We start from the raw sequence: 144,179 nt of genomic DNA on the forward strand, positions 1-144,179 counted from the left end.
TTTTACAATGGCCCTCACAGTCCCCTGATCTGAACATTATTGAAAATCTGTGGCTAGACCTCAAAATAGCAGTGCATGCAAGACGACCCACGAATCTCGCAGATCTGGAAGAATTTTCCAAGGAATAATGCATGAAAATCCCTCAAATAAGAATTGAAAGACTCTTGGCTGGCTACAAAACGGATTTACAAACTGTGATACTTGCAAAAGGGGGTACTACTAGGTACTAACCATGCAGAATGCCCAAACTTTTGCATATTTCTTTGCCTAAAATACAAAGGAAATGTCATCTTTAAAGGGAACCTGTCCCGCCAAATTCAGGTGACAGGTTCCCTTTAACGTCAAGCCTTTTAGAGATCATTTAATCTTCAACTTGCATAACTGTTTACAATAATGGTAATTTTGTCCAGGGGTGCCCAAACTTTTACATGCCACTGTAGATAGGGGGAGATGGGCAGGGAAAGTGAAGGATAGGCAGGGGAAAGACAGAGGGGGGGGGGGGGTTTGAGAGAGTTATTATCATGCTCTAAAGTATGTTATAAAGCAAAGAACCCAATAGTGTCTACACCATATTAGACTGTGGTGGTTACGTATTGCTGCTTGTCCGTATGCAGTTACAGGAAAGTAAAGCGTAAATCTTACCAAGAAGCAGCATGCAGGTATTGCAGTAGCATGGCGTTTATAATACTCATGCTGATACTTTCTGCAGAATTACCGAAAACGGCAGGGCTTAGAGAGACAAGTTGAGCGCCACTTTACATTTTATATGCAACATACAGTAAAAAAGTTTAATAGCTTTGCATTGATCCTTAGTAACAGCCTGTATACCAGGGCATTGCCAACTAGGGCTGAATTCTATATTCCGTGAGAGCATCAATCCCTACTGGATCAATGTCAGCACAGCAATATAAGAGCTCATCTCTGTAAAAATGGTGTCTGAAAGGAGGGTCTCCTAAATCAGGTCCAGTGGTGGCAATGAAGATTACACATCGGAGATTACAAATCAGAAGAGCAAGATCTGTACAGACAATGAGCAGGGAAGTAATGCTACGAGATTACAGCTCTGTAGTACAATTCTCAGAATCCACTATGTGTAATTATTCAGTAATCACCTAACCGCATCAGTACCAGATAACAAAGGAAGCATTTACGCAATAGATTATATTTAGAAATATTGCGTAATGCTTGCTTTGTTATCTGGTACTGATGTGGTTAGGTGATTACTGAATATATATATATATATATATATATATATATATATATATATATATATATATATATATATATATATGCGATTTAAAGTGCATCTGCAAGTGTTAATATAATGTGAGTATGGTTCATGATTGATAAGCACTATCCTGTACATAATATTTGTGTATATGGTTATTATAATGATTTACGCTGTAATATATTGAATAACACATTGCACAACTCCAAATGCTTAAGATACCACTGCATAAAATCATTAGAATGATAGTCCAGGGTGTTAAAACTCCATTGCAACGTCTAATATAAAACATTATTTTCCAGCAGGGAATACATCTACATACAGATCAGGAGAAATAATATCTGTAGACTTGACGTTGAACACATAAAACCTTACATAATACTGAAGCTTGTATGAAAGGGAATATACAACCACTGATGGAGCAATTCTGCTTACATAACCAGTATCTTCCAGCTTCTAACTTTTAATTGAGAAGTAGAACATTTCTTAGTTGCTAACATATAGAAAAAGAATGTATGTAAGTAAGGGTTAAAGGGCTGGTCCCGGACTGGATACGGATTTTCTAGGTTTGGGATGGGTCAGCAATATCCGACCCTCGGCACCCTGACTGATCAGCTGTTAGCAGGCTGGATGTTCACCGTGTCCTGTGCTTTTCCAGATCTGTACACTGTGTAGCGGACGTTCTCATATACTGCCGCTGAGCTCGCATTCACGTCAATAGCAGCTGAGCTGCAGCACCCAAGAACAGTCCCGGTGCGTACAATGTAGACAATTTATCATTTATCGTGCCCCACTTTGCTAGAGTAAAAAAAGAAAAGGTCTAAAACTATGGTATACACCATATTGATACCATAATTTGACAATTTGAAAGTGGTGTGTTCAGGAACAATTGAGCTTAAGCGGAAGAGTCTCATTAGCAGAACGGACGCCTGACAAACCACTTGTGGCGCCTATAAATTGTATGGTTTCACACTGTGCCATTTACAGGTCCACTTTGGATTCTACGAAGCAGACTGAAGCATGGATCATTTTGATGAGTTTGTGCTTTAGACCTTATGCGGCTCACGGCATGTTCTACAACAGACACATAATTGTATGATCATCCAAGAAATGGTCAGACCAATTAATGATGTCCCCTCGACTGGAACAGCTAGGACAGACGACTGATTATACAGTATACTGTATACAGGGATCATCTCTGGACTTGCACCAATGTTGATGTAAGTGTAGTGGAGCTCTTCCATCATCTGTCTTACCAATTCATTCACAAAGGAGAATATGTCACAATGAAGCATCAGGACAAACACACAAGTTCAGTAGGTTCTTGCCCGGGACAGTCACAAGGTCCATTGTCAAAGGTGGGAAGGATATCAGATGATATCAGTCTCTCGCTCTATGCCCACATATTTCAGAGCATCCGCCTGACTGTATCTGCAAAGGAAATTGACATGGTATGAACTTGGAGTGACAAAATAGACAAATTCTACTGATCTCCTGAAATGGAAGTGAAATAAAAAAAATAAAAAATTAACATTTGGGAGAAACTCACTGCTTTTTCGACAAGATTTCTGGTGAAAAAAAAGCATTGAAAAGTCGCACATTTTTAGCACAACGCGAAGTTGAGCAGAAAGATGTGACTGCTGGCATTTTCATGTCCCATTCGTGTCTAACAAAATGGGAGGAGCTGAGGGCGGGACAAGATGCTCATGTTAAAGTGGGTCTCACACCTTCAAAATGGGTTTTACATCTACAAAATGTGTTGTGGTGTGCTATTCTGGAAATTTCATTGGGAAAAAAGAAAGGAAGCAATTTACTGCTGCTACTTCTACTGTCATATACAAGGGAAACACCTACTTTATAAACCTCAATAAAAAGGGTTATCTAATATTGATTCTTCAGGAGTGGCACTGCTCCCCCGCACTGCTGCTTTACTGACAATTCCGACCAATGGCCATGCCGCTGGTCCGATCTGTGCGCTACGATCCGGCTATATCAGCAGGCTCTGCACAGTGGGCCTGAAGGTGGCAGATTTGGGAGCCAACACTACGCACCACGATCTGACTATATTGGGATGGAGAGTGTGTCTGTGTAAGTAATGAGATGGTATATCACAGATAGATTTTTATACATATTTTTCTATATTCTCAAGTTATGTATTATATATTTATGGAAAATAGAAAAAAATTGGAGTCTGGCTCAACAGGACTGGATTTTCCTTTTCTTTTTCAATAGAAAATATAGTGCATACAAAAGAAAAATGTACATGGCCGACTTGACCCAGTCGACGCGTTTTGACTGCACTAGGCAGTCTTACTCAGTCTGGGTCATGAGTAAGACTGCCTAGTGCAGTCGAAACGCGTCGACTGGGTCATGTCGACCATGTACATTTTTCTTTTGTATGCACTAGAATTTCTTTTGAAAAAGAAAAGGAAAATCCAGTCCTGTTGAGCCAGACTCCAATTTTTTCTATTTTCCTTGATGTGAGGCCAGGGCGAGGCCGGTGTCTGAGCCCCAGGTGGATGAGCAACTGGGTGAGCTGTAATCAAGTTTCTATAATTATTATATATTTATACACACTGATATTTGAACTCTTGTACATTCATGTTTATTCTCACCGATAGTCAAAAAACAGTTCTTCTCCAGCCTGGATTGCCCATTTAGCAAATATTCCAATGCGGTGATCTCCATTCACCATAACCACTTCAAGACATAGAAAAACTAGAGTTACTTAAAATTAAAGCTGACATTACAAGTATATCTGAGTAATATCTCTGATATAAAATATCTAATAAAACTTACAAAGACATACACACAACTAACTGGATGATAGCTTCAATCATTTTTAAAAGGGTAAGTGTCATCGGAATGTGATCTATTGTATGAATCGGGTTTTATGGTAAACTAGCTGAAGAGCCCGGCGTTGCCTGGGCATAGTAAATATCTGTGGTTAGTTATAGCACCTCACTTCTCTTATTTTCCCATCACGCCTCTCATTTCCCCCCTCACATCTCATTTTCTCCCTCACATCTCTCATTCCCCTCACTCCTCTCATTCCCCCCTAACACTTGTCATTTCGACCTCACATCTGTCATTGTCCGATCACTCCACTATTTTCCCTCACTCCTCATTTTGCACTCACACCTTCTCATTTTCACCTCACACCTCTCATTTTCCCCTCAGTATATACATTTTTGTCATCTCCCTTATATATAGTATACACCTGTATGTCATCTCCTGTATATAGTATATACCTGTATGTCATCTCCCCTGTATATAGTACATAACTGTATGTCATCTCCCTGTATATATATACCTGCTGTATGTCATCTCCTCCTGTATACACTGTGTTCCAAATTATTATGCAAATAATATTTCCTCATATTTTCTCTAAATTACCTATCTGAATTGCAGTCATTGTTATTTTCCAGTCATCTACTATTCTAGTATAATTGCAATGTTTTGGAACAAACTGCCTATGAAAACAGTATCTTTTAAAAAAAAATAAACACTCAAAATGCATTTTCCAAATTATTATGCACAGCAGAGTTTTCAACCTTTTTTTGATCAAAAAAATGGTCAATTGTGAAGTTATAAGCATTATCAGCTTATTACAAAATGAAATCAAACTGTTTTCAAGTGAAAACTTTATTCTAGGTGATGTTACATTTGCACATAGGACCCCTTGTTCGAAAGAAGCTTCTGAACTCTCTCGTCCATTGAATTTGTCAGTTTTCGGATGGTTTCTGCTTCAATTGTTTTGCATGTGGACAGAATACCCTCCCAGAGCTGTTGCTTAGATGTGAACTGCCTCCCGCCATCATAGACACTCCTTTTGATGATGCTCCAGAGGTTCTCAATGGGGTTGAGGTCAGGGGAAGATGGTGGCCACACCATAAGTTTGTCCTCTTTTATGCCCATAGCAGCCAGAGATGCAGATGTGTTTTTTGCAGCATGAGACGGTGCATTATCATGCATGAAAATGATCTTGCTGTGGAAAGCACGGTTCTTCCTCTTGAACCATGGCAGGAAGTGTTGTTTTAGAAACTCCACATAGACTATGGAGTTCATCTTTACCCCTTCAGGGATCATAAAGGGGCCGACAATCTCTCTCCCCATGATTCCAGCCCAAAACATTACTCCACCTCCTCCTTGTTGGCGCCTTAGCCTTTTTTTCGTGGGGTGTCCATCAACCAGCCATTCTCCACTCCATCCATCTGGACCATCGAGCGTTGCACGGCACTCATCGGTGAACAAAACAGTTTGGAAGTCAGTCTTCATGTATCGTTTGGCCCACTGGAGCCGTTTCTGCTTGTGTGCAGTGGATAGAGGTGGTCGACAGGATGGCTTACGCACAGCTGCAAACCTCTGAAGGACCCTGCATATTGTTGTTCCGGGGACGTTGGAGGCACCAGCAGCTTCAAAAACTTGTCTGCTGCTATGACAAGGCATTTTTGCAGCTGCTCTTTTAACCTTATGCAATTGCCTGTTGGAAAGAGTCCTCAATTTTTCCTTATCAGCACGCACACGTGTGTGCTGGGAATCAGCTACATACTTCTTGACTGTGCGATGATCACGATGAAGTGTCTTGGCAATGTTGATTGTAGTCATGCCTTGACCTAAATACTCCACAATTTGTTGCTTCTCAGCAGCCGACACATCCTTTTTCTTTCCCATTTTGGCAAAAAATGTAGGCTGCTTAATAACGTGGAACAGCCTTCTTAAGTAGTCTTGCCTTTATTTGGACACACCTGCCAAACTAATTTGCAGAGGTATCTGCAATTGCTTTCAGTGATATAAAGAACCCTGACACACATCACCATCAATGAGTTTAAATAACAAATGAAAAAATTCTAACCTTATCACTCCTAAACTCTTTGTGCATAATAATTTGGAACACAGTGTATATATTAGATGTATATTAGTAAAAAGATTCAACATTGGCCTCTAGGCTTTAGGGTATGTGCACACATATCTGTGAGGGCTGCGGATTTTTCCGCAGCGGATTTGTTAAATCTGCAGGGCAAAACCGCTGCGGTTTTTCCTGCGGATTTATCGCGGTTTCTATTGCGGATTCCGGTGTGGGTTTACACCTGCAGTTTTCTATTGGAGCAGGTGTAAACCCGCAGCGGAATCCGCACAAAGAATTGACATGCTGCGGAATGTAAACCTCTGCTTTTCCACAGCATGTGCACTGCGGATTTCGTTTCCCATAGGTTTACATTATCCGCAGCAAAATCCGCAGCGTGTGCACATACCCTTATACTTCCTATTCCATACAGATAACTTTTTAACAGTCTTGTTATCATCACAGACAGGACTAAAATGAATTGGAACATCACTATCTATAGTAGGCATCCACCATTCACAATAGGGGAGGTTACTGATCCCCTCGCCCCATTGACAATGACTTTTGCTCAGATTATAGCATGCTGGTGCTTTTATGCATACAACTGGGAAAAACAAGTATCAGTCTATTGCCACTAATATCCATGGGAAATATAAGTGGAAAAATTGCAGTGGCCAATGTGAAAAAAATGCAATAGTTTAGATTTTAATTTGGAAAAATAGAAAGCAATATGCAAAAAAAAAAAAATTAACATAAAATCCTGATCTAGGCTGTATGCACATGTTGTGTTTTTGCTGCGTATTTTCAGTGCAGATGTCACAAAACCTGAAGGGTTTCCAGATGCCAGCACCGCGAATGAAAATCCTGATGTCTCATGCACACGTTGCTCATTTGTGACTAGCAGACTTAAATGTGCTGCATGGCAATTCTTTCAGAGTTTTTGCTACAGATTTTACCCATACTAATGAGTGGGGAAAAATCTGCACCCAAAACCCAAGAAAAAAACGCAGCAAAAAATGTGCATTTTTCCTGCCAAGAGATGCAGAAATGGTTCTGAAATTTATGCACCAAGTACTTCAAGTGTGCATATACCTTTAAACAAAAGGCCACTAGCTGATGACACTTTTCTCTGTAAATTTGTAAAACTTTCAGCAAGTTACAAACACTAGCAACCAATTAAGGGTGCTTTCACACTAGCGTCGTATGACGCACGTCGCAATGCGTCGTTTTGGAGAAAAACCGCATCCTGCAAAGTTGCCCGCAGGATGCTTTTTTTCTCCATAGGGTTGCATTAGCGACGCATTGCCACACGTCGCATCCGTCGTGCGACGGATGCGTCGTGTTTTGGCGGACCGTCGGCACAAAAAAAGTTACATGTAATGCATGCACGGCCGGAACTCCGCCCCCTCCTCCCCGGACATCACAATGGGGCAGCGGATGCGTTGAAAAACTGCATCCGCTGCCCCCGTTGTGCTTTTTTTTCACAGTATGCGTCGGTATGACGCATTGCGTCGTACGACGCTAGTGTGAAAGTAGCCTAACTCTGGTTCAACGCTGCCGATGGGTTTAACAACCACTACATGTATTTTATCCATTAAAGCACCACTAGTCTAAGTTCCCTGTCCCAAGTCTTATAGATACCAACCGCTGTCTTCTTCTGCTATCGGCGCCGCTCTGGTCGGTCTACAGCAGGTTGTGACCTGCCAGATCTTTGTTCCAGTCTTTGCCCGGCAATCCAGAAGTCAAAACTCAATGTAAGTCTATGAGAGCAGAACAAGGCCCCCACAGACTTACACTGAGAGCTTGTGACCGTTACCCTCTGACTTCTGGTCAGTCAGAAGTTACAGTCCTAAAATGGCAGCGTGAGGCCAGAGTGGCGCCAGGAACAGCTGAAGACGGCACGGCGGCTGGTAGTGTAAGACTAGGGTCAGGGACCTTTAGTTAGTGACACCACTCCAGTGCTGAAATAAAATACCTGCTGGAGTGGTGCTTTAATGAAGACCATCATTAGCATGATTATCATGCTTTTAATTAATTCAGTCATTGTATTTCTTATAAAGCATGTCACCTTAAATATGTCAAAATTTTGGAGACCCAGTGGGGAGAGGTAAGACTACTAGTAGCCTGAACAATTTACTATAAATACAGAAATTGGGATAAATGCTAGATAAAAATCCACAGCAACTCATAGCTAAAGAGGATTCCATTTATGGCACACAGATAGCCTAAATCTTTTAAAAGGCGTGTGCTGCTTAACCCCTTTATGCCATTGCGATTTTCCATTTTTGTGATTTTTCCAGTTTTCGTTTTTTCCTCCCTTTATTCCAAGAGCCATAACTTTTTTTTCCGTCCCCATAGCTGTATGATGGCTTTTTCTTTGTGGGACGATTTGTACTTTTGAATGACATCAGTTTATTATGTGATGCACCGTAAGTTGAAAAAACAAGTGCAATTCCACAATTGTCTTTTTACTTTCCCTGTTCACTACAAGGTAAAACTGACCTGGCAATATGATTCTCCAGGTCAGTACTAGTTCACAGATGCCAAACATGCATAGTTTATTTATTTTTTTAAAGACACAAACAAAAAGTGTTTTTTTTTAATCTCGCCATTTTAAGGGACCCATAGCATTTTCATTTTTCAAAATATGGGGCTGTGTGAGGGCTTATTTTTTTTTAGTTCTGAGCTGAAGTTTTATTGATACGATTTTGGGGCCCATACAAATGTTTTGATTGGCCCTTCGCGGCGGCCAAAAAAACATAATTCCAGGGTTTGGTTTTTTTTTTCTTGCTAAACCGTTTACCGATCGGATTAATTTATTTTATATTTTGAAAGATCGGACTTTTACGAATGCAGCGATAAAAAAAGGGTATGTTTTTTTTGGTTTGCTTTATTTTTAATTGGGCAAAGTGGGGGTGATTTTTTTTTTTTTTACTTTTGACTGGCATTTAATAGCTGCCTCAGGAGACTGGAAGCTGCGATCACCTGTCTTATACAGCTCTGGCAAGTATTAAGAGACCACCATATCAAAACCCTGTCATGGGCAGCCCAATCTCCAGACCTGAACCCAATTGAAAACCTCTGGAATGTAATCAAGAGGATGATGGATAGTCACAAGCCATCAAACAAAGAAGAACTGCTTACATTTTTGTGCCAGAAGCAGTGTGAAAGACTGGTGGAAAGCATGCCAAGACGCATGAAAGCTGTGATTAAAAATCATGGTTATTCCACAAAATATTGATTTCTGAACTCTTCCTGAGTTAAAACATTAGTATTGTTGCTTCTACATGATTATGAACTTGTTTTCTTTGCATTATTTGAGGTCTGAAAGCACTGAGTTTTTTTTTTTTTTTTTTTTTTAATTTTGATAATTTCTCCTTTTCAGAAAAAAATACAAAATGTATTGCTTGGAAATTCGGAGACATGTTGTCAGAAGTTTATAGACTAAAAGAACAAGTTACATTTTACTCAAAAATATACCTATAGAGAGAAAAATCAGACAAACTGAACATTTTGCAGTGGTCTCTTGATTTTTGCCAGAGCTGTGTATAGCAGTGATTTAGCGGGCCACGGGCTGGCTTTCACAGGAGGATCATAATGACATGCAGGGGGATCATCCACAGACCCCTGGCTGTCATGACTAGGGTTGAGCGAAACGGGTCGATCATTTTCAAAAGTCGCCGACTTTTGGCTAAGTCGGCGTCTCATGAAACCCGATCCGACCCCTGTGCTTGTCGGCCATGCGGTACGCGACTTTCGCGCCAAAGTCGCGTTTCAATGACGCGAAAAGCGCCATTTCTCAGCCAATGAAGGTGAACGCAGAGTGTGGGCAGCGTGATGACATAGATCCTGGTCCCCACCATCTTAGAGAAGGGCATTGCAGTGATTGGCTTGCTGTCTGCGGCGTCACAGGGGCTATAAAGGGGCGTTCCCGCCGACCGCCATCTTACTGCTGCTGATCTGAGCTTAGGGACAGGTTGCTGCCGCTTCGTCAGAAGCAGGGACAGCGTTAGGCAGGGTCCACTAACCACCAAACCGCTTGTGCTGCAGCGATTTGCACTGTCCAACACCACCTTCGGTGTGCAGGGACTGTGGAAGCTATTTTTTTTTTTTTTTCCCCTCAGCGCTGTAGCTCATTGGGCTGCCCTAGAAGGCTCCGTGATAGCTGTATTGCTGTGTGTACGCCACTGTGCAAACCAACTGCTTTTTTCAAAGCACATATCCTCTTGTTCCTTCCTTTCTGCACAGCTATCTTTTTTGTTTGTCCACACTTTTTATTTAATTTGTGCATCAGTCCACTCCTATTGCTGCCTGCCATACCTGGCTTAGATTACTGCAGGGAGATAGTAATTGTAGGACAGTCCCTGTTTTTTTTTTGTTTTTTTTGTGGGAGATTAAGATTGGCATTTCTGCTACAGTGCCATCCCTGTGTGTGCCATCTCTCACTGAGTGGGCCATAGAAAGCCTATTTATTTTTTCCGTGATTTGTGTTCTAAATTCTACCTCAACACAAAAACACTACATCAATCAGTGGGAGAAAAATATTGGCCTCAGTCAGGGCTTGTGTGCCACTGCTGTGTGTGCTATCTCTCATTCAGTGGGCTATAGCAAGCCTATTTATTTTATTTTTTTTTTAATATTATTTGGTTTCTAAAGTCTCCCTGAAAAAAAAAAAAAAAACCTAAAAAAAACAGTGGGAGAGTAATATTGCCCTTTCAGCTTGTGTGCCAGTCTTGACTCCTGGGTGTGCCACCTCTCTCTCTCATTCAGTGGGCCATAGAAAGGCTATTTTTTTTTTTGGTTTTTTTAATATTATTTGGTTTCTAAAGTCTCCCTGAAAAAAAAAAAAAAACCTAAAAAAAACAGTGGGAGAGTAATATTGCCCTTTCAGCTTGTGTGCCAGTCTTGACTCCTGGGTGTGCCACCTCTCTCCCTCTCATTCAGTGGGCCATAGAAAGCCTATTTATTTTTTTTAAAAAATATTATTGGGTTTCTAAAGTCTCCCTTAAAAAACAAAAAATACATAAAAAAACAGTGGGAGAGTAATATTGCCCTTTCAGCTTGTGTGCCAGTCTTGACTCCTGGGTGTGCCACCTCTCTCCCTCTCATTCAGTGGGCCATAGAAAGCCTATTTATTTATTTTTTTAAATATTATTGGGTTTCTAAAGTCTCCCTTAAAAAACAAAAAATACATAAAAAAACAGTGGGAGAGTAATATTGCCCTTTCAGCTTGTGTGCCAGTCTTGACTCCTGGGTGTGCCACCTCTCTCCCTCTCATTCAGTGGGCCATAGAAAGCCTATTTATTTTTTTTTTTAAATATTATTGGGTTTCTAAAGTCTCCCTTAAAAAACAAAAAATACATAAAAAAACAGTGGGAGAGTAATATTGCCCTTTCAGCTTGTGTGCCAGTCTTGACTCCTGGGTGTGCCACCTCTCTCTCTCATTCAGTGGGCCATAGAAAGGCTATTTTTTTTTTTGTTTTTTTTAATATTATTTGGTTTCTAAAGTCTCCCTGAAAAAAAAAAAAAATACATAAAAAAACAGTGGGAGAGTAATATTGCCCTTTCAGCTTGTGTGCCAGTCTTGACTCCTGGGTGTGCCACCTCTCTCTCTCATTCAGTGGGCCATAGAAAGGCTATTTTTTTTTTTGGTTTTTTTAATATTATTTGGTTTCTAAAGTCTCCCTGAAAAAAAAAAAAAAAACATAAAAAAACAGTGGGAGAGTAATATTGCCCTTTCAGCTTGTGTGCCAGTCTTGACTCCTGGGTGTGCCACCTCTCTCCCTCTCATTCAGTGGGCCATAGAAAGCCTATTTATTTTTTTTAAAAAATATTATTGGGTTTCTAAAGTCTCCCTTAAAAAACAAAAAATACATAAAAAAACAGTGGGAGAGTAATATTGCCCTTTCAGCTTGTGTGCCAGTCTTGACTCCTGGGTGTGCCACCTCTCTCCCTCTCATTCAGTGGGCCATAGAAAGCCTATTTATTTTTTTTTTTAAATATTATTGGGTTTCTAAAGTCTCCCTTAAAAAACAAAAAATACATAAAAAAACAGTGGGACAGTAATATTGCCCTTTCAGCTTGTGTGCCAGTCTTGACAGTCTTGACTCCTGGGTGTGCCACCTCTCTCTCTCATTCAGTGGGCCATAGAAAGGCTATTTTTTTTTTTGGTTTTTTTAATATTATTTGGTTTCTAAAGTCTCCCTGAAAAAAAAAAAAAAAACATAAAAAAACAGTGGGAGAGTAATATTGCCCTTTCAGCTTGTGTGCCAGTCTTGACTCCTGGGTGTGCCACCTCTCTCTCTCATTCAGTGGGCCATAGAAAGGCTATTTTTTTTTTTGGTTTTTTTAATATTATTTGGTTTCTAAAGTCTCCCTGAAAAAAAAAAAAAAACATAAAAAAACAGTGGGAGAGTAATATTGCCCTTTCAGCTTGTGTGCCAGTCTTGACTCCTGGGTGTGCCACCTCTCTCCCTCTCATTCAGTGGGCCATAGAAAGCCTATTTATTTTTTTTTTTAAATATTATTGGGTTTCTAAAGTCTCCCTTAAAAAACAAAAAATACATAAAAAAACAGTGGGAGAGTAATATTGCCCTTTCAGCTTGTGTGCCAGTCTTGACTCCTGGGTGTGCCACCTCTCTCCCTCTCATTCAGTGGGCCATAGAAAGCCTATTTATTTTTTTTTTTAAAATATTATTGGGTTTCTAAAGTCTCCCTTAAAAAACAAAAAATACATAAAAAAACAGTGGGAGAGTAATATTGCCCTTTCAGCTTGTGTGCCAGTCTTGACTCCTGGGTGTGCCACCTCTCTCCCTCTCATTCAGTGGGCCATAGAAAGCCTATTTATTTTTTTTTTTAAATATTATTGGGTTTCTAAAGTCTCCCTTAAAAAAAAAAAAAAACATAAAAAAACAGTGGGAGAGTAATATTGCCCTTTCAGCTTGTGTGCCAGTCTTGACTCCTGGGTGTGCCACCTCTCTCTCTCATTCAGTGGGCCATAGAAAGGCTATTTTTTTTTTTGGTTTTTTTAATATTATTTGGTTTCTAAAGTCTCCCTGAAAAAAAAAAAAAAAACATAAAAAAACAGTGGGAGAGTAATATTGCCCTTTCAGCTTGTGTGCCAGTCTTGACTCCTGGGTGTGCCACCTCTCTCCCTCTCATTCAGTGGGCCATAGAAAGCCTATTTATTTTTTTTAAAAAATATTATTGGGTTTCTAAAGTCTCCCTTAAAAAACAAAAAATACATAAAAAAACAGTGGGAGAGTAATATTGCCCTTTCAGCTTGTGTGCCAGTCTTGACTCCTGGGTGTGCCACCTCTCTCCCTCTCATTCAGTGGGCCATAGAAAGCCTATTTATTTTTTTTAAAAAATATTATTGGGTTTCTAAAGTCTCCCTTAAAAAACAAAAAATACATAAAAAAACAGTGGGAGAGTAATATTGCCCTTTCAGCTTGTGTGCCAGTCTTGACTCCTGGGTGTGCCACCTCTCTCCCTCTCATTCAGTGGGCCATAGAAAGCCTATTTATTTTTTTTTTTAAATATTATTGGGTTTCTAAAGTCTCCCTTAAAAAACAAAAAATACATAAAAAAACAGTGGGAGAGTAATATTGCCCTTTCAGCTTGTGTGCCAGTCTTGACTCCTGGGTGTGCCACCTCTCTCTCTCATTCAGTGGGCCATAGAAAGGCTATTTTTTTTTTTGGTTTTTTTAATATTATTTGGTTTCTAAAGTCTCCCTGAAAAAAAAAAAAAAAACATAAAAAAACAGTGGGAGAGTAATATTGCCCTTTCAGCTTGTGTGCCAGTCTTGACTCCTGGGTGTGCCACCTCTCTCTCTCATTCAGTGGGCCATAGAAAGGCTATTTTTTTTTTGTTTTTTTTAATATTATTTGGTTTCTAAAGTCTCCCTGAAAAAAAAAAAAAAAACATAAAAAAACAGTGGGAGAGTAATATTGCCCTTTCAGCTTGTGTGCCAGTCTTGACTCCTGGGTGTGCCACCTCTCTCCCTCTCATTCAGTGGGCCATAGAAAGCCTATTTATTTTTTTTTTAAAATATTATTGGGTTTCTAAAGTCTCCCTTAAAAAACAAAAAATACATAAAAAAACAGTGGGAGAGTAATATTGCCCTTTCAGCTTGTGTGCCAGTCTTGACTCCTGGGTGTGCCACCTCTCTCCCTCTCATTCAGTGGGCCATAGAAAGCCTATTTATTTTTTTTTAAAAATATTATTGGGTTTCTAAAGTCTCCCTTAAAAAACAAAAAATACATAAAAAAACAGTGGGACAGTAATATTGCCCTTTCAGCTTGTGTGCCAGTCTTGACTCCTGGGTGTGCCACCTCTCTCTCTCATTCAGTGGGCCATAGAAAGGCTATTTTTTTTTTTGGTTTTTTTAATATTATTTGGTTTCTAAAGTCTCCCTGAAAAAAAAAAAAAAAACATAAAAAAACAGTGGGAGAGTAATATTGCCCTTTCAGCTTGTGTGCCAGTCTTGACTCCTGGGTGTGCCACCTCTCTCTCTCATTCAGTGGGCCATAGAAAGGCTATTTTTTTTTTTGGTTTTTTTAATATTATTTGGTTTCTAAAGTCTCCCTGAAAAAAAAAAAAAAACATAAAAAAACAGTGGGAGAGTAATATTGCCCTTTCAGCTTGTGTGCCAGTCTTGACTCCTGGGTGTGCCACCTCTCTCCCTCTCATTCAGTGGGCCATAGAAAGCCTATTTATTTTTTTTTTTAAAATATTATTGGGTTTCTAAAGTCTCCCTTAAAAAACAAAAAATACATAAAAAAACAGTGGGAGAGTAATATTGCCCTTTCAGCTTGTGTGCCAGTCTTGACTCCTGGGTGTGCCACCTCTCTCCCTCTCATTCAGTGGGCCATAGAAAGCCTATTTATTTTTTTTAAAAAATATTATTGGGTTTCTAAAGTCTCCCTTAAAAAACAAAAAATACATAAAAAAACAGTGGGAGAGTAATATTGCCCTTTCAGCTTGTGTGCCAGTCTTGACTCCTGGATGTGCCACCTCTCTCCCTCTCATTCAGTGGGCCATAGAAAGCCTATTTATTTTTTTTTTTAAATATTATTGGGTTTCTAAAGTCTCCCTTAAAAAAAAAAAAATACATAAAAAAACAGTGGGAGAGTAATATTGCCCTTTCAGCTTGTGTGCCAGTCTTGACTCCTGGGTGTGCCACCTCTCTCTCTCATTCAGTGGGCCATAGAAAGGCTATTTTTTTTTTTGGTTTTTTTAATATTATTTGGTTTCTAAAGTCTCCCTGAAAAAAACAAAAAAAACATAAAAAAACAGTGGGAGAGTAATATTGCCCTTTCAGCTTGTGCGCCAGTCTTGACTCCTGGGTGTGCCACCTCTCTCTCTCTAATTGTGGGCCATAGAAAGCCTTTTTTTTTTTTTTTTTTTTTAATATTATTTGGTTTCTAAAGTCTCCCTGAGAAAAAAAAAAAAATAAATTAGGTGGGAGATTAATATTGACATTAGTGCTTGAGTGACAGTCCTGCGTGTGTGTCATCTCTGTGATTTTGTGCCACAGAAAACAGAGTGTGTAACATTGTGCCTGATTTTCCTTGTGGTCTCACCAACCTGTTAAGGGATATTGAAATCATACTGAAGTTATAGCTCACCGTGTAAGTTGTTTGACAGCAACAAATAAAGTTACTTTGGTTAAGATTTTAAAACAATGAGGAAGTCTGGTGCAAGAGGTCGTCGTGGGCGTTCATTGTCAGCTGGTAATGATGGTAGTGGTAGTGGAGCATCAGGTGGTCGTGGGGATAAAAATATTCCACCTAAGTCTGGAGCTGTGGAGCCAGTTTCGTCGTCAGGCTACACAAGGCCTCGAACGCTCTCTTTTCTGGGAGTAGGAAAACCGCTTTTAAAGGCGGAGCAGCAACAGCAAGTTTTGGCTTACATTGCAGACTCAGCCTCTAGCTCTTTTGCCTCCTCTTCCGAAACTGGTAAATGTAAAAGCAGCGTGTCGCTTGTGGATGTTCACGGTCAGGGACAAGTCGCTTCCTTGTCCTCCTCAGCAAAAACTACAACAAGAGAGAAGGATGCAGCAGGCGACACAACGGGTCACTCCATGGAGCTCTTTACACATACCGTCCCTGGCTTAGAAAGTGAAACATTTAACAGGCCATGCCCATTACAAGTATATTCTGACATGGAGTGCACTGATGCACAGCCACAGTACTATGCTGCTCCTTTGACTCAGACCACCACATTGCCCTCTCAGGGTACAGATCCACAATCAGACCCTGATGAGACTATGTTGCCCCGCCACGAACGCTATACCACCGACCGACACAGTGACACAGACGAAGTTGCACACGAGCTCGAAGAGGAGGTAATAGATGACCCAGTTATTGACCCCGATTGGCAGCCATTGGGGGAACAGGGTGCAGGCGGCAGTAGTTCAGAAGCGGAGGTGGAGGAGGGGCCGCAGCAGGCATCAACATCGCAACAGGTTCCATCTGCCGGGCCCGTATCTGGCCCAAAACGCGTGTCAAAGCCAAAACCTGTTGGAGCACAGCGTTGCCATCCGGTTAAAGCTCAGTCTGCAATCCCTGAAAAGGGATCCGAGTCTAGGAAGAGTGCAGTCTGGCATTTTTTTAAACAACATCCAACAGATCAGCGCAAAGTCATTTGTCAAAAATGTTCAACTAGCTTAAGCAGAGGTCAGAATCTGAAAAGTCTAAATACTAGTTGCATGCATAGACACTTAACCACCATGCATTTTCAAGCCTGGACTAACTACCAAACGTCCCTCAAGGTTGTAGCACCCTCGGCCAATGAAGCTAGTCAGCAACGCAACATCCCTTCCGTCACTGTAAGGCCACCATTTTCTGCACCACCGGCAGTATCTGTGCAGGTTTCTTTGCCAGCCAAAAGCAGTCAGGGTCAGGGAACCACCAGTTTTGTAGGAGGAAATATTGCATCTAGGGCACCGGCGGAAACAATACCGTCTCCAACCGTCTCTCAGTCTGCCATGTACACCGGCACACCCGAAAGTTCCACGATCTCCAGCTCTCCAGTCCAGCTCACCCTACATGAGACTCTGGTTAGAAAAAGGAAGTACTTATCCTCGCATCCGCGTACACAGGGTTTTAACGCCCACATAGCTAGACTAATCTCGTTAGAGATGATGCCCTACCGGTTAGTTGAAAGCGAAGCTTTCAAAGCCCTGATGGAGTACGCTGAACCACGATACGAGCTACCCAGTCGACACTTTTTTTTCCAGAAAAGCCATCCCAGCCCTGCACCAGCATGTTAAACAGCGCATCGTCCATGCACTCAGGCAATCTGTGAGTACAAAGGTGCACCTGACTACAGATGCATGGACCAGTAGGCATGGCCAGGGACGTTATGTGTCCATCACGGCACACTGGGTGAATGTGGTGGATGCAGGGTCCACAGGCGACATCAATTTAGGGACAGTTGTGCCTAGCCCACGGTCTAGGAAACAGTTGGCTGTAGGCGTTCGCACCCCCTCCTCCTCCTCCTCGTCCTCCTGCAGAAGCTACAGCTCTTCCACAGAACGCAGTCTGCCAACCACTCCATCGGCAGATGACACTGTTGCACACCAGTTGTCCCATTATGGGCCAGCTACTGCCAAGCGTCAGCAGGCTGTATTGGCTATGAAGTGCTTGGGCGACAACAGACACACCGCGGAAGTTCTGTCCGAGTTCTTGCAACAAGAAACGCAGTCGTGACTGGGCACAGTAGATCTTGAGGCAGGCAAAGTAGTGAGTGATAACGGAAGGAATTTCATGGCTGCCATCTCCCTTTCCCAACTGAAACACATTCCTTGCCTGGCTCACACCTTAAACCTGGTGGTGCAGTCTATATTGAAAACTTATCCTGGGTTCTCCGACCTGCTCCTCAAAGTGCGTGCACTTTGCTCACATATCCGACGTTCGCCTGTACACGCCAGCCGTATGCAGACCTATCAGCGGTCTTTGAACCTTCCCCAGCATCGCCTAATCATAGACGTTGCAACAAGGTGGAACTCAACACTGCACATGCTTCAGAGACTGTGCGAACAGAGGCGTGCTGTTATTTATTTGTGGGAGGATACACGGGCAGGCAGTAGGATGGCAGACATGGAGTTGTCAGGTGTGCAGTGGTCTAAGATACAAGACATGTGTCAAGTCCTTCAGTGTTTTGAGGAATGCACACGGCTGGTTAGTGCAGACAACGCCGTAATAAGCATGAGCATCCCCCTAATGCGTCTGCTGATGCAAAGTTTGACGCACATAAAGGAGCAGGCGTCTGCACCAGAGGAAGAGGAAAGCCTTGATGACAGTCAGCCATTGTCTGGTCAGGGCAGTGTACAGGACGAGGTAGCGGGCGAAGAGGAGGTGGAGGACGAGGAGGATGATGGGGATGAGTATATTTTTAATGCCGAACCTTTCCCGGGGGCACAGGAAATTGGTTGCGTGTCACGGCCGGGTTCTGGTTTTTTGAGGGACACAAGTGACGTAGATTTGCCTGCAACTGCCCCTCAACCAATCACAACCGGAGATTTGACAACTGGAACTTTGGCCCACATGGCGGATTATGCCTTACGTATCCTAAAAAGGGACACACGCATTACGAAAATGATGAACGATGACGATTACTGGTTGGCCTGCCTCCTTGATCCACGCTATAAAGGCAAATTGCAAAATATTATGCCACATGAGAACTTGGAACTAATATTAGCAACCAAACAATCAACTCTTGTTGACCGTTTGCTTCAGGCATTCCCAGCACACAGCGCACGTGATCGTTCTCACACGAGCTCCAGGGGGCAGCAGACTAGGAGTGTTAGGGGTGCACACATCAGAAGTGGCGTTGGACAGAGGGGTTTTCTGACCAGGTTGTGGAGTGATTTTGCTATGACCGCAGACAGGACAGGTACTGCTGCATCAATTGAAAGTGACAGGAGACAACATTTGTCCAGTATGGTTACTAACTATTTTTCATCCCTTATCGATGTTCTCCCTCAACCGTCATTCCCATTTGATTACTGGGCCTCCAAATTAGACACCTGGCCAGAATTGGCAGAATATGCATTGCAGGAGCTTGCTTGCCCGGCAGCAAGTGTCCTATCAGAAAGAGTATTCAGTGCTGCAGGTTCAATATTAACCGAAAAAAGGACTCGTCTGGCTACCCAAAATGTTGACGATCTAACATTCATTAAAATGAACCACAACTGGATTTCGAAATCTTTTGCCCCACCTTGCCCGGCCGACACCTAGCTTTCCTATGAAAGGCTCTTGCCTGTGAATTACTTTTCTAATGTCTAATTTGCTGCAGCTGATTGTACAGCATACGACATGTTTACACCTCCCTAAATGGCCAAACTCCCCACACGGGGCCGTGGTATCGCGACTTGGCGCAAGCACCCGTGAGACTGCTGTTTGTCTGAAGAGGTGGGTGTGCTCGCTTTTGGTTGACGGCATTGCTACTGGGTCCCTCATAGTACAATGTAGTGTCTCTGGCGGTGGTGGTGCGCACCCAACGTCAGACACACCGTTGTAACATGAGGGGCCCTGGGGCGGTCCCGCCGGCCTCTAGAGAGTTCCCCCCTACCCCAGCTCAAAATGTGCTCTACCACATGCAAAATTATGTCGCACAGCTCCACCAATCTTTAGTCTATTCGCTGACATCATTCAATGTCTGGCACTGACAATACACATTTGTAGACATCTATGATGCAACTTAAAGTAGTCTGTGTCTGTGTCCTATATTGGCACCATTAAATAGTTACTGCCAAATTACTATGTCAGAAACTCAGCAGATGAGCCCACCCCTGTACCTAAGTATGCCACCTTTTTTTTTGTTTTGGTTGTTTTGCGAGACATTAACATCTATTTATATTTTGGGAGTACTGGGACAGACACTCCTTGCACTACTCCTCCACTCACCACCAAGCTGCCCGTGTATCCATGTAACCGCTGTAAAACTGCCATGAGCCTATTGTTTGTTATTTTAGGCCTTTGAAGCCTGTCTGCGGTCCCTCCTTCCACTAGTCCTCCACTGACCAGACCACTGCTGCCCGTGTACCCCTGGAACCAATTATAAAGTGCCTACAGCCAGCCCATTTTTTTATGTTAGGCCTTTGAAGCCTGTCTGCGGTCCCTCCTTCCACTAGTCCTCCACTGACCAGACCACTGCTGCCCGTGTACCCCTGGAACCAATTATAAAGTGCCTACAGCCAGCCCATTTTTTTATGTTAGGCCTTTGAAGCCTGTCTGCGGTCCCTCCTTCCACTAGTCCTCCACTGACCAGACCACTGCTGCCCGTGTACCCCTGGAACCAATTATAAAGTGCCTACAGCCAGCCCATTTTTTTATGTTAGGCCTTTGAAGCCTGTCTGCGGTCCCTCCTTCCACTAGTCCTCCACTGACCAGACCACTGCTGCCCGTGTACCCCTGGAACCAATTATAAAGTGCCTACAGCCAGCCCATTTTTTTATGTTAGGCCTTTGAAGCCTGTCTGCGGTCCCTCCTTCCACTAGTCCTCCACTGACCAGACCACTGCTGCCCGTGTACCCCTGGAACCAATTATAAAGTGCCTACAGCCAGCCCATTTTTTTATGTTAGGCCTTTGAAGCCTGTCTGCGGTCCCTCCTTCCACTAGTCCTCCACTGACCAGACCACTGCTGCCCGTGTACCCCTGGAACCAATTATAAAGTGCCTACAGCCAGCCTATTTTTTTATGTTAGGCCTTTGAAGCCTGTCTGCGGTCCCTCCTTCCACTAGTCCTCCACTGGCCAGACCACTGCTGCCCGTGTACCCCTGGAACCAATTATAAAGTGCCTACAGCCAGCCCATTTTCTTATGTTAGGCCTTTGAAGCCTGTCTGCGGTCCCTACTTTAAATACTCCTCCACTCACCACCAAGCTGCCTGCCCGTCTATCCATGTAACCGCTGTAAAACTGCAATGAGCCTATTGTTTGTTATTTTAGGCCTTTGATAGCCTGTCTGCGGCCCCTACTTGCAATACTCCTCCACTGACCACAATGCTGCCTGGAGTGCCTGCCTGTGTATCCATGTAACCGATGTAAAACTGCCATGACTGCCTACTGTTTGTTATTTTAGGCCTTTGATAGCCTGTCTGCGGCCCCTACTTGCAATACTCCTCCACTGACCACAATGCTGCCTGGATTGCCTGCCTGTGTATCCATGTAACCGATGTAAAACTGCCATGACTGCCTACTGTTTGTTATTTTAGGCCTTTGATAGCCTGTCTGCGGCCCCTACTTGCAATACTCCTCCACTGACCACAATGCTGCCTGGAGTGCCTGCCTGTGTATCCATGTAACCGATGTAAAACTGCCATGAGTGCCTACTGTTTGGTATTTTAGGCCTTTGATAGCCTGTCTGCAGCCCCTACTTGCAATACTCCTCCACTGACCACACCAATGCTGCCCGTGTACCCCTGGAACCTATTTAAAAGTTCATAGAGCCTAGTTATATATTTTATTTACTATTAATAAGGCCATGATGGACTACGCTGTACCACGCTACAAGCTAACCAGTCGACACTTCTTTTGCGAGAAAAGCCATCCCAACCCTCCACCAGCATGTAGAAGACCGCATTGTCCATGCACTCTGGCAATCTGTGAGTACAAAGGTGCACCTGACAACAGACGCATGGACCTGTAGGCATGGCCACGGAAGATTACGTGTCCATTACGGCGCAATGGGTTAATGTGTTGGATGCATGGTCCACAGGGGACAGCCTACTAAGTCTGTCTGCAGTCCCTAATTCAAATTGTCCTCCACTGTCTAAATCGGAGCTTCCACCTTCTGGCTTTCGGCCTATAGTATCAGAAATTAAACTGCATTTGGCCTTCAACTTTGGTTAGGGCCTACTAACGGCTTCTGCCCCTCCCTGGTGTTGCCCTCAACTAAATAAAGCTGAGCTTCAACCTTCTGCTCCAAATTACCATTTTAAAAAATGCAATAGGCTTTTCCGGCCTACTAAAGGTGTCTGTCTGTGTGCCCCTGCCTGGTGTTGTCCTCAACTAAATAAAGCTGAGCTTCAACCTTCTGCTCCAAATTACCATTTTAAAAAATGCAATAGGCTTTTCCGGCCTACTAAAGGTGTCTGTCTGTGTGCCCCTGCCTGGTGTTGCCCTCAACTAAATAAAGCTGAGCTTCAACCTTCTGCTCCAAATTACCATTTTAAAAAATGCAATAGGCTTTTCCGGCCTACTAAAGGTGTCTGTCTCTGTGCCCCTGCCTGGTGTTGTCCTCAACTAAATAAAGCTGAGCTTCAACCTTCTGCTCCAAATTACCATTTTAAAAAATGCAATAGGCTTTTCCGGCCTACTAAAGGTGTCTGTCTGTGTGCCCCTGCCTGGTGTTGTCCTCAACTGAATAAAGCTGAGCTTCAACCTTCCGGCTCTCATTAAGTGGTTTTTAAAAAACAAAATGGTGGTTAGGGCCTACTAACGGCTTCTGCCCCTCCCTGGTGTTGCCCTCAACTAAATAAAGCTGAGCTTCAACCTTCTGCTCCAAATTACCATTTTAAAAAATGCAATAGGCTTTTCCGGCCTACTAAAGGTGTCTGTCTGTGTGCCCCTGCCTGGTGTTGTCCTCAACTGAATAAAGCTGAGCTTCAACCTTCCGGCTCTCATTAAGTGGTTTTTAAAAAACAAAATGGTGGTTAGGGCCTACTAACGGCTTCTGCCCCTCCCTGGTGTTGCCCTCAACTAAATAAAGCTGAGCTGCAACCTTCTGCTCCAAATTACCATTTTAAAAAATGCAATAGGCTTTTCCGGCCTACTAAAGGTGTCTGTCTGTGTGCCCCTGCCTGGTGTTGTCCTCAACTAAATAAAGCTGAGCTTCAACCTTCTGCTCCAAATTACCATTTTAAAAAATGCAATAGGCTTTTCCGGCCTACTAAAGGTGTCTGCCCCTCCCTGGTGTTGTCCTCAACTGAACAAAGCTGAGCTTCCACATTCTGGCTTTCGCCCTATACTATCAGATATTAAACTGCATTTGGCCTACTAGTGTGGTTAGGCCCTTGAAACAGTGTCTGCTGCTCTTGGGTTTGCTACTCCACTGAACAAAGCAATGCCGCCTGTTTAGTCCTGTTACCAATTTTGAACTGCATTTAGCCTACTTTATTCTTTGGCCCTATATCTGTTTCCTCCTCATCCTGCCCATTGCCCAGCCACTGCTAAATGAGTCTGCTGGTACATTGACCTAGACCACTACATTCCCCTTGTACTCTACACAGCCAGAATCTGACCCTGCTGAAAGTAAGGTTCCCCTTCCCGCATGTTATACCACCTTACACAGGGACAAAGAGGAAGGTGCAGATGAAAGTGCAGGTTCCTTCATCAGGTGGGGGGGCATACTCGTTGGCGACGTCACTGGCACAGGGCCCCTCAGAGTACGCAAAAGTGTCGCTGCTGGTGGGAGGCGCCCCCGCCATGCAAACACACCGCCGTACTTTGAGGGGCCCTGTGCCAGTGCCAATGCGAACGAGTGGGCCCCCCCCTGCTTGCTCAGGATCACAGCACTTGCAACGTTTAAATACTTACCTTTCCCTGCAACACCGCCGTGACGTAGTCCGCATTTCCTGGGCCCACGAAAAACTTGAGCCAGCCCTACTCCCCCCACAACTTTCCCCCAATTCCCTATGCCCAACTATTATTATACAGTTAATTAAGATTGGCAAGCTTCAGAAACAAGAATGGATGTTTTTGGCATTAAAATGGGCACTGTAGGTGTTTTCCTGGCCTCCACTCACTGCCGACTATGCTTCCCCATTGACTTGCATTGGGTTTCGTGTTTCGGTCGATCCCCGACTTTTAGCGATAATCGGCCGACTGCACTCGACTCGACTCTGGACAAAATCGGGTTTCCCAAAACCCTACTCGATCTTAAAAAAATGAAAGTCGCTCAACCCTAGTCATGACAACTCATCGGAACCCTACGATCATATGACGGGGCGCCGATGGGCGGGATGAATGACACACTTTGGACTGGCGCGTGTTAAATCAGTGAATGACAGTGAGATTTAACTGGTTAACAGCCATTGGTGTAGCACTGCTCTACCTGTAGCTGTTAAAGGCACATGATGAATAAATCAGTCATGTGGGGGTAAAGATGTGGGCTCAGCGTGCAAGCCCCAAAAGGCAGGGACACGACCTTTAATGTATATAACGTGCAGTGTTAGAGATAAGGAGAATAGAGGAGTATATTGGGTATCAAAAATTTATTAAATGTACAGTGTATAAATACAAACATTAATTACATATTTTAACAGCCAAAAGTACAGACAACATGTAAGGTGCATATAGGATGAGGACAGGATATCCCTCTGGTGCACGGGGCCCTAAAGGTAAATCAATCTGCACTAAGGCGCAGATAAATGGAAAAAATGGCCATAAGGTGCCATGTGGCTAAACAAGTACAATGTAATGACACCGGTAATCAATAGTAAAAGCCACAAGGCATGCTTACCGCAACAATGGGAGGGCTAAACCAGAGCACCAGGCTGGGACCAAGAGGGAGACCCCCGACGCGCGTTTCGCTGACGCGATAAACTGCTTTCTCAAGGGGATGGAATAGAGGGGCCGAGAAGGACCTTAAAAAGGGGCCGGAACCTGGACATGTGACGTCTCACATGTCCAGGAGCGGCCAATAGTAAGCGGCAATGCCGGCGCATGCGCGGATCAGATGGCAGGTCCTGAGACCAGAAGCGGCGTCCAGCATCACCACGCGTGCACGGGGTAGGAACGCCCCGGTCACACGTGGGAGGCACGAATGACGCCGCCCTGGGGCAGGAGCCGGCGAATCGGATCGGCGCACGCGCTCTGCCGCCAAGTTGAAAAAAAGGGGATAGTACTGACAGGTAAACAAAGATACATGTGGGAAAAAACAAGGAGTCGACAATGCACAACAAATTAATACATTAAACAATAGAGAGTACAGCCAAGAGATGATATCACATGTAGAACTATATTGAAGAATCTCAGATGGAATCTTGGCATACGTCGTGTCTCCCTCTCCAGAAAGTCACAGTGCCAGGTCAACCGCACACAGGCACTAGGTTGCAAATAATAAATTTTTGATACCCAATATACTCCTCTATTCTCCTTATCTCTAGTGGTATTACGGAGTGGGTGGCCTCGTGTTAGGCCTGGGGCTATTTGTTCATTATTATGTGTTAATTAGCCCCTTCATTGCCGGTTTTGTGGTCCCGGTAATATGTTTTCTGGTTGTGTAATAATAACTGTATCTGTGTTTATCACAGTTTTTTCCAGATCAATTATGGATTTTAGAGCCCGCGATTCCACCTGGCGGGCGCAAATAGACGATGCATTGAAGGATGGCATGGATGGGGGTCCGGACGGTTTAGGAGGGGATTTACGGGACACTATAGCTAGATTTAAGGAGCTTCTCCGCAAGAGGACCAAAGTGTGGTGGAACCACGCATACTTTGAGAAGTACCTAGAAGGAAAATTAATCCCTCGCGGGTTGAGATTTCATGTGTTCCCGTCTTTCCCCATCCCAGAGGGGGATTTTAAGGATAAGTGGGAGGAGCTTTCCAACTCATGTTCCCTTGGCTATATTGCACTTCTTAGGGATATGGATCTGCGCACACTCAACAGCATTGAAACTGAAATCAATGCTATCCAGTTAATATTAAAAAGGGAGTTGTCCGTAGAGGCACTCAAGAAATTAAATGATACCATCAACATGGACCTCCAGAAGTGGGCTACCGAAATTCAGACCAATAAAGCGAGGAAGTTTAGACGTGATGTTCGAGACAAACAAACTGCGAACGTATACAAATGGCGGGGTCAGGGGGAACGCTCCCGCTCCCGGTTCAGAGATCTGTCTAGTTCGAGATCAAGATCACGGTCCGTAGCATCTAATACTTCCCGTGAGGTGTCACAGTCGCAGATGCCCGATATTCAATCGGAGCCCACGACCTCACACAATAGAGTCATTACTAGACAGACTGCGAAGAACAAAAATTCAGCTGGCAGATATCAAGGGACGGGTGCCCAGGGGGGTCTTCAGGTACTGAATCTCTCTACACGAACATTCACCCCCATACAAATTGAGGTTTTGAGCAGGGGCCTGACTTTTTCTCCCACCCACCCCTTTGATTTTTTTACAGCACTAAAAGACCTCCACCTGTTTTCAAGGAAACTAATCCTGCGTAAATTACATCATAAGAGTCAGGATGTGAATGATCCTCTTACTGAGACGGAGAGGGAAACTTTACGGATCTTAGAGGAATTGCTGGACGAACAATCTCCGACACCTCAAGGTAGGTTTCCACCTGCCATTATGCCCAGATTATCGAGGTTTCCCCCCTTGTCACTCTGTCCAGCGGTTGAATTATTCACGAAGCTGGTCAGTGCAGACTTTAAAAAGCTTTCATCTAAGCGCCGGTTTGACAATTTAACATACAGTCAGCGTTCTGCCATCATAGAACTACAATCGTATACCGATGTGGTTTACAAACCAGCTGACAAGGGGGGAAACATCGTGATCTGGCCATGTACAAAGTATGAAAAAGAGGTGTATCGTCAGCTCAAGGACACAGCCACTTATACCAAATTGGCCTATAATCCAATGCTTCCCTTCTCGTCTCAGCTGCAGGTTATCCTTACCCACGCATTGGAGGAAGGTATTATTAATAAAAAGGTGTGTGAGGGACTCTCAGTCAGGTTCCCTAGGACCCCCACGTTCTACCTTTTATCCAAGGTCCACAAGGACGCCATCAACCCCCCGGGGCGTCCGATCGTGTCGGGCATTGGCGGGCTGTGTGACCCAATCTGCAAATTCGTTGACTTCTACCTTAAACCCTTGGTCGAGGTCCTCCCGTCATATGTCAAGGACACGACGGACGTCCTTACTAGGGTGGATGGCGTCCTGGTGGACCCAGGAGTCCTCCTGGTCACTGCGGATGTGCAAACTTTGTACACCTGCATTGATCATGAGCATGGTCTGGAAGCCGTCCGTCTCTTTCTCGGAGCCTCCGACTTGGACGGCTCTTTGTGTGATTTCATCCTCGAGCTGCTGCGCTTTATCCGCACACATAATTTTTTTGTCTTTAAAGATTTTTTCTACCTTCAGAAGCGCGGCACGGCCATGGGTGCGGCCTGTGCCCCCTCGTACGCCAATCTCTTCCTGGGTCACTGGGAGAGATCCCTATTTGGCGACGGGGGGACCCGGGCCGCCGACCATGTGCTGTGCTGGCTTCGCTTTATTGATATTTTATTTTTGTGGGGGGGAACTGTGCGGCAGCTCGAGGACTTTATGAGTCAGCTTAACGACAATTCGTATAACATCACGTTGACATATCAATACGATGCTAGGCGTATCGACTTCCTTGATATCAGTCTGGAGATCGACAGTACACGTCGTGTCCAGACTGATGTTTTCAGGAAGCCGACGGCTGTCAACGCCTTGCTGCGGGCTGACTCAGCACATAACCCAGCAACAATTCGGGCCGTCCCTGTCGGACAGTTTCTGAGGATGAGGCGGATCTGCTCCACAGAAGATACATTTCAGACCCAGGCCATGTCTCTCAAAGCCCGCTTTGAGGCACGCGGTTATAGCCGTAGGTGCATCAGGCGGGGCTACGACAGAGCCAGGAGGACTCCTCGTCGGGACCTCCTTTATAATACGAGTCATAGAGCCAAAGCCGGGTCGGGGGATTCCAAAATAAGATTCATAACAACATACAATCATGAATGGGTCCATATGAGAGAGATCTTGACCCGACATTGGCCCATTCTGGGCACTGAATTATCCCTGGGCTCCGTGCTTGGTGATTTCCCGTCTATGACAGCAAGGAGGTCCCCCAATCTCAACAACATGCTCGTTCGGAGTCATTACGTGCCCCCTGCTAGTAATCCTTTTGGGTCCAGGGGCCCGGTGCTTGGCTGCTTTCGGTGCGGCCACTGTCTGGCTTGTGCCAATATTATTCGGACTACCTCCTTCACATCCTCTGACAGCAGCAAGACGTATTCCATCAGACACCACATATCATGTGGTACGAAAAATGTGGTGTACTACGCTACGTGTTGCTGCCCCCTAATCTATGTGGGTCTCACTTCGAGGGAGCTCCGTATACGCACTAGAGAACATGTGCGTGACATCCAGGCCGCTACGACTGTGGTGGATGCCTCTCTCCTGAAGACGATTCTGCGCCACTTCAAAACACATCATGACTGTGACGCGGGGTCGCTTCGGGTTAGGGGCATCGACTGCGTACACCTGGGTGCACGCGGCGGCGATTATAAGAAGGTGTTGGCACAACGTGAAGCGGCCTGGATTGTGAAGCTCAACACGGTTGTGCCTAATGGTCTAAATGAATCGCTAAGTTTCGCGTCATTTTTATAATGCTCTGAGTGTGCGCAGATCAGCCTTATATGAGATTATTCGTTGACTTTTTATTGTTATATGGTCTTTTTATTTTATTTTTTGCTCCCTTCCCCTCCCTTTCCCCTCCTCTCTTATTAACATCTGGTCATGTCCTGACCCCTACTCCATCGGTGCAGGGTTCCCCCGCGCTGGGTCCTGTTTTTATATTAATATTTTTATTATTGTGTTACTTATCTTGTTTTGTTTTTTATTTTTCCTATAGTTCCCTTTCATTCTTTTGTGGTGTGCCGAGATTTATTTATTTATATGATGGAGAAATCCTTTTTCATGGTATAAGCCTGAAAGCCTCTTCGCTTGCAACCTAGTGCCTGTGTGCGGTTGACCTGGGCACTGTGACTTTCTGGAGAGGGAGACACGACGTATGCCAAGATTCCATCTGAGATTCTTCAATATAGTTCTACATGTGATATCATCTCTTGGCTGTACTCTCTATTGTTTAATGTATTAATTTGTTGTGCATTGTCGACTCCTTGTTTTTTCCCACATGTATCTTTGTTTACCTGTCAGTACTATCCCCTTTTTTTCAACTTGGCGGCAGAGCGCGTGCGCCGATCCGATTCGCCGGCTCCTGCCCCAGGGCGGCGTCATTCGTGCCTCCCACGTGTGACCGGGGCGTTCCTACCCCGTGCACGCGTGGTGATGCTGGACGCCGCTTCTGGTCTCAGGACCTGCCATCTGATCCGCGCATGCGCCGGCATTGCCGCTTACTATTGGCCGCTCCTGGACATGTGAGACGTCACATGTCCAGGTTCCGGCCCCTTTTTAAGGTCCTTCTCGGCCCCTCTATTCCATCCCCTTGAGAAAGCAGTTTATCGCGTCAGCGAAACGCGCGTCGGGGGTCTCCCTCTTGGTCCCAGCCTGGTGCTCTGGTTTAGCCCTCCCATTGTTGCGGTAAGCATGCCTTGTGGCTTTTACTATTGATTACCGGTGTCATTACATTGTACTTGTTTAGCCACATGGCACCTTATGGCCATTTTTTCCATTTATCTGCGCCTTAGTGCAGATTGATTTACCTTTAGGGCCCCGTGCACCAGAGGGATATCCTGTCCTCATCCTATATGCACCTTACATGTTGTCTGTACTTTTGGCTGTTAAAATATGTAATTAATGTTTGTATTTATACACTGTACATTTAATAAATTTGTGATACCCAATATACTCCTCTATTCTCCTTATCTCTAGTGGTATTACGGAGTGGGTGGCCTCGTGTTAGGCCTGGGGCTATTTGTTCATTATTATGTGTTAATTAGCCCCTTCATTGCCGGTTTTGTGGTCCCGGTAATATGTTTTCTGGTTGTGTAATAATAACGTGCAGTGTGTATTAATATACTCACCTACAGCCATCTTCTCCAACATCCACCATCGTTCTGGTCCTCTTTTCAGTGATGTCACCGCCCTTCATACTAGCTGGGTCACTCTATGCGTGAGATTGAAGTCTCTTTTACATTGTCAGCATATAGAGCCTTGTTCTAACGCTCCATAGGCTTACCGTATATACTCGAGTATAAGCCGAGATTTTCAGCCCAAATTTTTGGGCTGAAAGTGCCCCCTCGGCTTATACTCGAGTCATGATCGGTGGTGGGGTCGGCGGGTGAGCACTGTTATATACTCACCTGCTTCCGGGGCTCCTGGCGCTCCCCCTGCCCGTCCCACTGTCTTCGGTGCCGCAGCCTCTTCCCCTGAGCGGTCACGTGGGACCGCTCATTAGAGAAATGAATAGGCTGCTCCACCTCCCATAGGGGCGGAGCCGCCTATTCATTTCTCTAATGAAGCGGTGCCGGTGACCGCTGATAGAGAAGGAGGCTGCGGCACCGAAGACCAGCTGTCCTGGGGAAGGAGCGGCACGCCGGGAGCAGGTAAGTATCGCATATTCACCTGTCCTCGTTCCACACGCCGGGCGCTGTCTCCATCTTCCCGGCGTCTCTCTCTCCTCACTGACTGTGCAGGTCAGAGGGCGCGATGACGCATATAGTGTGCGCGCCGCCCTCTGCCTGATCAGTCAGTGCGGAGAGACGCCGGGAAGATGGCGCCGAGGAGCTGCAAGAGAGGTGAGTATGTGTTTTTGTTTTTTTTTATTGCAGCAGCAGCAGCAGCTATGGGGCAATAATGGACGGTGCAGAGCACTATATGGCACAGCTATGGGGCAACGGTGCAGAGCACTATATGGCACAGCTATGGGGCAACGGTGCAGAGCACTATATGGCACAGCTATGGGGCAACGGTGCAGAGCACTATATGGCACAGCTATGGGGCAATGGTGCAGAGCACTATATGGCACAGCTATGGGGCAATGGTGCAGAGCACTATATGGCACAGCTATGGGGCAATGGTGCAGAGCACTATATGGCAGAGCTATGGGGCAACGGTGCAGAGCACTATATGGCACAGCTATGGGGCAATGGTGCAGAGCACTATATGGCAGAGCTATGGGGCAACGGTGCAGAGCACTATATGGCACAGCTATGGGGCAATGGTGCAGAGCACTATATGGCACAGCTATGGGGCAACGGTGCAGAGCATTATATATATGGCACAGCTATCTATGGGGCAACGGTGCAGAGCATTGTATATATGGCACAGCTTTATGTGGAGCATCTATGGGGCCATAATGAACGGTGCAGAGCATTATATATGGCACAGCTTTATGTGGAGCATCTATGGGGCCATAATGAATGGTATGGAGTATCTATTTCTAATTTTGAAATTCACCGATACCTGCCGCATTTTCCACCCTAGGCTTATACTCGAGTCAATACGTTTTCCCAGTTTTTTGTGGCAAAATTAGGGGGGTCGGCTTATACTCGGGTCGGCTTATACTCGAGTATATACGGTACATTGTGAAAGCCAATTCCAGGTCTTGTAGACTCGCATAGTCTGATGTCACTCAGGAGAGCAACTGTGCTAGATACCGAGAAGCTGGCAATAGGTGTGTATATTAACACACTTACACTACAGTACATATACACAGGTTTATTGAAAAAAATCTGAATAAAAAAACGTCTTTACTAAATATGGCACAGCAGCGCTCAAGGGTAACTGATAACAAAAACATACTGTATATTACATATAATGTGAGATGTGATCGATCAAAGCTATAAAACCAGCGCTAATAGGTGGAATATGCAAGATGAATGACCCAAGTTCTGCCCGGCTCACCTTTAGCATAGCAATTAGGATTCACCGAGTGGTTTGCAAATCGGATTTTATTACCTTTCCTTGTTGCGTCCACAACAAAATCTGTCCAAAAAAATAAATAAATACAAATTGGAAATCTATATAGGACAATACATTTTTTTTCTTACATTATTCGCATGTTATATGGGAACGTCTAAAGGAAATTACAATGTAAACACTGTGCGCAGGGAATAAGAGGCAGTGACCTAAAGCCTATGGATAACTTTGACATGGCAAAAATTATTTGTACATATGTTAATGGTTACCTATAGCTAATAAAATTGCGCTAAGCTTCAGTCTGAAATCCATTCAGTTTCAGACCTACTGATATGCAGTATGAAGCCTGCTCCAAGTTTCATATTTTTTCTTGTGAGCGTGTCCCTTCCAGTAATATAGGCTCGAACTCTGTGTATTTATGGTGCTTTTAGAAACTACTATATCATGACAACTCCTATCCTGAAAATTCCTGTAAATGTCATGTCCTCCTCTTCTTAACAGCTCATTCAGATGAGTATGTGTATGCCATGAAAATCACACACGGTCCCATTATAGCCAGTGTACCAGTGCAAATTGATGATTTCCACTTGGACCAATGTTCTGAGTGGAAATATTCGTGGAGTGCACCATACTTGTCTGATTTACAGATCACATTAGTACATGGAATCAGGAGGGATTTCCTGCACCACATCCAGTGGTTGAAAGGAAAAATCTTCATTTTTATTTCTGGGGGCTGGGGGCATAATTATGGAACGAAGGGGCACAGAGGAAAAAAGAAAACTGCTTCGGAATCAGTAGCGGGGCAGGAATTGGAAGAGATACTCTAAACTTAAATATCCAGCGAACAGTTCTTTTTGACCCCTTAATGACTGCCAATATGCTTTTTTACTGACTGCGGAAATAAGAGAATAGCAACCTCTGACAGGTGAAAATGCAGCAGGTGTCAGCTGTACACAAGAGCTGACTACAAAATAAAACACGTCAGATTTGTAAAATTTGGCTTGGCACTTAGGAATGAAAGTAATTAGATCTGTATAAATGTATAGAGATCTCTCCGGCTGATAAGTCGTCTAGTCTTTATTCCTATTGTTAAACACAGGGATGGTCAATGATCGATTTAACTGGCAGGAATCTGAAGCCATTCACCAAATGCCTGTCTGATTGCTACCGATACAGTAACACACAACTTACCATTGTTAAGATTAAACAGGAAACTGGACATGTATTTATCGTACACTTTCCCTCTTCTATCAGCTTCATCCTGGGAAATAAGCTAAATAAACACATTGTTCATTATTCTTTATAAGGATTACGCCATTTGATGTGTTACAAAGCACAATCAGATTACTAACCTCTCCGCAATACTCCGAGATGAACTCATTCTTCTGGACAGACTCTTTGATGAAGGTTCCCCATCCGGCAACATCTGAGGGCGCCAAAAGCAAGTGCTGCAGGAGCAAGGTGTATAAAAACCATGAAGATTCCTGCCCCAATCCAGAAATCACAGCCCCCTGCAGCCCAACTGCATTAGACGACTAACAAGGCACTTACCTTTTTAAGCCCCCGCTGGATGCTGCAGTTTTTGCAGGACACAGTTTTAGAGTCCCAGTGCTCAGCAGCACCGCATGTTAGGCAGAGATCTGGGTCACATTCCCGTACAGCCAGATAACAGGGGCATTGCTTGGTGTTACACTGAGTCTTACACCGACAACCGGGGAAGCGATTCTGGCCTGTGGGAAAACAAATCAGGTTCTTCAAAATGTAAAAGCCACGAGAATTAAAGTATTACACTTCTAATTAATTAGCAGAGTACCGAAAGTTTCACTGACGAGCTCCTATTATCAGCATCTTCTTCTAGGGACCGAGTCGTCAAAAAATTAAATATGGTTTAAATCAAGATTTTTATATTAAAATGTATGTTTACTGTTGTTGATGCAATTTTTTCCTTATCACTATCTACAATGTATGCACAATTATTAGGCAATGTGTGTCTTTGATGATCAATTTTTTTTATTGAACAACTACAGTGCTCTCGGTCACTTCAAAAGATTTGTTTTTCCTAGGAGAATATCTATGTGCAGAATTCATGAATTCAAAATGTACAAAAGACATTTGACATAAAGAAAAAATAATATCTATGACTATCATAAGTCATCCTTCTATGGAATCTGTCGGTTGCAAATTGGTGAGTGTTTTAATCTGTCGAAGATCGACTTTTTGGGAAGTTACAGCCCCCCAGACACTGTTCAGAGAGGTGACTGTTTGCCTCTCCTGTAAATCTCGCACTTCAGAAAGGCCCGCAATAAGGTTTAGGGCAGGTGAGAATGGAGCCACGTCATCATTCTTTCATCTTTAAGGTCTTTACTGGCAGCCAAGCAGTGGAGACATTGATAATGTGATGGAGCATTGTTCTGAATGTTTTTTCTTTTTTAATTACAGACTTTCTGCTGTACAACTGCTTGAAGAAACCGTTTTCTAAAAACTGGCAGTAGGTTTGGGAGTTGATCTTGTGTCCATCTTGAATTCAAAAAGGTCCAACTAGCTCACCTTTAACCCCTTCCCGCCGCGGCTCTTTTTCGTTTTTGTGTTTTAAGTTTTCGCTCCCCTACTTCCCAGAGCCATAACTTTTTTATTTTTCCGTCAATATGGCCATGGGAGGGCTTATTTTTTGCGGGACGAGTTGTACTTTTGAACGACACCATTGGTTTTACCATGTCTTGTACTAGAAAAAGGGAAAAAAAATTCCAAGTGCGGTGAAACTGCAAAAAAAGTGCAATCCCACACTTGTTTTTTGTTTGGCTTTTTTGCTAGCTTCACTAAATGCTAAAACTGACCTGATATTATGATTTTCCAGGTCATTACAAGTTCATTGACACCTAACAAAGCGCCATTTTCCGATACCCGTAGCGTCTCCATTTTTCGTGATCTGGGGTCGGTTGATGGCTTATTTTTTGCTTGCTGAGCTGGTGTTTTTAATGATACCACTTTTGTGCAGATATGTTCTTTTGATCGCCCGTTATTGCATTTTAATGCAATGTCGCGGCGACCAAAAAAACGTAATTCTGGCGTTTAGAATTTTTTTCTCGCTACGCCGTTTAGCGATCAGGCTAATGCTTTTTTTTATTGATAGATCGAGAGATTCTGAATGCGGCGATACCAAATATGTGTAGGTTTGATTTTTTTTTATTGTTTTATTTTGGATGTGGCAAAAGGGGGGTGATTTGAACTTTTATATATTTTTTTCATATTTTTAAAAACATTTTTTTTAAACTTTTGCCATTCTTCAATAGCCTCCATGGGAGGCTAGAAGCTGGTACAACTCGATCGGCTCAGCTACATAGCAGCAATCATCAGATCGGTGCTATGTAGCTGAAATGCAGGCTTGCTATGAGCGACGACCACAGGGTGGCACTCACAGCAGGCCTGCATCAGTAACCATAGAGGTCTCAAGGACCTCTATGGTTACCATCCTGATGCATCGCCGACCACTGATCATGTGACGGGGGTCAGCGATGCGCTCATTTCCGGCCGCGCGGACGGAAGCGCAGAGTTAAATGCCGCTGTCAGCGTTTAACAGTGGCATTTAACAGGTTAATAGCGGCGGGTAAATCGCGATTTCACCCGCCGCTATTGTGCGCACATGTCAGCTGTACAAAACAGCTGACATGTCGCGACTTTGATGTGGGCTCACCGCCGGAGCCCACTTCAAAGGGGGAGACACGACATACGCTGTACTAGCACGGCGCATGTCGTGAAGGGGTTAATAATACCAGCCCATAGCCAAACCCCACCTCCAACGTGCTGGTGTCCATTGATGGATCCAGCCAAGGGCCCATCCATCTAGTCCGTCAAGTGTTACTCTAATCTCATTAGTCCATAAAACCTTTGAAAAATGTATCTTCAGATATTTCTTGGCCCAGTTTTAACTCCTGTGTCTTGTTCAGTGGAGGTCAAGTTTCCTTGCCTCGGCCATGTTGCTGAGCACTGAACACCTTGTACTTCCGGGCGCTTCGGGAGGCTGATTTGGAATATGACAGCACTAGCAGATAATGGCTTCCTGGTCACTTCACATTTGACTCTTCTCAAATCTTTAGTAGTTAATGTGCGTCTTTTTTTCTCAGCACATCTTTTGTGGCCCAGTTGACTATTTGCACCAAAACGTTTGATGGTTCTGTGATCAACCCCCAATATCTTAGCAATTTACAAGACTGCTGCATCCCTCATTTTTTGACTTTCAGAGTCAGTAAATCAGTTTTTCTGGCCTATTTTGCCTAAAGAAAAAAAAAGCTGCCTTATAATTCTGCACACCTTGATAAAGGGCGTTGTATGCTTAGGCCACACCCCCATTCCCTTTAAAATGGAACCAGTAAATATTACCAAAACCTTAACCAGCAGAATCATATCAGTTTTCTTAGGTTTCGAAATTACAGTATCTTAGTGGTTCTCAATCACTCACCTCAATACAAATCCATCCAGAGCAATAAACACGGATTTACTTATAAAAAGACCCCCACCAGTACTTTACAGTATGTGGATTTCTGAGCCTAAAGAATCACTTTGAGTATATGACTTCCCAAATTTTAAACTCTGTAGTGTTGTCTTTTCACCCTTCTCCCATAAGGCTGACGTCTTACATCCAACCTTCACAGTCTATGCATGAACAGTGATGTACAAACCAGCTGCAAGCCTACTGACCCAAACTCAACAGCCTCATATGTCTAAGGTTGTTGAATTCAGGTCAGGAGACCATCGGCCAGTCCGTGCATCACGGTTTCTGCTGGGACTATGAATGTGGGAAGACGGCCTCGGCCACGATTCCGATCACATGTAATTACTCACAATCAGGGTTGCACTGACAGAACTTTTCACAGAAGTTCTGCGTCATGATGCAGGGACAAGTGCTGTCACAGGGATGATCTGGGTGGTCACAGGGCTGATAGTTGTATACTTGGTTTGCCGAATTATCTGTTTCCAAGAAAAAACAAGACTAGTAGTCATTATTTTATAATTGATGATTTTACTTATGAATACAATAAAGAACAACATTTTCTGTTTGTTTGATATACAGTTAAAGCACCACTCCAGGAGGGTTTTTTTCAGCGTGGAGTGGCGCTTTAAATGTAAGCCCCCTGCCCCTCTGTCATATACTCAGCCCTCTAGCATCTTCCTCGTTTTTCGGCACCGCCATGGTCCTGCGGCGCCATCTTGTGAGAGCAGCTTCAGGATGGGCGGAAGTCAGAAGCTACGTCACGAGCTCTCAATGAACCTCTGAGAGCCAGAACGGAGCTCAAATAGACTGGTATAGAAAAGTGACCTGATGCCATGATGGGATCAATACGCTAACATTTTTAGTAGCTGCATCTAAGTGTTGACCTTGGACAGCAATTCACTTCAGTGCAGAGATCACGGTACCTGGGCTTCGCTTGTGGAAATGAAGAACCCTCGATGGTATAAAATGAATGTTTTTATTGACCAACGCGTTTTGGAGCTGGACTGGTGCCCAGGTACCATGATCTCTGCACCGAAGTGAATTGCTATCTGGAAGTTTTTTTCCTCCAGATTCTAAGGCTCTTATTGGTGTTGCGTCCATACACCACCCCAGGTGAGTACTATGATAACTCTGTCTCTCGCATTCTTTTTGGGGTATTGCCTTATTGTGCGCTTCTGACCTTCCCAAACCTCAGCGACCTTGGACAGCAGAGCTAGACCTAATACACACGGGAGGATCTGTCACTTACAACTATTTTTTTTACCTGGTGTAAATGATAATGTTCTACTGAATCTGGTCTTTTTTCCTGTGCCTCTCTGTTCCTAAGAAATGGCCTCACTTCCCAATATGCCAATTTAATATTGTTACTGTGAAAGAACAGAATCCATTTTGTTCGTCTGTGGTCTCCATTTTGAGTGTATCGTATCCTATGTAATGGTTATCAGGTAACACTGATTCACATTTCTATTCGCGCCCCTAAGGTTACTATTGGTTTATAGGTCAGATGAACTTATATTTTGTCTGTGACCCGATTTAAGGCCTACATGTGCTAATAAAGCAGAAGTCTCATCAAGTATACCATACATGGTTGTGTAGTATCGATTACCTCGAGACCTCGAAAACATATTTGAATATTTGGAGTTCAGAAGGCACAGAAGAGAGTGTATTTCGCTCAGATTACCAATGGGGAGAGTTCTGTCCAGAGCAGCGAATTCAGCTACCATAGAAGTGTAGTCACTTTGTGTCTATCACAGTTAGAACAATCTATTTTCTGTCATTTGAATCCTGTCTATTTTCACATTGTTTGGTAACCGAACCATCTGCTGGCGATTTAACCCTTTAGTGGTCTTTAAAAAAAAAAAAATCTGACCAGTGTCACTGTGTAGTAAAAACTCAGGAACGCCTTAACATATCCCATTGATTTTGAGATGGTTTTTTTGTGACACATCATAATTTATGATAATGGTAAATTTAGATCAATATGTTTTGCATTTATTTATAAAAATTTCACAAAATTTGAGAATTTGTTTTCAAATTTACAATTTTCAAACTTTGAATGATTATCCCTTTAATTCAGATAGTCATACCACACAAAAACATTAATAAATTACAAGTCCCTCATGTCTGCTTTACATCAGCACCATTTGTAGAATGTTATTTTGTTTTGTTAGAATTTTAGGAGGTTTAAAACAAAAAAAAAACAACAACAAAAAAAAATGTAGCAGTAACGTTTTATTTTTTCAAGGAAATTTACAAAAGTTATTTTTACCATCTAAATTTTGATAACTTCTGAACAGGCCGCTATAGCCGGCAGGCTCTAAGGCTGCTATTTGGCCATGAAGTGCCATAGCAAACATCAGGGCCACAATCTAGAGCTCAGGGTGCCGATTGGGTTAAAGAGGAAGCCCCTAGACTCTGTTAACTCTCTAGATGCTGTAGTCACCATTGACAGCAGCATCTAAGGGGTTAAACAGCCATAATTGGTGCCAACACTGTTCGTGGCTGATGCAGCAAGTTGCCAGCTATAGTGTACAGCCGACAGCTGCTGGATTGTCACCTGTCGAGGGATGCTAGTCTCTTATATCTCGGGTCAGTAAAAAGATGTATTGGTGGTCACTAATGTATTCACTCTAGTTTCAGTTTGTCATATGTGGTTAGTTCCTAGAGCATTGTGGGACAGTCCTGCTGCATCATGGTGTTGTTCCGATCTCGGTAATGACAGTAGCCATATTCTCCTCTACATTCCTGATGGAGAAGCCACCTTACCGCTCATTTTGTAGCTGACGCAATAGCCTGCTCCGAGCATAGTTGGCAAGCACACTTACAATGCGGTGTTTCACAAGTATTAGATAGATAATCGTCACCTTGTATTATTACCTCCTGTTACTGAGTACTGCAGACCACCTGTATCTTATGCACTGTACAGTTATATATTCTGAAATGCTCCTGTTATTGCATCTTATAGTTTCACCCTTTTCTGTCACAATCTACTAGCATTAAAAAGAAGGTTAAAACTTCACAGCCTCATTTCTTAATAAGACGGGGGGTTAGCTACATTTCTCACCCCACACCATGCTAATGAGTGTGAGGACAGTATAGGGAGTAAACCTCAACTTCTCTTTGTGGGCTTCTTCTTGAGGATCACGCCCCTTTGGCAAACAAGACTAAATTTACATGTAAGGAAAAGGGTGCCATATGTCAGGAACAGTGAGGTACAGGAACAAAGAATAAACATCGTCAGATTCAAGACAGCAGTGGGACATGAATAAATAAATAATAATTTAAAAAAACACTATGAAACTGAACCCATATGGAGATATAGTAAAGACTCTGCATCTCTATGGCTGCTTTTCTTATGTATCTGTATACAAGTCAGATTGCCGCTTTGTGCGTGAGCCTTTATACTGATTACTGAGCAGTATGTCCGACTGTCGAAAATGAATGTCTGAAATGAATACAGTGTCTTACGCAGAAGCAAATCTGAAGCTTGCAACTTACCCTTTTTAAGCTGAATCTTCCTGCAATGTGCGGCCCACAGTCTACAATGCAATGATAAGATAATATGGAGAAGATTAAAAAAAAAAAAAAAAAAATCACTGAACCGCAACTTACACAAGCCACATAAATAAAGACATGAATCAATACATTTTCTACAATACATGCGTATGGGGATTTTGAAAGCCTAAATCATGATCTATACTGTGAGTTACAGCAGATCTGCAGTGTGGAACGCGCAACGAAAATCTGCAGCAATTCCACTTTACATGAAAATCCTTTACACGCACTGCAGCCCTGTGATTGCATTATACTCCTTGTGTAGGTAAAATCTATTTATAACATTACATGTTCACAATAAACAAGTAAAAAAAAAACCATACAGCCAATACTCGGGTAAACTAGCTACATACTTGATATATTTTACTTAATGAAGACCTGTGATCTTCTAAAATTAAAAATGGAGTTAAAGGGAACCCGTCCCCCGCCAGGCGTTTGTAACTAAAAGAGCCACCTTGTGCAGCACTAATGCTGCATTCTTACAAGGTGGCTCTTTAGTTATGATCCTTGCACACAATGACATAAACACTTATAAAATGTGCCCCCTCATACCGTGAAATCGCCCCGGGGGCAGGTCTTTCCCCCTAATCAGACGCAGAACAGCCGTCACTCTGCCTGCGCTGTATTTTTTTCCGGGCATGCGTAGTTGCACTGCCCTTCGAACTTACAGCGCAGGCGCCAGGAACGCTACTGAAGCAAGAGGAGGCGGCGCCCAGCGCGCACAGGCCCGGAGTGATGGCTTTGCAGCGTCTGATTAGGGGGAAAGACCCGCCTCCGGGACGATTTCACGGTATGAGGAGGCAAATTTTATAAGCATTTATTTCAGCGTGTGCAGGGAGCATAACTAAAAGAGCTACCTTGTCAGAATACAGCATTAGTGCTGCACAAGATGGCTCTTTTAGTTACAAACGCCTGAGGGGGGTGACAGGTTCCCATTAAACAACTTGTAATAATCCCTGAGCTCCCCTGATTCTGCCGCTGTTTTCCGTCCTGTGTTTGGTCCCTCCATTGCAGACATATGCACATTTGTTGCTGTTGGAGAGCAGTATGGAAAAGCTCTGCTTGTAGTTCACCGGGCATTTCTGCGGAGTCTTCTCTTGGGGCACTCGCTTTCACCACTTCTTCCCAGATGCTGACAAACACAACCCCGCACCATGAGATAGAGACTGCTAGAATAGTTGCCGAGCTGTGATTGGCAGCATCTTGGAGGGATGGGTAAAAATACTTGCGTCCAAAGAAGACTCTGAAGATTCGCCCAGTTGATCTGCAAGAAGAGATATCACATACTGCGCTCCAAAAGTAACAAATGTGAATATCTCTGCAATCAAGCAACACAGCACAAAAAAATGGAAAAAAGCAGTAGAATCGGGAATTAGGTATTTAGACAGGAAATCGTGAACTGAAAGGAAATGTTTAAAACTTTTCAGATGTTTATAGGTGTTAAAATTACCTCTTCAAATGATTACAGCAGTTTTGGAGGTACGACAGGGGTTGCGAAAACAGGGATCAGAGCCAAAATCTCAGCTGTTATATCCCTGAAAAATTCAGGTCCCTTTTTTCCCTCAGACATTTGGCTTATTCATTTGCTTTTTACCAGGCTTTCTATGGTTCCTTGCAGCATCCCTACTTTGAGTGACACTTGACCGTTGATCAACCATACCTGTGCTTTCTCTTCTTCTTTTGTGCAGTGCTCATCAGTTCCTTAGTGGGCACTTTTAGAATAAGTGAATCTTTGACAGCAAACTGAAAAACCTTTACAAAAAGTTAGTGATAACAGGTGATGCCCTTTGGTTTAATGCTGTCTAAACAAGATAACAACCCTGCAATATCAGAAAAAATGGTCTAATATAATCAATTGGCCCAAATCTGATGAAGAAAAAAAACCTATGTTCACAACTGGCAGGGGAACTCAAACATACCCTCCAGCCCCGGGTCAGAAACCGGCGAAGCCCCGCAGCACAGTTCATGCGCTGGTGGGGGAATTCATAAGTCTGCAGACTTATCGATTTGGACAGGACATCCCCTTTAAAGAGGTTTTCCTCAGGGTCATCAATGTCTGATGAGTTACGGTCTGACAACCGGCGCCCCCATCAATCAGCTGTTCTTTGTATCGGAAGCAGCCGCTTGGAACTGGTCAATTGCGGAGCTGCTCAATCTTCTGATAGTGACCGTGGCAGTGTACTGCACATCTGCCTCCTATTGATATGATCGGCGGGGGTACCAGATGGTGGACCCAACTGATCAGACATTGATGACCTCTCCCAAGGGTAGGTCATCAATGATAAAAGTAGTGGACAACCTCTTTAAACTCTTACAATACATTTACTCAATGTTAACCCCAGACAAGGATAGTTGGTAGACAGATGCCCATATATTCTACTATGAGGGCATGATGTGTAAATAGGCCTCTTTAGACACTTTTACTATTTTGTACCTGCTTGCATGTCTTGGTGCCCATGAGTCGGGCAATGGAACAGAAGTTGTTGAAGTAGGTTCCATGGAAGACTCTGAAGAGAGATTCCTCGGCTCCGTTCCATTCCACCGGTTCGCTGGTTTCTGAACCCTCAGGCAAGTCTCCACTCATGCTTCCCTGCCTCTGTCTTGTGGGGGTTTGGCAGCGAGAATTTCCTTCTGTAGTAAAACAATTAATGCATCATGCACAGATCATGTCACTAATTGTGCACCAGAAAATATATACTATACACTTCACGTACCCACTAATAAGAAAAACAAGACTACGATACAGACTACTGTGAATGTACAGCATATTCCTATCTAGAATAGATATATTTCCCAATTTTAGAAACCCCCTAAACTCAGCACTTATGCTCAATTGACACACTTTGAAATAGGTCCTCACTTTAGACTCTAAAGTTTAGAGAGCTATAGAGGCGTCCTGATCTTTTACATACGTGGCAAGTCCAAAGGATTAGCCATAAATATATAACAAATGGGGGTCCCATATCTATCTCAAGAGCAAGGCACAAATGCATGCTGAGGTCAGAGGAGCGGTAGTCAAAACATACATACACTTGTATGGAAATCCTGACCAATTCTATCAAAACTGGGCTCGGTTCTCGAAATAGATGCAAGTCCCATTAGTGGGATCTACATCTACTAATAAATTATAAACTAGTTTGGACGATAGCACGATATCGGTCTGTGCTGCTGTAATAAAGAATCCTTGGGACCAAGAGAAGTTAAACGGTTTTAAATTCCACAACGCGTTTCAGGGGCAAGGGGTTTAAAAAAGCTCGAGGTGTGACTGAAACTGAAGAAAACGTCCACAAGAAAATGTAGAAAAAAAACAAAAAAACAAAAGTGGTCAACTATCCTGGAGCAGATCATCCCCCAGCTATGAGGCAGCAGCAGATATCATCAGTTATTCATAGGAGTTGTGCCTGCACCCAACCTGCTCAGGTGAGCACCTTGCTTTTTTTTTTTCCTTTGCAGCTAAAAAGCTATCACCCGATGGTCTCGTGGGCTTTTTGTTCCCCCACAGCTTTTATACTAATAAATTATGGAATACTTTTTGGAAGTACAAAAGGGGGTTGTCCAACGAAAAAAAAAAAAAATCATCATCTATCCACAAGACAGATACTAAATAAATGATACTTGCTGCCGAGAACCCAATGATTTGGAGAATAGGTACCATAAAGTCCTGCGTGAATTAAGTGTTATGTATATATGTAATGAGTAATAAGTATGTTTTATATATATATATATATATATATATATATATATATATATATATATATATATATATATATATAATTTGCTTATGGAGCAGCTTTATCAGCTTCAGATGAATAATTCTAATACAGTGGCATGTAAAAGTCAGGGTACCCATGGTCAAAATTACCGTTACTGTGAACAGTTAAGCAAGTTGAGGATGCAACGATCTTTAAAGGCCTAAAGTTAAAGATGACACATTTACTTGGTATTTTAAGTTAAATTCTTGTTTGAGGGATTTTCATCCATTCTTCCTTGGAAAACTCTTCCAGTTCTGTGAGATTCCTGGATCGTCTTGCATGCACTGCCATTTTGAGGTCTAGCCAAAGATTTTCAATGATGTTCAGATCAGGGAACTATTAGTGCCATTGTAAAACCTTCAGCTTGCGCCTTTTGAGGTAGTCTCTTGTGGATTTTGACATGTGTTTAGGATCATTATCCATTTGTAGAATCTTTTCAACTTCAGGTTTTTTACAGATGGTGTTATGTTAGCATCAACAATTTGTTGAAATTTCATTGAATCCACGCTTCCCTTTACCTGTGAAACATTCCCTACACCATTGACTACAACACAACCCCAAAGCATGATTGATCCACCCCTATGCTTAATAGTTGTGGTGAGATGTTCTTAGTCTGAAATTCTGTGCCCTTTTTTATCCACACATACATTTGATTATTATGGCCAAAGAGTTCTACTTTAACCTCATTGGTCCACAAGACTTGTTTCAAAAATGTATCAGGCTTGTTTAGATGTTCTTTTGCATACTTCTGATGCTGAATTTTAGGCTGAGGATGCAGGAGAGGTTTTCTTCTGATGACTCTTCCATGAAGTCCATATTTGTGCAGGTGGCTTGGAACAGTAGAACAATGTACCACAACTCCAGACTCTACTAATTTTTTCTTTAGCAGTGAAACGGGGTTCCGATTTGCCTTTCTAGCAATCCTACGAGCAGCTCTAACTGAAATGTTGCTAGGTCTTCAAGACATAATCCTGACCTCCACTGTTTTTGTTAACGGACATTTCTTAATTACATTTTGAACTGAGGAAATGGCAACTTGAAAACTCTTGGCTTATAGCCTTCTCCTGCTTTGTGGGCCTTTTCAGAGTGATAGGCAGCTGCTTAGAAGATCCAATGGCTGCTGTTTTTTCACTAGGTTAGAGGAAGGTGTGTTTTTATAAAGCTGGGAAATGTGCATCACCTGGGCTTTCCAAAGGATGTTTGTGAACAAGCCATAACCCTAACAGGCTAATTAAGGTCTCAAACCTTGGTCGAAGTTATCGGAAGACACAAATCTCCAAAAGGTGCCAAATCTTTTGCATCAGCCCATTTTACTTTTAGTAATTTTTAAAAAGAAAAACAATAACGATAGATCTTTTAGAGATCATTTCATCTTCAACTTGCCTAACTGTTCACAATAACAGTAATTTTAACCAGGGGTGCCCAGACTTTTATATGCCACTGTACTTGTAAAATGCTAAAGTATGCAATGTTTGAATATACTCTGTGTGTGTGTTAAAGGAAAACTGACAGCTGATACATGCTTCCCAATCCATGACCAGCATGTGCTAGACACTTGCTGTATGAAATCAGCTGTGGGGTTTCAGAGAAACAAAAAAAAAGCCACTGGAGGGCAACCCGTACAGGAGGCTAGTCAGACAGGTGGCTTCTCCACGCCCACTTCCCGTTTGAGTGACAGGTCTCTCCCTGCCTGCTTTTATAGGGAGAGACCTGTCACTTCAGGGGCGGGTGGGGAGAAACTGCCAGGGAACCACCTAGTGTGAAGGAATATCAAATCTTAATGATGGCAAACCCTCACACCTTTTACCATCCAGGGAAAACAGCTGCCAAGTGGACTTAGTTGGATGCACTTGGAACTTTTTTCTTACCCTGGATGGTAAAAAGGTTGTTAGGGTTAGCCATCACTGTACTTTGGTATTCCTTCACAGCTTGGTGTTGAAGAAATGCGGACTTTTGAAGTTTGTTAAATGGACCCTAAGAAGTTGTAGCATGGAAATGTTCATTGACTTTTATGGGAGAATTTTCTTAGAATGCTTTCTTATTTGTGCAGAGAGGAGGAAGTGATCTGTGACATCACATATTGTGAATGATGTGTCCTGTATATAAGTGTTATATAATCCTGTCTGTAATGATAATGACATGACTGATGAAAAACGTGATCTCTGCAGAACAGGAAACATCAGCCTATGATGAGACTTTGTGGCTAGTGGGTAGACATCATAATTTCAAGATACATTCATTACTAAGAACTGAATTAAAAATGTGATAAAAACGCCATTACCCCTGTCCCTTTTTAATATATGTTTGGCTTTAAAACTTGATTTCACCCATGGGTCATTATCTTCACTTTAATGAGGCACCCACCTAATGAAGCTGTATGCAATTAAGAGCAAAACAAAACAAAACAAAAAACATCTCACCAGAAGAGCTGGAAGCGCATTCATTCCCTGTGTCCCGATCACTGTCCCCTTCTTTGGCCTCAGTCACTGTTGAGGTGGAAGCACTGGAACTGGAAGCAGCAAGTGTTGGGGTTTTCCTTCTCCGCTTTCCTAAGCACTTGAATCTTGGGTTGTTCATCATGGCATACTCTTTAGCTCCATCCTGAAGGATTGAGAGTTGAAGACTAAAAGAAGCATCTTATGAGTGACTGATAACCTAGTACTATGGCATTGAGAAAAAAAAACTCAACTGTAAGGCTGGTAGTCACAAGGATGGCTTCTCAAGAGAAAATAACTGAAGATAGACAACATAAGGTGCACAAAAATCTATATAATGAACTTTTAAAGTGGTTCTTATTGTTTTACTTTATTGCATTTGTGACACCCCAGGGTCCTGGTTGTCACAGTGGCATTGCTTTGCTCACGGGGAGAGTGATGTCATGCTTGGAAGTGATGGAGGATTCCTTTTAACAGGTAATTAGCACATACAACACCATTCTGACTTCAGGCCAGAAGGGGGAGCTCTACACCCAAAATCAGGGGAGCTGCTCTCTCTTTGGTCGGGAGGAGGAGTTAGTTGCTGGGCAGTTGCTAGGCAGTAGGGAAGATTTAGTCAGTTGGTGCCAGACAGCAGACTGGAGCAGGCGGAGGCAGAAAGACGGGTGAGGGGCCATGTAGCCTGAAATGCTGCAGCTCCCAGATAGCGAGAGACAGAAGGAAGAACAGCTTGTAGCGAACGTGCTGGAGAGCGAAGCACAGGAGTGTGACAACAGGGGAGAATAGCTGGGACTGGGCTACATCCCTGATTGAGAGCAGACACCGGTAGTCGGAAGACCAAGGCTTTTGTGGGACTCTAAGACGCATAGCAGAAACCGGCAGGACAGCTGGATTATACATCACCTGTTCGCCCTAACACCAAGGAGACACAGTGACACAGAGCCTGGGTAGTGATAGAGACAGGCTCGAGTCACCTGTCATATGGGTTTGTGTCATAACCTACATGGAGGACAGAGAGAACTGTGAGGACCTTGGACAGCTATAGGCAGCAAGGAACCACACCACAGCGCTAGTAGGAAGGCTTCTAATCTCACCTAGTAAGGGGAACTCCCAACTTGCTTCTAAGCCGGCCGGACCACCACCAGCACCTGTGATCCGGTACCCTGGACTGTGGCTGCCTGAATTGCTTCAGTAAAGAGGTAAAGAGACTGCAACCCTGTGTCCTCGTTCTTTCCGCACTACTCACCATCCCCTACAACATCGGGAACCCAGCTTCACCTGTGGGAAGCCATACCATCCCTGCTGCCATAACATCACCCCAGTGCACCCCTTTAAGCAGCGCCGGTTCCTACTGACCGAATACCACAGGTGGTGTCACGAACTTACTTTATTTCAACAACCCCTTTAAAGACCGTCCCTTTAACATGGGTGCCCAGGGCCACAGACCGGGTCGCCGCCACCGTAACACATCCCTTTAAGTAACGGACCCGGCACCACCAAGTACCCCACGGCCCTGGCGGGCGACTCACATTTCCTGCTTTTTTTAACAAAAAATTCCAGACAAAGACAATACTAACTTGTTAATTCCTCGACTACTAGCATCAGTTTACTCTGCTGCAAAGATCACGTGCATAGTAAAAAGCTGCAGCAAAGGTCGGGAGACACCAAAGCTGCAAGGAATTAACTCGTCAATATTTTTTTTTTGTTTTTAATACCAACATTCCCTGTTCATTTTCAATTTAATCTTGAAGACCTGACAGTTTTGAAAATCACGCAACCAAAATAATTTAGCTTTACACCATATAGATACAAAATCAATCCTTACTTGTGCAGAGGGACGGTCATACAGGTGCTTCCCACAAAATTAGAAAATCATCAAGAAGTTAATTTATTTCAGTTCTTCAATACAAAAAGTAAATATAGAGTCATTACAAACAGAGTGATCTATTTCAAGTGTTTATTTCTGTTAATGTTGATGATTATGGCTTACAGCCAATGAAAACCCAAAAGTAATTATCTCAGTAAATTAGAATAATTAGCAAAAAAACACCTACAAAGGCTTCCCCAGTGTTTAAAAAGATCCCCAAGTCTATTTCAGTAGGCTCCACAATCATGGGGAAGACTGCTGACTTGACAGATGTCCAGAAGGCAGTCATTGACACTCTCCACAAGGAGGGTAAGCCACAAATGGTCATTGCTAAATAAGCTGGCAGTTCACAGATTGCTGTATCCAAGCATATTAATGAAAAGTTGATTGGAAGGAAAAAGTGTGGTAGAAAAAGGTGCACAAGCAACCGGGATAACCGCAGCCTTAAAAGGATTGTTAAGAAAAGGCCATTCAAAAATTTGGGGAAGATTCACAAGGCATGAACTGCTGCTGTAGTCATTGCTTCAAGAGCCACCACACACACACACACACACACACACACACACACACACACACACACACACAGAGTATCCAGGACATGGGCTACAAGTGCCACATTCCTTGGGTCAAGCCACTCATGACCAATAGACAACACCAGAAGCGTCTTACCTGGGCCAAGGAGAAAAAGAACTGGACTGTTGCTCTGTGGTCCAAGGTGTTGTTTTCAGATGAAAGTAAATTTTGTATTTAATTTGGAAATCAAGGTCCCAGAGTCTGAAGGAAGAGTGGAGAGGCACACAATCCAAGCTGCCTGAGGTCTAGTGTGAAGCTTCCACAATCAGTGATGGTTGCGGAGCCATGTCATCTGCTAGTGTAGGTCCACTGTGTTTTATCAAGACCAAAGTCAGTGCAGCCGTCTACTAGGAAATTTTAGAGCACTTCATGCTTCCCTCTGCCGATAAGCTTTTTGGAGATGGAAATTTCATTCTCCAGTAATTGATGCAAAAGGAGTCCCAACCTAGTATTGAGTGTATTTATTGAACATACATTTCAGTAGGCCAACATTTCGGATTTTAAAATCATTTTTCAAGCTGGTATTATAAAGTATTCTAATTTACTGAGATAATTACTTTTGGGTTTTCATTGGCTGTAAGCCATAATCATCAACATTAACAGAAATAAACACTTGAAATGTATCACTCTCTTTGTAATGACTCTATATAATATATGAGTTTCACTTTTTGTATTGAAGAACTGAAATAAATTAAACTTTTTGATGATATTCCAATTTTGTGAAAAGCACCTGTATCATTGGTGCAACCTGTGCACTAGCACAGGGGCCAAAGAGGTAAGGGGGCCATCTCTACCTCCAAAGCAGGAAAGCAGGTACAAATTTTCATTTTTAGGAGCTCTTTGGCTGTAAAGGGCCCATATATTGTTCTTGCACAGGGGCCGTTTTCTGCCTGTGTCCACCAGTGCTTGTACAGGTCTATACACTGCGTGCAGAATTATTAGGCAAGTTGTTTTGTGGATCACATGATACTTTTTATACATGTTGTCCTACTCCAAGCTGTTCAGGCTGGAGAGCCAACTACAGGTGATGTGCATCTCTGTAATGAGGAGGGGTGTTGTCTAATGACATCAAAACCCTATATAAGGTGTACTTAATTATTAGGCAACTTTCTTTCTTTTGGCAAAATGGGTCAGAAGAGATTTGACGGGCTCTGAAAAGTCCAAAATTGTGAGATGCCTTGCAGAGGGATGCAGCAGTCATGAAATTGCCAAACTTTTGAAGCGTGATCACCGAACAATCAAGCGTTTCATGGCAAATAGCCAACAGGGTCGCAAGAAGCATGTTGGGCAAAAATTGCGCAAAATAACTGCCCATGAATTGAGGAATTGAGGAAAATCAAGCGTGAAGCTGCCAAGATGCCATTTGCCACTTGTTGTGCCATATTTCAGAGCTGCAATGTTACTGGAGTAACAAAAAGCACAAGGTGTGCGATACTCAGGGACATGGCCAAGGTAAAGAAGGCTGAAAAATGACCACCTTTGAACGAGAAACATAAGATAAAACGTAAAGCCTGGGCCAAGAAATATCTTAAGACTGACTTTTCAAAGGTTTTATGGACTGATGAAATGAGAGTGACTCTTGATGGACCAGATGGATGGGCCAGAGGCTGGATCAGTAAAGGGCAGAGAGCTCCACTCCGACTGAGACGCCAGCAAGGTGGAGGTGGGTACTGGTATGGGCTGGTATCATCAAAGATGAACTTGTGGGACCTTTTCGGGTTGAGGATGGAGTGAAGCTCAACTCCCAGACCTACTGCCAGTTTCTGGAAGACAACTTCTTCAAGCAGTGGTACAGGAAAAAGTCGGTATCATTCAAAAAATACATGATTTTCATGCAGGACAATGCTCCATCACATGCCTCCAACTACTCCACAGTGTGGCTGGCCAGTAAAGGTCTCAAAGAAGAAAAAATAATGTCATGGCCCCCTTGTTCACCTGATCTGAACCCCATAGAGAACTTGTGGTCCCTCATAAAATGTAAGATCTACAGGGAGGGAAAACAGTCCACCTCTCGGAACAGTGTCTGGGAGGCTGTGGTGGCTGCTGCACGCAATGTTGGTCATAAACAGATCAAGCAACTGACAGAATCTATGGATGGAATGCTGTTGAGTGTCATCATAAAGAAAGGTGGCTATATTGGTCACTAATTTTTTTTTGTTTTGTTTTTGCATGTCAGAAATGTTTATTTCTAAATTTTGTGCAGTTATATTGGTTTACCTGGTGAAAATAAACAAGTGAGATGGGATTGTATTTGGTTTTTATTAAGTTGCCTAATAATTCTGCACAGTAATAGTTACCTGCACAAACAGATATCCTCCTAAGATAGCCAAATCTAAGAAAACCCCACTCCAACTTCCAAAAATATTAAGCTTTGATATTTATGAGTCTTTTGGGTTGATTGAGAACATAGTTGTTGATCAATAATAAAAATAATCCTCTGAAATACAACTTGCCTAATAATTCTGCACGCAGTGTATAGTTAAACAGAATATCATAGTTTAACGCAAGAGCATAGTTTCGTGTTTTTCTGCTTTTATCTGTACAGTTTGTCCCCATCGAATATGTGCTCCATGGAAAATGCTATCCGGTGTGCATCTTGTGAGAAGTATGCATGCCCTGACCAGCCATTTGTGGGTGAATAGGTCTGTACTCGGTGCCAGAGAGTTACATGTTTGGAAGCCCAGGTAATGGATCTAAATGTGCAGCTTGCAACACTCAGGAGCATAGCAAACTTGGAGAGGAGTTTCGAGCTCACTTAGCTTGCTCTGGCTGGAGCCAGTGATATGGAGGCAGGTGGAGGTGGAGAAGAGCAGGACGGAAGTATGTAGCTGAGTAAAGGTTACAAGAAGGGGTAGGGGGAAAAGTGTCAGGGAGATCAGTCCTGATCTGGCACAACCTAGTAAATATGCCTTTTTGACGGATATTCGGAATTCAAGCCCAGGACTGGGATCACTACAACAGGGCATTGCTCCTAGCAACCAGGAAAACTACTGCTGTAGGAAGGAAGGATGTAGGAGTTCAACGAAGGCCTGACAGATGTTGGTGGTGGGGACTCTATAATTAGGCAGACAGACAGGGTCATCTGCCGCCGAGACCCTAAATGTTGAACAGTGTGTTGTCTGCCGGGTGCTCGGGTTTGGCATATATTGCGGATCGGATAGAAGTACTGCTGGGTGGGGCTGGGAATAAACCCAGCTGGCATGGTACACATTGGTACCAATGACAAAGTTAGAGGGAGGTAGAAGGTCCTTAAAAATTATTACAGGGAACTAGGAAAGAATCTGAAGGCCAGGACCTCCAGGGGGTGTTTTCCAAAATACCGCCGGTGCCACGTGCGTCACTAGAAAGACAGCGGGAGGAGATAAATAAGTGGCTTTGAATTTGGTGCAGGAAGGAAGGGTTTGAGTTCATTGAGAACTGGGCTGACTTCTGTCGGCTACAGGCTCTACGGTAGGGAAGGGTAGCACCTCAATGGTGAGGGTGCAGCTGTGCTTGGGGAACAAAATGGTCAGCCGGATGGAGGGGCTTTTAAACTAGGATCTGGGGGGGGGGGGGGGAGGTAGTTGTGCTAAAAAAGGGGATAGATAGAGTAGGTAAAGAGTGAGTCAGTTGGGGTCATTGAGGATTTAGGAGGGGAAAGGACAAGCAAGCAACATAAGAAAGTGAGAAGTAGTAATAAATGTGCTAATAGTAATAAATGTCTACTGGCAAATGCAAGAAGTCTTGCAAACAAAATTAACGAACTGGAGACCACAGAAAACGATGTGGTGGGCATTACGGAGACCTGGCTGGACGAAAGACTGGATGACGAAAAGAGGTTTACACTACAGATGGAAAGGACAGGAAAGACAGAAAAAGGTGGAGGGTGTGTATTTTTATTAAATCTAACTTAACCCCTTAACGACCGCCGATACGCCTTTTAACGGCGGCAGTTAAGGGTACTTAAACCACAGCGCCGTTAATTAACGGCGCTGTGGAAAAAGTGAATAGCGCCCCCCAGAGTCGGATTTTCTCTGGGGGTCTCGGTTGCCGAGGGTAGCCGAGACCCCAGAGAACATGATTCGGGGGGTTTTTACCGACCCCCGAGTTGCGATCGCCGGTAATTAACCGTTTACCGGCGGTCGCAACAAAAAAAAACGCGATTTGCCATTTAATTTCTCTGTCCTCCGATGTGATCGCACATCGGAGGACAGAGAAATAGTGTCCCCGATGGCCCCCAATAGCCCCCCAATACTCACCTATCTCCCCCGGTGCTCCTCGTGGCTCCCGATGAGCGCCGCCATCTTTTTTCCGGGAAAAAATGGCGGACGCATGCGCAGTGCGCCCGCCGCCCGGCACCCGGAAAATCTTTGGGGTCTCGGCTGCCGGGGGTAGCCGAGACCCCAAAGAACATGATCGGGGTCGGTTTTTACCGACCCCTGCTTTGCGGTCGCCGGTAATTAACTGTTTACCAGCGACCGCAAAAAAAAAAGCGATCTGTAATTCTCTGTCCTCTGATGTGATCGCACATCAGAGGACAGAGAAATAGGGGGATTCGGGGACCCTATCATACTCACCCGGTGTCCCCGAGTCCTCCTGCGTCTCCTCTTGCCGGCCGGCTTCTTCCTCTGCAAAGAAAATGGCGGGCGCATGCGCAATGCGCCCGCCATCTGCTGCCATCTGCCGGCCGGCAGGAGAGACGAGTTGGGGCTAAAATTAGGGTTAGGGCTAGGGTTAGGGCTAGGGTTGGGGCTAGGGTTGGGGCTAGGGTTGGGGCTAGGGTTGGGGCTAGGGTTGGGGCTAAATTTAGGGTTAGGGCTAGGGTTAGGGTTAGGCTACTTTCACACTAGTGTTTTTTGGCTTCCGTCGCAATGCGTCGTTGGAGAAAAAACGCATCCTGCAAAAGTGCTTGCAGGATGCGTTTTTTTCTCCATTGACTTGCATTAGCGACACATTGCGACGGATTGCCACACGTCGCATCCGTCGTGCGACGGATGCGTCGTGCTTTGGCGGACCGTCGGCACAAAACAACGCTACATGTAACTTTTTTTGTGCGACGTGTCCGCCATTTCCGACCGCGCATGCGCGGCCGGAACTCCGCCCCTGCTTCCCCGCACCTCACAATGGGGCAGCGGATGCGTTGAAAAAACAGCATCCTCTGCACCCGTTGTGCGGCGCTTACAACGCTAGCGTCGGCCCGACACACTGCGATGGGCCGAGTACGACGCTAGTGTGAAAGTAGCCTTAGGCTTCTTTCACACTTGCGTCGGTACGGGGCGGTTGCAATGCGTCAGCCCGACATACCAACGCACGTTGTGAAAATTGTGCACAATGTGGGCAGTGGATGCAGTTTTTCAACGCATCCGCTGCCCAGTCTATGTCTTGGGAAGGAGGGGGCAGAGTTACGGCCACGCATGCGCGGAAATGGCGGACGCGACGTACAAAAAAAAGGTTACATTGAACTTTTTTTGTGACGACGGTCCGCCAAAACACAACGGATCCAGTGCACGATGGACGCGACGTGTGGCCATCCGTCGGTAATACAAGTCTATGGGCAAAAAAGGCATCCTGTGGGCACATTTTCAGGATCCGTTTTTTGTCCAAAACGACGGATTGTGACGGATGCCACACGACCCAAGTGTGAAAGTAGCCTTAGGGTTTGGTTGGGGCTAACGTTAGGGCTAGGGTTAGATTTAGAGTTAGGATTGGGGCTAAAGTTAGGGTTAGGGCAAGGGTTGGGGCTAAAATTAGGGTTAGGGTTGGGGCTAAAGTTAGGGATAGAGTTGGGATTAGGGTTAGGGTTTGGATTAGGGTTGGTATTAGGGTTACGGTTGGGATTAGGGTTACGTTTGGGATTAGGGTTGGGATTAGGGTTAGGGTTGGGATTAGGGTTAAGGTTAGGGTTGGGAATAGGGTTAGGTTTGAGGTTAGGGTTGAGAAAGTCTGAATTCCAAAATGGCGCTCCTTCTCTTCAAGAGCTCTGCCGTGTGCCCAAACCGTGGTTTACCCCCACATATGGGGTACCAGCATACTCAGGACAAATTGGAGAACAAATATTGGTGTCCAATTTCTCTTGTTACCCTTGTGAAAATAAAAACTTGGGGGCTAAAAATCTTTTTTGTGGAAAAAAAAATATTTTCTATTTTCACTACTCTGCATTATAAACTTCTGTGATGCACTTGGGCATTCAAAGTTCTCACTAGACATCTAGATAAGTTCCATGGGGGGTCTAGTTTCCAAAATGGGGTCACTTTTGGGGGGTTTCTACTGTTTAGGCACATCAGGGGCTCTCCAAATGCGACATGGCGTCCGATCTCAATTCCAGTCAAATTTGCATTGAAAAGTCAAATGGCGCTCCTTTGCTTCCGAGCTCAGCCATGCGCCCAAACAGTGGTTTACCCCCACATATGGGGTGTCGGCGTACTCAGGACAAATTGTACAACAACTTCTGGGGTCCATTTTCTCCTGTTACCCTTGGTAAAATAAAAATTTGGAGGCAAAAAGATCATTTTTGTAGAAAAAATGCGATTTTTTTAATAAACTTCTGTGAAGCACCTGGGGGTTTAAAGTGCTCACCACACATCTAGATAAGTTCCTTAAGGGGTCTAGTTTACAAAATGGTGTCATTTGTGAGGGGTTTCCACTGTTTAGGCACATTAGGGGCTCTCCAAACGCGACATGGCGTCCGATCTCAATCCCAGCCAATTCTGCATTGAAACAGTCAAACGGCGCTCCTTCACTTCCAAGCTCTGCGGTGCGCCCAAACAGTGGTTTACCTCCACATATGGGGTATCGGCGTACTCAGGAGAAATTGCACAACAAAATTTGTGGTTAAATTTCTGTTTTTACACTTGTGAAAATTAAAAAAAATGGTTCTGAAGTAAAATGTTTGCAAAAAAAAGTTAAATGTTCATTTTTTTCGTCCACATTGTTTCAGTTCCTGTGAAGTACGTAAAGGGTTAATAAACTTCTTGAATGTGGTTTTGAGCAGCTTGAGGGGTGCAGTTTTTAGAATGGTGTCACACTTGGTTATTTTCTATCATATAGACCCCTCAAAATGACTTCAAAGGTGATGTGGTCCCTAAAAAAAACATGGTGTTGTAAAAATGAGAAATTGCTGGTCAACTTTTAACCCTTATAACTCCCTAACAAAAAAAAATTTTGTTTCCAAAATTGTGCTGATGTAAAGTGGACATGTGGGAAATGTTATTTATTAACTATTTTTTGTGACATATCTCTCTGATTTAAGGGCATAAAAATAAAAAGTTTGAAAATTGCAAAATTTTAAAAATTTTCGCCATATTTCCATTTTTTTCATAAATAATCGCAAGTAATATCTTAGAAATGTTACCACTAACTTGAAGTACAATATGTCACGAAAAAACAATCTCAGAATCAGCGGGATCCGATAAAGCGTTCCAGAGTTATAACCTCATAAAGTGACAGTGGTCAGAATTGTAAAAATTGGCTCGGTCATTAAGTACCAAATTGGCTCTGTCGCTAAGGGGTTAAGACTAGTGCTCAATGACAACATTGGGGGTAGCTGCGACAATGTAGAGTCAGTATGGGTAAATGTATATTGGGACGGCAATAATGGAAAGCTGCTAATTGGAGTTTGCTAAAAGCCTCCTAATAAAGCTGAACAGGTAGAGGAGGAAATGCTGCAGCAAATAAAAAAGGCAGCAAATAATAATAAGGTCCTTATTGTGGGAGATTTTACCTATAGAAACAATCAATGGGACATAGAATCTTCTAGTTGTGCTAAAAGCTGCAAATTCTTAGCCACAATTCAGGACAATTACTTCTCTCAGCTGGTAGATGAACTGACCAGGGAAGGTAATCTGCTGGATCTGGTTCTGTCAAATAAACCAGATACAATTTCAGATCTACAGGTCAGGGAGCATTAGGGATGCAGTGACCATAATATGGGATGCTTCAAAGTAATTTTCAATAAAATATTCAAAAGGGGAAATGCAAAAACCTGGAACTTTAGGAAAGCGGATTTCCACAAATTAAGGGAAGAGCTTAATCATGTAGACTTGGACCATCTCATGGTAACTGGGGATACCGAACATAAATGGGGCATGTTTAAGGATATATTACTAGAATCCTGTAGAAAACTTTACCCTCTGGTAATAAAATGTTCAAGAATAAAAAGAAACCATTATGGATAAATAAGACACTACAAAGTTTAATCAGACTAAAACAAAGGGAATTCAAAATCCTGAAGGCTAAGAATAGAAGAAATTGCATTTCAGGATTATAAAGATCTAAGTAAGAAATATAAAAAAGAAATTAAGCAAAGTTATCCAAAAAAATAAATAAATTGCCAGTAGCATTAACCCCTTACCAACATCAGACATATTAGTACACCGATGTCAGTATCCCCCGCTTTGATGTGGGCTCCGGCGGTGAGCCCACATTTTTCTGGGGACATGTCAGCTGTTTTGAAAGATAGATAGGTCGTGTCTAACTAAAATGTTGGGTTTCTATGAGGAGGTAAGTGCAAGTTTGGATGTTGGTAATGCGGCTGATGTGATTTATCTGGACTCTGCAAAGGCATTTGATACAGTACCACATAACAGCCTTATACTGAAACTCTATACACAGGGACTGGTGGAAACTATATGCAGATGGGTAAGGAATTGGGCAGCACGGTGGCTCAGTGGATAGCACTGCAGCCTTGCAGAGCTGGGGTCCTGGGTTCAAATGCCACCAAGGACAACATCTGCAAGGAGTTTGTGTGTTCTCCCCGTGTTTGTGTGGTACTCTGGTTTCCTCCCACATTCCAAAGACATACTGATAGGGATTCTAGATTGTGAGCCCCATCAGGGACAGCGTTGATAATGTGTGCAAACTGTAAAGTGCTCCAGAATATGTTAGCGCTATATAAAAATAAAGATTATTATTATTATTATTATTAGAATTGGCTAAATGACAGGAAACAAGAGCTGTCATAAATGGTACTTTCTCTAAATGGGATATAGTCAGCAGTGGGGACCGCAGTGATCTGTGCTAGGACCGATTCTTTTTAACCTCTTTAATAATGACCTTTTGAATGGGATTGAGAGTATGTGTGTAATGTCGGGGTTGTCTGTAATCTGACTGGTATAGTTATCTATATAGGTTTAAGAACAGATCAATTTTCCATATTTCAAATGCATTGAAACAACTATTTTGGCTGGATTATAGGTTTTGTACGGTTCCATGAAAAATGCCCAAAGGCAACATGCCCACACACATGAATGCCCAAACGGAAAATTGCTCACACGGACAATATAATAATTTATTAAAACAGTTTATTAACTTCTTCACAACATGCACCCTACATGTATGGCGCTTGTCGGAAGCGGGTGTATGGAGTGGGCTCCTGCAGCAAGCTTGCCCCATACTCAGTAGGCGATGGCTGTGTATTACTGCCGGGACCTACCGCTAACATTGTAAACCTGTTAAATGCCGCTGTCAATACAGCAGCACTTAACACGCGCAGACGTGCACGCATGCATAATTTTCTCCGCCCATCAGCGCACCTGTGACATGATCGCGGGTCGCCAATGGGTTGTCATGACAGCTGATAAGCTCCTTTGAAACCATGCCTGTGGAAGGGCTTCAAAGGAGACCATGATTTTTGCTTTATACAGCGTATTGCTGTATACAGCACAAGCAATCGGAAGACTGTATTTTCAAGTCCCCTAAGAGGGCAAACAATAAGGAGGCTGACACTAAGTGATAGAAAGAAAGTTAGCTCCTCCCCTGCAGTATACACCCTCCTGCTGGCTCTCAGCTAACCAGTTTGGTGCAAAAGCAGTAGGCGATCAATAACAATATATGAGCGTATGGCATGTCACATTATATATGAGACTATATCATGTCAAATTATAAAACAAGCACAAGCTAATAATAGGGTGGGAGCGGTGTCCCCCAATGAACGGCTGGGAGAAAAGGATTTTATGGTGAGTACACAAAAATCCCCATTTCTCCTTCGCCTCATTGGGGGACACAGACCGTGGGACGTCCCAAAGCAGTGCCTGGGTGGGGCAACATCAGATCAGGCCCTGTGAAACTGCTACTTACAGGTGCGCCACCATGGCCTAGAGTCCGCCTGCCCAGACTCACATCTGTGGAAGTCTGGGAATTATAGTGCTTCAAGAATGCATGCGGACTGGACGAACCCGCAAGCTTGCAGGCGTGCCTTGTAGAAGCCTGGTGCCTAGAACCCAAGAAACCTTGATAGACAGGGAGGAATGCTGACATCTATCACGGAAGGACGACTCCTGGATGGTGTAACGAATCCACCAGGCTAACATGGCCGATGAAACGGCTAAACCCTTCCTGTAACCGTCAGGAAGCTGTCCTCTTACCGTGAGGTAGCCCAAGTAAAGTGTCAAACCTTCGGAAGGACGCCGTCCTCGAGACGTACCTACTCAGAGCACTCACCACATCCAGAATATGGGGAACCCATTCTGTTTTGTGGACTGGTGCCGAAAGAGATTAGGGAAGAACGATGCCCTCATAACTGTGGGAAAACAATACCACCTTGGTAACAAGGGACGGGGATGGCCTGAGGGCAACTTAGCCTTGATGGTAATAAGGGAAAAAAGTCTGAAAGAACAGAGCGGCTAGCTCCGAAGACTCGTCAGGATGAGGAGATCGCAGAGAAAAAAGGGCGACCTTCCCTGATAGTAAAGTCTGTCCAGATCAAAAGGAGTCTACTGTAAGACTGCTAGGACCATTAAGGTCCCAAAGATCTAACGGTATGCGATAGGGAAGAACCACATGTGAAGACTCCCTGCGAGGAAGTCCATATTTGCAGTTTTGTTGCAATAAGACGGAAAAATACTAGTTCCGCAAACGAGAGAACCTGACATGGTCAGTGCGGATCTCCCAGGATCACTGGGGCCCTTCCTGCTTCCGAAAAGATCTCGGAAGTAGTAGAAGAGGGATTATGGAAACTGGTACCATGGAAGAACCAGAGCATGCACTGCAATGGCTTTTGGATCTGGAGGCCGAATCATGAACTTAGAGTACATTTGCGTTCAGTCTGGACGCCATCCGACCTACATCTGGAGTGCTCCAGAGAAGACAGATCTGATGGAAGACTTCCGGGTGAAGTTCCCACTCACATGAGGCGGGACCCTGACGGTGTCTGCCGCCCAGAGTTCTACTCCTGTGATGTGTAGTGCTGAGAGCACCGAATGATAGATCGTGGCCCAACAGAGAATGTGAGGTATCTTGGCCATGACGCCTGACTGTGGGTACCTGCTAGATGATTGATGTATAGCACAGACGTGGGACTGTCCGATTGAATCGGATGGGGTGACCTGCCAGAAGGCACTGGACCTGCTGTAGAACTAGTCGTACCGTTCGGATCCCCAGAACAATGATCAAGAGGACTGTCATCGTTAGTCACTAATAACCATTGACCCGGGAGAAAGGATCTCCCCTGGATGAGGGAGGAGCTCAGAGACTACCCTCTGAAAGCCTGATTGACCTGCAGAAAATGAGAGGATCGAAGGAAACCACTTCCATTGTCGTCACCAATATTCCGCAGAACCCTCCTAGCAAATCGAATGGAATGAGGGGATGAGTGAACAAGTGCGCGAGCTCCCTGTTGAAGGGCCACGGCCTTGTCTCTAGGGAGAATCACCAACCTTCTGGAAGATTCCAGGATCATCCTCAAAAAGGATATCTGCTGGGCTGGAAATGAGGAAAACTTGTCTAAGTTTAGCTGCCAGCCCAGGAGAGAGAGGGTATCCCAAGAGATATAGACGACTCAGCGCAGGGCTGGAAGAGCGGCTAGAAAGTCGACCAGATAGGGCAGGACGACCACGCCTCTAGGGTGCAAGAGGAACATGACAGCTGCCATAACCCTTGCGAACACTCTTGGTGCGGTAGCAAGGCCGAAGGACAAGGTCGTGATTTGAAAATGCTGTTCGCGAAAGGAAAAGCGAAGGAATTCTTGAAGAGGGGAAAACATAGGAATGTAAAGGTAAGCATCCCGAATGTCGGTGGATGCCAGAAACTCCACCTTTTTCCGTTGAAGTAATGGCTGAGCGGAGGAACTCCATCCAAGAAGGGGAACCTTGTCAAGCTTGGTAGAAGTTTGAGGTTCAGGGTCGGTCTTACTTTTCGGTCACCTTTTTGGAACCAAGATCCCTTAGATCTAGACTGTCCTGGAAAACTGATCCACTGCTGGTTGGGTCTATAGGAATCTTGCGATCCTTTGTTCCTGCGTGGGGAACACTCCCAACGTCTCACCGAATAACCGATCACTCTAGTAAGGGAGTGATGTCAGAGGCCTTTTGAACACAGGGTACGCTTCCATTCTCTGAGCTATAATGTCCTTCTCAGTGTAATGGCATTTGCTGCTGACAGCACCGCACAAGTAGATGCATCAGAGAGGCGTGAAGCAGCTAGTCTCCTCGCTCAAGAAATTTGATTGACCAGCTGTACCGTCTTCGGGAAAAGGTTACTGTTGGATGCAGAAGGTCAGGAAAAGCTGTCTCTTGCTATCGCCGCTCTCTTTTGACGGTGCGGAGTTAAAATGATGAACCCTCGATCTACCATACTCTTAACAGGGAAGTGGAGAGGGATCGTCCGAATTCTTGCATCATCTGCTAAATAGTGGAGATGCAGAGGGGGGTGTTCGGATACCAAAAAGGGAGCCTCTGTACATCCACAGAGTAAAGGTCCCCGGGTGGACAGGGCTGGTTGTCCGGCGTTAGGCCTAGCTGTAGAAGAGGATACATGGAGGCGACACTACATGTGCTCGTCTATTGATGGTGTGGGGAGATCGGTGCCCTTTAAAAGGACCCGTCACCCTTAAGAATCAGACAAGGCATGGCATCTCACGTCTTAGGTGGGTATACGTGGAGGGGACACCCCATGTGTTTGCATATTGGCTGGAAAAGGATACCGCGCTTGCAGAGGTTTCTGTCCAGTGGATCGCTTATCCGGACGCTCCCTGTCCGGGTGAATGGCAAATGCTCTGCGAGGGAGTTTAGTTTCCTCATGAGGGACACTGCGTAGAGTAGAACCGAAGTCCTTGTCAATCTACAGAGATTGGTTGATGATATAAATAGGCGAATCCATCCTTTTCTGAAGTTCTGGTGAATCCAGAACCAAGGCAATATCCTCCGATCCATATTCAGAGACTTCATTGGTGAGGGATCAGGAAATTAAACTTCCGTTTTCTAGGCACGCGTACGTTTCTAGACGCCTGTACATTTCTAGAAAACTTGCGGCTCCTGCTAGCCGACGGCTCGCATGAAGGAAAGGGACCATCTATATTGGTCCTGCGAGCACTCCGAGCCACAGAGGGTTCACAGAGGGATTCAATCTCTTGGTCAGAGAATCCATGGGTTGCGGCAGTGACGAAGCCCTCTCAGGGAGCTAGGTACTCTGGGATAAGCTGGGATCGGCGGCGGAGGGCTCCTGAGCTCATTTAGGGTGACCGGCATCAGACTGGTCATGTGCCTTTAAGACAAGGGAATACTGCTCATGAGGCTTTAAGACCAGGTAATACTGGTTATGTGCCCATAAAACCAGGGAATGCAGATCCTGTGCCTTTAAGACGAGGGAATGCTGGTCATGTGACTTTAAGACCAGGGAATGCTGGTCATGTGCCTTTAAGACCAGGGAATACTGGTCATGCACCTTTAAGACCAGGGAATACGGGTCATGTGCCTTTAAGACCAGGGAATATGGGTCATGTGCTTTTAAGACCAGGAAATACTGGTCATGTGCCTTAAGACTAGGGAATACTGGTCATGTACCTTTAAGACTAGGGAATACTGGTAGTGTAACTTTAAGACCAGGCAGGAGATACTGGTCATGAGCCTTTAAGCACAGGGGGAAGATGCAGGGGAAGAGAGCAGTACTTCCTTACCCGGATGCAGAGTCGTTGTGCCCCTTTAATGCAAAACCATAGCGTGTGTGTGTGTGTGTGTGTGTGTGTGTGTGTGTGTGTGTGTGTGTGTGTGTGTGTGTGTGTGTGTGTGTGTGTGTGTGTGCCGGCAGGGTGGACCAAGATGGCCACCGGGAGTTGCAGAGGTGGTAAAGTCTCGCAGAGAGCGAGAGGTGCCAATTCGAAGGCAGGGCCACAGACGCGATGTGGGCGGAGCCTCATGACTTCCATGAATAGGCCCAAGCCGGGGCCTAAATTTCTGCAGCCGGCGTGAGCAATACCAGGGGTAGAATAGCGAGGCGTTGCCGAGAGAAGCAATTGCTCCCGTGCCAGGGAAGAAGCGCCAGAAAAGGTGGGCGGAGCCGCCTTAGCGCGCCATAGTGCGGGCGCAGCTTTCGGGATGCGGCCTACACATCGGCCAAAGCCGGGGGCTAAATTTTTGCAGCCGGCCGGAGGATTACCTCAGGGAGGTGGGCCTCAGGGAAGCTGAGGCTGCCTGTCAGCATGTGAATATCCCACTGCAGAGGCCCATCGCTGACTGGATCCACTCACCATCGGTGCGCGTCCCGACATGGAGCCACCGCGATGGCTGGGTTTCAGCTCCGAAGAAAGCGCGTGCACTCTACTGTTCTGCTGTAGGTCAGGTATTGCAGCATGGATGGTGCAGGGATAGAGGGATAAACCTCAATCCAACATCTTTTTGTTAGGGATGTGGAGAGGAACCATCTGCCTCCTTGTGCCATCCGCTTTAACAGTGGTGGGACAGTGGGGGCTACTCGGACGCCAAAGAGAGGGTGCCTCTGTACATCCACGGAGTTCAAGCCCCCCTGGTGGACAGGGCCAGTTGTACGGCAATAGGCCTGGATGGGGAAGAGGGTACGTGGAGGCGACACTATGTGCTCGTCCGTTCAGGGTGCGGGGAGATCGGTGCCCTTGAGAGGACCCGTCGCCCCTAAGAATCAGCTCAGGCGTGGCATGTCGCAGGAGGGGATACAGAGAGGCGACACTCTCCATGCCTGTTGATGGTTCAGGGAGATCGGAGCCTTGAAAGGATCCCTCGCCCCTTCGTTGTAGAAAGTAAAATCAAAAATGTAAAAGGTAAAAATAAAATAATAAAGAGTTTGGGGTCTGAATAGCAGACCCGTCTGTGTGCCTCCTACGGACACTAAGCAAGAACTGAGAGCCAGCAGGAGGGTGTATACTGCAGGGGAGGAACTAACTTTCTTTGTATCACTTAGTGTCAGCCTCTTAGTGGCAGCAGCATATACCATGGTCTGTGTCCCCCAATGAGGCGAAGGAGAAAACCCAAAAACCTAAAAGTTCAAATCACTCCCTGTTTTAAAAAAATAAATACACATACTGTATTTTGCGGATTATAAGACGCCCCAGACCATAAGACGCAGAATAATAGGAACCTTTTTAATAAAATGGTGATGTGTGTTATAGTCCGCTTTAATTGGAAGAGATGATTCCTGAGCGGTCCATCGGCCCAGGACTGTTAAGTCTTGAAAGACTGCTTCCTAACAGAGTAGGCTGGCATCTGTTGTTACCTTGAAGGAAGGTGTCTTCTTCTGCTGACGTACTAGAGACTTGTTTTTGTTGGACATTGTTCAGGGATGAAAACCTCCAAAAGGAATGAAATGGGACTGTGGGACAGAGCGGTTGTTTGGCCCTCTGTTGAGGAAGTGAAATGCACTTACCCCCCATTGTGTTGGATAATATTTCATCTAGTTCTCTGAAATGACAACAACCTTGGAAAGGTAGGCCGGTCAAGGACTTTTTTGACACTTTTTTGGATTCCGTGCTCCATGCCTTCAGCTATAATAACCCGTGGATAGTGATGATGTTGCCAGCTGCCGAAGTTGAACAGGCAGCTGCATCAAGGGAAGCGGACAGGAGGTACTTCCCTGTGTGCCAGATTTGGTCCGGTAGTTCAGCAAGAGGATCATCCTCAAGAATACCCTGGCGGCGATGTCTCGCCCAGGCAGAAACTGCCTTGGCCACTCACGTAGCAGCACATGACAGATAGAGGGCTGACTTGGCGAGAGATTCAGTGTGTCTGTCAGAGGGTTCCTTTAAGGTGAACCATCGGAAAGAGGGAGAATGGCGTTAGTGGAAAGCTGGGAGACATGGGGGGGGGGGGGGGGGGAGAGGAGTCCACCGAGGGAGACTCTGAATTTCTGAAGCCGGTCAGGTGCAAAAGGATACTGCCATGATCCACTTTTGGATTTGTGGCAGCTCTGATTCCACACTCTGTTTTAAATGTAGCTTTTTTCCTTTCAGGACCGGCGAGGGTTAATATCAATTTTTCCCAGCTGGCAATCTGCTGTAACTGCAGAATTGCTAGGTCAGCTGATGTGGGTGGTGACCACTCCCACCATCCTTTAAATGGTCACCTGATGCATCAGCTGACTTGGTGACAGAGTTTCTCTATGGAGACCAGCCGTGCAGTTGCAGCTCTCTGGTGTTAGCTACTTCTGGTGTTTGGAGTCCTGTTTCTGTGTAATCTGCGGTGTGAAGCTTGGCAGCGGTGTCTGGAAGCTAAGTGTTGTGTTTATTCCTTGTCCCTTTCGTGTTTGTCACTGTCCCCTGTGTGGTACTATCTGCAGTGGTGAGGCTAGAGCCCCTTGCCGGCCAGTGCATTAGCCAGGGCAGTACTAGGTGACAGCGAGGTACGAGGTTCCTGATGGCGGTGGGGGAAGGACCCACTTAGGGTGTAAGGGAAGTGCAGGGACAGGCTCAGGTTTGAGATCAGGTGGTGACCATCCCCTATTTCCCCATCAGTAGGGCCTTCCTCTCCCCATTTCCATCCCATTATGTGTGTTGCGCCGTCCGCTGACCGAACCCCTGTTGAGTCGTGTCACATCGTGACATTATCACCAACCCATATTTTTTCCAATGAACCTATGGCTCAAGCCCAGGCTTTTGCCCAGCTGATCCAGAGCCTCACTAATGAGGTTAAGGAGCTTTAGTGTCAGGTTGTGCAGCAGCTTCAGCAAGTGTCAGGTTTCTGGGTCTCGGCTCATGTGAAGGCTCAACCGGAACCCAAGATCTCTCCCTGACAGGTTCTCTGGAGGGAGAGATACATTTTTGGTCTTTAAGGAGGCCTGTAAGTAATATTTCAGGCTCCACCCTCGTCCTTCAGGGAGTGTGGAACAGTGTGTGGGGATTATAGTCTCCCTTCTCAAGGGTGATCCCCAATCCTGGGCCTTCTCCCTACCATCTCTGCGGTCAGTGGACGAGTTTTTTGCGGCATTGGCGCTGGTGTATGGGGATACTGATGGCGTCTCCCTGGCTGAGTCTAAACTCTGTAAGATCAAGCAAAGGAGCTGGATGAGGAGTACTGCTCAGAGTTTAGGAAGTGGGCCACTGACACGCAGTGGAATGACTCTGCTCTTAGGAGTCATTTTTGTCAGGGTCTGTCACCTAGGCTTCAGGATACTCTGGTGCAGTACGCTGCTACTGGGTCATTGAAGGCCGCCATGGCCCTTGCTATCAGGGTAGATAGACGCCTCAGGGAGAGACATACACCAGATCTTCCCCCTGTTGTTCTTTCTAGGGAGGAGGACACATCGGTGCAGACGGACGAACCAATGTAGGTGGGAGGAGTTTCTTCTCAAACGGGGTTGCCTGTGGTTCGCCGTGGCATGGGGGCATGTTTCTACTGTGGACTTAAGGGTCATTACATCAGTATCTGCCCAGCTCGCGCCAAAGTATGTTCACCATCTCAAAAGCCGCGACCAGGGTGTGTATATATCCTCCATCTTTACATCTCAGTGTACCATTCCCGCTGAAGTGGTGGTTGGTGGGGTTATGGAGACAGTTCTGGTCCACTCCCACCATCCTTTAAATGGCCACCTGATGCATCAGCTGACTGTTGGCGATACAGTTTCTCTATGGAGACCATCCGTGCAGTTGCAGCTCTCTGGTGTCAGCTACTTCTGGTGTTTGGAGTCTTGTTTCTGTGTCATCTGCAGTGTGGAGGTTGGCAGCGGTGCCTGGAAGCTAAGTGTTGTGTTTATTCCTTGTGCCTTTCGTGTTTGTCACTGTCCCCTGTGTAGTACTGTCTGCAGTGGTGAGGCTAGCGCCCCTTGCCCGGCCAGTGCACTAGACAGGGCAGTGATAGGTGACAGCGAGGGATGAGGTTCCTGATGGCGGGGGGGGGGGGGGGGGGGGGGGTGCAGAGACTGGCTCAGGTTTGAGCTCAAGTGGTGACCATTCCCAATTTCCCTATCAGTAGGGCCTTCCTCTCCCCATTTCCATCCCGTTGTGTGTGTTGCGCCGTCTGCTGACCGACTCCCCCCATTGGGTCGTATCACATTGTGACAGATACAGAATGCTCATGCATTTTCTTCTCTGAAAGTGCTTGTCAGGGTGCTCAGATTCTGTAGCGAAGATTTGTTGAACTGCTCGTGACTAGAGATGAGCGAATATCTTCGGAAAACGAACGCAGAATCCGAATTTTCCATATTCGTGCCGATTTTATGTTTGACAATCGTTTCCAAACATATTTGCTCATCTGTACTCCCATTGACTCCAATGACGTTCGGCGAATGACAGCGATCGAAATCCAAACCGAATATTGAAATATTCGCTCATCTCTACTCGTGAATGGCAAAGCTATGGTGAGGTCGCTTCATCATTCCGAAGGATAAGGTCTGTTCAGAGGGAGAGGTCTCTGCGTCCTTTATGTAAAGGGTCTAACTGATGGCTAGAATCAGACTATCCACCATCTTACAGTTTGGAAATCTAGCAAACAAAATCTTCAGGACAGTATTAATATACATATGGGTGGCCTCAGGCCTAAATAACCCAGCCACCACATGCACTAGCCATAGAACCACTCCCAGCAGTATTATAAACAAGAAAGAAATGGAGTACATGTCCACCAAAAAGTAAAATCACAATAATTTTTTATTTAAATCGTACATATAAGGCACCGAAACAGAAATATAACAAAGTCATATCAAGACAAGAGCTCTTAGGATGAGGGGCTCAGGTGCAGCAAACCACGTGCATACAGACAGCGCAGTAGGGCAAGAAAGAGTCAGACCTAATAAAGTGCAAGTGCTTCAAATATACACTCACCGGCCACTTTATTAGGTACACCATGCTAGTAACGGGTTGGACCCCCTTTTGCCTTCAGAACTGCCTCAATTCTTCGTGGCATAGATTCAACAAGGTGCTGGAAGCATTCCTCAGAGATTTTGGTCCATATTGACATGATGGCATCACACAGTTGCCGCAGATTTGTCGGCTGCACATCCCAAAGATGCTCCATACAAGGCAGGATGGATCCATGCTTTCATGTTGTTTACGCCAAATTCTGACCCTACCATCCGAATGTCGCAGCAGAAATCGAGACTCATCAGACCAAGCAACGTTTTTCCAATCTTCTACTGTCCAATTTCGATGAGCTTGTACAAATTGTAGCCTCAGTTTCCTGTTCTTAGCTGAAAGGAGTGGTACCCGGTGTGGTCTTCTGCTGCTGTAGCCCATCTGCCTCAAAGTTCGACGCACTGTGCGTTCAGAGATGCTCTTAGGCCTACCTTGGTTGTAACGGGTGGCGATTTGAGTCACTGTTGCCTTTCTATCAGCTCGAACCAGTCTGCCCATTCTCCTCTGACCTCTGGCATCAACAAGGCATTTCCGCCCACAGAACTGCCGCTCACTGGATTTTTTTTCTTTTTCGGACCATTCTCTGTAAACCCTAGAGATGGTTGTGCGTGAAAATCCCAGTAGATCAGCAGTTTCTGAAATACTCAGACCAGCCCTTCTGGCACCAACAACCATGCCACGTTCAAAGGCACTCAAATCACCTTTCTTCCCCATACTGATGCTCGGTTTGAACTGCAGGAGATTGTCTTGACCATGTCTACATGCCTAAATGCACTGAGTTGCCGCCATGTGATTGGCTGATTAGAAATTAAGTGTTAACAAGAAGTTGGACAGGTGTACCTAATAAAGTGGCTGGTGAGTGTAAACTACATCATCCTGACAGTAATAGGAAAAGCCATGTACATTTGTCAAAGTGACATATAACAACACGTAATGTTAAATACATTATCCCATGGCTCCCAATCTAGGTGTGTATACGGTTAGTATCTCTTACACATAGCTGCAGTGTCTGCCGCACGTGTACCCCTACGCGCGTTTCGGGTGGGCTTCGTCAGGGGGCTGGGATGGTATCAGTTTGGAAATCTGCTCATAGTCTAGAATATGGATCTGACTCCTGCGCCGCTGGAGCATCAGAAGAGGAATTGAATCCTGGAGGATGGCGATAGTGAAGTAGATGATGAGCTGATATAGGCACCCTCTTTTGAACTCCTGGAGTTCCTGCGTGTGGTATGCTTATCAGTATGGGAGGAGGAGAGATCAGACCCCCTCCGGGAGCCAACTGTGGACCGCTGGCAATGAAGGATTGGGAGGCCATTCTAGGACCGAGACCAAAGTGTGGGATACCTTGGTTAGGTCAGCTACAGACTGGGACAGAGATGCAGCACACTCTTGTCACGGACAGTGGGATGGATTGCAATTTGGGCAGAGATACGAGGTCAGACCAGAGGGACACTTTTTATTACAGGAGGAGCATGCGAAGTGTAAGATAATAGGAGGAGGATGGGAGTGAGAGTTCCTGAGAATAGGCTAGATCAAGAGAGAAAAAAAGAGTCATGTGTCATAGTATGTGTCAAAGTGAGCTTGCCAGGATGAGAACTGCCCCCTCCCCCCCCCCCCCAGTGGCAAAGCTTACTCAGATCTGGGATCTTGGCTGATGTCAGGAAGGCACAGCTTGAGGTGCTCCCGAGTCCTGGAGACGCTGGGATCTGCAGGGCTAAATTAGCGGTGAGGCATGAGGTGCTGCGCTGCGGAGGGCGTAGAAGATGGTGCTGGGCAGGAGGGGAAGAGCCTGAGGACAAGCGCAGATTTCTCGCTTGGCGAGAACACGCAGAGCATTCCCAAGCGATGGGAGAAAGGGCCACTCTGTTTCGCTGGCAGAGGTGGGTGGGACTTCACTGGAGAGTTGGAATGAGTGATTGGCTGGGCTGTTAGAAGTGTGGCATTACCATGTGGAAGACCCAGGTCGGGCCAGTGACTAAATTTGTACCGAGAGGACGTAGGGGGATGAGGGGCACGGAAGTCGTCACAGACCATTTAGAGAAATGGTATTTAAGTCTGGAAAGCATATTAATATAGGACAGGGCTGAATATTAAGTCCCTCTCTAAAAATACACAGTACAGGTGAACAAGTGCTAAGCATCTCTGAGAACTCCTTCAAAATTGTTGGAAGACCATTCCCGGTGACTACCTATTGAAGCTAATCAAGAGAATGCCAAGAGTGTGCAAAGCAGTCATCAAAGCATAAGGTGGCTACTTTGAAGAACCTAGAATATAAGACATATTTTCAGTTGTTTCCCACTTTTTTTTGTTAAGTATATAATTCCACATGTGTTAATTCATAGTTTTGATGCCTTCAGTGTGAATGTACAATTTTCATAGTCATGAAAATACAGAAAAATCTTTAAATGAGAAGGTGTGTCCAAACTTATGGTCTGTACTGTATATATATTTTTTTAATGGAGCCCCCTTCACTGCGATTTATATACCTGTCCTATAGATCCTGAATCCTTCTTTGCAGACCGGTGGTGGAAGACTGACACCAAAGGACTTGGATGCAGACCTCTGGATGGCTGTCATCAGGGAACCTGGGCACAGACCTTCAGGCGTCTGGCTTTGGAGGGCGAGCAGGCTGGGTGTAACGGAGAGGACCAGTGCACCTATCCTCAGTGTGGATGCCCCAAACACTCTTGATGTGTTAAGGTACCTTCACACTAAACGATATCGCTAGCGATCCGTGACGTTGCAGCGTCCTGGCTAGCGATATCGTTGTGTTTGACACGCAGCAGCGATCAGGATCCTGCTGTGATATCGCTGGTCGTTGATTAAAGTTCAGAACTTTATTTGGTTGTCAGATCGCCGTGTATCGTTGTGTTTGACAGCAAAAGCAACGATACCAGCGATGTTTTACAATGGTAACCAGGGTAAATATCGGGTTACCCTGGTTACCAGAGTAAAATGTAAAAAACCAAACAGTACATACTCACCTGCACTGCACTGCACTGCACTGTGTCAGCGCCGGCTGGCCGTAAAGTGAAAGCACAGCACAGCGGTGACGTCACCGCTCTGCTGTTAGGGCCGGCACTCAGTCAGTGCAGGAAGCGGACGCCGGGGGACACGAAGGTGAGTATGTACTGTTTGTTTTTTTTACATTTTACACTGGTAACCAGGGTAAACATCGGGTTACTAAGCGCGGCCCTGCGCTTAGCAACCCGATGTTTACCCTGGTTACCTAGGGACCTCGGCATCGTTGGTCGCTGGACAGCGGTCTGTGTGACAGCTCTCCAGCGACCAAACAGCGACGCTGCAGCGATCGGCATAGTTGTCTGTATCGCTGCAGCATCGCTTAGTGTGACGGTACCTTTAGGGGAATAGGGACCTGCCTGGTAGACATGATGGTACAGTAGTGTCGCAATCCCACACTGTGCTCTTGGGCTCTAAGGGGGGGGGGGGGGGTTTGTGCAGCGTTACACAATTTCGCTCTGTTGCCCAAAATCACAAGCTATAGGTACAAATTAAAATCCAATGAAAGAAAAAATAGGAATGCACTCACCGGTCTGTTGAAGCAAAAAAATTCCTTTATTGGGACATGTGCAGGAAACGACAGGGAGAACGTGGAAAAAAAGGACGACGATTGTTTTGTGCTGCTGCGCTTCTACGGGTCCTAATAGCAATAGGAAATAGGGAGGCACCTTTTATGTGCTGGAAGCACACAGTCCTCCCACTTGAATGCATGATGGTACAAGATATCCACCCACCCGACTGTGAATAACTATTAAGTGCTAATAACATAAATATAATACATTAAAAACAAATGTACCAAAACACTAATACACAAAAACACATCAGCTGAAAAACAACATAGGAGAAATATTTACAAAAATACCGCCATACCTTCCTTCGCTCCTTAATAGTAATCTATGAAGATTCCCACCACGTGGTGGCAGCACTACCCGCTCCAAGCCAGCAAACCGAAGTACGCCAGTATCGCCCGCATGGACATGCCTGACATGGTTAATCAATCGTGGAGCTCCCTTGCCAGTACGGATGGAGTTAAAATGCTCCCTTACTCTGATGAATAGCGGACGAATGGTCTTGACTAAATAGAAAAAGCCGCACGGACAGGTAATCATATACACTACATATGTAGTTCTACAGGAGATAAAGTGTCGTACCTCATGATGGACCGTTCCAATTTTTAATCTATTCCCTGTAATATGAAATGAGCAAAAATTACAATGCCCGCATTTGTGATTCCCTGCCGGTGCGCTAGATTCTAGCCAATTCCTGTTTGCCAGTATAGCAATTATGGACTAATAAATCTTTCACATTTTTACCGCACCGACATGCAAACAGGGGACCCTTATCCGCAATCTCTTTCAGGTCCGCATCTTTTCCCAAAATGTACCAATTTTTCCTGACAATGGATCTAATATAACTGTCCATAGGGCCAAATTTAAAGGAGAAAACAAATTTTCTGTCCCTTCCCCCTTTTTTTCGAGAAAAACCATCATCCTTGGAAGCTTCTACTCTTTTCAATGCTTGATCTAATAAGGTACGGGGATACCCACGTTCTACAAATCTATTAAACAATTCTTGAGAGATTGTGATATAAAACCCCTGGAACTGCTATTCGTTCTCCTGACTCTTAAAAACTGACTGTATGGAAGAGCCCGTTTTGTGTAATGCGGGTGGGCGCTGTTGTAGTGTAGTAAGGAGTTTGACGCCGAGGGTTTACGAAACACTTCTGTGTGGATGTCACCTTCCTGAACAGTTAATTTCACATCCAAAAATTACAAGGTATCACCTCCAAATTGGGACGTGAATTTCATATTCATGGTGTTGGTGCGGTCCAGGAAATCCACAAATTGAAAGAAGGCCTCCTGGGAACCGTCCCACACCACAAAGATGTCATCCACGTACCTTAGAAAGAGTTTTATATGTTTGAGAAAAGGATTACTCAGAGTAAATGAACTTGTCCTCGAAAACTGCCAGAAAAAGGTTAGCCAGGGTACATGCTACAGGCGTGCCCATGGCAGTACCCTCTTTCTGTGCATACCAGGTGTTATCAAATTTAAAGGCATTATGCTTCAAAATGAAAGTGAGACCCTCACAGATGAAGTCTATAGTGTTCATGTCGGTTGGAGTATTGGCAAGTATATCTCTAATAGCACCCACTCCCATATCGTGTGGAATCCTCGTATATAAACTCTCTATGTCTATAGAGGTCAAATTAAAGCTGTCTTGCCACTCAAAACCTTTTATTGCTCGCAAGAAATCCTTGGTATCTCTTACAAAAGAGGGAACCTCCCGTAACAATGGACGTAATAGCCAATCTAAATGACAAGATAATGGCTCCGTAACAGAGCCTATACCTGACACAATCGGGCGGCCTGGTGGGCAGCTAACCGATTTGTGTATCTTGGGTATGTGACACCAATAAGGTTTCAAAGGGAACTCAGGTAAGAGTTTTTCGGCTTGTTTTTCCGACATTATTCCCAATTCAATTTGCTTTCTAAGGAAGGAACGCAGGATGCCTTTAAAGTTATTAGTCGGGTCCAACTTTAAAACAACATATGTATTGCGGTCTGATAGCTGTCTAAGAGACTCTGCTATGTAATACTCCTTGCTCAAAATAACCGTATTACCCCCTTTGTCTGACGCCCGTATTATAGAATCAGTCCAGCCTTGTATCTCCTTTAAGGCTGACAGCTCTGTAGGTTTTAAATTTGGAGGAAATTTCTTATAAATTAGAGCTTGCATATCCTTAATAATTTGAGACTCGAAGATATCTATAGGGCTGCCTGGGGTAACCGGGGGCGTGAAGGTGGATTTACCCCCCCCCATAAAAGGTGTATCGGCTGTAACTTCAGTTCCAGACAATATGGCAGAAGGCTCAGTGAGACTTAGTAAAAGCTGAGCGTATCTGTCAATATCTGCCCCCGACTCCCCTGTAACAGAGAAACCCAAAGGGCCCACTGTGCATGGGACCTCGGCAGGGCGTTTCAACACAGGTATCTTTTTACTGTTTTCAACTTTAAAGTTCTTATAGAGATGTATTTTTCTCACTGCTTTGTAGAGATACAAAGCTCGCTCGCTCTTCTTATCTGCATCTCAAAAACATTTCCAGAATTCGCCCTTTTCTTACTTTCGACTCTGCAAAAACTCTTACTGTCTCACTTATTCATTCTCGTCTGGACTATTGTAACTCTCTACTAATTGGCCTACCTTTTACCAGACTCTCCCCGCTCCAATCTGTCCTGAATGCTGCTGCCAGGATCATATTCCTCGCAAACCGTTACACCGATGCCTCTACCTTGTGCCAGTCATTACACTGGCTACCCATCCAATCCAGAATCCAGTACAAAACTACTACCCTCATCCACAAAGCACTCCATGGCTCAGCACCACCCTACATCTCCTCTCTGGTCTCAGTCTACCAACCTACCCGTGCCCTCCGCTCTGCTAATGACCTCAGGTTAGCATCCTCAATAATCAGAACCTCCCACTCCCGTCTCCAAGACTTTACACGTGCGGCGCCGATTCTTTGGAATGCACTACCTAGGTTAATACAATTAATCCCCAATCCCCACAGTTTTAAGCGTGCACTAAAAACTCATTTGTTCAGATTGGCCTACCGCCTCAACGCATTAACCTAATTATCCCTGTGTGGCCTATTAATAAAAAACAACAACATAATCACGTTCCTCCATCATGTTCTCATACACTTTATGCAGTTAATAGCCTCTGTGTCTGTACTGTTACATACTTAGGCTGTTAACTGGTTCATGCAGCTTTACATGAACACCCGAGCCTTACACTATGGCTGGTCCAAATAACTAAAGCAATTGTTACCATCCACCTCTTGTGTCTCCCCTTTTCCTCATAGATTGTAAGCTTGCGAGCAGCAGGGCCCTCATTCCTCCTGGTATCTGTTTGTCTGTTGTCTGTATAAGTCCCCTCTATAAGTTGTAAAGCGCTGCGGAATATGTTGGCGCTATATAAATAAAATTATTATTATTATTATTATTATTATAGAGATCTATTTTAAAGTCCACAATATCAAAATTCTCTGGTGTTTTTCAGCTGATGTGTTTTTGTGTATTAGTGTTCTGGTACATTTGTTTTTAATGTATTATATTTATGTTATTAGCACTTAATAGTTATTCACAGTCTGGTGGGTGGATATCTTGTACCATCATACATCCAGGTGGGAGGACTGTGTGCTTCCAGCACATAAAAGGTGCCTCCCTATTTCCTATTGCTATTAGGACCCGTAGAAGCGCAGCAGCGCGAAACGATCGTCGTCCTTTTTTTCCCACGTTCTCCCGGTCGTCTCCTGCACATGTCCCAATAAAGGAATTTTTTTGCTTCAACAGACCGGTGAGTGCATTCCTATTTTTTCTTTCATTGGATTTCATATTATCTCTGGATCATTGCACCCGAGGGTCATGATTGTTTAGGCAGTTGTGGCAACAGCAGCGACATTAAGCGGTGGAGGTATAGACTCTGGGTTTCAGCTGTGCCGATTTTTTATTTTTTTTTTCTATTGGATATTACAAAATAAACATCATTACTAAAACACAACAAAACCTAAAAGGTAGAAACATGGCTGCCTCCTACTGACACTAAGCTAAAACTGATTAGCTGCGTGCCAGTTGTTTGGTGTTTGGCAGCATACCACCCCATGGTTTCCTGTGTCCCACAAAGTAGAAATAGAGAAATTGGGCACATGCTGCTACAGCTGTGGTCACACTGTACACAGGCTCTGGAGCTATATAACATATTACTGGTCTTGGGGGGAAAGTGATAGATGTTCTTATTTTGTCCATGTGGGCAATTTTCCAAGTGAGCAACTGCTCGTATGGGCATTCATGGCTGTGGTCTTTTTCCTGTGGAAATTTTTCTGGTCATCGTTTTGTACATTGCAATGTTCTAGCCATTTTTACAGTAAAACTTAATGAGACCTAATAACTGTCTGCCTGGTGGCCTCCAAATCAACCACCAGCAACACTGACTCTATATTTATACACCATATAAAAAGGCTGACACAAAACTATCTCCTAAGATCACTGCAGAGTTAATAATTTCAGGAAGAACAAGTTGCGAGATAGACTTTGTGATACATTGGCAAAACCTAGGATGTAAAGGACAGCTTCTTACCCTTTTACAGAAGAAACACCGACTATGCGCGATGTCCTTTGTGATTGCACAAGAACACATTACAGGCAGACTAGAAACCACCATCTTACTCCAATATTATGCGGCATTTATAGAAGAAAACGTGGAAGTGTAAAAGAAATAAAAACCCACCAGCCACAAGAAGCACTGACTCCCGCATGGTTCAGTCTCAATCTTAATTTCTCGGTTCCTTCTTCTACACACACTTGGACTTGCATGAAATGCTGAAGAGAAAAAGAATAACGAGGGTTATATTCTTCATGTATCAATAGTTTGTGCATTACATCAATGTCCTGCTATGTGGTTCATTGCATTTACATATACAGCAAAAGAGAACAAATGAACCCAGCATCAATCACTGCAGTTTATGTCACCAAGTTACAGGATAGAAAATGCTGATTTATCATGAATAATAACCAATTTCTTCATCACATGTAGTGGGATGACATAATAAAGCTGGCCACACATACATAGCCAAGCATGCATGTTTATATCAGGTGGTAAAGGGGAAGAACGTAATGCCACCTGATCTAATATAGTCATTATTGGTGGCTTAGGCAGACTTTACGGCTTTGGGTTGGCCTGCCCAACACCTGTGACCGATGAAACATTTGCCTAGACCCCGCTCTGTACCAATAACAAAGAAATCTATAACATAATAAAAACATGGAAATCACACTGTAAGATATTAAAGGGGGCCATCCAATACAATAATCATGATTACCTATCCTTATGATAGGTCATCAATATAAGATGGTCCAGGAGTGGCTGGATGTACAGTGTTTGGAATACGGTATTTCCTTTAAATCTCCTAACTTCACTAAGGATAGATATTACAAGTATAAAAGATGAGATACAGAAGTAAGGCTACTTACGGTGCAAGAAACAGTCATATTTGAAGCAGCGGCGGCAGAACAGAGTATGAAAGGAGTGCAAGGACTGCTCTCGTGGCACAGATTTTGCCAAATGTCCATCAATATTTGGAGTGCATTGTGGTGGAAGTGTGTTGGGGTCTGTTGCCGCTGTCAACTCTTTGTATCTGAACAAATATTTACACAAAAAAACAAATTACTTGACTTTATTGGCTAAAATTGACTGAGTCCAAGTCAACCTGTGAGTACACCGATATACTGACCGTGTTCTAGTAGGACATGAGGCTCTTTCACCAATTACGCATTTTCGGATTAAGAATACATACACAGTATATTCCAAATTGCACAAACATTTAACATTAGATTCTTGCATCATGTACCTATTCCTGACTTCTTCTGGAAAACCTCTCTCTGGAAAGACAGCAGAGATGGCGCTGAAGATCAGATCATTTGGCAGTGAGCTTTTAACATTTCTCTTGCTGCCTACAACAAAGAAATCCCAATAAATAATAATGCTCCCAAATGTCAATGTATACGTCCAGCCTCAAGAGAATGTGATGAAAGGTTACCCGCAGATATCATTGCAGCGCTTAGACTATGTACTGAACATTTAAAAATGAATAAAACATTGGCCGGATTCACACATCTGGACTTTATGGTCCAAGCAAAGACTGTGACCTCCAAACTGGCCACGAATCTACTAACTAGAAGTCATAGAAATCATCTTTATGAAGCTGTCGAGTTCATGTAGGGAGCGTGAAACACGAATGCGTGAAAAACAGCCTTAATGATATTTCTCAGAGTCACAACTGTTGGATGTAAGACATTTTTTTTTAACTTGTAAAAAGAGATAATATAAAGAAAAAAGACAAATATAACAAACACACAGATTCTTGTAGACTAAGACCATGTTCACACATTGCATTTTTGCTGTGTTTTTTTATGTCATGTTTAATCTGCTTACAAAAAGCAGGTTTAGCTTAGTTTTTACTGTGTTTTTGCTTAGTTTTTGTTAGGGTACATATGTCTCTTGTGCATGCTGATAAAGTTTAATGCATAAAAAAAATCTGATTCAACTTCCTTAGGTTTCGCCCCAAAACACAGCAAAATATGATATCTGCATTTTTTGCAGCGTTTTTGCACTACCCATTGCTTTCAATGGCTGAAAAAAATGCAGAATTTTGCAAAAATGCATCTCTTTGACAAATCAGTCAGCAAAAAAAAACAATGTGTGTGCATGAGATTTCTGAACACTAAGACTTTGCTGGTTCTAGAAAATGCAGCTGAAAAAATTTGCATTAAAAAAACGCTGCAAAAACGCATCATGTGAACATAGCCTTAATGGAATTTCTGCATTCTATGTGACTGCAGAAACGCACTACGAGGATTGTCCAGGACCAGCGCTGGGGGTAGCGGGCGTGTGACAGCAGGCGCGTGTGGCTGGAAGCGTGCAAACCGCATACTTGCTGTTACATGACTACCTTGCTCCCGACGCGCAATGTGAAGATTCACAAGTCTGCGGCCGGACAAGTGCCAGTCTCTTGCATTTCTTTACCAGCAGATCCTCTATTGTCAATAATTAACACAAGCAAATGAGGACTGTCTATTATTACGTCTTTTTTATTTCAATCAGATCATTTTTATTACATTGTTTTAGCACAAAGAAAAACGAAAAAGAAAAAAAAAAAAAACACATTACAACAAAACCCCACGTTTTATGTTGTCACACTCTTCGCTTTCTCAATCTTTTTACCCTTTAATTTTCATTCACATCTTACACTGATGAAAGGGGGATGATAACACCGCACAACAGTGACTTTCATTATAAAAGGCATAATGCAGTGATGGGCAACCTTTTGAGCTCGGTGTGTCAAAATTCGCCAAAAAACCGAGCATAACTTGGGTGGTGTGTCACCTTGATAAAAAAACATAATTTTGCGACATGTATAGTTTAAATAACAAATATGTATAATTAGAATTAACTTACCTGCTTAGTGACTTCTTTGTTCATCTGTCAGTTGGTTTCTTTTGTTGGTCTTGCTATTATTTAACTTGTGTGGGGTGCCATGAACTAAGATAAGTGAGGGGGAGGGGGAATTCTTCCAGTGATGGCGAACCTGTGGCACTCCAGCTGTTGCAAAACTACAATTCCCATCATGTCTTCACAGCCAAAGCCTTTGCTTTGAATGGCCAGCCATGATGGGAATTGTAGTTTTGCAACAGCTGGACTGCCACAGGTTCGCCATCACTGATGCCTCCCTCTCACTTATCTCAGTAATGGCCAATGACACCCCACAGTTCACTGGATGATGGTTGCTGTAGTAGTCACAGGGCCTCCAGACAGCAATCACAGGGCCTCCAGACAGCTATCACAGGGCCTCCAGACAGCAATCACAGGGCCTCCAGACAGCAATCACAGGGCCTCCAGACAGCGATCACAGGGCCTCCAGACAGCGATCACAGGGCCTCCAGACAGCAATCACAGGGCCTCCAGACAGCAATCACAGGGCCTCCAGACAGCGATCACAGGGCCTCCAGACAGCGATCACAGGGCCTCCAGACAGCGATCACAGGGCCTCCACAGCGATCACAGGGCCTCCAGACAGCGATCACAGGGCCTCCAGACAGCGATCACAGGGCCTCCAGACAGCAATCACAGGGCCTCCAGACAGCAATCACAGGGCCTCCAGACAGCAATCACAGGGCCTCCATTTTAAAATGCGCGCGTGTCCTGCCTCCCGTGACGTCCCGGCTTGTGATTGGTCACGTCGCCCATGTGACCGCGACGCAACCAATCACAACGCCGGAACGTAATTTTAAAATCCTGAAGGACCTAAAATTACGTCACGGCTTGCTGTGATTGGTCGCTTCGCGGTCACATGGGCGGCGCGCGACCAATCACAAGCCGGGACTTCAAGTAAGGAAGTTAAAGCGCGATTTTTAAGCAAACAACGCTGCCGGTTCCCTCGCTGAAGTCCAGGCTGCGTCGGAGAGGTGAGTATAGCAATATTTTTTATTTTAATTCTTTATTTTATACATTAATATGGTTCCCAGGGCCTGAAGGAGAGTTTCCTCTCCTTCAGACCCTGGGAAAGAAGCAATTTCTATGGGGCCGCGGCCGGCGTGTCACTGAAAATGACTACGCGTGTCAGCACTGACACGCGTGTCATAGGTTCGCCATCACTGGCATAATGGATACTTTTACCTTGGTATACAGTGAGTTTTATGTATGTAGAAATCAGGCCCATAAAGAATAAAATATAATTATTGTCCCTCACCTCTTGTTTTGCCCTGAGTAGAGGCTTTCCCGTCTTCGTCTGCTTTGTTTTCTGCTTGGCCTTTAGCTGAAGCAGAAATACTTCCTGGGCTCATCTGGACCTCACCTGCACATGAGAAAGAAACAAGTAAAAATATCACGTGCTTTTAAAAAAACAAAAAAAACCTGAATAATTTGCGCTCTATGTTCTGCACAATGTATAGGTTTATGATTTTCCAGAAATAATAACTTTAATGAGAGTATATTAAAAACGGCATCAATTTACCCATGGGTAACCAAAACTTAAAACGAGTTGCCAGTTTAAACAAATATCCTTAATTAACAATTTACTAATACATTTCAATAATCAAAGGTGCCCTGTTAAAAGATTACCTGCTTTAATTTCAAACTGGTACACTTCCATTGGTGGCTAACAAACAAGATCATTTCCTGTGTCGTTACGTCATCAGTGCTGTTAAATGAGAGACAGCCCCCTTCTCTAACAGTATATCACGGGCAAATAGTGTAGACAGAGATGGGGGCTTGCACAGCTCCTGAAATGAGCAGTCCGCTAGTCCCCTCCATGCACAGCACTTATGGTGTAACAACCCAGGAAATGCTCCAGTTTCCAGCACAAGGCGGAATTAGTCATGCGGGACTATAGTGGATAGCTTAATAAAATTAAACAAAACTAATAAAGCAAACAAACAGCAAAAAGTATTTACTGTCCTAAGACACTGATATAGAGAAATGAGGAAAGAAAAAAAAAATGCAAGACAGAATTAATAAAATTTAATAAATCTTCATTGAAAAAGTGCAACATAAACATACAGCCCAACAACCTGGGACAAGGACAAACAATTTGTAAGCATACACACACACGTATGTATAAGTAGATATATGAAAGTTGAATAGTATATCAATGAATAGGGGCAAAATTGCCAGTGTATAAATAAGGAGATTTTTGTGTACTCACCGTAAAATCTCTTTCGCTTAGCCTCTAATTGGGGGACACAGGACCATGGGTGTTATGCTGCTGTCCACTAGGAGGCGACACTATGCATAATCTGAAAAAGATTAACTGTGGCTCCTCCTGTGCAGTATACACCCCTGGACGGCATCAGCCTTCTCCAGTTTTGTGCAAAAGCAGTAGGAGGAACGTAACATGAATAACATAATCATGCCTGTAAGAAGGCAACTATGTAACATGAATAACTTAATTATGCCTGTAAGAAGGCAACTATGTACGAGCTCAAGAAAACAATATGAGAACTCAACAGTTACAACGGCCCGGAAAGGGCAACAGGGTGGGAGCTGTGTCCCCCAATTAGAGGCTAAGAGAAAGAGATTTTACGGTGAGTACACAAAAATCTCCTTTACTCTGTCGCCTCATTGGGGGACACAGGACCATGGGACGTCCTAAAGCAGTCCCTGGGTGGGAAGCAATGGACGAATATTGTGCAGACAGGCCCCTATACTTAGGGCACCGCCGCCTGCAGAACGCATCTACCCAGGCTCGCGTCCGCTGAGGACTGGGTATGAACCCTGTAGTGTTTAGTAAACGTGTGTAAGCTAGTCCAAGTGGCCGCCTTACACACTTGTTGTGCCGAAGCCTGGTGCCGAATGGCCCAGGAGGCCCCTACCGCCCGTGTAGAGTGTGCCGTAATACCGGCTGGAAGAGGAGAATTCTTAAGGCGGTAGGCCTCTTGTATGGTGGATTTAATCCACCTGGCAAGGGTAGCTTTGGAAGCTGGCAGACCCTTGTGGCCGCCTTCCGGAAGGAGGAAAAGAGAATCAGACCTCCGGAAGGACGCAGTCCTAGACACGTATATACGCAATGCCCTGACAAGGTCAAGCGTATGCAGAGCCTTCTCCACTCCATGAACCGGAACTGGACAAAGGGATGGTAGTGAAATTTCCTCATTGAGGTGGAAGTCGGACACAACCTTCGGAAGGAAGGATGGGACCGTACGAAGAACTACCTTGTCCTGGTGAAAAACCAGGAAGGGCTGTCTGCAGGAGAGTGCTGTCAGTTCAGACACCCTGCGTAGCGAGGTGATTGTCACCAGGAAAACCACCTTCTGGGAAAGAAGGCGGAGCGGGACCTCCTTAAGGGGTTCGAAGGGTGGTTCCTGCAATGCTGTCAGGACCAGGTTGAGGTCCCACGTTTCTAGTGGTCGTCTGTAGGGGGGAACCAATCGGGAAACCCCCTGAAGGGAAGTCCTTACTTGCGGCTTGGTAGCAATGCGCCTTTGAAAAAGCACTGAGAGGGCTGACACCTGGCTCTTAAGCGAGCCCAATGACAGCCTGGCCTCCAGACCCGATTGGAGAAAACCAAGTACTTTGGGTAGGGAATAAGGGAGTGGGATCTGGCCACGAGATTCGCACCAGGTAAAGAAAGCTTTCCAGGTACGGTAATAAATCTTGGCAGAGGCTGGTTTCCGTGCTCTTATCATGGTTCCAATGACGTCCGTCGAGAGCCCTGCCTGGGTTAAAACCCAGGTCTCAAGGGCCACGCCGTCAAATTGAAAGCCCCAGAGTTCTGGTGGTAGAACGGGCCTTGTGATAGAAGATCGTGGCGGTCGGGGAGACGCCAGGGGGCGTCTGCTGTGAGTTGTACGATGTCGGCGTACCATGTGCGTCTGGGCCAGTCCGGTGCAATTAGGATGGTTGGAACTCCCTCTTGTTTGATCTTCCTCACCACTCTGGATATCAGGGGGAGAGGTGGAAAAATATACAGAAGCTGGAGCTGGGTCCAGTCCTGAACCAGAGCGCCTGCTCCGAGCGACCGCGGATCGTGTGTTCTGGCCATGAAGTTGGAGACCTTGGCATTGAAGTGGGATGCCATTAGGTCCACATCCGGGGTCCCCCAGCGGAGACAGATCTGTTGAAAAATTTCGGGATGGAGAGACCACTCTCCCGAGTCTATTCCTTGTCGGCTGAGGAAGTCTGCTTCCCAGTTGTCCACACCCGGAATGTGGACCGCCGAAAGAACCGACCCTGTGTCCTCCGCCCAGCGGAGGATGTGTGACACTTCTCGCTTCGCCTGGGTACTGCGGGTCCCCCCTTGGTGATTCACATATGCCACAGCCGTGGCATTGTCCGACTGTATTCTGATGTGAGAGGCTGCCAGTAAGTGATGGAAGGCCCTCAATGCCAGAAGGATGGCACGAATTTCCAGGATGTTGATGGGCATGGTCGCTTCCACTGGGGACCACTTGCCCTGTGGTGTAGGTGCACCGCACCCCAACACGTCAGGCTCGCGTCGGTGGTCAGAACCTTCCATTGACCTGTGAGAAAGGATTTCCCCTTTGCTAGCGAGGTTGGCTTGAGCCACCAGTGCAGGGACCTCCTGGTTGACGACATTAGCTGGAACTCCCTGTCGAGAGAAAAGGGATTCCTGTCCCAGGACTTGAGAATGGCTAGTTGGAGAGGTCTGAGGTGAAACTGGGCAAATGGGACAGCTTCTATTGCTGCTGCCATCTTGCCGAGGACTCTCATGGCAAACCGGAGAGATCGAGGGGGTTTGCGGAGGAGGGTGCGAACTGCTAGTCGGAGAGCCAGTGCCTTGTCCTTGGGAAGGAGCACTAGACCCCTGGAGGTGTTGAATAACATTCCCAGGAAGGTCAGGGACTGACTCGGGGTTGGTGATGACTTTTGCAGGTTGATTAACCAGCCCATGCGACTGAGAGTATCGGTTGTGATTGAGACGCTGAGCTCGCAGTCCTTGAAGGTGGGAGCCTTGATGAGTAGATCGTCCAGGTATGGAACGACTACTATGCCTCTGGAGTGCAGGACGTCCATGGTGGCTGCCATGACCTTGGTGAACACTCTGGGAGCCGTGGCGATTCCGAAAGGGAGAGCCAAGAATTGGTAGTGGTCCTGGCCTATTGCGAACCTGAGAAACCTCTGATGGGCAGGTGCAATGGGTATATGCAGGTATGCGTCTTGTATGTCTATGGAGGCGAGATATTCTCCCTTCTCCATGGACGCAATGATGGACCGAAGGGACTCCATGCGGAAATGACGGACCCGTACATATTTGTTGAGCTGTTTTAGGTCTAGTATGGGCCGTACGCTGCCTCCTTTCTTGGGAACTACGAACAGATTGGAGTAGAACCCTCGGAAGCGGTCGGTCGTGGGTACCGGTACTATGACTCCTGCTTGAAAAAGCGAGGAGACCGCTTGGTGGTAGGCACGAGCCTTGGCTGGCGGTTTTGGGGGGACAGAGAGGAAGAATCGGTCCGGTGGGTTGGAGGTGAAGTCTATTTTGTATCCGGAAGACACTAGTTCCATGACCCACCTGTCTTCTGTAATATATCTGAAAAAACTGACCGTCACATCCATACATAGACTAAGTGTGAACAGGTGCTGAACCTAGAGTAACCAACTCATATACAGTCAAGTAAAAAAGGCAGCACACTGCAGCGCTAAGACATGCGAACATGAAACATGAAAACTAAACTGCATTACTGCACTTGAAATATGAAAAAGGAGAGCGTTTAGCGCATAAAAATGGCCAATTTTATGTGTACCTGATAGCCACTTTACGGCATCTCTCTTATATCAGGTCCTACGCTTCTCAGCGGGGAAGGCAAGCGTAGGACCTGATATAAGAGAGATGCCGTAAAGTGGCTATCAGGTACACATAAAATTGGCCATTTTTATGCGCTAAACGCTCTCATTTTTCATATTTCAAGTGCAGTAATGCAGTTTAGTTTTCATGTTTGCATGTCTTAGCGCTGCAGTGTGCTGCCTTTTTTACTTGACTGTCTTCTGTAATAGGCAGCCAGACTTGATGAAAGAGCAAAAGTCGGCCGCCTACTGGTGTGGTGTCTTCCGGAGTCCGTGAGTCATGATGAGGAGAAAGTCTGAGATTTTCCTCCTCTGGGCTTAGGCTGGCCTGCTTTTGACTGCCAGGTCTTGTCCGACCTTTGCGTCGATCGTGAGTTGTCCCTGCGTGGGGAACGGTTACGATTTTGTGCTGGACGCGAGACGGACCAGCCGGAGGAATTCCGAAATGATCGGAATAGAGTTTGGTTACGCTTCTTGTAAGTGCGTTTAGGTTTCAGTTGGGGAAGAGAAGTACTCTTACCCCCGGTGGCGTTGGATATCATAGTGTCCAACTGTTCACCGAAAAGTCTCCCACTGAGGTAGGGGAGGTGCGTGAGGGACTTCTTTGAGGCTGCGTCCGCTTTCCATTCCTTAGGCCAGAGGATACGCCGAATCGTGATGGTGTTTGATGCAATCCCTGCTACTCCCCTTGCTGAATCCAGAGCTGCATGGAGCATGTAGTCTGCTACAACTGCTATTTGAACCGCTTGGTCCGACAGCTCAGGAGCGGATGCTTGGAGAGCTTGTAAATTCTTTGCCCAGGCCAGAATGGCCTTGGCAGCCCAAACTGAGGCGAACGCGGGAGCCAGGGATGCCCCTGCTGCCTCGAAAATTGAACGAGCCATGCGTTCTACCTGCCGGTCTGCTGCGTCCCTGAGTGTTGAGCTATCTGGCAGTGAAAGGAGGGTCTGTGCTGCTAGCCTAGAAACTGGGGGGTCCACTTCAGGTGGATCTGTCCATTCCTTGGTGTCCTTCTGTGGGAAGGGGTACCTCGCCTCCAGATATTTGCGATTAGTGAATTTTTTCTCAGGCTGTGAGAGCTGCTTTTTAAGGATCGCCTTAAACTCTGGGTGGTTAGAGAAAACCTTAGGCGGCTTCAGAGGTCCTTCAAAGGAAATCTTATGTTCTGGGGCCTCTGGTGGCGGATCAGAAATGTCCAGCACCCGATGGATGGATGAAATTATGTCCTCAACTAGCGCTGTATTGCTAGGAGGGATTGGGATCAGGGACCCCTCCGTTTCTCTGTCTGAGTCAGAGTCGCAGATGCCTTCCGAATCCTGTGCATCACTGAGGCGTCCCCTGCTGAGTGGGCTGGGGAGGAGGCCTTCTCTGGTCGGGGATTGCGGAGATCTGCATTGTCTGTCCCTGGAATGGGACGGTCTAGATGACCTGGAGCTACGGTGTCTCTCCCTAGAGGGGGATGACCGTGTGCTATGGGATCACCTAGAGGGGGATGACCGTGTGCTATGGGATCACACAGATGGACTTGATCTATGGGTCCGCTTGCGTCCTGACCTAGACGTGGATGTGCCAGGGTCATCTTGTTCCTGAGTCAAGCTCTCCCTTTGCTGGGTAACGGTCATAGCCGGGGCATGACCCTGCAGAGCCTGAAGCAATGTGGAGGTTAGGTTATCTATAGACTGCGTCATAGATTGCGATATCTGAGTAGCCCATTCCGGCGTGGCATTAGACACCGAGGCATTGGCAGGGGCTTCTTGGGGCTCTGACACATTAGTTTGTATACAGTTCTGACAATGCGGGTACGTGCTACTACTGGGGAGAGCGGTCCCGCAGGCTGTGCAAAATGCATAATAGCAGTTCTGCCTGGTTCTCTTGGACCTTGAGCCCGGCATAGTGCAGAAGTGCTGCCAGCAGAGGACCTTACAGGGGTAGAGAAACCTATAGGGGAGCCTTATAGGTAATATGGATTCACAGCTGAGTAAAAAACCCAGCTGTGATCTTACCCCACCAGTGTGCCCCTAGGTCCAGCACCGAAGATCCACAGTCCTGTGCCCCCCGGAGACTGGCTGCCTGGTCCTGCAGACCGGGAGATGCAGGGTTAATCTGCAGCCGAAAATGGCTGCTGAGACAGAGAGGAAAGGAGGAGAAGGGGTCGGAGAGCTGGAAAAAGGCGGCAAGGCTGTGTAAAAACGCGCCCTTTCTGTCTCGATCCACCCCCTTTATGACACTGTAGAGTGTCATATTTGTCATCCGGGGAGGAGGCGCCAGCTTCAGCTTCAGCGAAGCCGGGGCCTAAATTAGATGCCTGAGGCCCAGAAGGGCTCCAGGCCGGCGCGAAAGTCCGGGAGGGGGGCGGATCTGAACCAGACCCCTCCGGATTTAATGGCAGGATGGCGGTGGGGCTATAAGCGGAAGGGGGAGCCCGGTAGGGGTCTCCCTGAGGCAGTATAGAGCTGGTGCTGCCACAGAGACAGGGGCGCAGGGAGCCCTGTGTCTGTATGTGCCATGCCTGCCTGCACTCCCCCCGGCCCCAACAGGAGCCCGCAGCTGGGCTGGGGTCCCTGGATGCAGGCGCAGTGTGCTGGCCCATTGCTGGGAGCTGTAGAATGCTGCCTGTACAGGCCCCTACCTGAGGTCTCTCAACCTAATACCCCCAGAGGGGGATAGGGAGGGTGCTGTTGTCACCTTCAGGGGCCTTTATCCTCGCCTCGACCTCAACCCAGAAACCAAAAGGAATTGGGGAAGGAGGGGGGTCTCGACTTCGAACCAGCACCCGAGGGACTGGGGAAGGAGCAACATGGGGAATAGCCATCTCTACTTCAACTGGGCACCCCATAATAGGGGGCCGAGGAAGGAGCCATACCGGGAGTCTCACAGGAGACCCTCTTTTCTTCATCTGTAATCCCGTCGGAAAAAACGGAGTAAAAATCTTTTAGGTGTGCCTCCTATGCGACACTAAGCAAAAACTGGAGAAGGCTGATGCCGTCCAGGGGTGTATACTGCACAGGAGGAGCCACAGTTCATCTTTTTCAGATTATGCAGAGTGTCGCCTCCTAGTGGACAGCAGCATAACACCCATGGTCCTGTGTCCCCCAATGAGGCGACAAGAGTAAAAAAAAATTGTAAAAGAATTCAGCTAGCTGAATGAATACTGACAATATGGATGCAAACAATGAGGTTCATGAATATATCACTTTTTAATGAAAACAGAAACTACCATATTTTTCACACTATAAGATGCACTTTTTTCCTCTGAAAATTTGGAGGAAAATGGGGGGTGAATCTTATAGTCCAGATACAGTATACCTGCTTTGGCTGTGGATGGGGAGGTGGGTGAGAGGCAGAGAAAAGCAGGTTACAGGAAGCGACTGCTGCAGCTAACCCCTGTGCCCACTGCTAAAGATCAATGAGTATTCACTGCTCTCCACGCCTATGGCAGTGGAGAGCAGCGAATATTCATTTCTCTTTAATAGCGGACACCCTGTTAGCTGCAGCCACTGGCTTCCTGCTGCTGGCTCTGAAGTGTGTCCGCTACTTAATGGAATGAATATTCACTGCTCTCCACTCCCATGGGCGTGGAAATCAGTGAATGTTCATTGTTCTTTAATAGCGGACACAGTAGTATCATCCACCGGCTTCCTGCAGCTGCCGGGTGATCACGTGTGCCCCCTATTAAAGAGACTGAATATTCACTGCTCTCCACGCCCATGAGAGTGGAGAGCAGTGAAAATTCATTCCCTTTAGTAGCGGGCACATAAGATCACCCATGCGCTGCAGGAAGACAGCGTCTGAGGTTACTGTGCCTGCTATTAAAGATCAATGAATATTTACTGCTCCACAAGCCCATAGTCCCTGCATGGGGAACAGTAAGTATTCCGACAGATGTCCTCTGCTTGAAAACAGCACATGATGCCACTGCCATACGCTGCATACAAGCTGAAATCAGCTACTGGCATCACAACAGGACGCTGCGAGGGAGCGGAGGGAAGGTAAGCAGAATGGTTTATTTTTTTTTATATTTGTCTGATGGGGGGTCATGCATACCAGGATGAGGATGGGGCTATGCATACCAGGAGAGGGATGAGGGGGCCATGCATGCCAGGATGGGGATGTGGAGATCATGCATGCCAGGATGGGGATGAGGAGGTCACGCATACCAGGATGGGGGGATATTCGTACAGAATTTATCTTTTTTTTTTTTTTTTTTTTTTTTCTATTTTCCTCCTCAAAAACCTAGTTGTGCCTTATTGTCCAGTGCATCTTATAGTCCGAAAAATACGGTAAGTGGTCACATGGAGACAAACCTGGTAAGCAAACGAGATGAATCAATGTAGATTATGAACATCCCAGCAGCCAAAGTTAGAAACTAAGATCATAAAACTGTATTTCAAATATAGAACATACCCAGCCACAGGAGCACACTCGACAAGCGTTTCACCTGAGCTTCGTCGGGTATGTTCTGTATTTGAAATATGGCATTGACTCATCTTATTTACTTACTAGGTTTGCCTCCATGAGATCACTTAGTTTCTATTTTTCATCAATAAGCGTTATATCTATTAACCCGGTTATTTGCATACAAATGGTTAGTGATTCATTCACCTAGCTGAAAAAATAAATAAATGTATATATGTATGTATGTATGTATGTATGTATGTATGTATGTATGTATGTATGTATGTATGTATGTATGTATGTATGTATGTATGTACATATACACACACACGCATAAAAAACACGCACACATATACACATACATATATGCACTGCTCAAAAAAAATAAGGGGAACACTAAAATCCCACACCCTAGATATCACTGAATGAAATATTCCAGTTGTAAATCTTTATTCATTACATAGTGGAATGTGTTGAGAACAATAAAACCCAAAAATTATCAACGTAAATCACAACTAATATCCCACGGAGGTCTGGAGTTGGAATGATGCTCAAAATCAAAGTGGAAAATGAAGTTACAGGCTGATCCAACTTCATTGGAAATACCTCAAGACAAGGAAATGATGCTCAGTAGTGTGTGTGTGGCCTCCACCTGCCTGTATGACCTCCCTACAACGCCTGGGCATGCTCCTGATGAGGCGGCGGACGGTCTCCTGACGGATTTCCTCCCAGACCTGGACTAAAGCATCCGCCAACTCCTGGACAGTCTGTAGTGCAACGTGACGTTGGTGGATGGTGCGAGACATGATGTCCCAGATGTGTTCAATCGGATTCAGGTCTGGGGAACAGGCGGGCCAGTCCATAGCTTCAATGCCTTCATCTTGCAGGAACTGCTGACACACTCCAGCCACATGAGGTCTGGCATTGTCCTGCGTTAGGCAGAACCAAGGGCCAACCGCTTCAGCATGTTTTCACAAGGGGTCTGAGGATCCCATCTCGGTACCTAATGGCAGTCAGGCTACCTCTGGTGAGCACATGGAGGGCTGTGCGGCCCTCCAAAGAAATGCCACCCCACACCATTACTGACCCACTGTCAAACAGGTCATGCTGAAGGATGTTGCAGGCAGCAGATCGCTCTCAATGGCGTCTCCAGACTCTGTCACATCTGTCACGTGTGCTCAGTGTGAACCTGCTTTTATCTGTGAAGAGCACAGGGCGACATTGTCGAATTTGCCAATCCTGGTGTTCTGTGGCCAATGCCAAGCGTCCTGCACGGTGTTGGACTGTGAGCACAACCCCCATCTGTGGACGTCAGGCACTCAGACCATCCCCATGGAGTCGGTTTCTAACCTTTTGTGCAGATACATGCACATTTGTCACCTGCTGGAGGTTATTTTGCAGGGCTCTGGCAGTGCTCCTCCTGTTCCTCCTTGCACAAAGGCTGAGGTAGCGGTGCTGCTGCTGGGTTGTTGCCTTCCTATGTCCCCTCCACGTCTCTTGGTGTACTGGCCTGTCTCCTGGTAGTGCCTCCAGCCTTTGGACACTACAATGACAGACACAGCAAACCTTCTTGCACAGCTCGCATTGATGTGCCATCCTGGATGAGCTGTACTACCTGAGCCACTTGTGTGGGTTGTAGAGTCCGTCTCATGCTACCACGAGTGTGAAAGCACAACCAACATTCAAAAGTGACCAAAACATCAGCCAGAAAGCATTGGTACTGAGATGTGATCTGTGGTCCCCACCTGCAGAACCACTCCTTTATTCAGTGTGTCTTGATAATTGCCAATAATTTCCATCTGTTGTCTATTCCATTTGCACAACAGCATGTGAAATTGATTGTCAAACAGTGTTGCTTCCTAAGTGGACAGTTTGATTTCACAGAAGTTTGATTTACTTGGAGTTATACTCTGTTGTTTAAGAGTTACCTTTATTTTTTGAGCAGTATATACACACACACACACTTTTTAGATTTTTCAGCTGGCTGATGGTCACAATGTTTTTACAAGTTATTTATCCCAGGTTGTTGGGCTGTAGATTCACAGTGCACTTGCACTTTATTCAAAATCAATTTGATTATCCCCCCTGGTCTAGTACCATATCCATTCTTTCATAAACATTCATTATTGCAGCCATTCATTGTACTTCACACCTACTTTTATTGTTTCCTTGTTTGGATCTCTTTTCATTCCATGTCCTTTAGTGTTTTTCAATAAAGATTTATTATATTTTGTTTATCCTCTGTCTGGAATTTCTTTCCTCACGTTTTAATAATATAATTATATTTGTAAGTTGCTATTTTATATACACATCCTTTAAAGTTTCAGCTGACTAGAGCTGTGGACATGCCGGATTCTGACCCTGTCATTTCAATGATCTCATGACAACACTTCCTGTGTTCCAGTTACTAACTTTCATATGGACGCTGTGAACATAAATCAGTCTTCACTTTTTATTAACACCTACACAGGCCACAAAAAAAGAGAATGTCTACCTTCTTCAGCAATTTTTTTTCTTTTCCTAGTCATGGGTCCTTCGCCTTTCACTTCTTCAGCTTTGCATCTCGATGGGTCACTGCGCCCGCTGTCCCCTTCATCTGTAACCTGAAGAAGAGCGCTAACCAGCTCCAGAAAGCTGGCATCATCGAGAATGCCAGCACCTGCACAGAACCAAGTCATATGTTAAGAGTCTTCCCAAGAAAAATACCTATAGGATAGAGACTGCAGTCCAGCCAGAAATGTATAGATTCAAAGCACACAAGGCAGAAACCAGCAAAGCAAGATGTGCGAGGAACAAATGCAATGTAATAAGCACATTAGATAAAAGTATTCTATGAAACAGATGCTTTATAAAGTCTTAGTATACAGCATGAAGCAAGCATGGTGTTATAAAGCCATGCTAAACGCATGATCTGTCAACTAAAGATGTCCATACAAGTTAGCATGCTGTCAGACAAGCGACAGCTATTCCTCCTAACCACCCTACAAACAAGACACTCAGCCGAGCTTGCATGAGAACAGAGGAGTGAGCATGTTGGATTCTAGTTTGTGGAAAGCCGAGACACTTTCATGCCAATTAGATGGTCAGCCCGATTCATCCATTGTTCTTAATATTTTTCAACACCTTACAAAGGTCCGGTCAGCTCTCTGGACAAGTTTGTTCTAGCAAATACTTTTATTTCCCATGCAATAACAAATCTGGATCAACGCCTTTAAAAACAACTCTACTTTGTGCTGTTCCGCTGTTATTCCTCCTTGAAATTTATGTATACATTGACAACTGGGAGTTTCCATTCCAGGAGTAAAGCAGCAAGTATTTACAGGTCTGACACTGTCCAATCAGTGTTGAGAGGGCCAGACTGTGTAGAGACACACCCTCAACTGGGAACACCCATCTGTCAATTTTTTGAGAAATTACTAGGAAGAACAACAGAGGAACAGTGAAATGGTAAAATTTAAGACAGATGTCCCAGAAAGGTATGGGAAATACAAATACTAAACCAGAAATGTCAGTCTAGCCAAGAGGGATACGTTCCCTTTTGGAGCCACTTTGGGTTCTTAATTTTATGTAATAGCAACAATGTTCTTTTTTCTTATGTTATACAAAATAATGTCGACTGGGCATAGTGGATTTATTCAGTTAATGATGCAGATATCGCTCATCGTCAACTGAAAAAAAAAAAAAATCCAATATTGGCCGTTGAAGAACATTTGTTTATTGGATTAATTACATTTAATGTGTATAGGGCACAGATAGTCTTAAAATGAGCCAAAGGTATGGCGAGCTCATTTGGGGGTATAACTTTTGAGCGTCATCTCAGCTAAGTTTGTACCATCTTTTATTTTGCTTACACCAAACTGACATATGACATGGCATATTAGCACCTTTTCTGGCTAAGCCGTACCGTTTTCTGGAGAAAGCCCCCTTGACAGACAAGGCACAAAGTGGCAGTAACAATATATGTGATGCAAAGAATGTATAGAAATATTTTGGCACAAACTGCACCAGAATTACATAATTTACATAAATCTGCCCCAATTATTGTTAATTTACTTATTAGTCACGACTTTCCCAGTGTTACAGATAGGCAAAAAGGGACTGTAGTTGCAAGGATCATTTCCAGAGAAAGTCATGGGGTGAACAGTTAATCCTGCACTAATAGGTTATACCTAGTACCTAGAAGCATTACTTGCCCAGGAAGCAGATGTCTAAAGTGATACCAAAGACTGTTACGTCAGAAGAGGATGGTTTTTGTTGTTTTTTTTGTTTTTTTTAGCACCAGCATTGTCTTGTGGATGATGACTCAAGCGTAAAGCAGGGTCTGGAGTTCCACTTTAATGAAGCCAACATGCAAGGTTTGAATAAGAGCCATCATAAGAGCTGTACAGAGAGAAATGGGTAGTTGACATTGACAATTTTTGGTGCCCTGGCCAAGTGATGCAAGCAACCAAAAGCCCACCGCTAAAGGAAGATAAGGAGGAACTATAAATTATATCCTTGTCTTCTCTCGCCCACTAAAAACACAATGTAATTAAAGGAATACTGTGGTCCTATGACTTCTGCATCAGGTGTGCAGCTGGGCGCGAGACATTACGCCTACAGATACCTGCTGTTCGCGAGTTGGCAGGTATCACACATTTGTGCTCTTCTAATGACTACAGGTGCGTGAAACCTGCTGCTTGAAAATACAAGCTAGTAGGTATCGGTAGACGTGACTACCAGCCCAGCTCCCACCCACTGCAGAAGTGAACGGGGCCACATTGCAGATTTAGCTAGCTCCTTACAATATAGCAAATTGTGTGCATAAGTATCTGAAAAAGTCGAGAACCATTAGGCTTAAAAGAGGTTGTCTGGTCCAACTCGATAAGTCTGCCGTCACTCTGTGTGACTGCAGACTTCGGAATCCCCCCCCAGTGGATTGGTGGAGACACTGGAGGGTCTGTACGAGCTATACATACTCCCCGGCCAGGACCTGGCCAGTGACTAAGGCCTCGCTCCATACACTTTCATTGAGTGAAGCCACACCCCAACTAGAGACGTGGCCGACCAGAGGGCGTGGGTGGCTAGAGGGTATGGCTTCACCCTATACAACTGGACGGGCTCTGGTCAGGAATATGTATAATACATACACACCCTCTCATCCCAGCCCAGAAACCAGCGAATCCTTGTAGCACAGTGTGTGCACTGGGGAGATTCATAAATCTGCAGTCACACAGAGGGACTGCAGACTTATCAATTTGGACAGGACAACCCCACTAAAGGGAATCTATCAGTGGGACTTTACGCCCCCCAAATATATAGCTCTTTCAATGACAAAGTCCAGCAATACCTCTACGTGGCCAGTCTGTTTATCCGATACTGACAAATCAGAGTTTAAATTGTCACTCCAGCTCTATTCCCCGGCCAGGGCCGCCTCCTCCTGCCTGAATGATGGATTTTGTGACCCAAGTCCCACAGCACAAAAGCTTTCAATCAAGCAGGAGGAGGAGGAGCAGGGCAGGGAATAGAGCTGGAGTGACAGATTTCAGAGCTACAAATGGTTCTTCAGCTTCAAATGCTGATTTCTCAGTGACAGAAGAACGGACTTGTCATGTAAAGGTAGTGCTGGACTTGTCTTTGAAAGAGCTACATGTGCATTTAAAGATTTTGGGAGAGAAAACTCAGCTGACAGATTCCCTTCACGGACTGATGTGCAACGGAGTATTGTGGCACTAAGAGTATGTAAAAAATATAGATGATAGGTATCCCAATTAAAGGGATGTCTGTTCAGGACAACACTTTTCAGTATACCTATACATCACCAGGAGGACATCATAGATAAGGGGCACAATAGGAAAACCCTCTCTTAGCTTATGTGCATAGCAACTGACAAGATGGGCTCCCACTACACAGGATTTGGTATTCGTTTCAGTGAGTTACTATGAAGAGGTGCCGTGGGGGATAGAATGTGACTGCAAGGGAGGGTAACCTCTTTTTGCCGGAGTTACATTTGCTAGGCCCCTAGCGATCAGCTAATTTCCAAAAGAGCAGTACTAGAATTGGGAAAGTGTCTGTAAACTGCAAAAAAAGGCATGCAAGGCTCTGGAAAGCATTTGAAGAACATGATGGAATACAAGCAGAATGAAAAAAAAAAACAAATTGTAAGCGTCCAGTCAAGAGATGACAATACAAGATAGCTGCATACAGAGAACAAAACTATTTTGTCACTTTGTTAAACATACATCACATTTTCAGAAACACTTATAAATATATGCAAAAAATCAACTATACTCTCAGCATGATCCTTTTGGCTTCTCTGTGACAAAGGGATGCATACCCGTTTTTGACGTGCTGTTGCGTCCAGCCGAGAAAGAGTGACCATACATAAAGAGACGCTCACGTTCATGTAAGCGCGGACTAGAGGTCATTGCAGATGGAAAATCCACCTCTGTGATTGGAAAACAAATTGAATGCACTATGAACAATCAATGAGAATTATCACAATATACCAGCTATGTGAACAATGTCAATATCAGAGCACGTTATGCCAAAACCCCACCTTCCTCTCCATGGACCTTTCCGTCATAGTTATTAATCAGTTCCTCAATAAACATTTCATCTTCCTCTTTAACTGCGTCTCCCATGTAAGGGATGTTACATAGGACGGTCTCATCTTCAACCTAAAGTTGAAGTAAAGAAGGGATACTCATAATACACCACTAATTTGAAAATTGCTCTGAAGGACAGCTAACAAGTCTACATTTTAATAGCAAAGGTTTGCTTGCACTTCTGGAGAAAAGTTAGAATTTCTATACATTCTTATAAAACTATATAGCCCAAGGAATACTTTCTTGTTGAATACATTGGGGAACAAGTACCATCGGTATACATCCTGCGACTAGGAGGCTGAAAATAAGTGTTGAAACCACCTGGTAGGTTATACCCTCTCGTCAAACACTTGGCTCAGGTGTGTGCCAAAAAACAGGAAAGCTCCCCCTAAAATCTGTAACAAAGGAACTTGGAGAGAAACACTAAAGAGGTTCAAAGGTAGACTCTTGAAGCAGACACAGGACAAGGTTGTGGTACCAAGGTCCCACCAGGAGCTTGCAGTGGAGGGGCACAATAGGCCACCCACTACAGGAAGGTTTTAACTTTTTTGAGGAAGGGCAGATTACACTGAAAAAGAACGGAAAGAACATTCATAAATGCGAGGCTAAGGCCCACGTTCAGACTGACTGGAGGCAATCCTGGTGCTTAAATCTGTGAAAGGAAAGATTCCAAGTGAAGTGATAAACATTGGCAAAACGGAGACTTAAAAACTTGTCAGCGTGTCAAAAGTGGCCAGTTTTTTACTTTTTTTTTTTTTATTCCCGCTGCTACCCCAAGTGTTCAGGTTTTTTTGTACCAATATCCACCATATGGTTCCAGAGATATGGGCCTTTTTATTTACTGCTAGTTTTTTTTAACTTTTTTTTTTTTTTACCAAGGGCATGCCTCACTGGAGTCCCTGGGGGCATGCCTCACTGGAGTCTCCGGGGCGTGCCTCACCGGAGTCTCTTGGGCGTGCCTCACTGGAGTCTCTGGGGACATGTTTATAAACTGCTCTGCTTAATTATCCTGGGAGTCGAACCCCCTGGCAAAGACCATAATAATTAGCACTAAATTAAAAGGTTCATATCTTTGGAATCGTGCGTTGGATTTTTTTTTTTTTTTAAAACCTGGCGGAAAAGGATGACACAGGACATGAAAAGGTCCACATCGAGAATGGCCACCCAAGCAAAGACGGAGCTGGCTGAAGCCTCTGGAAGAAAAGCCCACTCTCTGAAATCCAGAATTTTGGGCAGCAGCCCAATAGTTCACTCTGGGAATGAGCACTACAGAGATTGCTGAAATACAAGTCTCCACGCATTCAAGAATTCTGGTGGTTTTTCTCATGGCCTAAAGCAGGGGTCCCCAACCTGTAGCTCGGGAGCCACATGTGGCTCGCGGCCCCATGAATTGTGGCTCGCGGCTGTCTGCCACCTTGATGTATTAGCTCCAGGTCTAGCAAACAGGTATGAAGAGCACATCCCAAAATGGTGAATATTGTGAGCAGCTCTGCACAGAAGAGCAGATTTTGGATGTACATATGTTTAGAGATAATTTAACTATGGTAAGCTGGAGACAGGATGATACTGCCTATCAGAAAAGACATTTGAAGCTGGATGAGACAGTGTGTTGGGAGAATTTTGAATGGGGGAATTGTTGGAACCCCTGGATCTTGGTAAACTGCTTCAGGGTGATTTATGTGGAAAAGCTTTCGTTATCATTATACCAGTAAAGGGCTTTTTGGTTGCCATAACTTTGAGGTGAGTGGGAACTAGATGTGGTTCACAACCCTCTCTCAGAGCTGAATGTGGCTCTCAAGGTCAGAAAGGTTGGGGACCACTGGCCTAAGGGCTCATGGTGCCCCACTGGTCTCTCAGATAGGCACTTCTTTAGAGTTGTCTGCCTAAAATCGGATAGGGTGGTCCTTCAAAAAGGGTGGATCAGTGGGAGATCGCTAGAAAAATGGCTCTCATTTCCATGAAAACTGATCTGGAGCTGGGAATCCTCTGCAATTAAGTTCCTGAGTGGTGTTTTAGGGAGAACACTGATCCCCAGCCTGACAGATTGCCATCATACTTCATCACCTCCCAATGGAGTGACAAGTAGCAACAGATTTAGCTTTAGCATCATTGAAATGAGTATCACAAAGGAATTTAAAGGGAACCTGTCACCCCCCTCAGGCGTTTGTAACTAAAAGAGCCACCTTGTGCAGCACTAATGCTGCATTCGGACAGGGTGGCTCTTTTAGTTATGCTCCCTGCACACGCTGAAATAAACGCTTATAAAATATGCCCCCTCATACCGTGAAATCGTCCCGGGGGCAGGTCTTTCCCCCCTAATCAGACAACGCAGCACAGCCGTTACTCCGGGCCTGTGCGCGCCGCCTCCTCTTGCTTCATCAGCGTCCCTGGCGCCTGCGCTGTAAGTTCAAAGGGCAGCGCAACTGCGCATGCCCGGAAAAAAATAAATACTTACAGCGCAGGCGCCGGGAACGCTAAAGAAGCAAGAGGAGGCGGTACCCGGCGCGCACAGGCCCGGAGTGACGGCTGTGCTGCGTCTGATTAGGGGGGGGGGGGGGGAAGACCCGCCCCCCGGAACGATTTCACGGTATGAGGGGGCACATTTTATAAGCGTTTATTTCAGCGTGTGCAGGGAGCATAACTAAAAGAGCCACCTTGTCAGAATACAGCATTAGTGCTGCACAAGATGGCTCTTTTAGTTACAAACGCCTGAGGGGGGGTGACAGGTTCCCTTTAAAGGCATGTAGTAATTGAAAGGCGAGATACAGGGGATCTTTCTGTAGCATTCAAGAAGAGAAGCCCAGATGAAACTGCTTAGACCAGGTCACAAAGGCCTTCCTGACCCAGGATGCAGTTAAAGTGAGAAGGCAAATTCTAAAAGACGCTTTAGAGAAGGATGATCAATCATCTTCGCCAGCAGAGATACAGCATAAAAAAAAAGCAAGGATGTGGCTCTGAACGAGCGAGCTAAGAATCCATGAAGGGAGGTATATAAGGGAGGTATATATGATTAGACAAACATCTTCTTCAAAAATTGGGAAAAGGACTTTGGAAAGCATAAATTCATCAGGATACTTTCACTCCTTAGCGGGGAGGTCATCAAAATCCACATATAGTTTGGAAAAAAGGAGCTGTTGTAGACTGCGATTATGTAAATAAAGTTTCTCCTTAAAATGGAGGGTGTCTCCCACTGCCTTAATAAGGTCTTACATGGTGGTGGAGAACTTAGCTTATCTTACTGCTCAAACTCAGAGTATTAGGCAGCGCAGTCCCCAGAGGAATTGAAATGACCAGGATGGGAAGCAGCCTAGCCCACAGGGACTCTCCTAGGAATGGTCTGAGGGTGCCGAGAAGGATCTGTAGTAGGAAATCCTAACTATCTTACGATTGGAGTGCTTTTCGGCTCAGGTTGCTTCGTAAAGACATGACCAAACTGGGGGAGGCTGGCCAGCAAGTTTTGTCACAGTGTGAGCACACAAAATAGGTAAAGAATATAACAGGGGTAAATGAGTCATGTTGGAGGTGGTGGTGGGGTTCTTGGGGAGAAGACATGAGGTCTGAGAAAAGTAAAGACGGGAACAAGTTTGAAAGCAGATGATAGTTGAGAGAGGAGTCAACAAGTATCTAGAGGTATTTAATCACTAAATAGATAGGTGATGGTCAGCAGAATCCATAGAAGCCCAAGAAGGCCACAAGCACAGCAAAAGTGACCTTAAAAGAAGCATGATGCATGGAAATGAAAGAATAACTCGGCTCTCTGTCGCAGATAAAGGGAAAAGAGACTCATTAAGGAATTAAAAGGAGGAGACCAAACTAAATACCCCTTGGGAGCAAGAGATACCCAAACCTGAAATTGGGGTATATGGGGGGGTAAGCATTTCGGGGAGGGATGCAAGCTGATATTTACTTGCCCTTCATCTTCGGGTGCCTGCAATGTCAACCCCTCTGTGGTCTCGAACTGGATGTCGGGACACTGCCACTCCTCTGCAAAAGCAGCTTTGCAGACAAGTAGCCACCAAACTGGAAAAATAAGGTTTATTTAAAAAAGCAAAACAAAAAAAACTAAAACAAAGATTTGCAGAAGACTTGACACAGGTTAGGTTTCCGTAGAAAGTAAGTCCGCAAGGACAGGGTCCTCTTCCCTCTGTACCAGTCTGTCACTGTAAACTTGTTTACTGTAAACGATATCTATAACTCTGTACATAACCCTTTTCTCATGTACAGCACCATGGAATGAATGGTGCTATATAAATAAATAATAATAATAATAATAATCTTTCATGCACACAAGGTTAAATCCGAGATACCTAGTGTCTGAGGAGAGAACCTAGCCCACCAGATGGAGGTAACACACCTCTACTGAGACGCCCTTTTAGGATAAATGAATGCCATAGGAAAGCCTCTACAAACCTCGGGAGGAACCTTCTCCTTTAAGCTTACATTATGTAGACTTCTATGAGCACTACCCTCTTATGATTAGCACATGTACATACCCTTTAAGTTGCATCCTGATTTAAAGACCCTTAACTTTTTTTTTTTATATGCTGTAGGTGCTAAAACACCTTACAGATAAGTGAGTAATCGACGAAGTCTCAGGAGCTGATTCTTCCAGACGGATCACACTTTAGCTTAAATTGTCTCTATGGGTCTGTGAAACATTCAGTTATGAGAAGTGTAACAACATACCATAAAGTTTTGCTGGAGGGGAGACCAAGAGTACATGATGGGAACAAGTGCCACTGTGTTCAGAGACCTTGTATATATAGTCTGTACGGCAAAACCGGGAAAGGTACTTTCAACAGTACACTAGAAAGAGAATATTGGCGATTACCATTCCATAAGGTACATTGAGATACGGTCATGAGGACTATAACGTCTGATCTGCAGTCACCAAGTTATAAGCAGACAGATATACAGATCTGATGGGAAAGATTCAGCATAACTTTTATTTCATCTATTTAAATCCCTGCTCTTTCTATGCTGAGGAGACCAGAATGTGGTCCTATTTAGTTATAGCCTTCCCTATACACTTATGCATGAGATAACTGTCAGTCAATAAATAGAACCGCCCACTGGACTCCTAAGCATAGCGCAAACAGGGATTTCAAATAATAAAATTACAACTTATACTGAATCATTTTCCACTAAACAATATCTTGTCCTTCTCTATAGCAGGCTGCCCACAGACATAACCACTTGTAATACGAATTCTAGGAGAAAGTTACCTTTTTCAGGAAAGGATGTGTATTTGAAGATTTCATTATCTGAACTGGCTGCAGTCTAAGACTTTTCCATTCTTCATTTAAAAGGCTGGTTTTCTGATGGATTTTCATTATGTTTTCCACATACTGAGCCTGCTCATGTGAAAACAGAAAGATATGCAAAGCATAGCAATAGCCAAAAGTCAGGAGAATGAGTTCTACAATCTGCAGGCTCGCCACCATAGACAGCTATAATAGCAATGTGAAGAAACCAGATTGTATCTTAATTTCCCAGACAACCATGTTTTTGCAAAACCAAAAGAACTGGCTTTTTGTCTGTATATTGGCTTGTGAATTTAGGTGTTTGTGTCTGGTGGGTCAAGAGGACAGACTTGCCCACTGATATACTATCTAACATACTGTGTAAGTCTGTAATAGTGACTGTACATTGAGTTAATAAGCTTTGTTTATTGATGTGTGCTTATATGCTACTTAATCCCATCACCATTGTTTACCTTACCTTGATGTTGGACTGGAAGACCCTGGGTAAAAATAGCTTACATGCCTTGGGTATAAAAAAGACTCAAAGATCACATATTGGGAGACGGAAGTAACACAGAGCTACCAGCCAGACATTCTGAAAACTACCCAAGAGACAAGAGAAAGGACTGCAGCCAATTCATCATGGCACCATCACGAGGGACACTGATCTATGATTCTATAGGAAACAACCTAGGGGTTTTCGGCTCCGGTTGGAAGGACACAGATCTGATCCAGTGACCATCTCTGAACCATGGATATGTTTGGAGAAAGCCAGGGTTGGGACCCGCTGGTCGCCTGGTTCCATGGAGATGGTCAGATAAGCCAGGTGGTGACTCTCGTGTCAACTGGCTTTGGACCTTGTATGGACTCTATGGACAGTTCTTGGTCATCTCCCTATGCTTGTCGTTACCCCTTCTCTGTGCGTTCATCCACAGATGGAGTAGTGACTCTGGGAGCTCTGACATCATGTCATACTGGAAATACATGGAGACGCAGTGATATTTTATATGCGCCCATGTAACCAAACAATTCCAGCCATGGTGAGATTGTTCTGTTTGCTATTGTGTGTTGTGGTTCAATAAAGTATTGCCACACTGTTTTACCTTAACCCTGTGTTGTCTGTGTAGTGTATTGCCCACGGGGAGATAGAGCGGGCATTCAGTGGTATGAGCCGTGGTCCATGCAGTCTTGCTAAAGACAGCCGGGCCAGCGGACGAGAGCACCCACTGACCCCGTTTCTCCACAAGCAAGATTCACAGTCTGCTCTCATAATTAGTGAATACCCTGCATTCTCAATATACAGGGAACCTGTTAGTTCTCCTGGCCTAACGGATGTACTAAACACTTATAGTCCCAGTGAATCAGTAACTCAAACATTTTCAAACATTTCTAGCTTCCTCAGCTCTGCTTCATGCTATCTAAATCTCTGATTGTGTCTGAAGGGCTGAACTCAGTAAACTAAGTGATACATCGTTGGATTCAGCTTCTCTTTGCCTGCATCATGCTGCTCTCAGATGAGGTAGCAAAAACCTGATGACAGATTCCCTTTAAAGGGAATCTGTCAATGGAATCAACCCTCCTAAGCCATATAGATGGGTATATACTGTAGGTCATAGGATGTTGAATAAAATGATACTTTGATATCTGTGATCTGATATCTTATTCTAGAGAAATCCACGGTTTTCTTAATATGTAAATTAGCTGTTAAGATATATGGGCTCGACATAGATTTACCTAAAGATCTGGTTTCAGAGCTTATTTTAAATGAAAATGGGGCGTTTCCAGTGTGAGACATATAATGACTTACAGCCTGCTGGTTTTAATGCAGAGCTGTGTGTGATTACAACTAACAGTACAGCAGAAGTGAGAGTTGTCTCATTGCAAAAACCATTTGCAGCTGCAGTTCTCTCACAGTGCTTCAGCTTCCATCTCACAGGCAGCCAGTGGAGGAGGACAGTACAACAGAGCTAACAGCACTATGGGAGGACAATTGCAACTGTAAATGTGTTTGTAATGAGACAAAGTGCAGTTCTACTGTACGGTGTTAGCTCAGCTGTAATGTGTCTGCAGTTAGATCAGGAGATCAGCTAGTAGTTATCACACTGGTAACATAAAATAAGCTCAGGAAACATCATGAACTTTTTGAGAATAAGACATCAGATCACAGATAGATAGCTGAATAAAGTGATACTATAACATGCATGCCCATGCAGATGACTTAGAATGGGTGATCCTTCTGACAGATTCCCTGAAACATCAGCACAAAAACTGTCTACTGAGAGCTTCATGATATGTGGCTCCTTTGTGGAGCAGCTGCATGCAAACCTTACATTACCAAGCACAATGCCAAGGAGTCATATGGCGTGGGGTAAAGAACGCCACCACTGGACTGGAATAGAGGAAATGGGTTCTGTGGAATGGAGATTCATGCTTATCTATATGGCAGTCTGATGGATAAGTCAGGGCTTGGTGAATTCCAGGAGAATGTTACCTGTTTGACTGCATTGTGTCAACTGTAAAATTTGGTGGAGGAAAGATAATAATATGGGGTTATTTTCAGGGGTTGGACTGGACCCCTTTGTTCCAGTGAAGGGAAATCTTAATGTTTCAGCTTACCAGATATTTAGGACAAATGCAGATGCAGTTTTGTGGGAACAGTTTGGGGAAGGCCATTTTCTTTTCCCCATGACTGTGTCCAGTGCATAAAGTCAATAAAGAAATGGTTGGGTGCGTTTGGTGAGAAAGAACAAGACTGGATACAAATAGTCCTCAATCCCATCAAACATCTTTGAGATGAACTTGAAACGAGATTGCGAGTTAGGCCTTCTCTTCGAACTTCAGTGTCTGACCTCATAAAGTCTCTTCTGGATGAATGGGAAAAAATTCCCAAAGACGAACTACAAAATTCTGCCTTCCCTTAAGAGTGGAAGCTGCTATGGTTGCAAAGGTATTGGGAGAGGGTAGCTGGGGACTCTATATTAATGCCCATGGATTTAGAATGCGATGTCAAAAGCTCCTGCAGTGTCTCAGTACTTTTGTCCACATAGTGCATTTTGCTAAAAAGAAAAAACAAAAAAAAAAACACGTCGGAAGTCTATAGGTCCTCTACAGCCTATGAGCCATGCATTAGAGAGAAGCTAAAGAATTAGGTTCAGAAGGACTTTTGTCACCTTTTTACTTGGTGAATATCAAATGTAAGGAACAAAATACTGCAATCTGGGACTTGATTGCAGATTCTGTTGTAGACTGGACAAATGACATATTGCTACATAATGATCATAATTTAGGGCGAAAAAGATGAAAGTCGTTCCCACTTTCATTAGAAAAAGAAAAAGAAAAGGATGGTAGGGAAATTTAAATTTCTATGTCCATATCAAATTTTATTTAATAGCATAGCTTATTTAAGGACAGACTATAATTCGCCATCTCTTGCACTCACCCCGGCCCCCTGGTTGACCTGTAACCTCTTCAGCTGCTGCAGACGCATATACTCAAGGCGCACCTTCTTCTTCCAATACAGGAGAGATTTATTACACTGTGAGTTAGGAGGCTCCATTGGGCTAGATGGAAAAATGAAAAGTTTTACTCCCGATACTACATAAGGATGATACACAACAGCATTATAGGACACAGTTGGGTAGGTTTTCTATTCAATACTGTAATGCTTTTGTCCATGATAAAAGAGTTCTCCAAGCATACGATAGTCATAACCTATTTCGAATATCTGATCTGCGGTACTTGGCAGCAGCTGCTACACAATGAATGGAGCTGTGCAGTGCAGCTCTATACAATCTTTATATCCGGTCATCGTCAGATTGGCATTGACAGACTGACCTTTGATAAGGATAGATCATCAATACCCTTTGCCTTGAAGTAAAAAGCCATCAGGTAAAGGTCAGTCGCTGACTTGTTGATCTGTCAGGTTAGGGTGCTGCTGGGTAGCAAGTACAGTGTGAGGTTGAGAAGCTAGAAAGAAGTGCATCGTCACACCCCAATGTACTTCCAGAAAAACCTTCAAAAGAGCTTTATCTGACTGACCTGGTTTCCAGGTTCTCTCTGTCACTGCTAATAAACTAGAGGGCGATGAAACAACCTTTTAAGCCCTCTGAGATAATTTAAGCTAACGTTTACATAAGAGTATTTCAAAGTCTGTATACAAACCATAATGCATGGACTGATAGCGAAGCCTCATAACTCTGGGTAGAGAGAACCACAGTCAGTCCAGTTATTGGGGCCCGTGTATGGACTGAACTATGCTCCTGTGAACCCAGCCATAAATGCACCCTTAGTAACTTTTTAAAGACATCTCATGTGCATATGCCATAACAATACAGGTTCTGCCTGAGGTGTTAGGCTTCTTTCACACTAGCGTCGGGCCGAGGTTACCGACGCTAGCGTTGTATACGCCGCACAACGGGGGCAGCGGATGCATTTTTCCAGCGCATCCGCCGCCCCATTGTGAGGTGCGGGGAGGTGGGGGCGGAGTTCCGGCCGCGCATGCGCGGTCCGAAAAAGCGGACCGTCGGCAGCAAAAAACGTTACATGTAGCTTTTTTTGTGCCGACGGTCCGCCAAAGCACAACGCATCCGTCGCACGACGGATGCGACGTGTGGCAATCCGTCGCAATGCGTCGCGTAATGTTAGTCAATGGAGAAAAAACGCATCCTGCAAGCACTGTTGCAGGATGCTTTTTTTCTGCAAAACGACGCATTGTGACGGATTGCAGTTAACCCTAGTGTGAAAGTAGCCTAAGGGTACCGTCACACAGTACCATTTACATCGCTACGACGGCACGATTCGTGACGTCGTAGCATCGTATGATTATCGCTCCAGCGTCGTAGACTGCGGTCACACGTTGCAATCACGGCGCTGGAGCGATGCCGAAGTCCCCGGGTAACCAGGGTAAACATCGGGTTACTAAGCGCAGGGCCGCGCTTAGTAACCCGATGTTTACCCTGGTTACCAGCGTAAACGTAAAAAAAACCAAACAGTACATACTTACATTCCGGTGTCTGCCCTCCGGCGTTCTGCTTCTCTCCACTGTGTAAGCGCCATAGCCGGAAAGCACAGCGGTGACGTCAGACGTCACCGCTGTGCTCGCTTTCCGGCTGGCAGGCGCTCACAGTGCAGAGAAGCTGAGACGCCGGAGGACAGACACCGGAATGTGAGTATGTACTGTTTGTTTTTTTTTACTTTTACGCTGGTAACCAGGGTAAACATCGGGTTACTAAGCGCGGCCCTGCGCTTAGTTACCCGATGTTTACCCTGGTTACCAGCGAACGCATCGCTGGATCGCTGTCACACACAACGATCCAGCGATGACAGCGGGAGATCCAGCGACGAAAGAAAGTTCCAAACGATCTGCTACGACGTACGATTCTCAGCAGGGTCCCTGATCGCTGCTGCGTGTCAGACACTGCGATATCGTAACGATATCGCTAGAACGTCACGGATCGTACCGTCGTAGCGATCAAAATGGCACTGTGTGACAGTACCCTAAGACTTATTGAAAGTTTCAAAGTCAACATATAACAAACTTAGTAATGATTCAGTACCATGGACAGAGTACAAGAGCATCATATATGAGGGAAAAGATTGTAATTAACCATATTAGGCAAGTATTGGCTAAATGTATGAAGGTCACTGCATCAGACCTAAGGACTCCTTTGGGGTTTGGACCATTAGACTCCCTTTAAGAATCCAATTTATTCTTTTGTTGCTGCTAATAGCTAAACAGCACAATATTGTACCAATTTGTCTGTAATATAAATTCTTCACATATATCCTCTACTATCATGTGAAATGTGCACATTGTAGATTCAGACTTAAGGAAGCAAAACCTAAAAAAAAACCAAACATATGTGGAAGCAAGGATTAAAGAAACATGTGTTAAATCAGATTCCTCAAATTAACCCCATTTTAATCTGATAACATGTTTATCCCCCCCCCCTTCACATTTATCAGATAGTCAACTGAAATGGCTTTCAATGAAAAAGTATGCCTCATGAAGAGTTAATTTGTGGAGTCATTGCAAACCTTCAAAGAGTGTTTTTGACCATCAAGTGTGTTTTGCACAGTCAGTGTTGGTACACAGCTCCATCCATTGCTTAGCCCTTTTCCACAACTGTTCTAAGCCAGAATATGGCAAGAATCACTCAATAAATGAAAAGAACCAAAGTCCGTATTCACTTTAAGACATGAAGGTCAATCTTGAAAATTACTACAACCTTTAAAGTATCCTCAAGTGCTGTCATGAAAACTATCAATTGTTATGACGAAACTGGCTTTCATGAGGATCACCCCATGAAAAACAAACACCAAGAATTACCTTTACAGCAGAGGATAAGTTCATCAGGGTTATCAAACTTCACAAAAGTGCACACCAAACTTTCATCAGCTTCTTTATAATCCTTAAGCTCCTTACTGGCTATGAGGCAACTTCAAGAACACATGGGTAAAAGTCCATCCATAAATTCAAAGCTTTGTTGTAGATCGTGCCATTAAAAATTGATTCAGAGCCATAGATTGGTTAGGCAAAAATGCCACCAGGCGACTCATTTTAAATTACATGAGTTATTTTGCACAGTGGACAAACCTATAATAAAAAGTTTTGATTTTATGGATCTTCTGGACTGCTAATGTGTTTATCAGTTACCGGCCTCATAAAACACAAATGGACATCACCTCAGATAACAGCCCTCATAATTGTTGCACAGATATCAAGTAGTAGACACACCCAAACACAAACTTTCCAGGGGACACTATGAGAAGCAGTCCTTTATGGTTGAATTGCTGCAAAAAAGTCACTACTGGAGTAGAACAAAAAAGAGAGACTTCTTTGGGCCACGCAACATAAGGACTAAACACTAGATCACTGGAAATCTGTACTGTGCTCAGATTAGACAAAATGTGAGATTTTTTGTACCATCCACCATGTGTTTGTGAGATGCAGAAAAGGCGATCTGGTGGTTTCTACAGATGACATGAACACCATCAAACATGGAGGGAGAAATGTGATGGTGCTTTTCTGGTGACACCGATGATGATATATTCCACATACAAGCTTGGGGATTTTGTTTATTGTAGCCCAAGTAGGGTTCAGTAGGGCTAAACCTCTATCCCGGCCGTCCTGAGTGGATCCATCAGGATTGATATACTCCCTGGACTTGACTGATATCTTCTAATGGGTGAGATCACTCCATTTATTTTCCTTCTTCCAATGTTATAAGGTTTGGGGTTGTCTCACCCTAATTGTGTTTATCTACAGATATCTACTTTAATTTACTATTGCCCACAATATTGGGCCATAGGCTTGAAAAAAAAAATTGTATGTAGGACCATGGTCATTGTGTTTTTAAAAAAATCTGTGATATTAATAGTCGTATCTACTCATATCTCTTAGGCTACTTTCACACTAGCGTCGGGCTCGGCCCGTCGCTGTGCGTCGGGCCGACGTTCCCGACGCTAGCGTTGTCTCCGCCGCACAACGGGGGCAGCGGATGCATTTTTCCAGCGCATCCGCTGCCCCATTGTGAGGTGCGGGGAAGTGCGGGGAGGTGGGGGCGGAGTTCCGGCCACGCATGCGCGGTCGGAAAAAGCGGACCGTCGTGAGCAAAAAACGTTACATGTAGCGTTTTTTGCTCCCGACGGTCCGCCACTGCACGTTATGTTAATCAATGGTGAAAAAACGCATCCTGCAAACACTTTTGCAGGATGCGTTTTTTCGGCAAAACGACGCATTGTGACGGAATGCAGTTAACGCTAGTGTGAAAGTAGCCTTAGTCTTTATAAAGTAGTTTGGTGCGGTTGATCCAGTTATTATAGAGAGGCAGAACTGGATTGTTTTTATGCTGTATGTCACATTGACGCCTTGATAGCCAAGTTGTGCAGTCACCACAGTGTCCATTATATACAGTATTACTTGTCAGATGACATGGCCTACAGAATCACCCGACCTCAACTGAAATTTGATGCAGCCAACAAGTGTTCAGCACCTCTGGGAACTCTTTAAAGGTATGAGCATGATGCGTTTTTAAGATACCAGCGTACTCACATATTTTTTGAAGCAGAAGACACTTCAGGACACCCGTCGGTGGTGTTTTCCCTGGAGGGTCTCTTCAGACGTCTTTTGCAGTGGCTTTGTCGCTTTTTTTTTTTTAATTACTGACCTGTCTGTGTTTTGATTGACAGCTCAGCCGTCCAGTCTGAGACTGCGAGGTTCTGAGCAGATTTCTGGTGTTCCCTGTCCCACGTGATTGCCCAGCTGCATATCTGGGCTGCCAGCACCAGATCTCTACCAGACGTACATTCAGCTCTGTGTGGTTTGGCATCTGCTTGTGGAACTTTTTGCTTCCTGAACTTGGACCTCGTTCTGACCATCTGCTTTGTCTAGACCCTTTGCGGTGAACCGCTTTCTTCCTGGTATTCTGACCTCGGTTTGTTACCCAGCCACCCCGCTGTCTCTTCCCTCTGTCTATGATGTACCCCCATGGATTTTGACTCCTTGACTACCCTGACTTTTGGCTTGTCCGTGAGAAGTGACTCAGCATTTCACTTTGGGGCTGTTGGAAAGCCATTGCAGGTGGCTGCCTTGACGGAGCTGCTTGAGCGAGTGCAAAGTGTGTTCAAAGGTGGCATCAGAGTAAAAGAATAAGGAAAACCACTGAAAGAACAGGTGTGTCCAAACTCTTGACCAGTACTCTAAGTATTACAAGTTTAGATCTAATTTCTTCCATTATAATGCAGCCTTTATGGACTGCACAGCTCTCCTGTTCTCAAAAAGGTGAGTGTTGGAAAACTAAGTGAGCAGACCTGTCTATATGCCTCCTTCGATTGAAAAACACTGCATATGGAAAGAGCAATTTTTCACTTGGTAGAGTCTGACAAATCTGGTCACATGCCCCTCGATCAGCAACCATTTTGAGGACAGTAGTTCTGTGCATTCGGTGAGGAAGACTGAACTAAGCGTAGGTGGAGACACTGTAACGCTAAGGCTACGTTCACATTTGCATTGTTGGGCGCAGCGTCGTCGACGGATACCGACGCATGTGTCATGCACCCCTATCTTTAACATGGGGGGCGCATGGACATGCGCCGGTATGCGTTGTAATGCGTTTTACGACGCATGCGTCATATTGACGCACAAGACAGGGCGCAGAGGACGCTACTTGTAGCGTTTTCCCTGCGCCGAAATTCCTGATCTTTACTATCTTATGACAACGCATGTGTCGCAAAACGCTGCGTTGTGTACATGCGTTGTTGGTTGCGTCGCCGATGCTGCGCCCAACAACGCAAATGTGAACGTAGCTTAATATATTACTAAGGGCCACAAAATCATGTCCTAAACTAAACAAAGTGGATAACCCCTTTAAATGTAAGCTAGGAAATGCTGCAGTGTGGTCACGTATACATGATATCCATTTGTACCTTGGTAAGGAGCTGGTGGAGTCCTTGACGGTGACAGATCTCATTTTAAACAGCAAATTCTTCCTAAATCAAACAGAAGGTGAAGTTTTTCTAGGAGAATCCTGAAAATAAAGTTATGAAACAAGATGACGCATAATCAAACAAACCAATAATGATAAAAGTAATAATATATAGTAGAATATTGTTGCCTTATCTTCTTCTCTATACAACTACACTAAAAGAACAAATTAGTGCAGAATGTCCAATGCAAAAAAACCACATCTGCATGCAGATGACAGTTCCAGCGCAGGCTCTCTTCCTCCATATGTTTATGAGTAGTGATGAGCGATTGTGCTCAGACAACACGTTATCCGAGCACGATTGTGTGCTAACCGAGTGACTTCGGCGTGCTCGAAAAATATGTTCGAGTTCCCGAGCCTGTGTGTCTCCTAACAAACAGTCAATCCCTGCATGCATTGCGGCTGTCAAACAGCCGCGAGACATGCAGGCGCAGGGACTCGAACATATTTTTCAAACATGCCGAAGTCACTCGATGAGCACCCGAGCATGCTTGGATAACACCTTATCTGAGCACGTTCGCTCATCACTATTGATGGCATATAAGAAGGGGCTGGCTGTCTAGCTTTGTTCATTAGCAAAGTCAGCCCCCTTATTCTGAATAAGCCACAACAAAGATAAATGCTAGCTTGGTTAGTGAACAAAGCCAGATGTCCAGCCCTGCATATATGTCACTGACAAAGTGAGCAGGAGGAAGCTCCCTGCCACCGAAATCTGTGCCAGAACTCCACGCCTTAGAGTAGACACTCTAACCATCAGGAACTACACAAGAAGTGAAATACAAAGATCCAAAAAAGTTTTCCACATTTAATTATATTAGTTTCCCTAATTTACGTTGGAAACCATTTATTGTTACCAGATAAACTCTTTCCAAATGGGTAAAAAGGATGTGAGTGATAAACCTCTAAAGACTTCACTGATTCAGTGTAGACGACCTCTAAATAAAGCACATTTCATTTTGGGTTACAAATTCATTAGACTGAGGACCATTTTCTTGGGTGTAAGGTGTATATAAAAAGGGGTGAGCATATGTCCATAAAAAAAAAAAAAAAATTGGGTCAAGCAAAATTTTTGGTTCAATGGGCCCGTTGCATCAAAGCTTTCACAACAAAGTCTGGCATAAAAGATTTAAAAAGTCACAAAACGTAAGCACAACTTGGAATTGTGCTTATCATTTCGACAGTTGGGAGTCTTCACTCCAGTTTTTCACAGTTCCACCAAAATGGGAGCAGTTGAGGTGGGACGGAGGCGTTGCCACAGTCTTCATTAAATTCATGATGTTGCGTCAGAATTCACTACGCCACAAGTCTTACTCCAGAAGGGACTTGACTAAGATTTGTGGATGGCGCAAAGAGATATACACAACTGTTCATGAATCGGGTGTGTCGGACGAGCTGTGTACACCTCTATCCATTTTCAGCTGTAGTAAAATTTGTGGCATATCCAACACCACTGCTTGCCATTAATTTACCCCAGCTCTGCCAATCTTATTGGGGTTGGGACAAACTGGCAGGAAAAGAGGTCGCAAAATTTTGGCACAACTCCAAGTTGCGCTTACATTTTGCAACATTTCAAAGCTTTTATGCCGGAATTCTGGAGTGAAAGCGTTGATACATCGTGCCCATAAAGTTGTCTATACCAGTAGCTGGCTGGATTGGGGAACCCCTGGACTAAGGTTTCAACATTTGGAATGCTAATATCTCAATTGTGAGATGTCAATAAGGTCTCTAAGGGGCAAAATGGCAGACATTTGGTCGGCATGGCAATAGGAGGTTTCTACGGACACTGACATGGCGGCAATAGGATTTTACAGTCCACGTTTATTTTTAACCCCTTAATGACCACCGATACGTCTTTTAACGGTGGCAGTTAAGGGGCCTTATTCCGCAGCACCGCTTTTTAACAGCGCTAAGAAATAAGTGTATAGCACCCCCCAGCGTTGGAAAATCTCTGAGGTCTCGGTTACAGGGGGTAGCTGAGAGCCCGGAGAACATGATTCGTGTGTTTACTGTCCCCTGTCACGTGATCGCCGTTATTCACTGAATGACGGAGATGATAAAAAAAGTACAGTTTTCCATTCATTTCTCTCTCCTCTGATATGATCTAGCATGCCAGAAGAGAGATAAATGGGGTCCCCCAAGCCCTCTCGGTACCTCCGCCATCCCTGGATCCTCCGTCCTCTGGCCCTCCATGCCACCTTGCTGGAAGAAAATGGTGGGCGCATGCGCAGTGCGCCCATAGAGATCGGCCGGTACTCAGCAACAATAGGAGATTTTTCCTATTGGTTCATTTTGATCACTGTGATAGGGGTCTATCACAGTGATCAAAATAATAAAAAAAAAAAAATAGTAAATCAACCTCTCCGTTGTCACCCCCTTAGCTAGGAAAAAAATTAATAAAATAATTGTTTTATTTTTTCTATTCTTTGCAGTTGGGGTTAGGGCTGTGGTTAGGGTTGGAGTTAGAATTGGGGGGGTTTCCACTGTTTTGGCACATCAGGGGTCTCCAAATGTGACATGGTGCCAGCCATCGATTCAAGCAAATTTTCAAAAAGTCTAACGGTGTTCACTTCCTTCTGCCATGTGCCCAAACAGTGGATTTTCCCCACATATGAGGTATCTATGTACTCAAAAGAATTTGCAAAACAAATTTTGTGGTCCATTTTCTCCTGATACCCTTGTGAAAACAAAATGTTTGGGTCTGAAGTACATGATTTGTGAAAAAAGTTAAATGTTAATTTTTTCTTTCCACATTGCTTTAGTTCTCATGTACTACATGAAGGGTTAATAAACTTCTTGAATGTGTTTTTGCGCACCTTGAGGGGTGCAGTTTTTAGAATGGTGTCACTTTTGGGTATTTCCTGTCATCTAGACCCCTCAATGTCACTTCAAATGTGAGGTGATCCCTAAAAAAAAATGGTTTTGAAAAAGGAGAAATAACTGGTCAACTTTTAACCCTTCAACTTCATAGTAAAAAAAAGTTATGTTTCCAAAATTGTGCTGATGTAAAGTTGACAATGTGGGAAATCTTAGTTATTAACCATTTTGTGACCCCGAAAATTTCAAAATTGAACATTTTTGCCAAACTTCTGTTTTTTTCATAAACGCACGCATGTCTTATCGAAGAAATGTTACCACTAACACGAAGTAGAATATGTCACAAAAAACAGTCTCAGAATCTCAGGGATCCGTTGAAGCGTTCCAGAGTTATAATCTCATAAAGTGACAGTGGTCAGGATTGTAAAAATTGGCTTGGTCATTAAGGTCCAAATTAATCGGTCACTAAAGGGGTAAGAGCTGTTTGTGCATTGTAAGGTAGTAATATTTTGAAGACTGAACCTGAAGTAAAAAAGTAATCAGCTATGGTAGAAGAGTAGTCAGTGTGTGGCCCTGGTGTCCACATTAATTACTGTAGTATGTTGGAGACTTCATTATATACTGGAGACTGTAATAGGGACACAGTGAAAAGGAATACATCAAATGAATAAACATAACTTATTGCTCCAAAAATGAGGAAATGTGGCATTCTTTTGAAGGTCATCAAGAGAACGCCAAGAGTGTGCAAAGCAGTCACCAAAGCAAAAGGTGGCTACTTTGAAGAACCGAGAATATAAGACACAATTCCATTTGTTTCACACTTTAAATGAGGTGTGTCCAAACTTTTGTTCTGTACTGTATATATATATATACATATATATATATATATATATATATATATATATATATATATACATACATATATATATATATATATATATATATATATATATATACATACATATATATACATACATATATATATATATATATATATATATATATATATACACACACATACACACACATATATATTTTCCATATTTATTCAGAGGGGGGTCCTCCCTCCTCACTGTATACACACAGAGGTGGTCCTCACTCATCAATGTATAAACACAGAGGTGGTCCTCCCTCATCACTGTTTATATACACACATTGGTGGTCCTCCCTTATCACTATACACACATTGGTGGTCCTCCCTTATCACTATACACACAGGTGGTCCACCCTCATCACTGTATATATACACACAGAGGTGGTCCTCACTCATCAATGTGTACACACAGAGGTGGTCCTCCCTCATCACTGTTTATATACACACATTGGTGGTCCTCCCTCATCACTATACACACGGGTGGTCCTCCCTCATCACTGTATATATACACACAGAGGTGGTCCTCCCTCATCACTGTTTATATACACACACACAGGGGGTCCTCCCTCATGACTGTATACTCACAGAGGTGGTCCTCCCTCATCACTGTATATATACACACATTGGTGGTCCTCCCTCATCACTGTACAGAAGTGGTCCTCCCTCATCACTGTACACACACACAGGTGGTCCTCCCTCATCACTGTACACACACACACACACACACACACAGGTGGTCCTCCCTCATCACTGTATATATACACACATTGGTGGTCCTCCCTCATCACTGTACACAGAGGTGGTCCTCCCTCATCACTGTATATATACACACATTGGTGGTCCTCCCTCATCACTGTACACAGAGGTGGTCCTCCCTCGTCACTGTATATATACACACATTGGTGGTCCTCCCTCATCACTGTACAGAGGTGGTCCTCCCTCATCACTGTACACACACACACACACACACAGGTGGTCCTCCCTCATGACTGTATACTCACAGAGGTGGTCCTCCCTCATCACTGTATATATACACACATTGGTGGTCCTCCCTCATCACTGTACACAGAGGTGGTCCTCCCTCATCACTGTATATATACACACATTGGTGGTCCTCCCTCATCACTGTACACACACACACACACACACACAGGTGGTCCTCCCTCATCACTGTATATATACACACATTGGTGGTCCTCCCTCATCACTGTACAGAGGTGGTCCTCCCTCATCACTGTACACACACACACAGGTGGTCCTCCCTCATCACTGTATATATACACACATTGGTGGTCCTCCCTCATCACTGTACAGAGGTGGTCCTCCCTCATCACTGTACGTACACACACACACACACACACACACACACACGCAGGTGGTCCTCCCTCATGACTGTATACTCACAGAGGTGGTCCTCCCTCATCACTGTATATATACACACATTGGTGGTCCTCCCTCATCACTGTACACAGAGGTGGTCCTCCCTCATCACTGTACACACACACACACACACACACACACAGGTCGTCCTCCCTCATCACTGTATATATACACACATTGGTGGTCCTCCCTCATCACTGTACACACACACACAGGTGGTCCTCCCTCATCACTGTATATATACACACATTGGTGGTCCTCCCTCATCACTGTACAGAAGTGGTCCTCCCTCATCACTGTACACACACACACACACACAGGTGGTCCTCCCTCATCACTGTATATATACACACATTGGTGGTCCTCCCTCGTCACTGTATATATACACACATTGGTGGTCCTCCCTCATCACTGTACAGAGGTGGTCCTCCCTCATCACTGTACACACACACACACACACACAGGTGGTCCTCCCTCATGACTGTATACTCACAGAGGTGGTCCTCCCTCATCACTGTATATATACACACATTGGTGGTCCTCCCTCATCACTGTACACAGAGGTGGTCCTCCCTCATCACTGTATATATACACACATTGGTGGTCCTCCCTCATCACTGTACACACACACACACACACACACACACAGGTGGTCCTCCCTCATCACTGTATATATACACACATTGGTGGTCCTCCCTCATCACTGTACAGAGGTGGTCCTCCCTCATCACTGTACACACACACACAGGTGGTCCTCCCTCATCACTGTATATATACACACATTGGTGGTCCTCCCTCATCACTGTACAGAGGTGGTCCTCCCTCATCACTGTACGTACACACACACACACACACACACACACGCAGGTGGTCCTCCCTCATGACTGTATACTCACAGAGGTGGTCCTCCCTCATCACTGTATATATACACACATTGGTGGTCCTCCCTCATCACTGTACACAGAGGTGGTCCTCCCTCATCACTGTACACACACACACACACACACACACACAGGTCGTCCTCCCTCATCACTGTATATATACACACATTGGTGGTCCTCCCTCATCACTGTACACACACACACAGGTGGTCCTCCCTCATCACTGTATATATACACACATTGGTGGTCCTCCCTCATCACTGTACAGAAGTGGTCCTCCCTCATCACTGTACACACACACACAGGTCGTCCTCCCTCATCACTGTATATATACACACATTGGTGGTCCTCACTCATCACTGTACACACACACACAGGTGGTCCTCCCTCATCACTGTATATATACACACATTGGTGGTCCTCCCTCATCACTGTACACAGAGGTGGTCCTCCCTCATCACTGTACACACACACACACACACACACACACACACACAGGTGGTCCTCCCTCATCACTGTATATATACACACATTGGTGGTCCTCCCTCATCACTGTACAGAGGTGGTCCTCCCTCATCACTGTACACACACACAGGTGGTCCTCCCTCATGACTGTATACTCACAGAGGTGGTCCTCCCTCATCACTGTATATATACACACATTGGTGGTCCTCCCTCATCACTGTATATATACACACATTGGTGGTCCTCCCTCATCACTGTATATATACACACATTGGTGGTCCTCACTCATCACTGTACACAGAGATGGTCCTCCCTCATCACTGTATATATACACACATTGGTGGTCCTCACTCATCACTGTACACAGAGGTGGTCCTCCCTCATCACTGTATATATACACACATTGATGGTCCTCCCTCATCACTGTACACAGAGGTGGTCCTCCCTCATCACTGTATATATACACACATTGGTGGTCCTCACTCATCACTGTACACAGAGGTGGTCCTCCCTCATCACTGTATATATACACACATTGGTGGTCCTCCCTCATCACTGTACACAGAGGTGGTCCTCCCTCATCACTGTATATATACACACATTGATGGTCCTCACTCATCACTGTACACAGAGGTGGTCCTCCCTCATCACTGTATATATACACACATTGGTGGTCCTCCCTCATCACTGTACACACACACACACACACACAGGTGGTCCTCCCTCATGACTGTATACTCACAGAGGTGGTCCTCCCTCATCACTGTACACAGAGGTGGTCCTCCCTCATCACTGTATATATATACACACACATTGGTGGTCCTCCCTCATCACTGTACACACACACACACGTGGTCCTCCCTCATGACTGTATACTCACAGAGGTGGTCCTCCCTCATCACTGTATATATACACACATTGGTGGTCCTCCCTCATCACTGTACACAGAGGTGGTCCTCCCTCATCACTGTATATATACACACATTGGTGGTCCTCCCTCATCACTGTACACGGAGGTGGTCCTCCCTCATCACTGTATATATACACACATTGGTGGTCCTCCCTCATCACTGTACAGAAGTGGTCCTCCCTCATCACTGTACACACACACACACACACACAGGTGGTCCTCCCTCATCACTGTATATATACACACATTGGTGGTCCTCCCTCATCACTGTACAGAGGTGGTCCTCCCTCATCACTGTACACACACACACAGGTGGTCCTCCCTCATCACTGTATATATACACACATTGGTGGTCCTCCCTCATCACTGTACAGAGGTGGTCCTCCCTCATCACTGTACGTACACACACACACACACACGCAGGTGGTCCTCCCTCATCACTGTATATATACACACATTGGTGGTCCTCCCTCATCACTGTACAGAGGTGGTCCTCCCTCATCACTGTACACACACACACACACAGGTGGTCCTCCCTCATGACTGTATACTCACAGAGGTGGTCCTCCCTCATCACTGTATATATACACACATTGGTGGTCCTCCCTCATCACTGTATATATACACACATTGGTGGTCCTCCCTCATCACTGTATATATACACACATTGGTGGTCCTCCCTCATCACTGTATATATACACACATTGGTGGTCCTCACTCATCACTGTACACAGAGATGGTCCTCCCTCATCACTGTATATATACACACATTGGTGGTCCTCACTCATCACTGTACACAGAGGTGGTCCTCCCTCATCACTGTATATATACACACATTGGTGGTCCTCCCTCATCACTGTACACAGAGGTGGTCCTCCCTCATCACTGTACACACACACACACACAGGTGGTCCTCCCTCATCACTGTATATATACACACATTGGTGGTCCTCCCTCATCACTGTACACACACACACACAGGTGGTCCTCCCTCATCACTGTATATATACACACATTGGTGGTCCTCCCTCATCACTGTACAGAGGTGGTCCTCCCTCATCACTGTACACACACACACACACACACAGGTGGTCCTCCCTCATGACTGTATACTCACAGAGGTGGTCCTCCCTCATCACTGTATATATACACACATTGGTGGTCCTCCCTCATCACTGTATATATACACACATTGGTGGTCCTCCCTCATCACTGTATATATACACACATTGGTGGTCCTCCCTCATCACTGTATATATACACACATTGGTGGTCCTCACTCATCACTGTACACAGAGATGGTCCTCCCTCATCACTGTATATATACACACATTGGTGGTCCTCACTCATCACTGTACACAGAGGTGGTCCTCCCTCATCACTGTATATATACACACATTGATGGTCCTCCCTCATCACTGTACACAGAGGTGGTCCTCCCTCATCACTGTATATATACACACATTGGTGGTCCTCACTCATCACTGTACACAGAGGTGGTCCTCCCTCATCAGTGTATATATACACACATTGGTGGTCCTCCCTCATCACTGTACACAGAGGTGGTCCTCCCTCATCACTGTATATATACACACATTGGTGGTCCTCCCTCACCACTGTACACAGAGGTGGTCCGGGCTTTCATGCACATGAGGAGGGTCCTCCCCTGTCAGGTATCTGCACACTGCGCACTCGGTGCAGTCTCCTGTTGCTACGTGCAGCCGCTCAGTACCTCCTCTTCCTCGGCACGGCTCACCTTCCCTACGGCGTTCATGCTCTGCTCCTGCACGCTGTCAGGCTCCCCCAGGCACGGCCGCCATGTTGCCTTATTCCTAGCTGCGCGCTTGTCAAGCACTGGAGCTCAGTGACAGCAGAAGACATCTTACTGGGGGACCATGGACTAGCGGCGCATAGAGGGTGGTTAGACCAGCGTGGCCAATCAGAAAGTTGAGACTATGAAGTGGGTGGGGTCATCTTAACTAATAGGCGGAGTTAGTAAGTCACAACAACTAGTATGAGAATCCGGAAGTTTGCGTTCCACGACTCACTTCAAGGTTTTGCGCAGGAGAATTTGACAGCTGTTTTTCTGCCATTTAAACAAGATGGAGAACGGTTTCCATAGTGATTACGAAAAATTACTATTCACTGCAGTAAAGTATTATTTCCCCGAATCATTACGTGTTGCTGCAGAATTTAGACATTCTTGTCTCCCCTGCACAAAGAACCAGCAAGCACCATGGACTGTATACAGTAGCGTAGCTACTGGGGGGGCAGAGGGGGCCGTCGCCCCGGGCCCTGTCACATGAAGGGGCCCACCGGGAGCAAGGGCAGAACACCGCATAGGAGCAGAGCAGTATAATGTCTGCTCCCGTCTGACAAGCTGCAGTCTCCCTCCTGCAGTGAATGGTTTCGCCCATCTGACCTGATCATGAAGCTTTTCCGGCTGCAGTTTTCTTCTTCACTCTGTGCACGCTGGGATTGGCTCAGGCACACTGGGTCCTAGTGCCCACCATTTTGCATTTCACCTAGACACTTCCTGGTCCTGCCTGCAAACTTTATCAGTGGGGATGGAACATTTTAGGTTTATTAAATTCAGGGATGTCACTGTGAGACCGTTGGGGTATTGTGGGCGCTGAAAGTGGGTGAGGGGGGACAGGGTACTGGGGGGTGAATGTGAGACCATGGGGGTATTGTGGGGGAGGGGAGACAGAACACTGGGGGGGGGGGGGTGAATGTAAGACCATTTGGGTGCTGTGAGGGGAGAAGGTGGGTGAGGTGGGACAGGGCACTGAGGGGTGGATGTGAGATGATGGGGGTATTGGGGCTGAAGTGTGGGGGGAGGGGGGGACAGGTCACTGGGGGCTGAATATTATAATGTTTTGTTCTGATATTATATGTACTCCATCACAGGTAATATTTGCTGTCTGGGGAGGCTGGAGATGGGGGGGGGGGTAGGGGGCTTTTGATACGTACCACCTGGGTCTTTTATGAGTATTAGTATATGAAGCCCCCATACAGTAACCAAGAGCTGCATCACATTTACAGCACCACTCCAGCATTATTTTAATTTCATTGCTGGAGCGGTGCTGACAATCCCTGTCCCCTGCCCCCTGTCTGATACTCACCTTCTGGCGTTTTCATCTGTTTTTGTCTCAGCTCGGCTCCGTCTCCTGCAGTTTGTGACCTGTCCGAGGCTCCAGTGTATCATGGAGCAGCGCAGAGGTCACTAATCAGTGTGAGTCTGTGGGAGCCTCGTTCTGGCCTCTTTCTCGCTCTTAGGCTATGTGCACACATTGCGGATTGGCCGCTGCGGATCTGCAGCAGTTTTCCATCTGGTTTACAGTGCCATTTAAACCTATGGAAAACCAAATCCGCAGTGCCCATGATGCAGAAAATACCGCACAGAAATGCTGCGCTTTATTTTCTGCAGCATGTCAATTCTGTTTGCGGATTCTGCAGCATTTTACACCTGCTCCTGTATAGGATTCTGCAGGTAGTAAAACGTGAAATCTGCACAAAAAAACACAGGAAATCCGCAGTAAATCCGCACAAATCCGCAACAAGTGCACATAGCCTCATAGTCTTACATTGAGCGCTTGTGACATAGCTTCTAACTTCTGGCCTGTTAGAAGCTGCGCTCACAAGTTTGAGCAGCGGCACTGCAGCAGTGCCACAAAATAGTGAATACGCCGAAGGATGAGTAAATGACCAGGGCTTCCAAATCATTACAGGGAGCTGTGAGCCCATCATACTGTGTATACGGGAGCTGCGGGCCCATCATACTGTGTATACGGGAGCTGCGGGCCCATCATACTGTGTATAAGGGAGCTGCAGGCCCATCATACTATGTATAAGGGAGCTGCAGGCCCATCATACTGTGTATACGGGAGCTGCAGGCCAATCATACTATGTATAAGGGAGCTGCGGGTCCATCATACTGTGTATAAGGGAGCTGCGGGCCCATCATACTGTGTATAAGGAAGCTACGGGCCCATCATACTGTGTATACGGGAGCTGCGGGCCCATCATACTGTGTATATGGGTGCTGCGGGCCAATCATACTATGTATAAGGGAGCTGCGGGTCCATCATACTGTGTATAAGGGAGCTGCGGGTCCATCATACTGTGTATAAGGGAGCTGCGGGTCCATCATACTGTGTATACGGGAGCTGCGGGCCCATCATACTGTGTATACGGGAGCTGCGGGCCCATCATACTGTGTATACGGGAGCTGCGGGTCAATCATACTATGTATAAGGGAGCTGCGGGTCCATCATACTGTGTATAAGGGAGCTGCGGGTCCATCATACTGTGTATAAGGGAGCTGCGGGTCCATCATACTGTGTATACGGGAGCTGCGGGCCCATCATACTGTGTATACGGGAGCTGCGGGCCCATCATACTGTGTATACGGGAGCTGCGGGTCAATCATACTATGTATAAGGAAGCTGTGGGCCCATCATACTGTGTACAGGTGAACTGTGAGGGATATCATACTGTTTGACGGGAGCTGCCGGCCCATCATACTGTGTATAAGGAAGCTGTGGGCCCATCATACTGTGTATAAGGGAGCTGCAGGCCCATCATACTGTGTATAAGGAAGCTGTGGGCCCATCATACTGTGTACAGGGGAACTGTGGGGGACATCATACTGTTTGACGGGAGCTGCAGGCCCATCATACTGTGTATACGGGAGCTGCAGGCCCATCATACTGTGTATAAGGGAGCTGCAGGCCCATCATACTGTGTATAAGGAAGCTGTGGGCCCATCATACTGTGTACAGGTGAACTGTGAGGGATATCATACTGTTTGACGGGAGCTGCCGGCCCATCATACTGTGTATAAGGAAGCTGTGGGCCCATCATACTGTGTATAAGGGAGCTGCAGGCCCATCATACTGTGTATAAGGAAGCTGTGGGCCCATCATACTGTGTACAGGGGAACTGTGGGGGACACCATACTGTTTGACGGGAGCTGCGGGTCCATCATACTGTGTATAAGGGAGCTGCGGACCCATCATACTGTGTATACGGGAGCTGCGGGTCCATCATACTGTGTATAAGGGAGCTGCGGGTCCATCATACTGTGTATAAGGGAGCTGCGGGTCCATCATACTGTGTATAAGGGAGCTGCGGGCCCATCATACTGTGTATAAGGGAGCTGCAGGCCCATCATACTGTGTATAAGGAAGCTGTGGGCCCATCATACTGTGTACAGGGGAACTGTGGGGGACATCATACTGTTTGACGGGAGCTGCGGGTCCATCATACTGTGTATAAGGGAGCTGCGGACCCATCATACTGTGTATACGGGAGCTGCGGGTCCATCATACTGTGTATAAGGGAGCTGCGGGTCCATCATACTGTGTATAAGGGAGCTGCGGGTCCATCATACTGTGTATAAGGGAGCTGTGGGCCTATCATACTGTGTATAAGGGAACTGCAGGCCCATCATACTGTGTATAAGGAAGCTGTGGGCCCATCATACTGTGTACAGGGGAACTGTGGGGGACATCATACTGTTTGACGGGAGCTGCAGGCCCATCATACTGTGTATAGGAAACTGTGAAGGCATATTGTGCATATGGGAGCTGTTGGCCCATTACACTGTATATAGGGGAGCTCTGGGGGGCATTATACTTTCTATAGTGGAGTTCTGTCAGCATTATACTGTGTATAGGGGAGCATTGGGCTCATACTATCTATAGGGGAGCAGTGGGAGCATCATACTGTGTAAATAGGGGAGCAGTGGGAACATTATACGGTGTATAGGGGAATTATAGAATCACCGTACTGTGTATAGGGGAGCTGTGGGGGCCTTAGACTGTGTATAGGGAAGCTTTAAGCTCACCATACTGTGTATAATGGAGCAGTACATGGGGGAACTTAGGAGACATTATTAAATGTTAAGTGGGCACTTAAGTATTATTGTTATAGAGGCACTCTGAGTATTATGACCATCAAAGTTGCATATGGTCACAATATGGCGGTAAAGTCAATGTTCGTTTTTGTATATAGATTTATTTTCAATAACAGTAGGGTCATATTCTGAGGTTCCCATATATTCACATTTAGAGTGCGCAACCATAGCTGTAATCAGGGTGAGCTGGTTAGGGGCCCACTCAGATGTTTCACACCCCCCTAAGTTGAAACCCTAGCTACGCCTCTGACTGTATAATAATAATAATAATAATAATAATAATTTTATTTATATAGCGCTAACATTCTACAGCAGTTTATAATAAACAGTATGAATTATAGGGCTCTGAAAGATGACTTGTATTGCCACTGACAACCACAGCTTCCATAAGTGCCGCCACTAATGCCAATGTATAGCGGTGAATATGCTGATCTGCAAAAATTATGAGATCCGGGGCGATGCGTGTCATGAATCCCCAATGGCTAGGGATAGCACAGGACAAGCAAAGTACAAATAAATAACGGACGAGCTCTAGGGTGATGGAACCTGGGCTGACCGCTGCCCTACGCCTGACAAACGCAACTAGAGATAGCCAGGGAGCGTGCCTACGTTGGTTCTAGACGCCACGCACCAGCCTAAGAGCTAACTAGTACTGCAGGGAAAATAAAGACCTCACTTGCCTCCAGAGGAATGAACCCCAAAAGATATAGTTGCCCCCTCACATGTATTGACGGTGAAATGAGAGGAAGGCACACACATAGAGATGATATATATAGATTTAGCAAATTGAGGCCCGCTGTAAACTAGAAAGCAGAACGATACAAAAGGGGACTGAGCGGTCAGCAAAAAACCCTAATCAAAAAACCATCCTGAGATTACAAGAACCCATGTGCCAACTCATGGCACATGGGGAGAACCTCAGTCCACTAGAGCTACCAGCTAGCATAGAGAGATAATAAGCAAGCTGGACAAAAAACCAAACAACTGAAAATCAGCACTTAGCTTATCCTGAAAGATCTGGGAGCAGGTAGGCAGGAACCAAACAGAGCACATCTGAATACATTGATAGCCGGCAAGGGAATGACAGAAAGGCCAGGTAAAATAGGAAACACCCAGCCTCTGATGGACAGGTGGAAACCAAAGGCCGCAACCCACCAAAGTCACCCAGTACCAGCAGTAACCACCAGAGGGAGCCCACAAACAGAATCCACAACAGTACCCCCCCCTTGAGGAGGGGTCACCGAACCCTCACGAGAACCCCCAGGGCGATCAGGGTGAGCTCTATGGAAGGCGCGGACCAAATCAGTCGCATGAACATCGGAGGCGACCACCCAGGAATTATCCTCCTGACCATAACCCTTCCACTTAACCAAATACTGGAGTTTGCGTCTGGAAACACGAGAATCCAAGATCTTCTCAACAACATACTCCAATTCTCCCTCCACCAGCACCGGAGCAGGAGGCTCAACCGAAGGAACAACGGGCACCTCATACCTCCGCAACAACGACCGATGGAACACATTATGAATAGCAAATGATGCTGGGAGATCCAAACGAAAAGATACAGGGTTAAGAATCTCCGAGATCCTATAAGGACCGATGAACCGAGGCTTGAACTTAGGAGAAGAGACCTTCATAGGGACAAAACGAGAAGACAACCACACCAAATCCCCAACAAGAAGTCGGGGACCCACGCGGCGACGGCGATTAGCAAACTGCTGAGTCTTCTCCTGAGATAACTTCAAATTGTCCACCACCTGATTCCAAATCTGATGTAGCCTGTCCACCACCATGTCCACTCCAGGACAATCCGAAGACTCCACCTGACCAGAGGAAAAACGAGGATGAAACCCCGAATTACAAAAAAAAGGAGAGACCAACGTGGCAGAACTAGCCCGATTATTAAGAGCAAATTCGGCCAGTGGCAAAAAAGCAACCCAGTCATCTTGGTCAGCAGAAACAAAACACCTCAAATAAGTTTCCAAGGTCTGATTAGTTCGCTCCGTCTGGCCATTCGTCTGAGGATGGAATGCAGACGAGAAAGACAAATCAATGCCCATCTTGGCACAAAACATCCGCCAAAATCTAGACACAAACTGGGATCCCCTGTCAGAAACGATATTCTCCGGAATCCCATGCAAACGAACCACGTTCTGAAAAAATAAAGGGACCAACTCAGAGGAGGAAGGCAACTTAGGCAAGGGCACCAAATGAACCATCTTAGAAAAGCGGTCACACACAACCCAGATAACGGACATTTTCTGTGAAACCGGGAGATCAGAAATAAAATCCATGGAAATGTGCGTCCAAGGCCTCTTCGGGATGGGCAAGGATAACAACAACCCACTGGCCCGAGAACAGCAAGGCTTAGCTCGAGCACACACTTCACAAGACTGCACAAAGGTACGCACATCCCTAGACAAGGAAGGCCACCAAAAAGACCTGGCCACCAAGTCTCTAGTACCAAATATTCCAGGATGACCAGCCAACACAGAAGAATGGACCTCGGAGATGACTCTACTGGTCCAATCATCCGGAACAAACAGTCTTTCTGGTGGACAACGATCCGGTTTATCCACCTGAAACTCCTGCAATGCACGTCGCAAGTCTGGGGATATGGCGGACAATATTACCCCATCCCTAAGGATACCAGTAGGCCCAGAGTCTCCAGGAGAGTCAGGCACAAAACTCCTGGAAAGAGCATCTGCCTTCACATTCTTTGAACCTGGCAGGTATGAAACCACGAAATTGAAACGAGAAAAAAACAACGACCAACGAGCCTGTCTAGGATTCAAACGCCTGGCAGACTCAAGGTAAATGAGATTCTTGTGATCAGTCAAGACCACCACACGATGTTTAGCACCCTCAAGCCAATGACGCCACTCCTCAAATGCCCACTTCATGGCCAAAAGCTCCCGATTACCCACATCATAATTGCGCTCGGCGGGCGAGAATTTTCTAGAGAAGAATGCACATGGCTTCATCACCGAGCCATCAGAACTTCTCTGTGACAAAACCGCCCCCGCTCCAATCTCGGAAGCATCAACCTCAACCTGAAAAGGAAGTGAAACATCTGGTTGACACAACACAGGAGCAGAAGAAAACCGGCGCTTAAGTTCCTGAAAGGCCCCCACAGCCGCAGGAGACCAATTAGCAACATCAGCACCCTTTTTAGTTAAATCAGTCAAAGGTTTAACAATACTGGAAAAATTTGCAATGAACCGACGATAAAAATTAGCAAACCCCAAGAACTTCTGTAGGCTCTTAACAGATGTAGGTTGTGTCCAGTCACAAATTGCCTGAACCTTAACGGGATCCATCTCAATAGTAGAAGGAGAAAAAATGTACCCCAAAAAAGAAATCTTCTGGACTCCGAAGAGACACTTTGAGCCCTTCACAAACAGAGAATTGGCCCGCAGAACCTGAAACACCTTCCTGACCTGTAGAACATGAGACTCCCAGTCATCAGAAAACACCAAAATATCATCCAAATACACAATCATAAACTTATCCAGATATTCACGGAAAATATTGTGCATAAAGGACTGAAAGACTGACGGAGCAATGGAGAGTCCAAAAGGCATTACCAAATACTCAAAATGGCCCTCAGGCGTATTAAATGCGGTTTTCCACTCATCACCTTGTTTTATCCGCACCAGATTATACGCACCGCGAAGATCTATCTTAGTGAACCACCTATCCCCCTTAATGCGAGCAAACAAGTCAGTCAATAATGGCAATGGATACTGATATTTGACTGTAATCTTATTCAGAAGGCGATAATCTATACAAGGCCTCAGGGAACCATCTTTTTTTGCCACGAAAAAAAAACCTGCTCCCAGAGGGGACGAAGATGGACGAATATGTCCCTTTTCCAAGGACTCCTTAATATAATTCCGCATAGCAGTATGCTCTGGCAGTGACAGATTAAATAAACGACCCTTAGGGAACTTACTGCCAGGAATCAATTCTATAGCACAGTCACAATCTCTATGAGGAGGGAGCGAATTGAGCTTAGGCTCCTCAAAAACATCCCTATAGTCAGACAAAAACTCAGGGATCTCAGAAGGAGTAGATGAAGCGATAGAAATCGGAGGTGCATCATCATGAACCCCCTGACATCCCCAGCTTAACACAGACATTGTTTTCCAGTCCAGGACAGGATTATGAGTTTGTAACCATGGCAGACCCAGCACTAGTACATCATGTAAATTATACAGTACAAGGAAGCGAATCACCTCCTGATGAACGGGAGTCATGCGCATGGTCACTTGTGTCCAATACTGCGGTTTATTCATAGCCAATGGTGTAGAGTCAATTCCCTTCAGAGGAATAGGGACTTCCAGAGGCTCCAGACTAAAACCGCAGCGTTTAGCAAATGACCAATCCATAAGACTCAGGGCAGCGCCCGAATCCACATAGGCATCAACGGAAATGGAAGACAGTGAAAAAATCAGAGTCACAGACAAAATGAACTTAGGCTGCAGAGTACCAATGGCAAAAGATTTATCAAGCTTTTTTGTGCGTTTAGAGCATGCTGATATAACATGAGCTGAATCACCACAATAAAAACACAATCCATTTTTCCGCCTATAATTTTGCCGTTCACTTCTGGACTGAATTCTATCACATTGCATAGTCTCAGGTGCCTGTTCAGAAGACACCGCCAACTGGTGCACGGGTTTGCGCTCCCGCAAACGCCGATCAATCTGAATGGCCATAGCCATAGACTCATTCAGACCTGTAGGCGTAGGGAACCCCACCATAATATCCTTAATGGCCTCAGAAAGACCATTTCTGAAGTTTGCAGCCAGGGCGCACTCATTCCACTGAATAAGCACCGACCATTTCCGAAATTTTTGACAATATATTTCCGCTTCATCATGCCCCTGAGAGAGGGCTAATAAAGCCTTTTCAGCCTGAATCTCCAGGTTGGGTTCCTCATAGAGCAATCCCAATGCCAGAAAAAACGCATCCACACTGAGCAATGCAGGATCCCCTGGTGCCAATGCAAATGCCCAATTCTGAGGGTCGCCCCGCAGGAAAGATATTACAATCCTGACCTGTTGAGCAGGGTCTCCAGAGGAGCGAGATTTTAAAGAAAGAAACAATTTACAATTGTTCCTGAAATTCAGGAAGGTAGATCTATCTCCAGAGAAGAACTCTGGAATAGGAATTCTAGGTTCAGACATGGGAGTGTGAACAACAAAATCCTGTATGTTTTGAACTTTTGCCGCGAGATTACTCAGGCTGGAAGCCAAACTCTGGACATCCATGTTAAACAGCTAAGATCAGAGCCATTCAAGGGTTAAGAGGAGGTAAGAAGCAGCTAGACAGCAATTAAGGGCTAGGCAGCAAAACTCTGAAGGGAAAAAAAAAAAAAATATTTCCCTTAAACACTTCTTTTTCTCCTGCTTCAGCCCAAACAATTAACACCTTGTGCTCCGGCTATACTGTCATGAATCCCCAATGGCTAGGGATAGCACAGGACAAGCAAAGTACAAATAAATAACGGACGAGCTCTAGGGTGATGGAACCTGGGCTGACCGCTGCCCTACGCCTGACAAACGCAACTAGAGATAGCCAGGGAGTGTGCCTACGTTGGTTCTAGACGCCACGCACCAGCCTAAGAGCTAACTAGTACTGCAGGGAAAATAAAGACCTCACTTGCCTCCAGAGGAATGAACCCCAAAAGATATAGTTGCCCCCTCACATGTATTGACGGTGAAATGAGAGGAAGGCACACACATAGAGATGATATATATAGATTTAGCAAATTGAGGCCCGCTGTAAACTAGAAAGCAGAACGATACAAAAGGGGACTGAGCGGTCAGCAAAAAACCCTAATCAAAAAACCATCCTGAGATTACAAGAACCCATGTGCCAACTCATGGCACATGGGGAGAACCTCAGTCCACTAGAGCTACCAGCTAGCATAGAGACATAATAAGCAAGCTGGACAAAAAACCAAACAACTGAAAATCAGCACTTAGCTTATCCTGAAAGATCTGGGAGCAGGTAGGCAGGAACCAAACAGAGCACATCTGAATACATTGATAGCCGGCAAGGGAATGACAGAAAGGCCAGGTAAAATAGGAAACACCCAGCCTCTGATGGACAGGTGGAAACCAAAGGCCGCAACCCACCAAAGTCACCCAGTACCAGCAGTAACCACCAGAGGGAGCCCACAAACAGAATCCACAACAGATGCGTATCCCACATGGGAATGGGGTTCTGCAACCTCGTCCACATGCGGGAAAAATGAGCTCTAGCAATAAGTAGCCGACTCTCCTATAAGCATGACAGCCCAGGATGAGGGGCGCTCCTCGTACCAATCTGCTGCACATCCATTGTAGAAATCAAAATGTCAGCCTCAGATTTTTGCGGTGAAAATGTATGTTGAGCAAAGCAAATACACCAAGTATCTTTGTTTAACGGTCACCCATGACAACACCAACGAGAGAGGGGATCCGCCCTTCAAGGACAGGAAATCTTCAAGATAAAAAGGTCGGCTCCTCTCTCCGCATCAGTGGTTTCAATTTTCTTGTCGTTGACGGGGGAACCTTCACCTGCATGACAGTGGCGTCGGCAGTATAGCAGAAGAGAAAAGAAGCGAGTCCAAGACCAGGGCCGGTCAGTTGCGGCAGGGCACCGGCATCAGAGGTACTGGAAGCATCGCAGGGGGCCCAATGGGGTCTTGGCTGACGGGAAACTGCAGCGTCATCACCACATGGTTAGCTGGCAGCCCTGCCTCTCGGTGCGGTCACAGAGCCCCGCCGGAAACCAGAAGTCGCGCTCTAATGACGAAGCTGGGACCGTTCACCCGGAACACGTGCGGTAGCGGGTAATAGAAGCTGAAGGAGACGCCGGCCAGCAGATCCCCTACAGGCACCTTACTTAAGGGTAGATCGCCGGCCAGATAGGGACACTAAGGTTAAGTTCACATTAGTGTCTTTGTGCACTGTGTATCATATGTATGCTCACACGCATGCCAAAACCTATTCAAACGCATGGTTACGCTTTTTTTATCCGCATCAGCTTACGCGTGACGCCAATAGCATTGCGTGTGCATACATTTGTATGCGTTTTTGCATGCGTTTATGTTTTTTCAATGCATGAGTTCGAATTTTCAAAAAATTTTGTTATGCGGCAAATGCTGTTCCAGGAGAATTTCCTTCACAAAAGTCACACCCAATGGGCAGGCGTGTCTCATGGGGAGTCTGTATATATAGACCCTACACAGATGAAATCCTCATCTTTTGCTGCAGTATCAAGTTGCAAGATGGATCTTCGCATGAAGAGCTTCTATCGTAATCTGGATTTGGAATTGAAATTGGCTTTTGCCTTTGCTGTGGCTTGTGAAGAAGAAAGAAGAAGAGCAAGATGGAGAAGACATCGTCATCGCTACTGGTAACACCCCATTGTTGAAGTCCGAGAGAGCCGTGGAGCCTACCACTAGTTGTACACCGAGATACGTGAAAACCCGGAGAAGTTTATCGAATACACAAGGATGTGTGAACAGAGCTTCGATGAATTGCTGCAACGTGTGCGAGGATCCATCACCAGGCAGGACACGTAATTACATAGAGCAAATTCTGCTGAGGAACGTCTGTTGGTGACCCTGAGGTATGTAATTTTGAAAAGTAAACACATCGTTTGTATTATTGTTGGAGAAACAATGTACTGATTTTTTTCCCCTTTTTTCTGTTCTTCAGATTCCTGGCTACCGGAAAGACCTTAAGATCTCTGCATTTCCAATTCTGGATTGGAGTGTCCACCCTTTCTGGGATTGTTGGAGACATCTGCGTGCAGAATTCCTCCCCCAACCCACAACTGAACTCTGGCTGAAAAATGCAGCAAAATGCAATGACATTTGTAATTTTCCTAACTGTGTGGGGGCTGTGGACGGCAAACACATTAGGATTCTGAAACCTGCTGGAAGTGGATCCGAGTATTTCAATTACAAAAAATATTTTTCGATTGTTCTCATGGCGATTGCAGATGCTGAGTGTCGATTTGTTGACATTGGCTCATATGGACGAGGAAATTACTCACAGACTTTCAAAAACTCTGACATGGGCCAACATTTGTATGGTAATAATTTTAATTTTCCACAGCCACAACCTCTTCCAAACACTGAAGGACCGCCATTGCCGTTTGTTGTGGTTGGGGATGAGGAGTTTTGGCCTCTGTAGCAGTGTGTGGTGCTGGACTGTGCAGCGTGGTGGATGCTGCTTGCTGCAGGGGTGCTGCACTCTGGAGCGTGGTGGATGCTGCTTGCTGCAGGACTGCTGCATTCTGGAGCGTGGTGTAGCTGCAAACTGGGGGAAAAGGCCAGTGATCCTGTGCTTGTTGATGCTGGTAAAATCTGGCCTGCAGCTGATAGCTTCGGGACTGCTGCTGCTGTAATGCCTGGCTGTAAGCAGCCTGGCAGGCCTGCATGACGTTCAGCTGGAGTTCAGGCGTAAGGTTTTCTGACGCCCCGCTCTATTGCTGAAAAAAAAGTCTCACTTGTCTCTGAAGGTCAGCTTCCAGGCGGTCAAGGCGTCTGTGGACAGCCTGGAAAAGTGTGTTCACCTGAATGAACCCGCTGTCCAGTTTATCTTCAATTACCTTCATCCCATCCTGGAAGACCGAGCTTAAGTGAATAAACTTGGGCATGACTGACCTCTCCCAGGCCCTCTGCCGCTAATGAGAAGTCCCAACAAAAGCAGTGGCATAGGGCTGGGAGAGGGGAAAACCTGATGGACCGGCTGCCTGTTCCCCAGCCTGTGAAGCCTGCCTGGTTGCTCCATCGCTGATGGATGATTGGCTCGTCAATGAGGGGCCGCTTCAACAGTGGAAGATTCAGGTTCTATAGTGCTGCTCCGGTTTCTGTGTGGAAAATAAATGAAAAACATTATTAAAAAAAATTTAAAAGTTTATATAATAGTCAGACAACAGAAAAGATACTCACGTTCACTGAGCAAGCGCAGTCCTCAGAAAAGACAGCAGACGATTGTATTTATACTTCAAAAGCTTTGGAGCAGCACCACTTTTAACCCGCATCTCCTGTCTGATATTCTTATTGAAGTGATCCTTCATCGAACACCAACTATCTTTTACTCTCTTCACTGTGAAGGGGGAAGAAAATAAAATTGATTGTAAAAAAAGACAACAACATTTAAAGCAAAACAGTGACCACATTGCAATACTAACGAAAATCCTTTCTGACTTTTGGCCTTGCATGGTCCCAATTATCTAACAGCGATCTGGCCTCAAAAAATGCAACATGTTGCGTTTACTGCACACCACGAAATGACGCATGCGTACGCATCTGCATGCGAATGCATGCTAACGCATGTCCCTGCATACACAATGTAAAATATATGTATGCAAGATGCATGCAGATTCTTATGCAGGTATACTGTTGTGAATTCCGTTCTCGGGCTCCCTCCTGTGGTCATGACTGGTTCTGTGTGAGTTCTGTTCTTGGGCTCCCTCTGGTGGCTTTGAGCTATACGGCTGGTCTCTAACTGGGCTCAGCTGCCTCGTTTTCTGCTAGTCTGGCTCCTATTTAACTCCACCTGGACTTTTACTTGTTGCCTGCTGTCGTTGTACTCAGTACTGGTTCAGATCTCTCTTGGACTTCCCTTGTGACCTGTCTCCTTCTGGAGAAGCTAAGTTTTTCTAGTTCATGTTTGCTCATTATTTCCTTGAAAATGTTTCTCAGTATATGATGAGTTCAGTCCAGCTTGCTTATATGTGATTTCTTCGCTCGCTGGAAGCTCTGGGGTGCGGAGTTGCGCCCCTCACATCGTGAGTTGGTGTGGGGGTTTTTTGTATTCTCTGCGTGGATAATTTTGATAGTATTTTATACTGACCGCACAGATTTCTTGCTATCTTCAGTCTATTTAGAGTTAGTGGGCCTCATTTGCTAAATCCTGTTTTCATTCCTTCGTCTGTGTTTTCCCCTTAACTCACCGTTATTATTTGTGGGGGGCTGTCTAAAACTTTGGGGTAATTTCTCTGAGGCAAGTGAGGCGTTGCTTTCTCTCTAGGGGTAGCTAGTTTCTCAGGCTGTGAAGAGGCGTCTAGGTTTTCAGGTACGCTCCACGGCTGCCTATAGTGTGTGTCGATAGATCAGCGTTGCGGTCAGTGTAGTTACCACATTCTCAGAGCTTGTCTTTATTTGGTTTACTTAGCAGGTCAGTTTTGTGGTCCTTGCCACCAGGATCATAACAGTACAGCAGGCCAGTAAAGAGTTAATGCATCGCAGAAGAGGGATAAGAGAAGTCCTGAGTTCATTTTTTTTTTCTTTTTCCTTTGCAGTTTGTCTAGCTTCTCTCCTCCCCTTAATCTCTGGGTAGTTCAGAATTCAGCTGCAGATATGGACGTTCAGAGTCTGTCCTCTAGTGTGGATCATCTCACTGCAAGGGTGCAAAGCATTCAGGATTATGTAATTCACAGTCCTATGTCAGAGCCTAAGATACCAATTCCTGAGTGTTTCTCTGGAGATAGATCTAGGTTTTTGAACTTCAAAAATAATTGCAAATTATTCCTTTCTCTGAGACCTCGTTCCTCTGGTGACCCTGTTCAGCAAGTTAAAATTATTATTTCTTTGTTGCGTGGTGACCCTCAAGATTGGGCATTCTCCCTTACGCCAGGAGATCCTGCATTGCTAAATGTGGATGCGTTTTTTCTGGCGCTTGGATTGCTTTATGAGGAACCTAATCTAGTAGACCAGGCAGAAAAGGTTTTGCTGGCTCTCTCTCAGGGTCAGGATGAAGCAGAGATTTACTGTCAGAAGTTTAGGAAATGGTCTGTGCTCACTCAATGGAATGAGTGTGCCCTGGCAGCGATTTTCAGAAAGGGTCTTTCTGAAGCCATTAAGGATGTTATGGTGGGGTTCCCCACGCCTGCGGGTCTGAATGAGTCAATGTCTTTGGCCATTCAGATTGATCAGCGTTTGCGGGAGCGCAAACCTGTGCACCATCTGGCGGTATTTTCTGAGCAGAAGCCTGAGTCTATGCAATGTGACAGGATTCTGACCAGAATTGAAAGGCAAAATCACAGACGTCAGAATGGGTTGTGCTTTTACTGTGGTGATTCTGCTCATGTTATCTCAGATTGTTCTAAGCGCACAAATAGGTTCGCTAAATCTGTCACCATTGGTACTGTACAGCCTAAATTCATTTTGTCTGTTACTTTGATTTGCTCCCTGTCATCCTACTCAGTTATGGCTTTTGTGGATTCAGGCACTGCCCTGAATTTGATGGATTTGTCATTTGCCAGGCGCTGTGGTTTTATCTTGGAGCCTTTGCAGTTTCCTATTCCACTGAAGGGAATTGATGCTACACCATTGGCCAAGAATAAGCCTCAGTACTGGACTCAAGTGACTATGTGTATGACTCCTGCACATCAGGAGGAGATTCGCTTCCTTGTGTTACATAATTTGCATGACGTTGTCGTGTTGGGTCTGCCATGGCTGCAGGCTCATAATCCAGTCCTGGATTGGAAAGCTATGTCTGTGTCAAGTTGGGGTTGCAAGGGAATTCATGGCGATGCTCCTTTGGTGTCAATTGCTTCTTCAACTCCTTCTGAAGTCCCTGAATTTTTGTCAGACTACCAGGATGTATTTGATGAGCCCAAATCCAGTGCCCTACCTCCTCATAGGGATTGTGATTGTGCTATAAATTTGATTCCTGGTAGTAAGTTCCCTAAGGGACGACTTTTTAATTTATCTGTACCAGAACATGCCGCTATGCAGAGTTATATAAAGGAGTCGTTGGAGAAGGGGCATATTCGCCCGTCCTCGTTACCTTTGGGTGCGGGGTTCTTTTTTGTGGCCAAGAAGGATGGTTCTCTGAGACCCTGTATAGATTATCGCCTTCTAAATAACATCACGGTCAAATTTCAGTATCCTTTGCCACTGCTGTCCGATCTGTTTGCTCGGATTAGGGGGGCTAGTTGGTTCACCAAGATTGATCTTCGTGGAGCTTATAATCTTGTGCGTATAAAGCAGGGCGATGAATGGAAAACAGCATTTAATACGCCTGAAGGTCATTTCGAGTACTTGGTGATGCCTTTTGGGCTTTCTAACGCTCCATCCATGTTCCAGTCCTTCATGCATGACATCTTCCGAGAGTATCTGGATGGATTTATGATTGTGTGCCTGGATGATATTTTGGTCTTTTCTGATGATTGGGAGTCTCATGTGAAGCAGGTCAGGATGGTTTTTCAGGTCCTGCGTGCCAATGCCTTGTTTGTGAAGGGCTCTAAATGTCTCTTCGGAGTCCAGAAGGTTTCCTTTTTGGGCTTTATTTTTTCTCCTTCTACTATCGAGATGGATCCAGTCAAGGTCCAGGCTATTTATGATTGGACTCAACCTACATCGGTGAAGAGTCTTCAGAAGTTCTTGGGCTTTGCTAATTTTTACCGTCGCTTTATCACTAATTTTTCTAGTGTGGTTAAGCCTTTGACGGATTTGACCAAAAAGGGTTCTGATGTGACGAATTGGTCTCCTGCGGCAGTGGAGGCCTTTCAGGAGCTGAAACGTCGGTTTTCTTCAGCTTCTGTCTTGCGTCAGCCGGATGTCTCTCTTCCCTTCCAGGTCGAGGTTGATGCTTCTGAGATTGGAGCAGGGGCTGTCTTGTCACAGAAAAGCTCTGATGGCTCTGTGATGAGGCCATGTGCTTTCTTTTCTAGAAAGTTTTCGCCTGCCGAGCGGAATTATGATGTTGGTAATCGGGAGTTGTTGGCAATGAAGTGGGCATTCGAGGAGTGGCGACATTGGCTTGAGGGAGCTAAACATCGTGTGGTGGTCTTGACGGATCACAAGAATTTGACTTACCTTGAGTCGGCCAAACGGTTAAATCCTAGACAGGCTCGATGGTCGCTGTTTTTCTCCCGTTTCGATTTCGTAGTTTCATATCTTCCGGGCTCAAAGAATGTGAAGGCTGATGCCCTTTCCAGGAGTTTTGTGCCTGACTCTCCAGGAGTTTCTGAACCGGCTGGTATCCTCAGAGAGGGGGTGATTTTGTCTGCCATCTCCCCGGATTTGCGGCGGGTGCTGCAGGAGTTTCAGATCAATAGACCTGACCGTTGTCCACTGGAGAGACTGTTTGTTCCGGATAGATGGACCAGTAGAGTTATTTCCGAGGTTCATTCTTCAGTGTTGGCGGGTTATCCTGGAATTTTTGGTACCAGGGATTTGGTGGCTAGGTCCTTTTGGTGGCCTTCCTTGTCGCGGGATGTGCGTTCCTTTGTGCAGTCCTGTGGGATTTGTGCCCGGGCCAAGCCTTGCTGTTCTCGTGCCAGTGGATTGCTTTTGCCTTTGCCTTTCCCTAAGAGGCCCTGGATGCATATTTCCATGGATTTTATTTCGGATCTTCCAGTCTCTCAGAGGATGTCTGTCATCTGGGTGGTTTGTGATCGTTTTTCTAAAATGGTCCATTTGGTGCCCTTGCCTAAGCTGCCTTCCTCCTCCGATTTGGTTCCGCTGTTTTTTCAGAATGTGGTTCGTTTGCATGGTATTCCAGAGAACATTGTGTCTGACAGAGGATCCCAGTTTGTGTCCAGATTTTGGCGGTCCTTTTGTGCTAAGATGGGCATTGATTTGTCTTTTTCGTCGGCCTTCCATCCTCAGACGAATGGCCAAACCGAACGAACTAATCAGACCTTGGAAACTTATCTGAGATGTTTTGTTTCTGCTGATCAGGATGATTGGGTGACTTTTTTGCCATTGGCTGAGTTCGCCCTCAATAATCGGTCTAGCTCTGCTACTTTGGTTTCGCCTTTTTTTTGTAATTCTGGTTTTCATCCTCGTTTTTCCTCAGGTCAGGTTGAGCCCTCTGACTGTCCTGGGGTAGATTCTGTGGTGGATAGGTTGCAGCAGATTTGGAACCACGTAGTGGACAATTTGACGTTATCTCAAGAGAAGGCTCAGCGCTTTGCTAACCGCCGTCGCTGTGTGGGTCCCCGACTTCGTGTGGGGGATTTGGTGTGGTTGTCTTCTCGTTATGTTCCTATGAAGGTTTCCTCTCCTAAGTTCAAGCCTCGTTTCATCGGTCCTTATAAGATTTTAGAAATCCTCAACCCTGTGTCTTTTCGTTTGGACCTCCCAGCATCGTTTGCCATTCATAATGTGTTCCATAGGTCATTGTTGCGGAGGTATGTTATGCCTGTGGTTCCTTCTGTTGATCCTCCTGCTCCGGTGTTGGTCGAGAGAGAATTGGAGTATGTGGTGGAGAAGATCTTGGATTCTCGTATTTCGAGACGGAAGCTTCAGTACTTAGTTAAATGGAAGGGCTATGGTCAGGAGGATAATTCCTGGGTTGTTGCCTCTGATGTCCATGCGGCCGATTTGGTTCGTGCCTTTCATTTGGCTCGTCCTGATCGGCCTGGGGGCTCTGGTGAGGGTTCGGTGACCCCTCCTCAAGGGGGGGTACTGTTGTGAATTCCGTTCTCGGGCTCCCTCCTGTGGTCATGACTGGTACTGTGTGAGTTCTGGTCTTGGGCTCCCTCTGGTGGCTTTGAGCTATACGGCTGGTCTCTAGCTGGGCTCAGCTGCCTCGTTTTCTGCTAGTCTGGCTCCTATTTAACTCCACCTGGACCTTTACTTGTTGCCTGCTGTCGTTGTACTCAGTACTGGTTCAGATCTCTCTTGGACTTCCCTTGTGACCTGTCTCCTTCTGGAGAAGCTAAGTTTTTCTAGTTCATGTTTGCTCATTATTTCCTTGAAAATGTTTCTCAGTATATGATGAGTTCAGTCCAGCTTGCTTATACAGTGGGGCAAAAAAGTATTTAGTCATTCAGCAATAGTGCAAGTTCCACCACTTAAAAAGATGAGAGGCGTCTGTAATTTACATCATAGGTAGACCTCAACTATGGGAGACAAACTGAGAAAAAAAAATCCAGAAAATCACATTGTCTGTTTTTTTATCATTTTATTTGCATATTATGGTGGAAAATAAGTATTTGGTCAGAAACAAAATTTCATCTCAATACTTTGTAATATATCCTTTGTTGGCAATGACAGAGGTCAAACGTTTTCTGTAAGTCTTCACAAGGTTGCCACACACTGTTGTTGGTATGTTGGCCCATTCCTCCATGCAGATCTCCTCTAGAGCAGTGATGTTTTTGGCTTTTCGCTTGGCAACACGGACTTTCAACTCCCTCCAAAGGTTTTCTATAGGGTTGAGATCTGGAGACTGGCTAGGCCACTCCAGGACCTTGAAATGCTTCTTACGAAGCCACTCCTTCGTTGCCCTGGCGGTGTGCTTTGGATCATTGTCATGTTGAAAGACCCAGCCACGTTTCATCTTCAATGCCCTTGCTGATGGAAGGAGGTTTGCACTCAAAATCTCACGATACATGGCCCCATTCATTCTTTCATGTACCCGGATCAGTCATCCTGGCCCCTTTGCAGAGAAACAGCCCCAAAGCATGATGTTTCCACCACCATGCTTTACAGTAGGTATGGTGTTTGATCGATGCAACTCAGTATTCTTTTTCCTCCAAACACGACAAGTTGTGTTTCTACCAAACAGTTCCAGTTTGGTTTCATCAGACCATAGGACATTCTCCCAAAACTCCTCTGGATCATCCAAATGCTCTCTAGCAAACTTCAGACGGGCCCGGACATGTACTGGCTTAAGCAGTGGGACACGTCTGGCACTGCAGGATCTGAGTCCATGGTGGCTGTTGTGAATTTGGTTTCTGGGCTCCCCCGGTGGTTACTGGTGGTACTGAACTTGTGTGCTTCATCTCCTCTGTTCACCTGTTTCCATCAGGATGTGGGAGTTTCTATTTAGCCTTGCTCCTCAGTCATTTCTATGCCGGCCAACAATGTTACCAGAAGCCTTTCTGTTGCATGTTCCTGCTCCTAGACTACTATCAGCTAAGTTGGACTTGTAGTCCTAAGATTGTTTTGCATTTTTGTTCCAGTTCTCTGTTTTTGAATATTTCTGAGGCTGGAAGCTCTTGTGAGCTGAAATTGCCACTCTGGTGTCATGAGTTGATATTAGAGTCTTAAAGTAATTTCTGGATGGTGTTTTGAAAGGGTTTTCAGCTGACTGTGAAGTTCCCTTTTCTGTCTTCCTACTATCTAGTAAGCGGACCTCAATTTGCTAAACCTATCTTCATACTTCGTATGTCATTTTCCTCTAAAATCACCAACAATTGTTGTGAAATTGGATTTTGGGCTCCCCCGGTGGCCACTGGTGGAATTGAACTGGTGTGCATCATCCTCTCTGTTCACCTGTTTCCATCAGGATGTGGGAGTCGCTATTTAGCCTTGCTCCTCTGTCACTTCCATGCCGGTCAACATTGTAATCAGAAGCCTTTCTGTGCATGTTCCTGCTGCTAGACAACTCTCAGCTAAGTTGGACTTTAGTCCTTGTTTGTTTTTGCATTTTGTTCCAGTTCACAGCTGTAGTTTCGTTTCTGTGTCTGGAAAGCTCTTGTGATCTGAAATTGCCACTCTGATGTTATGAGTTAATACTAGAGTCTTAAAGTAATTTCAGGATGGTATTTTGATAGGGTTTTCAGCTGACCATGAAAGTGCCCTTTCTGTCTTCCTGCTATCTAGTAAGCGGACCTCAATTTTGCTAAACCTATTTTCATACTACGTTTGTCATTTCATCTAAAATCACCGCCAATATTTGTGGGGGCCTCTGTCTGCCTTTCGGGGAAATTTCTCTAGAGGTGAGCCAGGACTATATTTTCCTCTGCCAGGATTAGTTAGTCCTCCGGCCGGCGCTGGGCGTCTAGGGATAAAACGCAGGCTACGCTACCCGGCTACTGTTAGTTGTGCGGCAGGTTTAGTTCATGGTCAGTTTAGTTTCCATCCTTCCAAGAGCTAGTTCTTATGTTTGCTGGGCTAAGTTCTCTTGCCATTGAGAACCATAACAGTTTGACCGGCCATAAAGGGTTAAATTAATTGACAGAGAAAGGAGAGATAAGAGAAGTCTGCTGAAGATTTTTTTTTTTTTTTTCCTTCAGTTCTGAGTGTGCTTGTAATTGAATCTCTTGCAAGTCTGCCTATATTGCAGCCTTTTCTCTCTCTCTCTCCTTCTAATCCTGGAATGGCTCTGTGTTCACCTGTTTAAAATGGATATTCAGAGTTTAGCTGCAGGTTTGAATAATCTCACCACGAAAGTTCAAAATTTACAAGATTTTGTTGTTCATGTTCCTATATCTGAACCTAGAATTCCTTTGCCTGAATTTTTCTCGGGGAATAGATCTTGCTTTCAAAATTTCAAAAATAATTGCAAGTTGTTTTTGTCCCTGAAATCTCGCTCTGCTGGAGATCCTGCTCAGCAGGTCAGGATTGTGATTTCCTTGCTCCGGGGCGACCCTCAGGATTGGGCTTTTGCATTGGCTCCAGGGGATCCTGCGTTGCTCAATGTGGATGCGTTTTTTCTGGCCTTGGGGTTGCTTTATAAGGAACCTCAGTTAGAACTTCAGGCGGAAAAGGCCTTGATGTCCCTATCTCAGGGGCAAGACGAAGCTGAAATATACTGCCAGAAATTCCGTAAATGGGCTGTGCTTACTCAGTGGAATGAGTGCGCCCTGGCGGCGAATTTCAGAGAGGGTCTCTCTGATGCCATTAAGGATGTTATGGTGGGGTTCCCTGTGCCTGCGGGTCTGAATGAGTCCATGACAATGGCTATCCAGATCGATAGGCGTCTGCGGGAGCGCAAACCTGTGCACCATTTGGCGGTGTCTACTGAGAAGACGCCAGAGAATATGCAATGTGATAGAATTCTGTCCAGAAGTGAACGGCAGAATTTTAGACGAAAAAATGGGTTGTGCTTCTATTGCGGTGATTCAACTCATGTTATATCAGCATGCTCTAAGCGTACTAAGAAGCTTGATAAGTCTGTTTCAATTGGCACTTTACAGTCTAAGTTTATTCTATCTGTGACCCTGATTTGTTCTTTATCATCTATTACCGCGGATGCCTATGTCGACTCTGGCGCCGCTTTGAGTCTTATGGATTGGTCCTTTGCCAAACGCTGTGGGTATGATTTGGAGCCTCTTGAAACTCCTATACCCCTGAAGGGGATTGACTCCACCCCATTGGCTAGCAATAAACCACAATACTGGACACAAGTAACTATGCGGATTAATCCGGATCACCAGGAGATTATTCGCTTTCTTGTGCTGTATAACCTACATGATGTGTTGGTGCTTGGATTGCCATGGCTGCAATCTCATAACCCAGTCCTTGACTGGAAAGCTATGTCTGTGTTAAGCTGGGGATGTAAGGGGACGCATGGGGACGTACCTGTGGTTTCCATTTCATCATCTATTCCCTCTGAGATTCCTGAATTCTTGACTGAATATCGTGACGTTTTTGAAGAACCTAAGCTTGGTTCATTACCTCCGCACCGGGAGTGCGATTGTGCCATAGATTTGATTCCGGGTAGTAAATACCCTAAGGGTCGTTTATTTAATCTGTCTGTGCCTGAACATGCTGCTATGCGAGAATATATAAAGGAGTCCTTGGAAAAGGGACATATTCGTCCTTCGTCATCTCCCTTAGGAGCCGGTTTTTTCTTTGTGGCTAAGAAAGATGGCTCTTTGAGGCCGTGCATTGATTATCGGCTTTTGAATAAAATCACGGTTAAATATCAATATCCGTTGCCACTGCTGACTGATTTGTTTGCTCGCATAAAGGGGGCCAAGTGGTTCTCTAAGATAGATCTCCGTGGGGCGTATAGTTTGGTGCGAATTAAGCAGGGGGATGAGTGGAAAACCGCATTTAATACGCCCGAGGGCCACTTTGAGTATTTGGTGATGCCTTTTGGTCTTTCAAATGCCCCTTCAGTCTTTCAGTCCTTTATGCATGACATTTTCCGTGATTATTTGGATAAATTTATGATTGTGTATCTGGATGATATTTTGATTTTTTCGGATGACTGGGACTCTCATGTCCAGCAGGTCAGGAGGGTTTTTCAGGTTTTGCGGTCTAATTCCTTGTGTGTGAAGGGTTCTAAGTGCGTTTTTGGGGTTCAAAAGATTTCCTTTTTGGGATATATTTTTTCCCCCTCTTCTATCGAGATGGATCCTGTCAAGGTTCAGGCTATTTGTGATTGGACGCAACCCTCTTCTCTTAAGAGTCTTCAGAAATTTTTGGGCTTTGCTAACTTTTATCGTCGATTTATTGCTGGTTTTTCTGATGTTGTTAAACCATTGACTGATTTGACTAAGAAGGGTGCTGATGTTGCTGATTGGTCCCCTGCTGCTGTGGAGGCCTTTCGGGAGCTTAAGCGCCGCTTTTCTTCCGCCCCTGTGTTGCGTCAGCCTGATGTTGCTCTTCCTTTTCAGGTTGAGGTCGACGCTTCTGAAATCGGAGCTGGGGCGGTTTTGTCGCAGAGAAGTTCCGATTGCTCCGTGATGAGACCTTGTGCTTTTTTCTCGCGTAAATTTTCGCCCGCCGAGCGGAATTATGATGTTGGGAATCGGGAGCTTTTGGCCATGAAGTGGGCTTTTGAGGAGTGGCGTCATTGGCTTGAGGGGGCTAGACATCAGGTGGTGGTATTGACTGACCACAAAAATCTAATTTATCTTGAGTCCGCCAGACGCCTGAATCCTAGACAGGCGCGCTGGTCGTTGTTTTTCTCTCGGTTTAATTTTGTGGTGTCCTACCTGCCGGGTTCTAAGAATGTTAAGGCGGATGCCCTTTCTAGGAGTTTTGAGCCTGACTCCCCTGGTAATTCTGAACCTACAGGTATCCTTAAGGACGGAGTGATATTGTCTGCCGTTTCTCCAGACCTGCGGCGGGCCTTGCAGGAGTTTCAGGCGGATAGACCTGATCGTTGCCCACCTGGTAGACTGTTTGTTCCTGATGATTGGACCAGTAAAGTCATTTCTGAGGTTCATTCTTCTGCGTTGGCAGGTCATCCTGGAATCTTTGGTACCAGGGATTTGGTGGCAAGGTCCTTCTGGTGGCCTTCCCTGTCTCGAGATGTGCGAGGCTTCGTGCAGTCTTGTGACGTTTGTGCTCGGGCCAAGCCTTGTTGTTCTCGGGCTAGTGGATTGTTGTTGCCCTTGCCTATCCCGAAGAGGCCCTGGACGCACATCTCGATGGATTTTATTTCGGATCTTCCTGTTTCTCAGAAGATGTCTGTCATCTGGGTGGTGTGTGATCGTTTCTCTAAGATGGTCCATTTGGTTCCCCTGCCTAAGTTGCCTTCTTCTTCCGAGTTGGTTCCTCTGTTTTTTCAAAATGTGGTCCGTTTGCATGGTATTCCGGAGAATATCGTTTCTGACAGAGGTACCCAATTCGTGTCTAGATTTTGGCGAGCATTCTGTGCTAGGATGGGCATAGATTTGTCTTTCTCGTCTGCTTTCCATCCTCAGACTAATGGCCAGACCGAGCGGACGAATCAGACCTTGGAGACATATTTGAGGTGTTTTGTGTCTGCAGATCAGGATGATTGGGTTGCTTTTTTGCCTTTAGCGGAGTTTGCCCTCAATAATCGGGCCAGCTCTGCCACCTTTGTGTCTCCCTTTTTCTGTAATTCGGGGTTTCATCCTCGATTTTCTTCTGGTCAGGTGGAATCTTCGGATTGTCCTGGAGTGGATGCTGTGGTGGAGAGGTTGCATCAGATTTGGGGGCAGGTAGTGGACAATTTGAAGTTGTCCCAGGAGAAGACTCAGCTTTTTGCCAACCGCCGGCGTCGGGTTGGTCCTCGGCTTTGTGTTGGGGACTTGGTGTGGTTGTCTTCTCGTTTTGTCCCTATGAGGGTTTCTTCTCCCAAGTTTAAGCCTCGGTTCATCGGCCCGTACAAGATATTGGATATTCTTAACCCTGTGTCCTTCCGTTTGGACCTCCCTGCATCTTTTTCTATTCATAATGTTTTTCATCGGTCATTATTGCGCAGGTATGAGGTACCGGTTGTGCCTTCCGTTGAGCCTCCTGCTCCGGTGTTGGTTGAGGGCGAGTTGGAGTACGTTGTGGAAAAAATCTTGGACTCCCGTGTTTCCAGACGGAAACTTCAGTATCTGGTCAAATGGAAG

At 45.2% G+C, this 144,179-nt stretch overlaps 1 protein-coding gene across 3 annotated transcripts; it reads right to left on the minus strand.

The window, feature by feature from the left end:
- Positions 1 to 1,254: 1,254 nt before the first annotated feature.
- Positions 1,255 to 119,712, minus strand: EZH1 (enhancer of zeste 1 polycomb repressive complex 2 subunit). Of its 3 annotated transcripts, none has more exons than XM_077252004.1 (23): positions 119,673 to 119,712; positions 109,868 to 109,968; positions 103,881 to 104,001; positions 100,424 to 100,552; positions 99,885 to 100,004; positions 95,150 to 95,270; positions 94,928 to 95,038; positions 91,106 to 91,270; positions 79,664 to 79,768; positions 76,766 to 76,868; positions 76,389 to 76,552; positions 75,646 to 75,737; positions 45,878 to 46,058; positions 42,140 to 42,336; positions 41,366 to 41,457; positions 39,649 to 39,689; positions 36,501 to 36,626; positions 33,213 to 33,391; positions 33,014 to 33,109; positions 32,853 to 32,934; positions 31,647 to 31,727; positions 3,844 to 3,928; positions 1,255 to 2,659 (listed from the first exon to the last, which is right to left on the minus strand). In XM_077252004.1, the coding sequence occupies exons 2-23, from the start codon at positions 109,909 to 109,911 to the stop codon at positions 2,599 to 2,601; spliced, it is 2,496 nt and encodes an 831-aa protein (XP_077108119.1). In that variant the 5' UTR covers positions 109,912 to 109,968; positions 119,673 to 119,712; the 3' UTR covers positions 1,255 to 2,598. The 3 variants fall into 3 exon arrangements, with proteins under 3 accessions (XP_077108119.1, XP_077108120.1, XP_077108118.1); XM_077252005.1 differs by lacking the exon at positions 119,673 to 119,712 and adding an exon at positions 119,007 to 119,188 and having other exon boundaries at positions 109,868 to 109,930; XM_077252003.1 differs by lacking the exon at positions 119,673 to 119,712 and adding an exon at positions 119,007 to 119,188 and having other exon boundaries at positions 1,256 to 2,659.
- Positions 119,713 to 144,179: the final 24,467 nt, after the last annotated feature.

This window comes from Ranitomeya variabilis, chromosome 4 (genome assembly GCF_051348905.1).
Source record: "Ranitomeya variabilis isolate aRanVar5 chromosome 4, aRanVar5.hap1, whole genome shotgun sequence".
NCBI classification, from domain to species: domain Eukaryota; kingdom Metazoa; phylum Chordata; class Amphibia; order Anura; family Dendrobatidae; genus Ranitomeya; species Ranitomeya variabilis.

Coding starts and splice junctions, on each gene's coding strand:
- EZH1 (XM_077252004.1), bottom strand. CDS start 109,911: ATGAGATCTGTCACCGTCAAGGACTCCACCAGCTCCTTACCAAG. Junction 100,005..100,423: donor CACATCCTTTCCTGAAAAAG/GTAACTTTCTCC, acceptor TTCTCTTTCTAG/TGTACTGTTGAAAGTACCTT. Junction 75,738..76,388: donor ATATGACTGTTTCTTGCACC/GTAAGTAGCCTT, acceptor TTTTCTCTTCAG/CATTTCATGCAAGTCCAAGT.